Source organism: Homarus americanus, unplaced genomic scaffold (assembly GCF_018991925.1).
Source record: "Homarus americanus isolate GMGI-L3 unplaced genomic scaffold, GMGI_Hamer_2.0 scaffold57965, whole genome shotgun sequence".
Taxonomy (NCBI): Eukaryota; Metazoa; Arthropoda; class Malacostraca; order Decapoda; family Nephropidae; genus Homarus; species Homarus americanus.
Genome location: NW_024725031.1, coordinates 5,887,367 through 6,031,545, shown reverse-complemented (window position 1 = coordinate 6,031,545; position 144,179 = coordinate 5,887,367). Strand labels below are relative to the sequence as shown.

The 144,179-nt window shown below is 39.6% G+C and overlaps 1 protein-coding gene across 3 annotated transcripts; it reads left to right on the top strand.

Annotated features, from left to right (window-relative positions):
* The first annotated feature begins 49,622 nt into the window (after positions 1-49,622).
* On the top strand, positions 49,623-94,237 carry LOC121864677 (zwei Ig domain protein zig-8-like). Of its 3 annotated transcripts, none has more exons than XM_042363831.1 (7): positions 49,623-49,685; positions 52,996-53,918; positions 88,412-88,560; positions 91,459-91,669; positions 91,822-91,956; positions 92,699-92,884; positions 93,048-94,237. In XM_042363831.1, exons 2-7 carry the CDS (start codon positions 53,846-53,848, stop codon positions 93,314-93,316), a joined length of 1,023 nt encoding a protein of 340 aa, XP_042219765.1. In that variant the 5' UTR covers positions 49,623-49,685; positions 52,996-53,845; the 3' UTR covers positions 93,317-94,237. The 3 variants fall into 3 exon arrangements, with proteins under 3 accessions (XP_042219765.1, XP_042219763.1, XP_042219762.1); XM_042363829.1 differs by having other exon boundaries at positions 49,623-49,687; positions 52,921-53,918; XM_042363828.1 differs by lacking the exon at positions 49,623-49,685 and having other exon boundaries at positions 51,217-53,918.
* Positions 94,238-144,179: the final 49,942 nt, after the last annotated feature.

Genomic DNA, 144,179 nt, shown 5'->3' with positions numbered 1-144,179 from the left:
TCGCAGTAAATACATTTCCACATGACTCTACGTGTCCTAAATTCTTTTTCTCTTGATTACACGTGTCCAAACCTCCTCTTTCACCTGATTTCACCTCTCCTAATTTCTTTTCTCGTTTCATTTCACGATTCCTAAGATACTTTTGTTTTTATGTAAGAACGAAGTCATTTTTCTATTGATTTTACGATACTCGAAGATAACGGTTCCTACTTCTGCAGTTTTTGTCTTGCTGAAGTTAGTCTGTGATGATTTTACGTTTCTGAAATATAGAGCTTTCTTTCTGAGAGAGCGTAAAGTCTCACAGATGCACCAGGACCCGCACACAACATTTACCGGGGATAAAACAGTGACGGTGGAAACAAGATATATATATTTTTTCCCCTCGCGAACCAGCTGGTGTTCGCATGTGAAATTTGCATAATACGATGTTCCTCTAATGCTGTCCGGCCATATGTCACTCATCGTTGGTTTCCTCCCACATGTAATAACGCTGCAAGGTTTCGTGTCATATTCTGGGCATGGCGCATCAAGGGGGTTCCAGTAATATGGTTTGTTCTGGTTACGTATTGACGAGAGAGATGATCTTATGAAAAACATTGTGAGTATGTCTTTTTCTTATTTATATTCCAAATTAACTATTTTTACCCAATTTCAATATTTTTTTTTATTATTTATAAGACTTTGCTATTAGTTATCAATGATGTAGTTTGTTAGTTTGTTGTGGTAAGAAGTGGTCAAGAGATATGGCGGAATGTGTTTGTTAATTTTCACAGACAGTACACTTGCACTAAGCATTTTTACCTAATTTCATATTTTATTCTTTAGTACGACGTCGCTAAGGTGTTGCCACAAAATAGTTGTTGTGTTAACACATACAGATGTAATTTTTTTAAAAATCATCACAAGGATACGTCGTTGATCACTAACAGAGACATAAACGCATTCTTTCTCTGTACCATCTCTGTATTTTCATTTATTATGCATGACATTGTTTTGTGTTACAATAACTTTTGTTGATGTTGGTGACGCTATCAGTGAGGTTAAGTAAAATTATCATACAAATCATCACACGATTACTGTACTGTATATCATTAACGACTATCACAGACGAGTATAAGCTATGAATATTTACCCCACTTTAATAGATACATTTAAACGTGACATTGTTAGAGATTCCAGTAATGTATCTTGTTGTTGCAGTTCCTCGTTAACAAAAAGTACACCAAGTTTGAACTGTTTAGACTAAAAACTTTTACAGTTAATCAATTTTGCCCAAGTTCCAAGTCCCCCCATTTTTCTGTTTTCTTTGAGGGGTGGGGGAGGGGGGGGGTGGGTTAAAAATTGACAGGGGGTTCCCATATTACTTGTTAGTTGAGGATAAGCATTAACAGGAAAGATGAGTTACAAGAATACGGTAATTGTGGTTTAATGATACAGTTTTTCCTCCTAATACATATTCTATTTTAGTCATAACATTAGCAAGTTCGTCCAATAATTTCTGTTTTGCACCGACCCACATTAGCGAGGGTGTGAATTTCTTATATACATCATCGAAACTTCGAGTTGTTTGAAAGACTTGTTGGCAAAGTATATACTTTTGCCTGAGTTTCATACTCTATTTACGACATGACATTTGCAGAGGTTCCAATAATGTTGTTTTTGTTTTGGGCCGCATCAGCAGAGGAAGTGAAATTTTCGGGAAAAGGATTGAAAGTCGTTTAAGAAGACCCGCGGACACCAAAACTTATTTTTAACTTATTTTTCAACCCAGCTTAAAGGAGAAATTCTAATAATACATTTGGTTTAGTTATGCAACAGAAGGAGGAGTTAAAGATCTTATTAAAAACATTAAAATATATGGTATTCGTGGACTTACAAAAACGATATTTATCTAATTCCATAATGTTTTTACAGTCTGGCGTTATAAAAGGTTCCAATAATATTGCTTCTGTTGCGGTAGAGCATCAACAGAGGGCGTCGTAGCGCTTACATAAAACAACACAAGATAAGCGGTTGAGAGACTCATACAAACCTTTAATATTATCTAATTACATATATCTTTATGACCTAACATTTTAACGGAGGTTCAAATAATGTTGTTTTATATTTTGGTTATGTATCGTCAGAGGAAAAAAATATTAGAAACAAAAAGCGAAAAATACAAATTTCCAGAACGCTATAATCACATAAATTCCCACCTCCCCCACCAAAAAACAAACAAACATCAACTCAAAGACCCAACAACTCAGCTCCTATAAAAATCACAAATACAAAATGCACCATAAATTTCCCCAGATGTAGAGACACCAAGCAATTCTCAGACCGAGCTTGTTGAAACTGGAATATTATGCCACAGCGCTACCAGAGGAAGATGTTTGGCCACTCCCACTCTCCTAAAGCCAGCTACTGTTCTATCTCGACTAGGTGTTCATTGTATATTTATGTGTGTGTGTGTATGTGTGTGCGTGTGTATATGTGTGTGTGTGTGTTTGTGTGTGTGTGAGTGTGTTTGTGTGTGTGTGTGTGTGTGTGTGTGTGTGTGTGTGGCAGGTGTAATGGTCACCATGTTCGCCTCACAAGCGATCGGACCCGGGTTCGATCCCCGAGCAAGATGAAACTATGGGCAAGTTTCTTTACGCCATTTGCCTCTATCTACCCAGAAGCAATTGGGGACCTAGATGTTAGTCGATTTGCGGATCGTGTTCCGGAGTAATGGTTAGCCAGTGCAGTTGGCGAGTTGTCCGGTCTTCTCGGACTATTCCTTGACTCGGGGTCAGGTAACTCGTTAACTTAGGGTGTGGTTGTTGTGTTGGCGACAGTTTCTACACCTTAAACAAATTCGCGCCTAGGTGGCCCTTGGGCTGGTCATCCTCATTACACGAGGGGCAACCATTATTATGTTAAGTGTAAATACGATTTGTGGGAAAACATAAGTATAGATAATTACAGAAATATATAAAAACAATAGTTAGAGAAAGGAAAATGATACATACTCTGAGAGACTTCACATATTTCCCCCACCAACCAACCCGCCTCCTACACAACACTGCATATCTAATTCAAACTTATGTAGGCTATACGACTTAAGTTAAACAGGTGAGCATTGGCGAAGTTCCCTAAACAAGGTGGCATCTCAGACTAACCTGGACGAGGCCAAACTTCAAATTGGGATTAATTATCAACAAATCGAGGAAGGACGACCATGAATTTCCTAAACTCTACCCAAGTTTAGGGGAGAAATGGCCTATATATACCCTGTACTTATGTGTGCTTAGGAAAAATATGACTAAAAATTTACCTTAGAGTTTAATTCTTTAAGGGAAAAAGACGCTATATTTACTTTAATTTTGTAGGGTAAAAAACTCAAAGTTTACCTACAAACACGTAAACTTAGAGGAGAATACGCCTAATTTACCCTATAATCACTTAAATTTAGGGGAGAAACCACTCGAATTTACCCAACGATCATCTAAATCTAGGGGAGAAATTAACGAGGGTAAATTGTAAGGGGAAGCGTGACCTGAGCTGATGTAAGGGAGAGAGACTTAACTGGGGTGATGGAGAGATAAAAAGGGAGAGAAATAAAAGGGAGAATTAGAGGGAGATGGAGAGATAAAGAGAGAGTGAAATGAGGAGAAGAATTTGATGGAGAGAAAAAGAGGAGAGAAATAAGAGGGAAAATCAGAGGTAAATGGGGAAATAAAGACGGAGATAAATATGACATAATAATATGAAGAATGCTATATGAAAAGAGAGATAAAAGTAAGAAAGAAATAATAAGTGGGAGAATGAGATATATAAAAAACAGGGAGATAAATACAAGGGAGAATAAGAAGGAGAAAGAGATATAAACAAATGAAAACACAAGAGAAGAATGAGAGACAGAATGACGGGATAAAAGTTCAGGAGAGAGATGCATACAATGGTGAAATAAGAGTGAGAGAGACAGAGAATGGGAATAATAAGGAGATAAACTGTGAGATAGAGTTGATAGAAAGATGAAGAGATAATGAGAGAGAGAGAGAGAGAGAGACAGAGAGAGAGAGAGAGAGAGATATACAATGGGAGAATCACAGTAAAAGTGGGACTGGATAGGAAAGGAAGGATGAGGTGGAGGAGGAGAGTGATAACCAAGAAGGAAGAAAGAGAGGAGGAAGAAGACGCGACTAAATTGGATGGGACCTAAAAGATATTGTGGCTTAAGGAATGACGGCACCTGACAGTAACCTTCAAAAGTCTACGGTCATCATCCGCCATATTTCACTAACTCTCCCCCTAAACGAGGATATATCGACAAAACTGAAATTCTGTATTTCCTTTCGGCTATGTAAATCATGGGATGCATATGTATAGAAGAGGCTATACATATATGAATTCGTAACGGTATACATGTTTACACTGGGGGACATGAGTGAATACAATATAGGGGAAAGAGACGGAATATTTGGTTTATTTTCATGATTTATTATACACAGTAGATATCCGGGTAATGAAACAGATATCAGAGCTCACTCGAGTGCTTTAAAAGACTCAGGTTCGGGTCCTGTGTGTGAGGGATATGGTATAAGAGGAAGGGGAGGAAGAGTAGTCCAATGGGATGAGTAAAACAGCGTGTAAAGAAGATTAACTGTAGTGAAGGATTGATAAAGTGGATTTTTATATTCACTTATACATTATAGAAGATGTGTGTGTGTGTGTGTACTATAGAGGCGGTGAAGAGAGAAAGAAAGAGATTACAGAATGTATATATGCAGTATATAGAGAGGGGTATTTATCTTATGTGTGTATGTAAAATGTTAAGATTAGGTCATAAGATAAATAACATGCTGTGTTTAGAGAGAATACAGTGAGAGAGAGATAAAACTGTGAAAGGAAGATATATAGAGAAAGGGAAAACTCTCTGATAAGTAAAAACGTTAAACTCTGTATAGACTATAACACTAGAGGCAGGTGGTGATACTGCAGAGACCGAGAACAAAGAAGACTGAAGCTGTGGAAGGGAAGAAGATGGGAAGGGTGAGTAAGGAAAATAAATTCAAGAATAAAGATAATTTTGAATCTATTTTGCATATTTGTCAATAGAGTGAGGAGGTGATGGTAATGCAGAGAGGGGTAACAAAGAAGAATTAAGCCGTGGAAGGAAGGGAAATGGACAGGGGATAAGAAGGTTGTTGTCAGGAGGAGGTGTGAAGACCAAGTTGGGCCATAAGAGAGGGTGGAGAGTCAGGGGGGAGGAAGACCCGGAGTAGAGAGCATATATATATATAAAATATATATATATATATATATGTATATATATATATATATATATATATAAATAAATAAATATATATATATATATATATATATATATATATATATATATATATATATATATATATATATATATATATATATATATATATATATATATATATATATATATATACAAACTTCCTCTAACGATCTGCACCGAAAACCCGGTTAGGCACTGAACCGCCAATAACAGATGGAATAATGTATATAAACACAACGGTGAAAGAAATCTCGTCTTGTAGCAGGTGACAGTGAGACATGAACAGAGAAAGCCGGAGTCATCCCGCTCACGCATCGTAGAAAACAGTATAAGAGTCTACGGTGTTCTCCCACCACGTTTCACTACCACTGCCACAAAATCATCGACTATCTTGTTTTATTTTTGAAGTTTTACCGATCTTATGTGGAAACGATAATTATGTGAGGTGATAATTAGTTGTATTTCTAAAATTTATTATGATCTTTAAAACTTAAAGCGATCTTGAATTATAAGATATTTACAGTAAGTGAAGTGAAAAATCTTAATACTGATTCTATTATGAATATAAAGAATGTTGAGTGTCTTAGGGTGATATGTTATATTACCGCCATGATATTAAGCTGATATGATATTTAAGTGAAATAAAACATCAATTCTAATTATCATATTGGGTACTGTCATTGAGAACCTTTGAATATACCAGTGTATATATAGTAATACCTGATACAAAAAAACATACATGTATACAAAGCTGTTATGTATGAAAATGTTGATACGGAGTAATGGAATTTGTTTTGTAAGTTCACAGAAGAAAAAAACAAACAAACATTTGAATATGACGGTAAAAGGTTTTGTTACGTCTGGCAAAAAGATAAAAAAAAATCTTATTTGAAAATATATAATAAAGAGAAAAAAATGCAAATACATACAGTACCATGATGTACAGTATATATAAGAAGTTAATACTCACAATCTTACACACACACACACACACACACACACACACACACACACACACACACACATTGGCTGGTTGAAGACACACACACACACACACACACACACACACACACTATTAGTCTGGGAGTAACATTGGTGTTTGACTCTAAAACTGCAAACAATGACGATTTACACAAAATAAAAATCGAGGTTGTTTTAAACTTTCCATCCATTTTCTGATATTTTTCTGCTGTATTTACGTGTGTGTGTGTGGCCGTGTACGAACGCATGAGCGCTCTTATATTTTTGTTTTCTGGAAATTTATGTATGTGAATGTTTCTATTTATGTGCATATATTTACGTGTACTTATTTATGTGTGCGTGTGCTTGTGTTGTTGTTGGTGTGTGTGTGTGTGTGTGTGTGTGTGTGTGTGTGTGTGTGTGTGTGTGTTCAGTATATATATGACAGATCCATAAAAATAACAACTCAAAGATTAAGGAAGGAGATTCATTAGAGAGAGAGAGAGAGGAGAGAGAGAGAGAGAGAGAGAGAGAGAGAGAGAGAGAGAGAGAGAGAGAGGAGAGAGAGAGAGAGAAAGAGAGAGAGAGAGAGGAGAGAGAGAGAGAGAGAGAGAGAGAGAGATGAAATAGTCCTCAATCCATTCGAGTTGCCCAACAACAGCAATGTTCTAATTTTACCACGAATGCAATTTTCAAGTCTTTCTCTCTATTTCGTAGTTTTACTTAGAACTCACAATTTTGGCTAAAAATCATCAGAAATCCTCTCACGTTTCGCTTCTCCATCCTTTCTGGCCACACCGGCAAATCTCCATTTGATAAGACTAATCGAAGACATGAAGAGTCCACTTCATGAGGCGATATTATTAGATGAGCTGCCCACTCTGTATTATTATTATTATTATTATTATTATTATTATTATCATTATTATTATTATTATTATTATTATTATTATTATTATTATTATTATTATTATTATTATCTGTTGTTGTTGTTGTTATCATTATCATTACTTGCTGTTATCATTATTAACATTATCACTATTGCTTATGAAAGTAAGAGTAAAATTACATGATTCTAATTAATCAATGCCAACTGACAACAGAGGTAAGGGAACTTTTTCCATTCTTTCCATTTAACCTTTGCCGTGCAGCGGTGGGTGGGAGGTAGGGGGGATGAGTTGGGGGGGGGGGGCAAACAGACCCTCCCCGTAGGTTAACCAAGAATAAACAAGTGAAAATTTCCTGTGTCTTAGCCATTTTAATCACTCCTACTCATACCTGTTCTCGACATTATTACTAGATATATCCTTCAATACCTCAAGCCTGGTCTGAGATATGGCTCATTAACTAGACTCATGACCTATCCATCCAAACGCAATAACCGTCTATTTCATTACCTTTACCGTCACAATCCCGCAATAAACGACTTCTAAATTGACTATGCTGAATAACAATCATGAAAACGTGTGTGTTGAGTTACCAGTTTACACCAAGAGTGAGTAATGTTTTTCTGGCTTAAAGGAGAACACGAGGGAAGACTACAAGTTTACAAAACCAACTGCTGGCTAAGTTAGTTATAATTCTTGGCGTTACATATGAACCCTTCGTGTAATGAGGTGACGTCAGAAGGTAGTGTCTGTGACCCTGGTTATGGACGGGGAGGGGGAGGGTGAGGGGGAGGGGGTAGATAACTAAATGGGTTGCTCTCCTGAAGGTTTATAATAACAACAACAACAACAATAACAATAATAATAATAATAATAATAATAATAATAATAATAATAATAATAATAATAATAATAATAATAATAATAAAACAACAACAACAACAATAATAACAAAAACAATAACAATGATAAAAAGCCCACAGTATTATAAATGATTACTTGCCTACAGTAATATACATGTACGATATAATATTATACAGACACAGGAAACAAAGTGCCAACAGGCGGATTAACACAACCCACTCGCAGGAAACACTCAACCTATCAGCAAATTAGTTATCACTTATGAAGGGAATAATCCCTCACAGGATAATCCTTTCACTCAACACTATGATACGCTTACATGTCGCACGTCCCCTAAAACATCTAATTTAAACTGATAATAAGTAGCCTTTTACCCCATTAAAAAAACACTAATCGAGCGCTACGTGAATCGGAGGCTTTAAAAACAGTGCCATTATTTTTGTCAACAATTACTGTCAGTAATGGGCAATCCAACACAAAATAATTCTTAACAAGCGGCCATTAATCGCATCAATTAGAATCCAGTTCATTTGTTCGGAATAAGAGCTGAAAAAAATAAATGAATGTATTCGCTGGGTTCGATTTACAGCGCAATGAAAATCAAAATGATATAACACGGTTTATATATGCAAATTCGGCAATATAACTAAATTATATATTCAAATTCTATGCATATGGTAGATTAACTCTGTACTGTAGGAGCGATAATGGTAATTAATGCTTCAATTTTCAATGAAATATTATGGTAGGTCCGTGTGTGTGTGTTGGTCCTTTTCCACTCTTATAGTTGTATAAAATGTTATATAAATATATGAAACACACATATAATGGTCACACTACAGTATATAGACCCATTAAGCTTTAAAGCGCAATTGACGTGTCTGCCAAAGAGGAAGACTTGATCAGGTTCTAATTGCTATATTAGTTTATGGAAATTAGTTATAAATTATAGACGTCGTTCACTATAAAAATATATAACTATAAAAGGTAGGGTAATAATAGGTTAAGTTTAGTGTGTGTAGGTGAGAGAGAGAGAGAGAGAGAGAGAGAGAGAGAGAGAGAGAGAGAGAGAGAGAGAGAGAGAGAGAGAGAGAGAGAGAGAGAGAGAGATTCATTGGATATAAACAATAGAAATCAACTTCGTCAACACACCTGAAAGTAAATTGCGGCAGTACAAGATAAAAGTGAAAACGTTGTAAGGTGAATTAGCCAAGTTTGTTGGTATGCAGATAAGCTGGCGGCTTAAGTTAGGAGATACGATTATCTTAATGATATAACATGTCCCACGAGGTTGACGATATTAGGGTAATGAAGCTACTGCCTGGCTGAGAGAGAGAGAGAGAGAGAGAGAGAGAGAGAGAGAGAGAGAGAGGAGAGAGAGAGAGAGAGAGAGAGAGAGAGAGAGAGAGAGAGAGAGAGAGAGAGAGAGAGAGAGAGAGAGAGAGAGAGAGAGAGTCATGATATCCACGAATAAGGCCACAACTGTAGGCAACCAGCATCAGTGTCTGTTTTATAATGCAGTAAAAACTTTCAGCACAGCAACATTACCGTGACACGAACTTCCCTCAGCTAGGCTCTTGTGCTCACTAAAATTAACACACACGCTCATGTAGTCAACACACTTATCTCGGTACATAATCTAGCATCTAATTTAATTACTCTTTCCTCATTTTCAAAGTCAACTTATAGGGATTATGATTTTGAGTTTCACTTTAATTAAAACACTGAAAGGAAGAAGAAGAAGAAGAAGAAGAAGCAGAAGAAGCAGAAGAAGAAGAAGAAGAAGAAGAAGAAGAAGAAGAAAAAGAAGAAGAAGAATAACGAACGACAACTACAACAGAAATAACAATAACTAGAACAGCACCAATAACAACGACAATAACAACAAACAAATCAAATGCAACAATACAATGCAAATTCAACAACAATCAACATGTTATGCAATTTTGTTCACTCTACATAACAGTCCTGGAACAAACAACTCACATAATAAAACTCTGAAGCGTGATGATTATTATTACCCGGACAATGAAAAGTAATTAACTCTCGTATTCAAAAGGTGTTTAATAGTAACAATGAGGTGATTAAGAGGTAGAGGCCTGGCCCTTTTATTACTGTACAAACGTAACAATGATATAATAGGTATTCCATTGTTGCCTATTAGTATTATACGGAGGACACTCAATGCTCAATAAGTTGTCCCGATTATTGACATACGGGCCAGATAGTGTTAATTAGTTATTATTGTTCCCCATTACTGTTATACCGACAACACTCCTAATTGGTTACCTCTAATTTCCCATTTGTTGCTATACTGACCCTAAAGTTAATGGGTCATCCAGTGTTTCCCATTACCATTATATGTTAATAGTCTTTCTATCTTCCCCAGTATTCCTATACGGACCATTCAATCTAATAGACTCTATATTGTAATAATGTCTATATACACACTTTTTACAATAATTAATTTAAATAGTCTAAGGTTTGCTGCAGATTTTCTTTTACGCTTCATTACACTTTGCTAAGGTTTCTGAATATAGAATAAAAAAAATTTATGTTTATTGAGACACAGACAAACGGGTGTGTGTAACTGTGATTCTACTACTACTACAAATAATAATAATAATAATAATAATAATAATAATAATAATAATAATAATAATAATAATAATAATAATAATAATAATAATAATAATAATAATAATAATAATAATAATAATAATAATAATAATAATAATAATAATAATAATAATAATAATAATAATAATAATAATAATAATAATAATAATAATAATAAAAATAATGATAATAATAATAATAATAATAATAATAATAATAATAAAAATAATGATAATGATAATAATAATAATCCACTTAACATTAGTACACACACACACACACACTACATCCTTGACCACCGAAGGGTCAAGACGTACCTGGCGCTCCTCTCGGAGCAGCCAGGTCAACTGTTAAGTTGGCCCATACCAACTCCCTCCCCTGAACCCTCCTCCCCACCGGAATATCAACATGTTCTCGCCAGAAGTTACTATTTCATTTAGGAAAGGAATGAAACCAGTGTTAAATAGAGGTGAACGGTGGTGAACAGTGCTTAAGTCAGTGAGAACAACTCAACAGTAACAGTGGTACCCAAGTTGACCTTCACACAGTGAGGTCCCAGGTACCCAGTGATAACAGCCCGTGAGACCCAACAACCAGTGATGTGTTAATCCGTCTACAATAGGAAGGCCTGGAACCACACCTCACTCATATAACACCATCTGTGAGGGAATTACTACACCACGTGAGGCCCCTCATAACACCATATGTGAAGGAGTTACTACACCACGTGAGTTCCCCGCATAACACCATCTGTGAGGGAATTACTACACCACGTGAGCCCTCATAACACCATCTGTGAGGGAATTACTACACCACGGAGGCCCCTGCATAACACCATCTGTGAGGGAATTACTACACCACGTGAGGCCCCTGCATAACACTATCTGTGAGGGAATTACTACACCGTACGTGAGGCCCTCATAAACACCATCTCCAGAGGGAATTACTACACCACGTGAGGCCCCTGCATAACAATTCATCTGTAGGGAATTACTACACCACGTGAGGCCCCCTGCAGAGAACACCATCTCAGGGAATTACTACACTACGTGTTTGCTGTTCAACACCTACAATAATCTGTATGTTCACTGTATGTTCCTTTACCTTTCTCTAATGAAAGCTTTTGTTAAACCACCAATGTATGTAATAAGTCATTTATGTCCAATGTATATTTTCAGCCTTCGGGCTGCAGAACTTTTTCAATAAACCGTCAATTATTATTATTATTATTATTATTATTACACACACACACACACACACACACACACAACAAACTCAGTAACACGAGAGAACCTGTGAAATCAAAATCAATCCTGGGAACACACTTGATCAACTTAACATGTTTCCCTTCCCATCCCCAACAACAAAAGTATTTATTTTTGTTCATATATACATAAATAACTTAACTATCTACTGTGGATCAGAAAAAAAACATAAATAAAAAACCCGATTCTGCCAGTTGACTAGTCTTTGGTATGACGTTAGTTGCTGTAAATATGTTGCCGTGTGGACCATTACCCTCCTGTGTGTGATGACTGAGGATAACATTTGTCCTCAACATCCTGAACGATTTTTCTATATTAATGCGAATCTGGAATTGAATGTTGCCGATGCGTATGACAAGAGAGGCAGTGAATGTCCAACACGTATGGTTATAACTTGCTCTTCTGACACATGTTTATGCCCCTGCGCTCCGTTTTTTTTAATTATCTATTTTCTGCCTGATAGACTTTTAGTGGCAAATGCTTATATTCGAATACAGTTTATTATCATTTTTTTGTTCAATAGGCAATTTATCCGTAGAGAGATTCTGATAAATTTGATTATTGACTTGTGGCTCAGACAGTATCCACTCTTCAATAAAGATTGTTATTATATATATATATATATATATATATATATATATATATATATATATATATATATATATATATATATATATATATATATATATATATATATATATACTGGCTTATAAACCTTTCATTAAAATTGTCACGATCACCTCATAGTTTAAATTTATGTTCCAATGCAATATTCTTTTTTCAGTCATCAATTTACGAGTTAATAGTTTTTTATATACAGTATTTTGTCATCCACTTGCTAATCTGACAATAAACAGTATTGATGTTTCTATGTAGAATCATGAATAAGTTTCATCCTGTGTGTGTGTGTGTGTGTGTGTGTGTGTGTGTGTGTGTGTGTGTGTGTGTGTGTGTGTGTGTGTGTGTGTGTGTGTGTGTGAGTGTGTGTGTGTGTGTGTGTGTGTGTGTGTGTGTGTGTGTGTGTGTGTGTGTGTGTGTGCAGAAGATAAACTAAATATATAATGAAAATATAAATAATAAATCAAGAACTGATGTTTAAGAAACTACAAAAATGAGTAAATAAACGTAAGTAGAGAGAGAGAGAGAGAGAGAGAGAGAGAGAGAGAGAGAGAGAGAGAGAGAGAGAGAGAGAGAGAGAGAGAGAGAGAGAGAGAGAGAGAGAGAGAGAGAGAGAGAGAGAGGGATGACATCAGCAGCACAGAGTATTAATAAGAAACTATAACATAACACGTAAAAAAAGGTAAACACAACACAGAAAAGAGTGAGAAGACCAAAGAACAAAGAAACCATAAAAGGAAGATAATTGGGCAAAGGAAGGGAGTAGAGGAAGGGGAAGATACAGGCGAGTCACAGCATAGAGACAAAAAAAAAGAAAAAAAAAGATACATAAGAAATCACGAGATAAATAAATAACGAATATATATGTACGAAGACTTAAGAATAAGGGATAATAAACAAAGATAAATGAATAAACAGAGGAAGATGAAGTAAAAGGAGGATAAAAAGGGTGCGGAATAATGGAACAATAATTAAATGAAAGAGACACCATAAAAGAAAAGCATTAAAATGGAAAAATTAAACATAAGCAATTGTTTATAAGAAGAATTAAGAATAAAGAACAATAAACAAAGGAGAACGAGTAAAGAGAGGATGTAAAGGGAGTGATAACAGAGGCTGGGAATCACTAAAGTTCCACCATTTTCCACAACGTGTGAGGAAGTTCAGTGATCAGCCACGTCACTGAACAACCAAAACAAAACAAAGGACAGGTGAGAGAGACAACCTTCAGGTATTGTTGTGTAGCTTATGTGGTTAATGGTGTGGGTGGTGGTGGTGGTGGTGGTGCCATTAGCGATATTCAACCATAATCACCATAATCTATTTTTGCTTTCTTTCCCTTCCTCCTCCCCATCCCTTTTCTCCTTCTTTTCCTTCTTCTTTTTCATCTTCGTTTTCTTTCTCTTTGTTGCTAAAGCTAACCTTTATAAAATAGTTTTCTTTCAATTACTCTCTTTCCCTTCTCTTCTTCTTCCCATTCCTCCTCTTCCTCCTCCTGCTTCTCCTTCCCCATCGCCTCCTCGTCCTCTTCTTCTTCTTACACCTTTCCTTCTCCTCCTCCTCTAACATCTTCTTTTCTCCTCCTCGTCCTCCTCGCTCTCCAGTCGCTGAAGTTATATCGTGCAGGCTTGATTGTTAAAGGTGAGAGAATGTGAGTTGTGTTTACCTCTTTCTTCTTTCTTCTTCGTCTTCTTCTTCTTCTTCTTCTTCTTCTTCTTCTTCTTCTTCTTCTTCTTCTTCTTCTCTTTGTTCTGTTCCTTTGTCTTTCCTTTCGTGTTCTTTTCGCCTTTGTTCTTCTCCTGCCACTTCTTATTTCCTTTGCAATTATATCTTCTTTTTTCCTTCTACTAATTCCTATAGTTCCCAAAAGAGAGAGAGAGAGAGAGAGAGAGAGAGAGAGAGAGAGAGAGAGAGAGTTGTTGTTCATTTACAAATTCTCCATATTTTACCGCTCCTGTAATCTTTAACTCTTTTTCTATTCTATTTCACTCGCATTTACACCTATATCAACAAACACACAACATCTCTATTTATTTCCACCATCCATAAACATAGTATCCCATCACTACCATGTGTTGGGTCCCCATAACATGAAATTACATACTGTACTCCTTTTGCCTTTCCCAGGTCAATTTATCGCAGTTAGGGCTCAAACTATTTTATATACGTGTGGACAGAAGAAAATGGAGGCTCCCCCAACCCCTAAAACAGATGAACATTTGTTGTCAAAGGACCATAGGTAATATACTTCTCTCGTCCTTACTGGAGTCCTACAGGATATTGTTGTTTTTGTGTGGTCCTTTTGGTTCATGGGGGGAATGCCTTAAGTCCTTTACTGTCTGTCTATTTGTCTGTGTTTTTTCTGTGTTTGTGTCTCATTCTCTACCTGTTATTTTCTGTTTATCTGCATGTATGTCTTTCTAGATTTGTCTCTACTTGTCTATCTGTCTTTATAAATCTCTCTCTCTCTGTCCTGCTATCTATCTGTCCATCTCTCTTTATTCTAGATCTCTTTGTCGGTTTCTGTCTGTGTGTCGCTTTATCTGTCTTCCTCTCTGACTGTTTCTGCCTGGGTGTCTCTTTATATGTCTATCTTTCGGCCTGTTTGTCTCTTCCCCTATGTGGCTGAGGACAGGTTAACTCCATCTGGTGGGAGACATCGAATACTCTCTCTCTCTCTCTCTCTGATGTTGACGACAGTTAAACAAAACAAAGTTGTCATTTAGAGGAATATTTGCAGACAATAAGGATGATATTAAATTTTTGTCTTTGGTCAATGTTTCCCTTCCATAACCACACACAATAACCTTAATTGTAGTTCTGCCGTTAACTACACTAATTCCAGGTATGAGATATATTAGTAATTTTCTACAGGATACTGGTTAAAGTTTAGCCATTAGCCACACCATTTCCCTGAGCGATATTAATAATTATTTTCTAAATTTGGTTAAAGTCTATATATTAACCACACCCTTTCTATAAGTGATACTAATATTTTTTTTCAGGATTTGGTTAAAGTCTAATAATTAATTAACCACTCCAGAAACAAGGTTAATGCTTTTAAACGTGGATATTTAGTTAATCTCGATATACACCCGAGAGAATGTATATATTGTTATGTCAGGACTCAGAGATAAGTCGTCCAATTTAGAGCAATTCCGACGCGTGTGTTAAGGTAATTTATACTTATCACGTATAATGAAAGCTGATGAGAATCGTTAATGCTAAGTCACGTACGATTTTATGCGGAAATTACAGAGAAATTGTGAAAGAAGATGAAAAAGAAAATGAACAGACCTTAATAAATGAAGAAACTTATATTTGAGTATTATAAAGTGTCATATTATATCAGAAAACAAAATGCAATTGTACAAAAAAAATACACACATGATTTTTGGTACATGATTTAGACATTACAGAGGAAGAATAAAGTAATTTGCTCAGTCTTACGTGTTGGAGATGGTCTTACTCTCGGTCGATACAGCTGTTGGTTTACTCATTAAAAAATATCATCCTTTACCGCTGATCTGTCTTCTAACTGGCCAATAAGAGAGGAGGTAAGGGCAATATCCACTCCCGCTCCACCCGCCGTGTTTGTCTCCTATCACTTAATGGTTACACTATCAAAAGAGCCCCGGAATGAGACGATAATAGCCTTCTCCTCTCCTCCCTTAGTTACCCCATATCCCTTCACATTATATATTTATCCTATCTCTTGTTGGGAAGACTCATTTACTGAGAGTGGGTGGGTGACGGTCATATCACCCCTCCCCTTCCCTTAATTTCTTTCTCGTAATCTGTAATGGAGGTGCCACCTGAGAGGTTCTATTCCCTTTCCCCTTTCTATTAATTTTCCATTCCTATTCCTCAATGAAAAGACAATCTGATGGACCAGTAGGGTTAATAGAACGAATGTCTCTCGTTCTCTCTCCTATACTTAACTCTCCGGACATATCCTCTTAATGGTAGTACCCCCTCGTGGGAATAAGTTACCTGAGAGCCGTACATCCACTCTGCCCTTCCCTAGTTCCCCCCTACCGTGGCCCCTAGTGGGAAGACTCCATTTTAGGGGCTTTAGCGATCACCGTCCTACACGGGGAGAGGGACAAAGCGACTCGGTTATGGCTCAGGACCAGATAATAGACGAGTATCCCCTGGGAGCTTTGGGTCGGGTCAGGGGGAAGAGAATGTGTGTGTGTGGCAGCACGAGGGCCAAGGCTCTTAGGCTCACGCCATAAAAGACCGACGCTGCTGACAGAGAGCGAGAGAGCGTTTGTCTGTTTCAACTTTCATAAACCGGGATGTTTCAGCATGGGGGAGATCGTCAGGCGCTGTTAGTTAATCATCCTGGCGTTGTTGCTACGGTGAAAATCTTGTGCTGCTGCGATAGTGATGTTATCTATAATCTATTAAACAATGAAGAAGGAACTCGTCAACACTGAGTCAGGTAAAGCAAATTTACAGATAAATTCTGCAACGTTGGCAAATTATTGATCAGATCAGAGGAGAAATAACCTGAGTTTTTTACAGAAAAAACTGACGATTTTTTCTTTTTAGGATTGGCAAATTGTCAACCAAATTTGAAAAGATTTTGTCTGGATGTAAAAATGAGAATCAACATTTCTTCTGTCACATTCACAAATTGTCGACAAAATTGTAACGGACTCCATTTGGAAGTGACCATAAAGGAAAGACTGAACAGTCTCCATGGTATTAGAAAATTGCAAAAAGAAAATAGAGTGGAAACTGAAAGTGATCAGAAAAAGCACCAAGGATTTCTTTGCTTACAATCAGCACATTCTTAATAAGACCGGAGAGAAGACTGCTGGGAGGTTAAGAGAAAGAAGAAGACAATAGTGAACATTTTAATAATGGTACAGTTCTTATCTAACAAGATGAAACGTGGAGTTACCCCTTTCATCCCAAGTTAAAGAAAAAAGTAAAGAGAGGAATCCTTGTGGCTCTACACTCCTCCAGCAGGCAGCAGCAGTAGCAGCCCCGGGCGGCCACTACCTCTGTATGCATCTTGGGACTCAGTAGGAGTAATCAAGATTATCTCCCGCTTGGAAAACCAATAACAGAAGAAAACTATGCTAATGAACTGTGCCGGGTTGAAAGAAGCCATCAAGGCTAGAGGTCGTGGAGTGTTGCCAAGGAGGAAGGTGGTGGTGCAGGACAATGCTCCAGCCTACATGCAGATCAAGTTCCCAGAATTACAGCCACCTGATGTGGTTATGAAAACCCGTCTTATCTTCCTTGCTGACTAAAAGTCATTTATCTTTTTGTCTTGCCTTTTTTCTGATCTTCCACACGCAAGGAATTTACCATCTCTTCTACGTCTTCACACAAAGGTCAGGTTGCTGGAAATGAAACCTCGAGTAGTGGCTTTTCTTGTTCCACATTTCCTAATCTCTTGTCACCTCAGATCAGGTTGCTAGCACTTCAACACCCGCCAGAGGTTATAAAGATCTCATCTCATATCATTCTCTCCAGCCCACACACAGATCAAGTTACCGGAAATGCAGCTTCCAAAATGTGGTTAACTTGATGCTTCTCAGAACACACACACACACACACACACATTAGGGTGATGAGCTGCATATTCTGGATGTAGTTATGGAGATGCTTCTCAACCTCGTCAATTCAGACAGACACTATTATTAAGACAACATCCTCTAGACGTACAAATATGTTTCTCATCTTCCTTGTTCATTAAATGTTCACACTTACTTTTCTTCTTTACAATTGAGAACTGAGATGACGAAGACTTAGGGGATATCTGTTCCGCAGACGACTACCTTAAACTGATCCAGAGAAAGAATTTTACCAGCATAGAAGACCTGTGTTAGGTTAGGTTAAGGTGAGACCAAAAGGCATTAATCCTGAGTAGACCAATAAAGCATTAGTCTAACTAACCATCGTCTATGACTGACTGACTGACTGACTGACTGGATGAATATCTCGTTATGAAAAAGTACATTAAACTCCCCACCGGCTACTAAGTCCCGTATCTTTAAATAAATAAATGAGGTAAACTTGTTCCTCACTTAAGTTATGAACGTCCTTGCTGTTTACTTTCCGATTTTGTTATTGTTTACTTACTAGGTAGGAAAAGAAAGTTCTCAGGGGCTTAAATATATTACTCACTATAGCTAAAAATATCTGTAAATAAAAAAGATGAATGGGTGAAGAGTTTAAACTATAAAAAGATACTGATTTTCGGAGAGAGAGAGAGAGAGAGAGAGAGAGAGAGAGAGAGAGAGAGAGAGAGAGATGTGTAGAGGTAGCAGATGACAACGCCATCAGCGGTCGGTGTCAGGTTAAGATTAATGAACCAGGGAGAATGATCGTCTGTCGTCACGCTGGCCCTGTGGAAGGTGTAGGTAGGGTCTTGTCTGCTGTGTGTGGCTCTGCTTAGTGTTATCTGCTGTGTGTGGCCCTGTTGGGGGTGTTGTCTGGCCTGTGTGGCTCTCTTGGTGGTTTTGTCTGCTGTGTGTGGTTCTGTTGAGGTGCTGTGTGGTGTGCGTGGCTCTCTTGGGGTGGTGTGTGGTGTGTGTGGCTCTCCTGGGGTGTTGTCTGCCCTGTGTGGCTCTGCTTAGTGTTGTCTGCTGTGTGTGGCCCTATCCATCTATATATCTATCTGTCTGTATTTGTGTATCTGTATATTGTCTGTTTTTCTGAGTCTATTTTTATATATACTTCTGTTTGTCTGTCTGTCTGTATGTCGACCTGTCTGTGTCTATCTGTCTGTTTGTCTCTCTATATAAGTTTGTGTGTGTGTTTGTCTGTTTTTTCTGTATCTATATATATACCTGTTAATTAAGCTGTAACGAGATGGAAGCTTTCGTTCATATCATCCTCATCAACCTGTACCGTATATGTGTTGGTGATACAATATTTGCCCGGCTATAGTTTGGCGTATATGAAAGCATTCCACAAACGGGACATCATCAGAATGAAGATGTAAGAGTGTCATGAAAATGCTAATGCCAGAATAACTGTACAGATATTTCCATGATTACTCGGTGATTACAGGAAAATACCATGATTCTGTAATATCCACGTGACGAGGGAGAGAGAGAGAGAGAGAGAGAGAGAGAGAGAAGAATTTATGGTTAACTTACTATCCACGTGTATAAGACAATATGACATTGGCCTTAGAGTAAAATTCTTTCACCGATAATATTTTGAAATCTTTGTATTTGTATTTTATTTTGTATCTGAGCCCTTGTTAGTCTATACCTGTATCTCTACCATTGTGATTTACTTTCTGTACTTGTATCTGTAGCTGTACTTTTTTTCCCTGCATCTATACCGCTTTTCCCCTGTAACTGTACCGTAATTTCCATGTACCTGTACCTCTATCGTCGCACCTAATTACCTATGCCATTTTCACCTGCACCTGTACCGTTATTTCACTGTACCTCGAACTGTAATATTTTATCCCAAATTCGCTTGAAACAGGAAGTAAGAATACAGTTACAAAATCACGTAATGTGTTTGGGGAAATAAAAATACTAGAAATATTCCATAATCGGCTTACTGACTTTGTGTTATTTATTTATTTTTCTGACACAATAAAGCTTAAGGGAAGTGCGTCTGAGTGGCACTCTTGCTGAGGTGAGAGGTGCCAAATGCCAGGTAAAGTGGGGTGTGTTTTTTAAGGGAAGATTTGTGTGTGTGTGTGTGTGTGTGTGTGTGTGTGTGTGTGTGTGTGTTGTGTAACCATATACAAAATCAAAGAGACGAACATACAGTACACAAAGACAGAGAAAGAAAGAACCCCCCCACACACACAATAAAAAAAAATACACACATACACACACTCCCTCATGCACGCTTCAACCACGAAAAGAGAGAGAAAAAAAAACAACATAAATTGCTCAGCCGGGAACAATCCCTGGATGATAGATAGACCAATCTTCTCCTACACACAGGGTAACTTCCTCACTTCCCAGGTCACTTTGATACCAAGTTTTAAGACACGAGAGATTGCGTTTAATTAAGACTCCCCATCTGTCTCTCTCCGTTTTCTTTCAGGTTTATTTTTTTTAAGCCACATATTTTTGGTGTTGTGGGTTCATGTGTTTGTTGGTTATTGCAGTTGATGGTTGGAAGGAATATTGCACGGTTGAGAGGAGACTATGACGCGTGTAAAGTTTAATATACATGTATGTATGAGTGTACGTATGAGTGTATGTATATAACGTTGTCTGTTATTGCTGTGTACACGGGTACCTGTATTTTAACATTGTTGGCTCTTGTAATGAAACAAAAATTGTATATATATATATATATATATATATATATATATATATATATATATATATATATATATATATATATATATACTGTATATCATAAACTAAACCACACTAGTCGGGAATCGAACCCGAGACCTCTGGGTGTGAACAAGGATCACTACCACCGCGCCATAATGATAACAAAGGCAATCCTAGGCTTGTTTTATTTCACACAAAGCCTGTTCTGTTCATTCGTTATATTTTTAAGCAACGCGAACCTCCATCGGGTTCGACTCCCGACTAGTGAGGTGTTGTTTTTATATGGAAGTCCGCGTGCTATAAGGACTGATGAGATATATACTGTACAGTATGTAGCCTCGTGTTTCCTAGCTGGACTCGGTAAAATGCTACTAAGACCACATAGTTGGCACGGGCAATCCCCGATGGAGGTTCGCGTTGCTTAAAGAAAAAAGAAAGACGAATGAACAGGCTTTGTGTGAAATAAAACAAAGTCTAGGATTGCTTTTGTTGTCCTTGTGGCGCGGCGGTAGCGATCCCTGTTCACACGCAGACGTCTAGGGTTCGATTCCCGACTAGTGTGGTATTGTTTGGATATGGAAGTCCGCGTGCTATATGGACTGATTATATATATATATATATATATACATATATATATATATATATATATATATATATATATATATATATATATATATATATATATATATATATATATATATATATATATATATACAACAAAGATGACAACTGAATACAAGGTTCAGTGAACGGTGCTCAATATCCCCGACGGCTGAACCTCTAAATCAAAAACAGAGAACAGCAATAAACACACTCAAGGGAGAAGAGTGAAATATATGAAGGTACAGATGCCAGGAAAAACAAATCTTAGCGTTATGGTTTTCCATTTTTCTTTCGGCAAAATTGTAACATTGTCAACTAGAAACCACTGACGATCTTTGGGCAATATTTACAAAAAAAAAAAAAAATTCTTATTGTAATGAAATAAAACTGGATACTACTCCTTAATGACCAGCTATATTGTATAGTTTGATAAGAGATAATGGTAATTTAAAAAGATCAAATAAATACACCCACGAAATATTATGACATGTACACATTTTTTGCTCGGTAAGACCAGCGGGTTGACGTGTATGAGTAAAATACATATATATATATTTTTTTATAATTTCAAATACACGAGACTGAAAGTTGTGTCTGTACTGTGGATATCTTTTTACTTGTTTTACGAAGAAAAAACATTTGCTTTAAAAAATTGATTTATTTTATATTACTTAGCAATGTTTTCTTTGATATATAAGGAGTGGCAAAATTTTTTAGGGTTATATTACATTACATTTGGATAAGTTATGTCAGCAATCACTTTCGATTTTATTAAAAAAATATATTAAATAAAGTTAGGTTAATAGTTTATGTTATATCAGTTAAGGATGGAATTTATTAAGCTAAAATACTGAGTTAAGATGACTTATATCAGTAAAGACAATCAATATATTTATATAAAACTTTTACTGATGTATATTTTAATCTGTTCTACATAATACAGCCATAAATACAATATAATTTTAATATTTTCCCGAAATATAATTGAACATGAAATACAAGAAGAAATTTGCAAGTAATGTTGGTTCATAAAAGTATTCGAGTGGAGACATAACTGTTATTAGTTCACTTGTTTTAGTAACCATTAGTGTTATACAAACAAATGTGTAAAAAAAGAGGTGGCAGGTGTTCTACTGTGTTTACCTGTGAGTCACGACTTAACCAACTCTGAGAGGAAAATGTTGTCCCAAATCTGTATATGACACAGTTCCTCTGAAATCTCTCTCTCTCCTTATCTATCAAAATTTTTATTTGTCTACCTTGAACTGTGTGGGCGTAGCTTCAGCTGTGTGGGCATAGCTTCAGCTGTGTGGGCACGGCTTCAGACAGGCGTAGCTTCAAGTGCATGTATGTAGGCGTGTCAACACACTTAAGTTTAAGCGCTATTAAACACTCAAAGCAACACTACCCAGGAGGCTGCTGGACTTCAAAGCGAATTTATGAATACATGATCAAGGAAGATAATTTTTACTTTGCGCCTTTAATGCTGTGAGCAGGTGCTGCTGGGGCCGTCACTAGCGGAGCGGATATGTATTCACCTTCCCAATTTCTATTAATCAATTTTAAATCCAGTGTTGTTGTAAGAGAAAATAATACTAGTTTCGGCATTAGCCATTCATGCTTACAACAATAGACGTCACGATCTTGCAATTTTATGTTCATACTGTTGCAAATTATCGTTGTTAGTTAGTGAAAAGAAGATCTATATTTTTAATTCCAACTTCTAATTCCAGCAACACGTAAAGTTGGGATTATTTCTGCTTGCCGGAAATTACAACAAATCTCTGCAATAAATGTTGACTATTTTGCAATTAAATGGAGGAATTAATGATCGTATGATATTAATTTATATTGTATTTTAATCTTATATTTCTAATTCGTGGAGCAAATGATGTGAGAGATAATATTTTTTTGAGAATTTGCAACACACTTCTGCAATTTATATGGATCAACTTGCAATACAGTCATATAAAGTTAATGACGATAAGGTCGTTTTTTTCTTGTACGTTCTAGGGAAGAATTTTGTGAAGTTTATATTTCTAAAGGTTTACACCGACGTAAAGAGATGTGTGTGTGTGTGTGTGTGTGTGTGTGTGTGTGTGTGTGTGTGTGTGTGTGTGTGCGTGTAAGTGTGAGTGTGTGAGTTTACAACCAATCTTTATCTTAACCTAACCTAATCCCTCTGAGAGTCACCCTGGCAGGACGAACTGTACAAGATATCATAAATTACATTAAAAATCTTTCCTGGGGGAGGAGTTCTTTTCAGCCATCTGTCTTTGACATTATCAACACGTGCGACGCTCCCCCCTCTCCTTCCCTCCCTCCCTTTCTCCGCCCCTCCCTCCCGTCAGTACACGGGTTTGCAATCTCGGGTACTTTATATATATAAGAACATAAGAACATAAGAAAGTGGGATACTGCAGGAGGCCGACTGGCCCATGCAGGGCAGATCCCTTTCACACCCATCCCAGCACTTCCATGTGCCTATCCAACTTCGTCTTGAAGCTCCCTAGCGTCCCCGAGCCTACTATAGCACTCGGTAGCCTATTCCACATATCCACAACTCTATTACCAAACCAGTGCTTGCCTATATCCTTTCTGAATCGGAATTTATCTAATTTAAAGCCATTTGTTCTAGTTATTTCGTTATTGGACTTCAGAACATCTTCCATTTTACCTTGTTAATCACTTTACCCACTTGTACACCTCTATCATATCTCCCCTAACTCTACGCCTCTCTAATGAATGTAAGCCTAAGCTTTTCAGTCTTTCTTCATATGGAAGGTTTCTAATATTATGGATCATTTTTGTCATTCTTCTTTGTACTCTCTCCAAAGAATCTATGTCCATTCTATAATAAGGACACCAGAACTGAACCACATAATCCATGTGTGGCCTCACTAATGCTAGGTAAAGTTTCAAGATAACGTCAGCAGTTCTGTTACTCACAGACCTAGATATGAACCCAAGAATCCTGTTTGCCTTGTTGCGAACGCTAATACATTGTTTTCTAGGTTTCAAGTCGTTGCTAACAAATACACCTAGATCTTTTTCACAAACTGAGTTTTCTATTTCCGTGTTACCTAGTTTATACTTAACGTTTGTATTCGTCTTCCCTATCTGTAGTACCTTGCATTTATCAGTATTAAAATTCATTTGCCAGTTTACTGACCACTCATGTAAGGTATCTAGATCTCTTTGAAGGTGTTCAAAGTCACTGTCTGAATTTATCACTCTCCCCATTTTGGTATCATCTGCAAATTTACTAATCCTACTAGTTATGCCTAAATCAAGATCATTAATGAATATAACAAACAGCAGAGGGCCTAATACAGATCCCTGGGGAACTCCGCTTTTGACCGCACCCCAGTCTGACTTTAATCCATTTATGCAGACTCTTTGTTTCCTACCAGTTAACCATGACCTAATCCATTTTAATACTGATCCACCTATTCCATGTGCTTCTACCTTCCTTATCAATCTCTCATAGGGACTCTATCGAATGCTTTACTGAAATCTATAAATTATATCATATGACTTATCATTATCTACTTCGCATATACTTCTGAAAAGCTAAGCAAATTTGTGAGACAAGAACGTCCCTGGGTGAACCCGTGCTGAAAGAATGAATTAAGTTGAATGTTTCAAGGTGGCTTCTGATTTTTGTAGCAATAATTACTCTAGCAACTTGCCTATGATTGACGTGAGACTAATGGGACGGTAATTTGATGCTATTGATTTATCACCCTTTTTGAAAATCGGACTACATTTGCAAGTTTCAAGCTTCTGGCACTAGGCCGATTCTAATGACTTATTAAATAAAACTGCTAATGGATTACTCAATACTCTCTATTCTTTTATATATTCTAGCATATACCTCGTCTGGACCAGGCGATTTATGAGCTTCAGTTTGTTAATTACTTTAAGCACATATATTACTAGTATATTGATATTCATCAACATATTTTCTATACTGTCATATATATATATATATATATATATATATATATATATATATATATATATATATATATATATATATATATATATATATATATATATATATATATATATATTCAATATTAATAATACGGATTTTTTTTTTTTTGGTACGTTATCCGAAAAAAAAATTGCCAGCCAGGCCTGAGTACGAGAGGCAACTTTCTCTCTCGACCTCTCTCCATATTTAAACACCGGTTTTTGCATGAGTGTCTGACACACACACACACACACTTCATCCTTGACCACCGACGGGTCAAGACGGGTCAGACGCACCTGGCGCTGCTCAGCAGCAGCCACGTCAACTGTTATGTTGGCCCACACCAATTCCCTCCCCTGAACCCTCCTCCCCACCGGAAGTTACTATTTCATTTGGGAAAGGAATGGAACCAGCGTTGAATAGTGGTGAATAGTGCTTAAGTCAGTGAAAAACAACTTGGCAGGTGAGTCTGAGCCAAGCTAACTTTCACACAGTGAGGTACCAGGTACCCAGTGATAATTCCCCTGAGACTCCACGATAGAGAGGCCTGAGACCACACCTCACCCACTTGAGTGAGTGAATTCCTGTGACAACGGACCACGTGGTGTCCCCATTATGCACGACACCGCATAGTGAATGAGTTGCTACAGCATTATGTGAAGTTCCTCATAACACCTGCGAGGGAATTACTACACCACGTGATGTCCCTCATAACACCATCCGTGAGGGAATTACTACGCCATGTGATGCCCCTTATACACCATCTGTGAGGGAATTACTACACCACATCAGGCCCCTCATAACACCATCTGTGAGGGAATTACTACACCACATCAGGCCCCTCATAACACCATCTGTGAGGGAAGTACTACACCACATCAGGCCCCTCATACACCATCTGTGAGGGAACTACTACATCATCAGGCCCTTCGTAACACCATCTGTGAGGGAATTACTACACCAAGTCAAGCCCTTCACAACAACCACCTGTGAGGGAACTAGTACTCCACGCAATGCCCCTCATAACGCCATCCGTGAGGGAGTTACTACACCACGTGTCTGCTGTTCAACACCTTAGCTCACATGATCTACGTGTGTAAACATTAATCTGTATGTTCACTGTATGTTCCTTCACCTTTCTCTAATGAAGGCTTTTGTTAAACCACCAATGTATGTAATAAGTCATTTATGTCCAATGTATATTTTCAGCCTTCGGGCTGCAAACTTTTTCAATAAACCATTTATTATTATTATTATTATTATTATTATTATTATTATTATTATTATTATTATTATTATTATTATTATTATTATTATTATTATTATTATTATTACACACACACACACACACCTGGGCGAGGTAATAGACCAGACAGTGAAAACAGTGCAACAAGTGGGGACAGCAGTGAAGTGAGCCAACCACAGTCTAGGGAATCAGAATATCGTACCTTTAAATATAAAGATAAGAAAATGCTCACCCACCTCTACCCGACCCTCGTACACCCATACCTGTACACCCACACCTGTATACTCACACCTGTACACACATACCTGTACACTCTACCTGTAAACCCACACCTGTACACCCACACTTGTATACCAGCTTGAATACCACTAAAAAAAGACCTAAACCTATAGGTGTAACTCAGAGCAGCTAAAACTCTTCCTGAAATAATAAACCTCAATTTACTTAGATCAACTAAGATCCTTGGGACAAACTACTCTTATAAAACACTGTGTAAACAAAGGCAAACAAGGAACACACACACACACACCAATGCCTACATGTAACCTTACTCAATCACCTAAATAAAAACAAACATACAGACACGAACCTAAACTCCTAACCAACCACACCTACACAGAAACAGACGCGCCAGTACTACACCCACATGTTCCCAATTTTACCTCTTCCAATTCTGACCTCCCGCCTCCTCACACACACACACACTGTTATAAACTCTCTATCTCCCCTTGCACACTTTCTCTCCTTTCTACACACACTCGCATCCTTCTCCCCTCCTACACAGACAGACAGACAGACAGACAGACACACACACACACACACACACACACACACAGAAAAGTAACGAATTACATCTTTGCCAGCGAACAATCTTGTACAAATGATGCCTAAATTATGCTTAGAAGAGAGGTTGCATTATATCTTGGGAGGGGTGAGAGGGGTGAGGGTGATAGCAGGAAACAGTCCAGATGGCCTCACAGGATCTGAGCATTACCAGAGTGCAGGAAGGCGGCAAATGGCGTGAGATATATGTATGTATGTATGTATGTATGTATGTATGTATGTATGTATGTATGTATGTATGTATGTATGTATATATATATATGTATGTGTGTGTGCGAGCACGCGATGTTGAGGTAAGAGAGAGAGAGAGAGAGATAGAGAGGCAGGAGGATATCACAATCAACGGACTGTATCACCTAACCTGCCTATCGTCATTTGTTTTCCTACACATTAGTATGTACCTGAAACTCACATCTATGTTTCCTACTATGTTTTATGAGACTGTGGGAGTATAGGAAGAAAAACCTGATCCTTTAAATTCTCTATAAATAAGGAATAGCATCAACGGCACGGCCTCGGTAGGATCCAATCTCACATTCGTCTCCCCTAGACACTCTTAAGCCACTACACGCGGATGCTCGATCCTCCCTAATCGAGACTCTGTAAGAACCTACCATTTATTCCCTGGATTAGGTCTGTTTAACATCACCTGAGGAAGATTCAATAGCTTTTAAAAGATTTATAGTTCCTCTATCCTGCGAAAAACCTCCTTATTTACAGATTTACATAACATTCATCGTAACGAAAATAAAAAACCTCAACGATTTACAGTTCACTCTACTACGAAACCTGGTTTGATTTACGAAAGCATTTTTGTAAACAACTTAAAACAATTATGTATCCCTGTTCTTTGTAAACACGATATTATGAATCTTATTTCAATACTTACTGAACAAACGGTGGGGTGGCCGAGTGGCTACATCTCTCATCTCTCGCGTCCAGAGTACCCTCAGTCGACCCAGCTGTGGAAAGATACATGACTTTAGTTGTGAAAGTGAAGACTGTCGACAGGGTTACTGTACTGTAGGTCAGAGAAAAACCAGGGAAAATATATTCTAAAGGTCCAGGATAAGTTAAGGAATTTCGATTACAGTTAGGATTAAGTACCAGGGAAAAATTAAGGGAATATTTTAACCTGGAATCAGGGAAAATCCACAATTGAGAAGAAAAGCCAAGGAAAAAATCCTTGGCAAGGGGAAAATGGAAATTGAGTTTTATTAATGTGTTATTTAGAAAAAACTGACGAGAAGAATCAAAAATAAATTTAGTGATTCTGTGCTGAGTGAAGCATACACTCCACTCACAGGTATTGTACAAGGTAAGTTACTTGAGGTGGTTCACATACAGACACTGACAGTACAGTAGAGGCTGGGGGTCAGGAGGAGTAGAGGGTGGGGGTCAGGGGGAGTACTGGGTGGGGATCAGGGGGAGTAGAAAGTGGGGGTCAAGGGGAGTAGAGGGTGGGGGTCAGGGGGAGTAGAGGGTGGGGGTCAGGGGAAGTAGAGGGTGAGGGTCAGGGGGAGTAGAGGGTGAGGGTGTATCATCTTTACAGGTGTATTGTGACTGTTTAAAAAAATATTCAATAAATAGGTAAAAAGGACGGTACTAGGGAAATATTGGAGGCAGTAATATCTCTAATGTCCTCCGTTATTTAGTTAGGGAAAATTTAAGGTAATTCAGGGAAAAATCAGAGAATTTGAAGGAGTGACTGTGACAACCGTGAGACCAGCGTCAGCCATATTGCCTCCTCGTGACCAGAGCTTTAATATTCAGTGGCTGTTTCTGTACTGTCCCTAACAGGTGGTCAGGCCTGCTAGACCCACAATTACTTTCACAAAACACCAAATAATAATTTTCATATCCTATTTTTATAAACCTATATGATTGTTTATGTTATAGATAAATATATGTAAGCAGGAAATATTAAAATTCAACTCAATATCAGAGTCAAAGGAGAAAAGAAAATTTAATTCGTCCTTTGTATTAGGATCAATACCTAATGTGGTGTTGTCAATACGAATTTAAGGTATATAATTATATAATTGACAGATTAAGCTTCTAATCCTATCATTATGTTAAGTGTTACCTCGAACATATAATATTTGGGAAGGTTCGCATAAATTAATCATTTGACTACATTACCATCTGAAGCTTTACGAATTTTCCACAAGCACAAATATCCCTCAATTTTTGGAGCTTCGAAATACATCCAAACGTAAATCTTTACACAGAAGCAAATCTTCCTCGTTTCACCACCTGAATCTTCATCACAAACACTAATCCCCCTCATTTTCGGGACTTTAGAATACACACACACCTGAATCTTTATCACAGGCACTAATCTCCCTCATTTTTGGAGCTTGTGATGGTCGCTTACACTACCACGACCCACACCACCACCAATACAGCGTCTGGTGGGCTTTACATTATGCATGAACCATTTGCCTAATAGCGAGAGTGTAAGACCGTGAACAACCCCTCTCTGAAATTTCTTGCCAGAGGGATGCTTCTATTTCCTTGCCCCCTTTCTCAATCTACTTATCTCTCTTTCTTCCTATCTTTCACTTCCTCTCTTTCTTAAGTATCTCACACGCTCGCCAGAATATACTGTAATCGCAACATTTCTTTCTCTAACATTCCTTACCTCTCTCTTTCTCTCTCTCTAAGTATCTCACACGTTGGCTATAATATATCACATCTCTCCTTCTCTACCTTTCCTTGCCTGTCTCTCTCTCTCTACAAGTATCTCACACGGGCGTCAGCCGGGTACTGTAGAGCCGAGCCAACACCGAGTATTATAGTGAAGCTCAGAGGAATTACTTACAGGAGCTCAGGGAGAGTTATTGTACAAGCAAGCAAGGCAGGTCAGTGTGGGAGCAAGCAGGGAGAGAGTTAGTGAGGGAAAGTGAAAGGGAAAGTTATTTGGCACGCAAGTAAAGGGAGGGTAGTACAGTTCAAGAGAAAGTAGAGAGAGAGAGAGAGAGAGAGAGAGAGAGAGAGAGAGATATATATATTAGCAAATGAAAGTAAAAGGGAAAGTTACCTGGCACGTAACCAAGGCCAGTGTGGGAGCAAGTAGGGAAAATTAGCGTGGGGTAAAATCAGGTGAAAGTTAAAGCAGAAAAAGACAGGGAAAGTGTGATAGTCAGGGAATTGTATCGTGGGGAAGGCCAGAGAGTGAAAGTTATTTAGGAACAATACCGGGAAATTATAATAGCCACGGAAAGTTATTGTAGGAAGAGAAAAGGGAAATTATTAAAAACAAATGAAAAGGGGAGACAGACAGACAGACAGACAGACAGACAGACAGACAGACAGACAGACAGACAGATAGATAGATAGATAGATAGATAGATAGATAGATAGATAGATAGATAGATAGATAGATAGATAGATAGATAGATAGATAGATAGATAGATAGATAGATAGAGAGATAGATAGATAGAACACTGCTCTCCCTACTCAAACGACCTCGTTAATGTGAGTAATAACGCAGATAAAATTATGAAAAAATGCTAAATGAGGAAATACGCTCATGGAAACAATGCAAGAGAGAGAGAGAGAAGAAAAAATAAGAAAAGCAATATCTCGGTAATTTGAGAGAGAGAGAGAGAGAGAGAGAGAGAGAGAGAGAGATTACTTTGGGGACGGGGGAGAGCCAGAGAGATTAGGAGGAGTTGTATAAGTTGGATGAAATGTCAAGCGTATATAAGCTGCTGCTGGAAGGATGTTGACGTGGATTGGCAGAGTGATCGATAATAGCGTTACAAGCTTCCTAGGGAGTACCCAGACCTGGTGTGTGTGTGTGTGTGTGTGTGTGTGTGTGTGTGTGTGTGTGTGTGTGTGTGTGTGTGTGTGGACTAAATAAGACTGACGAATGGGTAGAAGCACTGGTTTACTTTCCCTCCCACACCCTCCCACACCCCCACACCTCCCACAGTGGCACCCTCACACCCTCCCACAGTGGCATCCTCACCTCCTCCCACAGTGGCACTCACACCCTTCCACAGTGGCACTTTCACACCCTCACACAGTGGCACCCTTCACCCTCCCACAGTGGCACTTTCACACCCCTCCCACAGCGGCATCCCTCCTCCCACAGTGGCACTTTCACACCCTCCCACAGTGGCACTTTCACACCCTCACACAGTGGCACCCCACACAGTGGCACCCTCACACCCTCCCACAGTGGCACTTTCACACCCTCCCACAGTGGCACCCTCACACCTCCACACCCTCCCCAGCGGCACCCCACACCCTCAAACAGTGGCACCCTCACACCTCAAACAGTGGCACCCCACACCCTCCCACAGCGGCACTTTCACACCATCACACCCCACAGTGGCACCCCACACCCCTCACCAGTGGCACCCACACCCTCACACCCCAGCGGCACCCCCACACCCCTCACACAGTGGCACCCTCACACAGCGGCACCCTCACACCCAAACAGTGGCACCCCATACTTTCCCACAGCGGCACCCCACCCCTCCCTCAGCACCACCTCCCCCAGCAGCACCCTCACACCCTCCCCCAGCGGCACCCCACACAGTGGCACCCTCACACCCTCCCCAGCGGCACCCTCACAACCCTCAAACAGTGGCACCCCACCCTCCCACAGCGGCACCCTCATACCCTCCTCAGCAGCACCCTCACACCCTCTCAGCAGCACCCTCACACAGCAGCACCCTCATACCCTCCCTCAGCAGCACCCCACACCCTCTCAGCAGCACCCCACACAGTGGCACCCTCACACCCTCCCCCAGCGGCACCCACACCCCTCACACAGTGGCACCCCCACACCCTCCCCCAGCGGCACCCCACACCCTCAAACAGTGGCACCCCAAACCCTCCCACAGCGCACCCCATACCCTCCCTCCAGCGGCACCCCACACCCTCTCACAGCGGCACCCTCACACAGTGGCACCCTCACACCCTCCACAGCGGCACCCCCACACCCTCTCACAGCGGCACCCTCACACAGTGGCACCCTCACACCCTCCCACAGCGGCACCCTCACACAGTGACACTTTCTCAGATACACAGACTATTCAACACACAGCTTTGTGCAAGAAATTATATTGTATAATATTTTTTACATGATTCCATCTCATACAAGCAAGAACGTAAAACATATTTGTCATTGTTTGTTTTTCTTTCAATAACCTGTAATTTCACCTGTAAAATTATAATATATTCTTTATATTACTCATATTATGGTCCATATTACTCCAAAAAATATTTATCTATTCACAACTGTGTTATAGTCATTGAATAACTTTCTTTGCTGTTCACCAATACTGAATTTTAATGCATTTTAATATCTTTCATTGAAATATGAGTATTTTTATATTTGTACTCATATAAAACCTATACTTTATAAACAACTTTCATATATCCGTAGGTCAGCATTGTTGGGTGTTATTGCATCTTATTATCTTCGTTTGTAAAATCTCTCTTGGCAGCATTATAGTTTATCTATTTAACATCAGATATACCCAAGACCAACCCTCAGTCATCATCCATTTTCTTTATACACTTATTTCTAAATTATCTTCTTCTTTTTCTTCTTGTTCTTCTTCTTTCTTCTGTTTTCTCCCTTCACCTTCCGTCTTTCTCCCACCTTTTTTCAAATTCCTTCTTCCTCCTTCCTCAGCCCACTTCCTCCTTCCGCCTTCTTCTCCCTTTATTCTTCCCTTCTCTCCATTCTTCTTCATCGTTTGTCTTCTTTTGCCTTCTTCCTTCTCTTTCCCCCTTTCCTTAATGTTCCTTGTTTCCTTTCTTTCCTTTTCCAGTCTCCACCTTCTTCTCTCTCCTTTCTTCTGCTCTCTTCCTTCTTCTGCTCTCTTCCTTCTTCTGTTCCCTTCCTTCTTTTATTATCTTCCTTCCTCTACTCTCTTCCTTCTACTCATCTCTTCCTTCTTCTCCTCTCGTCCTTCCTCCTTTCCTCCCTTTCTTCACACCATCACTATCACCTCTTCCTCCTCCTCCTCCTCCTCGACCTCTTTCTCCATCTCTACCTCGTCCTCCTCCTCTACCTCGTCCTCCTCCTCTACCTCGTCCTCCTCCTCTACCTCGTCCTCCTCCTCCTCCCTCCCTCCTCCTCCTCCTCCTCCCCTCCCTCCTCCTCCTCCTCCCTGTCGAGTCCTGAACCAAATATATTCCTCTCGTGCTGGGGGGAAGATAATGGTAAGCGTCTCTGAGCTCCTCTGATCCTCTGGCTGTCGCTCCTGTTATGCTGATCACGTATATCTTGGCCAACCCCGGGCCAAGGATGAGGCGGTAAAACACCCAAGGCCAAGGAGGAGGAGGACTACGGGCCGAGGAGAAGGCGGACTGCGGGTCAAGGAGGAAGAGGACTGCGGGCCAAGGAGGAAGAGGACTGCGGGCCAAGGAGGAAGAGGACTGTGGGCCAAGGAGGAGGAGGACTACGGACGGAGGAGGGGAGACTCTAGATCAAGGGGGAGGGATTACGGGCCAAGGAGGGGGGACCGCTGAACAAGAAAGAGGACCATGAAGCCAAGAAAGAGACAAAGAGGAAGGAGGCCGGTGAAAGGAAGAGACAAGGAGGAAGGAGGCCGGTGAAAGGAAGAGACAAGGAGGAAGGAGGCCGGTGAAAGGAAGAGACAAGGAGGAAGGAGGCCGGTGAAAGGAAGAGACAAGGAGGAAAGAGGCCGGGACAAGGAAGCACTAAGGAAAAAGGAAGCCAGGCCAAGGAAGCACAGAGGAGGCAGGATGTCGAGTGAAGGAAGCATTAGGGAGGAAGGAGGCCGGGCCATGGAAGCACCAAGGAAGAAAGAAGCCAGACCACGGAAGCACCGAGGAGGAAAGAGGGCGGGCCAAGGAAGAGCCAGGGAGGAAGGAGGCCGGGCCAAGGAAGACTCAAGTACCACACCTTGTCAATTTATAACACGATAATCGACTCAGTAAACTAAAATCTCTTGAGGTGATTTCCATGATGGGTCGATCACGGTAAGATATATAGGTGTAGCCTCGCTGAGCTCCGTGAAATTTTATCTTTATAATATAAGTGATGGGAGGCAATAGAGGAAAACGGGCTCTATTACCACCTGGGGGTCGGGCTCTATTACCTCCTGGGGGTCGGGCTCTATTATCACCTGGGGGTCGGGCTCTATTACCTCCTGGGGGTCGGACTCTATTACCTCCTGGGGATCGGCTCTATTGCCTCCTGGGGGTCGGGCTCTATTAGAGGGGAGTGGAAGTCGACTGCCTTCAACGAAAGAATCACGTTGTTAACTGGTGATTATTATTATTATTATTATTCTTACTACCACCACCACTAAGATGTACATGCCGTCACTAACACCACAACCACTCTTAATCAATAACCTGTATAACTTAGTGTCCAGGAGAGCCCAGAATGACCGGACAACTCGCCACCCGCATTGGCTAACCACATCCCCAGGGACAGTTACTATCAACAGACTCACATCTCTCGTCTCAAATTATTTTCTTGAATAAACAAAAGTAAACGGAGTCAATTAAAATGCTGACTTCTTTTTTACGCTCTCTGAAAACCAAACACGGGACAAGTGGTGTGTGAGGTGATAGTGGCACTCTACTGTATAACACAACACAACAATGTAAGCTGGTGTGAAGATGAGTACTTGTATATGTGTGTGTTTTTCTGAGTGAGTTCTTATTTGTTTTCCTGTGAGGACGTGGGTATATTTCATGGCTTTATGTATGCATTTCTCTGTATGTACTGTGTGTGTGTGTGTGTTTCTGAATAATACCCAGAAAACACACACACACACACACACACACACGCACACATACATATAAAATATATTCGAGAGGAGACTCAACAATATACCACAACTTTCCTTCACTTATACCTGCCGGCAGAAGAGACGGCCATCTATCGCTGTTCATCCATTAAAATTATTCTCACCAACGCCTCATCTAGAATTCCCCCCGTGTTGGCCCAGGCAGCCATGTAGGCAATACAAATGGCAAATGCCATTAAACCAACGTTGCACAAGCAACGCTGCAATTTGCATTAGGGCTGCTGACACAAACCTGGACCCCCACGTCGTGTTCGTGTGCATGGACAAGTACAGCTGCATGGACAGGTACAGCTGCATGGACAAGTACAGCTTCACGGACAAGTACAGCTGCACTGACAAGTACGGCTGCACGGACAATTACAGCTGCATGAACAAGTACAGCTGCTCGGACAAGTACAGCTTCACGGACAAGTACAGCTGCACGGACCACTGCCATGAAATGATTTACTTGGGTCGTCTGTGTTGGCGTCCACTGGTGGGTATTGAGCGGGAAGAACGTGTTGTACATTGACACCTGTTGACTCCCTTCCTTCGAATCTTGTTCTTCCCCTAATTTCTACCCTCTCCACTATTTTTACCTGTCGATCCCTTCCCTACCAAACCTTTTCTCTCACGGCCCTCACTTGCGTCACCCTCTCTCCCAGTCACCAATTTCTCCCTTCCTCCCAACCAGCCCAATCCACATCACACGCGCTCCCATCACCCCTTTTCCCTCCCCTTAACATCCCCCTTTTCTCTATCCTGAGGTGTCCGTCCCAGGTGACACTCTCAACAGGTTTCTATGCACCACATTTCCCCAGCCGGGCCTGATTCTGACACCTTTGTGGGGGAACTTCCCTACGTGATTTTCCGCTGATTTCCCCTTCCCCCCCAATAGTGTATACATACGTAACCTCGTGTCAAGACTCACCCTCACCCGCCTTAACACCGAGAATATATTATTGTTATTATTATTATCATTACAACTATTACAATTATCATCATTATTAATATTATCATCTTTGCCATCACAACTATTCATACTTATATTTTCAATCATCACTACACCTCTATACACTTCACTACACATCTATACACTTCACTACACCTCTATACACTTCACTACACCTCTATACACTTCACTACACCCTCTATACACTTCACTACACCTCTATACACTTCACTACACCCTTTATACACTTCACTACACCCTCTATATAACTACCAAACCTTCCTCATGCTATAGTACATCTCTCACTAATATTACAGTTACATATACACTTACTTATATATCGTAACAATAGATAGTAGTTATAATCTACCTGTCTGGGGGTTAAGGTAAGTCCTGTATGTATGAATGTATGTATGTATGTATGTATGTATGTACGTATGCGTCTTCCTGGTCTTCATCCCATTTTTATCTATGTATTTGTTTGGCTGTCTGTTTATCTCTTTTCTGTCTTATTCTATCCTTTCCGTTTGTTTCTCATTTTCTCGTTGTTGTTCGTGTTCTTCTTGTTGTACTTCTTCCTCCTTTTGTTGTTGTTTTTGTTAGTATTGTTTTTGTTGTTGTTTATCTTTTTTCTAAATTCTTGATGTTGTTTTTGTTGCTGTTGTTGTTGTTGTTGTTGACTGCCTACTCCTCCACCCCATCTCTCTACACCTCATTAGACAACCTCTATACACTTCACTACACATCTATACACTTCACTACACCTCTATACACTTCACTACACATCTATACACTTCACTACACCTCTATACACTTCACTACACCTCTATACACTTCACTACACCCTCTATACACTTCACTACACCTCTAAACACTTCACTACACCTCTATACACTTCACTACACCTCTATACACTTCATACACCTCTAAACACTTCACTACACCTCTATACACTTCACTACACCTCTATACACTTCACTACACCTCTATACACTTCACTACACCTCTATACACTTCACTACACCCTCTATACACTTCACTACACCCTCTATATAACTACTAAACCTTCCTCATGCTATAGTACATCTCTCACTAATATTACAGTTACATATACACTTACTTATATATCGTAACAATAGATAGTAGTTATAATCTACCTGTCTGGGGGTTAAGGTAAGTCCTGTATGTATGAATGTATGTATGTATGTATGTATGTATGTACGTATGCGTCTTCCTGGTCTTCATCCCATTTTTATCTATGTATTTGTTTGGCTGTCTGTTTATCTCTTTTCTGTCTTATTCTATCCTTTCCGTTTGTTTCTCATTTTCTCGTTGTTGTTCGTGTTCTTCTTGTTGTACTTCTTCCTCCTTTTGTTGTTGTTTTTGTTAGTATTGTTTTTGTTGTTGTTTTTGTTGTTGTTGTTGTTGTTGTTGTTGACTGCCTACTCCTCCACCCCATCTCTCTACACCTCATTAGACAAGAGGACGCCAATATCTCCTCACCTTTAAGATACACAGTAGCTATTGAGGCTATCTGCGTCATCGTCACCTCTCTCCCTCCCCACACACACACACACACACACACACACACACACACATACACACACACACACACACACACACACACAGCTCTGGCAGATGGTTTACTCAAATGGTATACAAAATGTTTCGGCACATTTTATCATTTGTTAGTTTGTTTGTCTATCTGTCTCTGAGTGTTTTAGTTTCAGTGATTTACTCTCTCTCTCTCTCTCTCTCTCTCTCTCTCTCTCTCTCTCTCTCTCTCTCTCTCTCTCTCTCTCTCTCTCCTTCTCTCTCTCTCTTCTCCTATCAAACTCCACCAATAATGTCTTCAAATGTCTCACAAAATTACTTCAATTGCCATCAATGTTCTCACTACTTTCCTCTCCTTAAACCTTTTACTATTACCTCTCTCTCTCTCTCTCTCTCTCTCGTTCTCTTCATCTTTCTCTTCTTGATGGAGATCCTTTATCGGGTCTTCACCACTAATGCTCGCAAATGGTTCACAAATGACTGAAAATCTAGTCACTTGTTAGCGAGGTTCATGTTCTTAAGCTTCCCATCTCTCTCTCTCTCTCTCTCTCTCTCTCTCTCTCTCTCTCTCTCTCTCTCTCTCTCTCTCTCTCTCTCTCTCTCTCTCTCTCTCTCTCTCTCTCTCTCGTTCTCTTCATCTTTCTCTTCTTTATGGAGATCCTTTATCTCTTCACCACTTTGCTCGCAAATGGTTCTAAATGACTGAAAATCTAGTCACTTGTTAGCGAGGTTCATGTTCTTAAGCCCCATCTCTCTCTCTCTCTCTCTGTATTCTTGCTTTTCTCTTTGTGTTTTCTTTTCTTGATATATTCTTCTATCTGTTTGTCTGTCTGTCTGTTTCGTTCATTCTTACTTTTCACTCTATTTTTGTGAAGACATCTTTCTTTCTTTCATTCTTTCTTTCTTTGACTCTCGTTTTCTTTCTCTCCCTCTTTTATTATTCCTATTTTCATCGTTTATCCTTCCTCTATTCCTCTCTTTCTGTATACTTTCTCTCTATCAATATATAATGCAATTTTCCTTATTTATCTCTATATATATACTTTCACTTTCTTTCTATGTCCTTCTCTCTACCAACCATCCTCCTCGTGGATCAAAGTTGTATGTGTAAAATAAACCGAATTACATTATGAGAAGAAATTAAAACCGCCATTATTGAGAGAGAGAGAGAGAGAGAGAGAGAGAGAGAGAGAGATCATTCAAAACAAACTTTGCAGTGTTCGCCGGGCACTAGACCACACTCGGGGGAAGATGATGTTCCACTACACAGCTCTCTCGTGTCTCTGCTATAAAGCTCTTTTGTCTGGAGTGACATAGCTCAAGTGAGGTTCAGCGGCTGTGTGTGTGTGTGTGTGTGTGTGTGTGTGTGTGTGTGTGTGTGTGTGTGTGGACATAATACCTGTCTTCGATTACATGGCCTTTAGCTGCCTCTTTCTCTCTTTTTCTCTTTATATCCTTCTCTCAATAGATTCTCTCTCTCTCACTTTTAATCTCTTTCTCCCTCATCATCTTCATATCTTCCCTCTCCTCCTCCCCCTACACATCTTCCTCATCAGATACTGTCACTTCTGATGTATCGATCTTGGCAACAGGAAATAACATGGGTAAAAATACGGTCTCATAACTATTGACAAGATGTATGTAAGAACTGGGGCAAGAGCATCCTGGCGAATGTGTGTGTCATTTGCTGGAAGTGTTATGTGTGTTAGCTCCAGCGAACGTATCCTCGTGAACGTGGGAGTCATTTGCTTGGGGTGTTATGTGTCTTAGCATCAGCGAACGTATCCTAGCTAACGTGGAAATCGTTTGCTGGGAGTGGTGTGTATGTTAGCGCAGGCGAAAGTATTCCAGCGAACGTGAGAACCATTTCCTGGAACTCTCAGGGATGTTAGTGTACAGCAAAAGTATCCTAGAGAACGTGAGAGTGAGTATGATTGGCACTCGTGATTCACAAATTTCCTGTCACGAATCTGGAACCTAATCAAAGTCAATCAACCTTAATCAAACATTTTCTTCCTCCGGTTAATAAAATCTACCCCTAACCTGACTTAACATATTACCACCTACCACTAACTTGACCTACCCTAGCTTAATGAAACCTAACACTACCAGAAGTAACTTATTCAAACCTTACTCAATCTAACCTAAATTAACTTAACCTAACATAAAGAAACCTATTCCTAACCTAAACTACCCACAACTCAACCAAGCTTAGCTAACCTAACCTGAGTAAACAAAATCAAACAAAAAAGAAACAGAGAAAAATGTTGCTGAAAAAAAGACACACACACACACACACACACACACACACACACACACACACACACACACACATACAGGACAAAAGTATACAGAGGGTTACATACACACTCATACAAAGGCATACACTAACACAGTTATCAGTACACCATTTTTTCCCAGACTCTGCATCAGTAGACGACAATGTTTCAGGGCCTAGTTAGACCCTGCCAAGTTGGTTGCATTATTCATCTGCTTCAGCCAAGACCTCCGTGTAGTTACTGACGAAGAAGAAGAAGAGAGAGAAGAGAATGAAGAGGAAAAAGTAGAAGAAGGAATAGGGGGAGGAGGAAGAGAAGGAGGTAGATCCCAAAAATGAAAATCACTTCTGGCAAAAAAGAAAAGAAAAAAGCCAATGGGAAGTATACAAACAATAATGTAGCTACTAATACTACTACTACTATGACTAATAATAATAAAATACATACTACTACACTACTACTATGACTAATAATAATAAAATACATACATACATACATACATACATACATTCATTCATACATACATACATACATACATACATACATACATACATACATAAACAATAATATCAACAAAGATGCAACAGTAAAAAAAGAAGGACAAAACTTAGTCAGATTTTTGTGTTAAGAATCTGTATATATTCAAGAGTTTGGAAAGATAAGTTTGAAGTTTGTATTCATAACTGTAGCAGCTTGTGGGGCGAGGAGGTAAGGCCCGCTAATAAGGCCTGATAAGGTGAGGGTAAGAGAGAGAGAGAGAGAGAGAGAGAGAGAGAGAGAGAGAGAGAGAGAGAGAGAGAGAGAGAGAGCAGAGACAAACTAACCGAAACTGAGTCATGTGTGTGTTTGTATCTGTAAATCAATTTGTCTCTCAACGCAAACACAAAAAAATATCTAACACAAAAAAAAAATACATATTGAAACTGATATGGACACCGGCATGAGATTTCATTTTCATTTATTTTTTTGGATTTTGTGATTAGATAAAAAGTGATATACAGAGGTATCTCACTTCCATAGATAACCCTTGTGTAGTTGTGTGTCAAGCAGCCCCGGTATTTATGTACCATTAGCCCGTCAATACATCCCAGGCATATGACATGTTGACGTTTTGAATATTATATGTGCGATAAATGACTGCATATATCTCTCGTTCAGGGTTTTTGAAATTTATTAAAAAACAAAACGAAAAAATATGAATAGTGAATGTGATATCTGCAGGATTATTTTGTTTTTGTTTATACATAAATGTATATTGTCCAGGCGCCTGGTATATAAATCAGTAACTAACCCTCATCTATATTGATAAGGAAAGAGGCCAAGTGTGTGTAAGTCTCTTTATTATTCCTTTCTATCTCAATGAAATGTGACCCAGATATCCTACTCGTGAATGTCATTTTCCGTACGGTCCAATTTTTTGCCGCTTTACCGATAAACCCCACCAGAGAACAAGAATATATGACTGTGTTCAACTACCTATTCCGATTTAGCCGTCGAAGAGAGATTTTTTTTTTCTTTTTTTTTTTATGAAGAGCTGGTGGAGTCTTCTTCATCGTGGGATCTCCGAGCAGCAGATATTTTGGCTTATTTTATAAGTATAATAATATTTCCTTGTTTTATGGTTGTTTTTCACGAGGAATTTTGGAGCGTTTGAAGATATTGGATACATTAGTTTACTTATTATTATTATTATTATTATTATTATTATTATTATTATTATTATTATTATTATTATTATTATTATTATTATTATTATCATTATTATTATTATTATTATTATTATTATTATTATTATTATTTAGTTATCATGACTATCAATATCATCATTATCATCGTCAAAACGTCAAAATTCTTAACACAAAAAACAATCATCATCTTTACATTTCTTTCACCAATTAAAAAGAGCCAAATATTATATCTCCTAAGCCAGCCAACTTATCCTTAAGAAACCCATACGATGATACGAGTACAATAAATCATATCTCCTTATCATTAACACCAAAACCACTCGGATAATTCATGAAGGACTGAAGACTTGGAAGAAATTTCCTCAGGATCCAAAATGAAATTCTCACCTGAGCTGTTGTCTCCTGTAACTTGCACTAATTACGTAACTTGTCAACAATACCTAGGTTCCTGCATTGAATAATTCGACTGTAATTTTCATTGATTACAGGTATGTGTCTAATTTTATTCATTTTGTGGTTATGTCTGATTCATTGGAATTGTCTGATTATACCTATTTGATATTAATGTAATTAGTATTTGTAACCGAGTCTGATGTTATTAGTGTCATATTCATATAATTAGACTTATAATGCTTATGCCGGACTCATTAACTTCATCGTAATCTAATTGGAAATGTTCAATTACTATTTATTGAGCCAGAAAATTGTCAAATGCAGATCATAAACCACCACAAAGACTTACACATGATGAGTCAATGTAAATTTGTATGATCGATTTTTGCTGTATAACACTGAAGTGAACTGAAGTAAACTGAACTGGAATGATATGAAATGAGTTGAACTGAGGTGAACTGAAGTGAAATGAACTCAAATGAATTGAATTGAACTTAAATTAACTTAAATGAAATGAACTGCACTGAAATTAAGTGAACTGAACTGAACTGGAGTGAACTGAACGTAAACGAACTGAATTGAAGTAAACTGAACTGAAGTGAGCTGAACTTAAATGAATTGAACTGAATTAAACTGGTAAATTGAACTGAACTAAACTCTACACTTGGTGAAGACTTTTCGAGAGTTACGAAGGACCTGTAAAAAGCACACATTTAGAATTCGATGTTGAAAAAATGTTGTTTGCATAAATTGGTTGCAAGTACACGACTCCATGCAAATGCAAATTGGAATACCACAACAACACACGCCAGTTACAGCACGACATTTGTATTACAGCAGAACCCAACTATTACAACAGAACGAGACAAAGAATGATAGTGAATGAAGGGTGTGTGTGTGTGTGTGTGTGTGTGTGTGTGTGTGTGTGTGTGTGTGTGTGTGTGCGTCAGTACGTTTGTTTACTCCTGATTCCAGCCACTCTGCGTAATAACTATGAAAAACTGTGATACAATTTATTTATGACTATATTTATTTCCCTTTTAAGTTCAAACTCCCTCTAAGTAATTACCCTGCCTGACGTTATATCGGTAGTGGAGAGTTTGGAGGTGGGAAGGAAAAGATGACAAAAATATGTGAGGAAAAAAAAAGAAAATAGGCGTTTTTGTGAATATCTTGGAAGCCACGTCATCAATCTTGGGGAGGAGGACGAGAGCTGGAGAGAGGCCAAGATAAACAAGAAATAGATTCAAAAGGATAAGAGGTGACATAATTGTCTCCCCAACACCTGTTTTAATTCAGGTGTGTTAAGTGTTGTTTGTTTTCTTCTAAACACATGTGATAACGGAGATATGTTTGGTGTTGTTAGTTTGCCCTTAAACATCATACACATACATACACACACAATTCGCGTCAGTGTCATAATGCTACTATAACCACCCATCAAGAGGCACTCAGGACATTGGCCCTCTCAGCTAGCTCTGATAATCACTATGTCTCAGCTACCAGTCTGGGAACAGAGCTGCTATACCATCCTCACCACCAACCATCTTAGAGCAGATCCCATCCACCTGCAGCTGTCCAACACCACTGCTGTATCAGGTCAACAAGACCAGCCACCCTTCTGTAGTTTTTGTAACAATGTATATTCACCTCATCTTTTTGTAATGAAAGCTTTTGTAATATGACTCACTCCCCAATGTCACCACCATACGAAATCTGAGTCGTCTCTTGTATATTTTGCTGTTATTTTATCTCAATAAACCATTAATTATTATTATTATTATTATTATTATTATTACATTCATTCAGTCTCACACAGTCCCATAACACATCACCGTACATCTTTATATGAGACCACACACACACACACACACACACACACACACACACACACACACACACACACACACACATCAACACACACACACCAGCAAACACACATCAACAGACATCAACAGACATACCAACAGACAGACACCAATAAATATACACCAACAGACACACCAACAGACAGACACCTACAGAGACACACCAACAGACACACAAACAGACATACACACCAACAGACAGACACGCATAACAGACACACAAACATACTAGACACAGCAGTTGCAAACGAACAGACACACCAACAGACAGACACCTACAGAGACACACCAACAGACACGCCATCAGACACACAAACAGACATACACACCAACAGACAGACACACCAACAGACACACCAACAGACAGACCCCTACAGAGACACACCAACAGACACACCATCAGACACACCAACAGACAGACACACCAACAGACACACAAACAGACAGACACACCAACAGACACACAAACGGGGCCATACCACCAACAGACACCACTGCATAACAGACACACACAAACGACGAACCACCAACAGACACGCAAACAGACACCACCAACAGACAGACACACCATGGGCTTCAACAGACAGAGCACCAAGCAGACACACAACAGACCCTTACACACCAACAGACTGGACGCACCAACAGACACACAAACAGACAGACACACCAACAGACACACAAACAGACAGACACACCAACAGACACACAAACAGACATACACCAACAGACAGACACACACCAACAGACACACAAACAGACATACACACCAACAGATGTACACACCAACAAGACGCAACGACACACACAAAACGAACAGACACACCCATGACACACAAACAGACATACACAACAGACAGACACACCAACAGACACACAAACGAACAGACACACACAACAGACACACCAGCAGGCGCACACACCAAAAGACAGACACACCAACAGACACAACAGACACACAAACAGACAGACACACCAACAGACAGACACACCATCAGACACACAAACAGACAGACACACCAACAGACACGCAAACAGACATACACACCAACAGACAGACACACCAACAGACACACCAACAGACATACACACCAACAGACAGACACACCAACAGACAGACACACAAACAGAGACAGCCACCCACAGCAGCGGTTCATAATTTTCACACATATTGTCCAGACCGTCAACAAAAGCCTGGTGCTCGCGGGGTGAATTTTACATCATTAATCATCTGCACGAGACCACGACTTGTGTGGGTAAATTTATGAAGAAAATAATTCCTATTATAAACCCTTTAAAAGCCTCTCTCTTCCTGGACACGACAGCTGGGGATATATTATGCCTGAGGTGATATAGTGTGTATACAGTATATCTGTCTGTATAGGGGGATTGAAGTATAAATATGTATATCTACAGTATATAAACACAGATATGCGTATATATTATGTATCAGGAACTAAATATATAAATATAGCTATATTTGGGAAAAATAAATAAACACATTATGTATACTGCACTTACCAAGAGTGTCATATATGAAACTATGAATAATATGGACTTTTATTTCTGTATATATTTTGACTACACATTACTGACACCCACACACAAAAATTAAATTTCACATCTCTCATAATACAAGAATTTATTGCTTAATATCACGCGACATCACGTTTTGTGCACTGAACTGTACAGTCGGCAGGATGTAAAACAGGAGAGAAAACTATAAGGGAGAGATGTGAATATACGCGAGGTACAAATTTTTGAATATATTTCTGCGGTGGAGTTATGAAGTGGGTGTTTAGGACAGCATAAAAGAGGGTGTGTGTGTGTATAGAGAGAGAGTCTGATGTATGCATACCAAAAGTTTGACAAAATTTTCAACTTTAAAATCTCTGACAAAAGCACACACACACACACACACACACACACACACACACACACACACACACACACACACACACACACACACACACACACATCGTATTTTTAACCACTTACAATTAACTCCACACACAATCTAATACACGACCCAACACTATACAGGATCCACGTGGTGTATATCCTGCAAGTCTTCTTTGTATACTCCGCCATGTGTCACAAGCATACACACACTATACCACGCCGGTGCTTAACGTCATATACTGTACACAATATACAACGGTGAGCACAAAGGTGTTATATATCTGTTCTGGGAATTTTCAGCATAAAGAGACGACAGTATTAAAGTGTGAGACTGTAAGTTTGAAGAATGTCTCTCTGTGTGTTAGTCTGTCTGTCTGTCTGTCTGTCTGTCTGTCTGTCTGTCTGTCTGTCTGTCTGTCTGTTTATCAATACTGACTCTTCCTGTTACCTGCTCTGTTTACATAGTACTTTGAAGGTAACTTTTAACCTTTAGAACCCTAGTAACGTGACGTACATAATCTTAATCAATATTACGTTTGCTAAATGGTTGCTTAAATGAAAATCAAACTCGGAAACAATAACAATAATACTCGGATGGGAAAAAAAATCATATACTATAACCTAGAATACACTAGTAATATAAAATTTGTTCATTGTTAATTTTTATCTCATGTGGTTGACGGGGAGGAGAGGAGAAAAGGGGAGCAGAAGGAGGGGGGGAGAAGAGAGGTAGGAGTAGAACAGGGAGAGGTGGAGGGAAGGAGAGGGAGGGGAGGTGAGAGGAGAGGAAAGATGAGTCGGAGAGGGAGAGGGAGGGGAAAGATGAGAGCGAGAGGGAGGGGGAAAGGTGAGAGGGAAAGGGAGGGAAAAAGATGAGTAAAAGAGGGAGAGGGAAGGGAAAAGAACAGGAAAGGGTAGGAGGAGAGGGAATAGAGGGGTGAGTAGGTGGGGGTAGAGGAGGAGGAAAGTGAGTCGGAGGAGGAGGAGGAGGGGAGTGGGGGGCAAGGAGGGGGGGGATTAACGCGCTACACACCATCAACAAACTATCCAGAGAGTGAAAACAGGCGAGTTTAGAACAATACCCGGAGTTAAAGTCACATCTGGTAGTGTAATACGACCCGGGAAAAAAACCCTAAAAATAAAAATAAATCGCTGAACGAATTACAGGACAGAATCTAATGTCAAGCTACAACACAGGAGTTTGTTGTGGGTGCTGTGTTCCTTTTTGGTCAGTGTTGTGTTCATTGTGTTCTTTTTGTTCAGTGCTGTGTTGTATTAAAGTCCTGCTGTGTTTTCTGTTCTTTTTGTTCAGTGATGTGTTCATTGTGTTCTTTTTGTTCAGTGTTGTGTTGTACTAGAGTTCTGCTGTGTTTTTTGTGTTGTATCAATGAGTTGCAGCGTTTTAGTTTCCAGTCTTCCTCTGTGTTCCAAGTTTTATCAATAAATCCCTGCACCTGTTTTTTTTGTTTTTTTATTTTATTTTTTTACTGGGATTATCTTTTAACTTTTATTTCAAGATCAAAATATATTTTCCTATAGTGAACGAAAAGAAAAAAAAAATAGGAGAGAGAGAGAGAGAGAGACCCACATCCAAAACAGTTACAACCTGCATAAGACTCTCGTAAAGCCTGAACAAAAAATCTTTATCTCGTTCAGGTTGAAAAAGACTCTTTCCCCTGAAGTAGACCCGGTACAGCCTGAAAAATGTTCCCTCTAGTGCAAGTTGGACACCATCCTCACACTACGCAAATACTCGTCCAGTCTAACACGTCTCCCTCTTGTACAAGTTGAACACTTCTCGTTATAACGGAAATTAACCTCTTACAACGTGAACTAGTCTACTACAACAGAAATTAACCTCTTACAACGTGAACTAGTCTACTACAACGGAAATTAACCTCTTACAACGTGAACTAGTCTACTAGAACGGAAATTAACCTCTTACAACGTGAACTAGTCTACTACAACGTAAACTAGTCTACTACAACGTGAACTAGTCTACTACAACGTAAACTAGTCTACTACAACGTAAACTAGTCTACTACAACGTAAACTAGTCTACTATAGCGTAAACTAGTCTACTACAACGTAAACTAGTCTAGTACAACGTAAACTAGTCTACTACAACGTAAACTAGTCTACTACAACGTAAACTAGTCTACTATAGCGTAAACTAGTCTACTACAACGTAAACTAGTCTACTATAGCGTAAACTAGTCTACTACAACGTAAACTAGTTTAGTACAACGTAAACTAATCTACTACAACGTAAACTAGTCTACTATAGCGTAAACTAGTCTTCTACAACGTAAACTAATCTACTGCAACGTAAAGTAAAGTTTCTTACAAAGTGAACTAGACTCGTACAAGGTAAACTATAGTCGACTCTAGCTGAACGTCGAGTCTCGTACAAGGGTGAACTGGAGTCTCTCGTTCAGGTTCAGAGAATGTTGGGTGTGTAGCGAGGCGAAGGAGCTAAATCAGCGTTATCTGCTCCCATGTTTACTCTGGCACGCGTCTTTCTCATTAATATTAAAATCTTGGAGACTTTTCCCCACTTTTCTCTGCCTGATAGTACCGTGTTGGCCTGCGGGAGTCTGGTAGGCCGGCCACACTACCCTGTATTATATCCCCTCGGTGTATGAGCGTGTGTATATTTATCTGTATGTGTATGTTTTATATATTTGTAAATAAACACACATAAATATTAATTATACCTTAGTATTCGGTTATAAATGAAAGAAAAAACACCCGGGATAGATAGATGATTGTGATAAACAGAGAGAAGTTGAGAAACAGAGAGATATATAGAGGAAGAGAAAGATATATAGAGAAGAGAGAAGGGAAGAGAAGGTTGAGATATACACAGACACTAATGGACATCAGTTAGAGCAGTTTAACACCGTTGTAGCCCTTACTAAGCTTCAGCGAACAGAATTGTACACAGATACAGACGCCAGAGGTACAAAAGTGAACAACGTTCCCCAGACGCTTTAGAAAACAACTGACATCTGCTTGAAGGTCACGCTAGGTGATGAAGGGTGGTAGGGGATGCCTCGGGATGCTAACTTTCATTTACTTAAGTATTTCATTAAATTACAGTGTGGATATTCGTGTTATTAATCCGATATAACTTATAATGAAATGGCAACGTTAACCAGTTATATATCAGTCGCATATATAACCCAAGATCAGATACCAAATGTAAAGTAACGAGGGAAGCTTAGCCGGAACTCAACAAGGTGACATTATTATTCACTGCGTTCCCTTCAGTGTCAGAAACAAACAAACAAACAAATAGATACAGTTACACGTCACAAAACAGGGAACATTGGTAAAACTAAGCCCAGACTCGGAAACAGATTTGCAATTTGGTAATACAACTGCGGCTTTAGTTAGGTCAATTTAGGTCATGACAAAGGGTGAGTTAGGTCAGACGTAAGTTAGGTTAGGTTATATTAGATTAGGTTAGATTAGGTTAGGTTAGGCTTAGGTTAGGTTTGGTTAAGTCCCTGCTTTTAGTTTCGGTTAAATGCGGCCCGTAGTTACGTTAAAAGAAGTGCAATAATTTACACACTAAATGTACATATTAAAGGGTACTGACAGACATTCATCCATCACCACCCATCATGCCAGTGTAACGAGTGAAAAGTGAGAGATGAGGAGGGAGGAAACAGAGGGAGGAGGCGGAGCTGTGGTGTTAGTGGGCGAGAGAGGGTGAGGGAGAGTTTGTGAGCGAGACCCCAGTTAGCTCACAGCCAGGCACTCGACTCAGTGTTCGCTGGGTGGTGTTCGGGGGAAGGCTGCGTTGTGTGTGTGTGTGTGTGTGTCGACTGCCACGGGCGTTCTCTCTCTTCTTCCCCTCCCTCCCTCATTTACTTCCTGCTGGTTTACGATGCGTTGTCCTTACTAACTAATACGACTGGTATATTCCCCCCATGATCTTAAGTATCATATAAGTTTATATTAAGTTTAAATAAGAAAACAACTTTGTCTTAATAAGTGATGATATCCATATTACTTACAGTTCCACTCTGGTACAAGCGGCATTACACAGTCTTATACTTCGGCGATTTGGGAAGAAATTTACTGAGGAATTAGTTCATGTATTGAGAATTAATGAGTGAGCGGTGTTTTGGTCAGACTGTTTATACGACTGAATCAATTCTCTGTGGATTCACCCTCACAATATTCTCTATAGTCGTTGTACCAGTAAGATCATACGCCTATGGTTGTGATTTTCTATTCCTATCTGATATAGACAGAGAGGATATGGCTTGGAAGTGTTGATATATGCGACTCTGTTATCTACAGTATAGGAGTAGGCCTATAAATTCTTATAAACAATATTATATAGTCTTATAATGTGATGATTTTATACTCACTTTACTTGATAGTATGAGTTTGTCCTTAACAGCAGTAATGCAACTATAACATTGATACTAAAACCTACAAGACTGACTCTATTCTTCATGGATAATAATATATCCCCATTAATTCCCTATAATTTTCACAAACGGAATATAGAAAGTCTTATTATTCAGTGATCGTGTAATCTCACTATACACAAAAATACGATCTGCCTAAACAATATAACGGAGATGTAACTGAGACGTTAATGCCAGTGTTTATACGGTTTATTTCTACGTGACTGGATACTCCCTGACGCCCCAATAGGTAATCCCTGTACAAGCAACATTTTACAGAAACATAATACAGTTCTATTACTCTCAATTTACACAAAATACACGAGTTTAAAATAAGCGGTGATAAAATCCATACTCTGTTCTCACCACCAATACGATTAAACTCTATGGATTCTCCCGTTAATCCGTTCAATAGGTAAAAAAAAAGAGTATCGGTATATAGGATTAAGATAAGGGTAGTTTATATTCTTAATCTACTCTGGAACGCAATTTTCAGCCAGGTATTGATGGTGTGGTGGGTGGAACTGAAGTGGGTGGTGGTCCAAATATTGGGTTTGTGTTGTATGTGGGTAGTGTGCACCTCTTTTATATGGATTTTGTTTTGATTATTCGTGGGTTTTATAGGTATTTATTAAAGGGAGCATCTGGGACTAGTTTTGTTTTTTTAGTATTTGAAGGATTAGAATTGTTCTTTGTGATTTTTTTAATGAACAAAGAGAATTTTGATTTTGAGAGACAATATCATTTTATGAAGGGAGGGAATTTGGTCAAAAAAGTAAAAAAAATATATGTAAGAGTAATATTTTTAATTAATAAGTGATATAATTAATACGAAGGAAATAATAATAATAATAATAATAATAATAATAATAATAATAATAATAATAATAATAATATTAATAATAATAATAATAATGTTTTCTTGATATAGGTTCAGCTTGGCAATATCATGGTGATTAATAACATAAAAATTTGTAATGATAAATGATGGTTTATGGTGCGACCTTGAATTAACGTAAGTGTACAATTCTATTTATATAAACAAACATAATATCTTACTCAAAAACACTGAATAATAAGCACAGATTATACAAGACGGAATTTAAGTAATGTATAATATAAACACTGAATCTAAAAAAGCATGAGTGTCTATAATCCATGTTATATGTATACGACTAGAGACTTTCATCAATAAAATAAAATAATTAAAATTAAATTACTGGGAAAAAACGAGTTTTGTTTAAAGGGCAATTATGTTACGGACAGTCAACGTAAGACACTGCCAGCGTCTATAATCCACATTAATTATACATAACAGACAATAACAGCTGATATAATCCACATCGATTACACCAGTTCATAATTAAGAGAACTATAATCGAATAAAAAATTATCACTAGACAAAAAATGAGAGACTGCTACTGGGATTAATACAGACGATACAGTTTATGTAATTAAATATTGTACCGGGATGATCAGTTCTGTTAAAAGAGGTTGACTATTTACAAAGACTCGGGTGAAAATAACTCTCGATAAACAGACAGTCAAACAAAGAAATAAGACTTAAAATAAGTGACTTAGAGAGAGAGAGAGAGAGAGAGAGAGAGAGAGAGAGAGAGAGAGTGCTAATCTTATAATGTATCACTGCGCTTTTACAACTGAGATTTTTTAAGCTCGTATTTTAAGTAGACACACACACACACACACACACACACACACACACACACACACACAAAGCTGCACAGACATACATAGACTTGTAAAAAAAAAAGATAATAATCATCCCCATTAATAATTCGATTTAAAACTCAACAGAATCAGATAGAAAAGAATAAATATAGAAAAAAATAGTTCAATGCGACAGAAAAACGAAAGACGAAAAGGATAGGACCAACAAAGGACATTCACCTGAGCGCATCTTGTTAATGAGAGTAAACCCATTTTTGTTTTAATTAGAAAGAAAATGAAAACGAAAGAATACCATGAAATAGATAATTGGTTACTACAAGTTAGATACCAAGTAAATTTAATATATTTGTCACAGAGTTTATATACCAGTTTTTCAATGATATGGGTTAAATTATGCAGGTAAAAGGTGAACCAGATTGTTGATAAATTCTTCGGGGGATAAAACTATGAGATAAGTGGACATTAATGAAATATACGCATGTAATAACATACGAGGGTATATTTAGTTATCACAGGTAGATATGGATGTAAGCTGTGAAAAATATTACATAATACCTCAGATTAAAAAGAATTATACATAAACGCTAATTAAACCAGCTATATGTCAACAAAGAGGCAGAGAAGACCAGCTAGCGTGAATAATATACTGTATATCACTTAGGATTTGTTGATCTCTTACCTTGGTTATATTTCGTCTAGTGCTGAATGCAGGGCGAGTTCAGTTCGATTACTATTCAGCGGTATTGAGTACAACTATTTACGAGTGCATGTATACAGGGAGAGTGAATATCTCTGAATATTATTGAGTACGGAGAGGGGATTGCCAGAGTGAATAGTAACGAAGGAGAGTCAATAATCCTCAAGTATTACTATGAGTTGGGGTAAGATTGCTAGAGTGAATATCCCTTAAGTATTAATCTTGAATAGCATCGAATGCAGGGAGGGGAATTGCCAGAGTGAATAGCCACGAGTGCACCTACACAGCCAGAGTGAATATCCCTCGTATATTCACAGCCATGGACGAGTAAAGGAGTAATGGCCCTTTAAGACTACACATACATCCCCGAGGACACAGGAGAGGATCAGTGCCATAAGACAAGTGCCATTAAAGACAACGACACTTAAGTACTGACTCAAGTGCCATTACGAGATAGAATAAAGAGCCATTATTAGAGAGTGCCAGCTAATACCAAGATGCCAATAAGGAGATAAATTGAATGGCACTAGCTACTGATTATTGGTCAAGCGCAACCAAGGGAGGACCATTAGACGAGTGCCATTAATGTGAACGTCGTTAAGGAAGGAGAACAGTAAGTGCCATTAATGAACACTACGAGCCATTAGTTATCAAGTGGAGGTTACAATGAGTCGAGAAAATCAATGCCATTATAATAAACAGTGAACACCATTAAAGACACAGTTGATTAAATGCAGAACCATTCAACAAGTGAAAAAAAAAACGCCATTGAATTGAGAAATATAAAAGGTGTAAAATATATTAAAAGGGTAACATTAAGATACAGCAAACTCCATTAAATCAAATACAACCAGGAAGGACCATTAGAAAACTGCCACTAAGGTAAAGAGACGACGCCATTAACTCAAAATATAAAGTCACTTGACAAATTAAATGTGCTCCATTAACTACCGCGAGCCAGTCAAATACAAAAGAGGAAAAACCATTAGAAAGAGCGTCATTATAGTGAAAAATTACAGAATCAACACCATTAACCATTGAGAAGAAACATGCATTAAAAAACAAGTTCCAGTATATATAGGAGGAACAAAAACAAATAAAGCTTCATTCAGGTCAACAGAACACATCTCTAAATGTAGCCAAGAGGCGCCATTACAGAAGACAGCCATGACCCCTACACTGTGTTGGCGTCAATATGGCTGCTTGTTCCTGTTACTGGCTCTCCATCAGCCATCACCAGGTACGTACGTCGACCTTCCTATTATCTCTCTCTTTTTCTTTCTTTCTTTTTTCTTTTTAAGTCTATCTTTTTTTCTCTAATGAGTTATTTTTCTTTATCAGTCGATTGTTTCTTTTTCCTCTCGTTTTTATTCTGTCTTTATCTGACTGACTGACTCTCTCTCTCTCTCTCTCTCTCTCTCTCTCTCTCTCTCTCTCCTTTCATCTCTATTTTTGTACACTATAGTCCTCTGTCTGTCTTACTATCTCTCTCTTCTCTCTCCATATATCTCAATGTCTGTCTGTTTTTGTGTACGTGTCACTTTCTCTTTGTTCTCCTTAACTTTCACCTTCTCTCTCTCTCTCTCGTTGTCTGTCCATCTTCATTTTTCTATCCATTTTCTCACTCTCTATCTTTTTATCTCACAATACAAAAAGGAATATTGAATTGTATTGTTTTTAGGCGGATATTGTCGATGGGTTTGAACAGGTGTAAAACATAATTGTGAGGGAAATTGTTTATTCAAGAAAGGAATGTCTTTGTTGAGAGCGGATGAGAATGAAAGATATTATTATTATTATTATTATTATTATTATTATTATTATTATTATTATTATTATTATTATTATTATTATTATTATTATTATTATTATTATTATTATTATTATTATTATTATATATTATTGTTGTCGTTGTTGTTGTTATTTTTGTTACAGTTGTTGCTGTAGTTGTTGTTGTTATTGTTTTTTGTACATAAGGCAAAACAATTCATTCTCTTATCTCTCTTTGTTCTCTCTATGAAAAAAACAAAATCCCTCACAACAAACGAATTCCTATGTTGTGTGCTTAAGGTTCTCGTCTCGCAAACATGTAGTCCCAGGTTCAGTTCCCAAGCAGGAAGAAACTGCGGGTAACTTACTTGAGCTACATGCCTCCATCTTCTCAGCAGTAATTGGGAACCTGGATGTAAACTGATTAGCGGATCGTGTTCCTGGATAATGGTTAGCTCGTGCAGTTTGTGAGTTCTCCGGTCTTCCTGGGCTCTCTCTTGACACTGAGTTAACACAGCAGCTGGCCTCGCTAACTCCGGGTGTAGTTGTTGTGTTGGTGGCAGTTTGATATTGAGTTACCGTACACAGATCACTAACTCAGGGTGTAGTTGTTTTTTGGTGGCAGCTCCTACACCTTAATACAGGGTCATGCACCTCCCTTGCTAACTAAGGGCAGCTCCTACACCCTAATACAGGGTCATGCATCTTCCCTTGCTAACTAAGGGCAGCCCCTTCACCTTAATACAGGGTCATGCACCTCCCTTCGCTAACAAAGGGCAGCCCCTTCACCTTAATACGGGGTCATGCACCTCCCTTCGCTAACAAAGGGCAGCCCCTTCACCTTAATACAGGGTCATGCATCTTCCCTTGCTAACTAAGGGCAGCCCCTTCACCTTAATACAGGGTCATGCACCTCCCTTCGCTAACAAAGGGCAGCCCCTTCACTTTAATACAGGGTCATGAACCTCCCTTCGCTAACAAAGGGCAGCCCCTTCACCTTAATACAGGGTCATGAACTTCCCTTCGCTAACAAAGGGAAGCCCCTTCACCTTAACACAGGATCATGCACCTCCCCTTCGCTAACTAACGACTTCTCTCTTAGCCAGGCTTACGGTCCATCGCCTGGCGGGGGGGGGGGTTGAGGCGAGCAGCAGACGAAAATAAAGACGAAATCCTATAGAGACGATTTGCATAGTTTTAAGTACAGGTGTGAAGTGAAAGTACACAGAAGAGATAATGGTTCCCTCACTATGAATTTAATCTAAATGATAATACGACTCACACTTTGATATTGAATGCTAAGCGTGTTTCACTAAGGGTCAGCAGAGATATGTAAATTTCACATGAGGATTATACTCAGCCTGTGTGGGAGTGCAGTGTGGGTGAATTAGTATTTAGTGAGTCATATATACAACATAAACACACACGAGTTTGTTATTAGGTGTTGATGAATGTATAATGATATAACATGAATGCACTTCAGTTTAAGTTTGTATTTGATAACACACTCTGGAGGTTTTATTCCCTATATACGTATCTATACAAATTACTTAAATTATCGTTTGTGTCAATGAGTAAAAGTCCTGTACCATGAAAACAAACGCCAGTGCAAGTAACCAACAGCGCCTGGCGTATCCCTCCACCATAAAACAATACACTTAACCACATTCATTTCCACACAAACGTTCACCAGCCTCCTGCCTACACTGACGACATTTTAATCCGACAGGAGTTAATTGTGGTGGACGTACACACAAAATGACCCACTCTGTATGATGGCCTACACACACACACGCACACACACACACACACACACACACACACACACACACACACACACACACACACACACACACACACACACACACACACAAATTTGGCCTCGGAACAGCACATCACACAAGATCAAAACGCATCACCACGCCGTTTCGGGAGTTATCCAAAAACCGATTTCCCAATTCGCTTACTCAATTACACAGCTCTATCGACAAAGCTTTATCCTTATAATAGGACCCAATTTCGTGGTGCTCTCGGTTAAAAAAAGGAAGTCTAAAATATGGAAGCCAATTTCACAGCTCTAATGGTTAAAGTAATTATGAACAAAATAGGGTCAATTTTCTTTAGATACTTCAGAGGTAAAACAAAAAAGAATGTATATTCCTTCATATTGTCTCAAACTTTTTTTGTTTTCTTCTTCATTATAAATTTTCTTCCTTCTTAGTACTAGAGAAGTAAAGGTAACTGATAGATAGATAGATAGATAGAAAGTTAGATAGATAGATAGATAGATAGATAGATAGATAGATTAATAGACAGATAGATAGATAGATAGATAGATAGATAGATAGATAGATAGATAGATAAAAGCCAATTACGTAGGTTTATTTACAAAACCCCCATTACGTCCCGACTTTGGCCTATAGCCTGTAATGAGAAATTTAGCCTGACCACAGTCTCTCTCTCTCTCTCTCTCTCTCTCTCTCTCTCTCTCCCTCTCTCTCTCTCTCTTCGGTCTGTCCATCTGTATTTCTCTATCTGTCTGCGCTGCTTCTCTCTCAATCTGTCTGTCTCTCTTTCCATCTGTCTCTCTCCCTCCTACACCCTCTGAGTACATGTCCCCCTGTCTCTCTGTCTATATATCTCCGTGTATATCTTTATATCTCTCTATCTTTCTCCAACGTTCCCTCTAAATCAATTTATTTTATCCATTTGTCTTTCTGACGTTCTCTTTCTCTGTTTCTCTTTCTTTATTTTTAAAAATTTTCTTTGTGTGTATCTCTCCCTTTCTCTAAAAAGGGAAATAACTTTTCTCTATATTCATTTATATGTCTGTCTGTCTGTCTGTCTGTCTGCCATACAAAAATTTAATTATGTTCCCTTTTCTACACACACACACACACACACACACACACACACACACACACACACACACACACACTGATAATCTCCATCGCGTCTCACCATCTTTTTTCGTTAAATGACAACTTTTTTCCCCGGACTCAGGATTTATGGCCGAACCCTGGCGCTATGTTACCGGGGCGCATGATGCAATATTCAGCACCAGTAATAGAGGTCATTACTCAAGGGTGTGGCACCGCTGGCCGCATCCACTAGACCTACGCACGTGTGAAAGGAAAAATTTGTTAGATAAAAGTATCACACACTATGCAAAGGTCGTATATCTAGACTATGCAAAAGGTCGTATTTCGCGTGATTCTGACTTTGATTTGTTTTGGTGAATTAAGACTAAGTTAAGTATGCGAATTAAGAGAGACTCGACTATGTAAGAATGTTGTCGTGTGAATTTGTGAATGAAAACAAGAAATTAGTAAATATGGTTCCTTGCGTGAGCTTTGCGAATTATTTATAACTATAGCGGAAGAAAATAGTACTAGAGTGAATTATGCGAATTGCAGAAACTATAGCGAACATAAGATAACATTGAACAAATTGGCAAAGTAAAAGAAAACTGAATAACTATGACATAAGTAAAGAATGTCACTGTCAGTTTTGAGATATTAAAAGTGACGTCCAATAATGAAGGGTTTAAAGACTCTGGTCATTGAAGCACCAAAAGAACAAATGACAACAACAACAATAATAATAATAATAACAACAACAACAGCAATAACAATAATAATAACAACAAAACCAACAACAACAACAACAACACCCTTTAATGGAAATGTTATTTTTTCAAACGTAAATATTTATGATGTTTACTGGGAGAGGCTGGAGGCCATTAAAAAAAGTAGTAGTAGTAGTGTCATTATATTTCTATTATCAGTACTATTATTATCACAACTATTATTTATATATTTTATATTATTACTACTACCATTATTACAGTCGAGTTTAGGTTTACGAGTGAGGATCAAAGTAGAAATTTATTCAAGACGGAATTCAACTGGAATGTAGTAATTGCATTTTAAATTGGAGTTTTGTGTGTGTGTGTGTGTGTGTGTGTGTGTGTGTGTGTGTGTGTGTGTGTGTGTGTGTGTGTGTGTGTGAGTCTACGTTTTTCTACATATATTCAAGTACACATCTCCTTGACTGTACTTATAACAACCATCCAATGACTCATCCTCTCTCTCAGCTCACTAATGACGTCAGAGAACAACACTGAGACTCTAACATAACAACAATCTCCTATCTGGTTCTGACTTAAGATACAAAAAAAAAAAAATAAACTAATTTACCACTCCTGAAGAAAGTGTCCTGTCACGTCCCCTTGATTCTCAGCCGCTGCTAAAAATAAGAAATATTAAGTGAATATATTTTTCTATCTTATTTTTTCTCCAGTGTTTTATATTTTATAGTGAAAAAGGGTGAGACATAAGTAAGTAATATGTGGGTACGGGTTTTATATTATCTCCTTTGCATATAAATATATCTTCTTTTTTGTATATATTTAGGCTAAAAATAGAGGAGCCTTCAGGAGCTGGTGTTGTTTTTTCTACGTGGAAATATTTATAGGAGTTTGAGCCTGGATGACAGAGAAGAGGAGAGTGATGATGATGGTGGTGATGGTGATAATTATGGTGGTGGTGATGGTGGTGATAATGATGATGGTGGTGGTGGTGGTGATGATGATGATGGTGTTGCTGGTGGTGGTGGAGGTTTTAACGATGATGGTGGTGATAATGATGATTATGATGGTGATAATGATGATGATGGTGATGATGGGTGTGATGATGATGATATGATGATGATGATGATAATAAAGGTTAAAAAAATAATAATAATGATGACGATAACGACGAAAATAATGACGATAATGATCAGAACAGCGATTATGATGAATGGTGTTAACGAAGATAATTACAAAAAATAATGATAACGACAATAATCATGATTATTAATGATAGTAATGACTTTAGGGTATAACGGCGCGGAAATTAGAGTAATGCGCTACCATTATTACCTTAGTGGGCGTCAGACGTAATTTCAACTTTGAATTGTTGATGAAATGAAGGTCCCAACGCCATCCCAACCTCGATTCAACATTAAAATACGCCCTGCTATGGGAAAAGAGGGAGAAGTGACGAGAATGTTTAAAATCCTCTCTTTTATATATATATATATATATATATATATATATATATATATATATATATATATATATATATATATATATATATATATATATATATATATATATATATATATATATATATATACAAGTAAATCACTGTAGTTGCGCGTGATCCAGGTATATGCTGATAACCACAAGGAAGGAAGAAAACACGAAGTTCCCAAGCGCTTTCGTGTAATTCACATCTTCGATGATTTTAAGGAAGGCATTTATGCTCATCTCAGTATAAGTATAAATATGAACCCCCCCCCCCCAACACACACTATAATCCACCTAGAATCAGCTTAAAACTTCACAGGTTGGACAAAAACTAACTATAATCATGTTATGGCTCATATAACATAATAACACCGGGAACACATAGTCAAGAATAAACATATTTTAGGGTAGAATTAATATATGTAAATTTATGTATACAGCTTTTGTATCACTCCTCTCTCTTGTAAAGGGTCGTTCATGTTATTACCGAAAAGGGCAAACAAAAATTAAGCATCTCGTAACATATGGAAATTTATCATCAATACATGTGTGTTTTTGTGTGTGTGTGTGTGTGTGTGTGTGTGTGTGTGTGTGTACGCAGGGTGGTGTAATGCGTTTAGTGTGGCAGCATTATGTTAGTGTTAAGGTGCAAGCACTGTTTTGTTTCCTCGTGGCGAACAGGGAAGCAACTTGCACAAGTCTTCCCCTGCCAGTAAAAATCCTCTTCAACACCAAGACTCCTGCTATGCCTCCTAGTGGCAACAAACGGTAAATGGGTGCCACGTGGGCCCAGGCTAGACCAGCAGGGGATCTCGGAGCAGTAGTGGGCCTCAGGGGTCGGCGCATTGGCCCACTAGCATGTGGACACATCTTGGCACCTACCAACCACTACCCCGCTGCCCTGCGGATTGACCATGGTAGGTATAAGGCTACGGGAGTAAACCCAGAACGAAAAATCTTCAGTGGAGCCCCGCATTAGGCAGACGCTTATAGAGTTCCAACAAGACGCCAATGGTGGTATAGGCGGAAGAGGTGACCACCATGGGACCCAATGACTACACTGGCAGACGAAGGCAATGCATGATGGATAGGCTACTAAGGCGAAACTCAACAAACTGGGCTATCGGCAGTCCATTGCATCTCTCCCTCTCCCTAGTTGTTGCAACACTTGCACCACTGGACCACTAGGCAGGAGCCTAGGCTTCTGTCTCATCACATAAATCAACTGACGCACAGCTCATCAGACCTCTCATCATCATCATCAAAAACCCTATACCCCCAAAAGTCCTATGGCGACGGACGAGTGGCGACGGGGACAGGCAGAGATGACTGCTAGGAGTCTCTAGTTACAACTCTGCACATGGGTGGTATAGATACGATGGTCGTTTATGTACTGGGAACTAGGCAGCAGTGCAATCCGGTCCTGTCTATGCAACTGAACAGCCCATTCGAGGAGCCACTCTGCTCACCCCACATGGTGAGGGGGCTAGAAAAGCTGCCCTAAGCATAACCTGCCTAAAGAACCAACCTGACTGGGTAACAGCACCCAGTAAGGTCATCCTTATGTGGTCGAAAACGCAATCATAATCACAGATCAAAGGAAAAACAAACAATGCAACTTCTTATGGTCACTGTATGTGAAATGTCAGGACTCTTCTGGATACTGGCACAAATGAGCGTCCTGAAAGAAGAACCGCCCATGAGGCAAAAGAGCTGGCTAGATATAACATCGACATAGCAGCCATAAGTGAGTCTCGGCTCCCAGACGAGGGTCAACTCACAGAACCTGAATCTGGTTATACCTTCTTCTGGAAGGGTAAGCCTGCCGTGGAGAGAAACCGCGAATATGGAGTTAGCTTTGCTATCCGCCAATGCATCCTACACAGGCTAACTGAAATGCCTGTTGGGATCAACGAGTGCCTCATGACGCTCCGAGTCCCATTGAATCACTCACTTCATGCCTTCTTCATCAGTGCATACGCCCCAACAGTGGATGCAGAGGATGACATCAAGGAGGCCTTTATCGCCGACTGTGATAGAGTGCTAACCTCTATCCCCAGAGAAAATAAGGTTGTGTTCCTTGGTGACTTTAATACCAGAGATGACAGAGATGCTGACAATTGGCAGGGAATCATAAAAAGAAATGGAATAGGCAAGTGTAATGCCAACGGCCTACTCCTCAGAAAGTGTGCTGAACACAACCTCATTATCACCAATACCTTGTTTAGGCAGGCCGACAAGTTCAAGGGTTCGTGGCAGTACCCACGATCCAAACACTGGCATCTCATTGACTACATCATTGTCAGAGAAAGAGACCGCCGAAATGTCCTCACCACCCGAGCCATGCATGGCTCAGACTCATGTGACACTGATCATTGGCTCGTCAGTGCCATGTTCTCACTTCACGTCGCCCCAAAATGGCGAAGACAACAAGCCTCCAAAAGAATTTTCAACACTAAAAGTCTGGAGGATCCAGCATTAGCACATGCTTTCAGAGAGCAGCTCGAACATTGGCTGATAAACAACCCGACAACAACAACCCAAATCCCAGTGCCGAATGGGGTACTCTCGACACTGTCATGACAAAAACCCGCAGAGAGACCTTCAATCAGATCGAAAGAATACACCAGGACTGGTTTGATGAAAATGACCCGGAAATCAATGTACTCGTCGATGATAAACGCCTTAACTGACTGGCAGAACAACCCTCAGTCTTGGACTAAAGCTGATACCTTCCCCAAGAAGAAAGCAGCGGCCTAGTGCGAGCTTTGCAATCTAAACAATGACTGGTTTAAAAATAAAGCATGTGAAACGCAAAACCTTGCAGATCAACACCAGATGTGCGAATTTTTCAATTCCACTAAAACTAAGAAGGCTATACCATTCGCTGCTCAACTCAAACACCGATGTGGATGTCCTGACAACCCAGCAGGTCCCTCAGCATCCAGAGCTGATCCACCTGGATAAGGTAGCTACTGCCATCAAACAGATGAAAAATAACAAAGCCTCAGGGCCTGATGGAATCCCAGACGAGGTGTATAAAACAGAACCTCTGCTTATCAGCCGTCTCCACTCTCTCCTGGAGAATATATGGGAAAAGGAGGAAATCCCCCAAGCTCTTAAAGACGTCTCCATTCTCAGTATTTATAAGAACAAGGGAGACTGGTCAGACTGTGGCAACTACCGCAGGATCTCGCTGCTGTCCGTAGTTGGCAAGATTATCGCCTGAGTCCTCCTAAAAACACTACATCCTAAGGCAGAAAAATTCCTCCAAGAATCTCAATGTGGCTTTAAACCATCACGTGGCACCACTGACATGATCTTTGCTGTCCGCCAGATACAGCGAACGTTCAGAGAACAGCGTCCTAACCTGTACATGGCTTTCATCGACCTAACCAAGGCCTTCGACTCGGTCAACAGGAAAGTCCACTGGCGGACCTTCAACCGTTTTGACTGTCCACCATAATTCATCGCAATTGTGAGGTAATTCCACAATGGAACCCAGTCTGACTTTTTCCCCCATCCAAACGGGGGTAAAAGCAACTCTCTTTTCCATTTTCTTGGCTGCCTTCCTTACTCGTGCCATTGCCAATTTAGCTGACGGGGTGGACATCCAGTACTGGATGAAGGGTCTTTTCAACACAAGACGACTCCAGGCAGTAACAAAGGAGTCGGCAGTTTCCATTACCGAACTTCAGGATGCAGACGACCTCACCCTTGTCGCTGACACTACACGTGACTTACAGGAGATCCTGAACACCTATGCAGATGTGTATGCACACATCGGCCTTGAGGTGAATGTCCGTAAGACTCAGATTCTCTCTCAGCCTGCCCCTGGTTCAGCTTAACGGTACTACTCTCTGTAATGTTACCCACTTTCGATATCTCGGCTCCCATCTGTCCATCACCGCGGACTTGGATGAAGAGATTCAACATCGGATCAGATGTGCATCTCAAGTTTTTGGCAGACACCGTATCCGTGTCTTTAGCTGTAGGGAGCTAAAATTATCTACACAGTTGCACGTATATCGAGCAGTGGTCCTCCTTACCCTGCTATATGGCAGCGAGACGAAGATCACATACAGGGGGCACCTCAAGGCACTTGAAAACTTTCACCATCGCACTCTACGTTCCATCCTCCGAGTTCGCTGGGAAGACGAGAGAACAAATACCAGTATTCTAGGTGACACCAAATGTAGGAGCATCGAGGCTACCATTATCCATGAACAACTACGTTGGACTGGCCATGTTACCAGCATGGACGACAGTAGACTGCCATAGCAGCTACTTTATAGTCACCTAACGAATAGTAAACATAACGCCGGCGGGCGACTGAAAGGTTATAAGGATAGTCTTAAGATAAATCTAAGAAAGTGCCAAATCGACCCCCTCACCTGGGAGACGATCACTCCACACCGTAACGCTTGAAGGATCACCACACGAGAATGTGTCTACACTTTCGAGTTAGTCCGAGTGCATACCGAGGCAGACAAGCTCCAACACCGGAAAGACGCTGCCGCCGTCCCTCCCGCACTAGACGTGGCCATCCACACGTGCAACATCTATGAACGACCTTGCCGATCCCGTTTCGATCTCTTTAGTCACCTCAGAACTCACCGACGAAGGTGACATCCTTAATAACTCATATCATTTCATGATAGCTGGATGATTGTCATATTCGATTCCGAGTGACAGCAAAGTAGTCGTAGAGTGTGAGTGTGAGTGTGTGTGTGTGTGTTAATTGCTATAAACAGCCATATCAAACACTTCAGATAATGACTAAAAAATAAAAATTCTTGTAGGTATTTACCGTAATGATTGGGTGAAGTCATGTCATACTCAGTTCACAATACTTTCAGTCATTAAGTGAAGCAATTCCAGGTAACACAGGTTAACAATAAGATTTTAACATAAACAACTCTCAATAATAATCATCCAAATCTTAACATTTCCTTCCTGATCATCAAAATAAGCACAAAGAATCCCACTATGTTCATGTATAATTCAGACATAATTCATAAGATATAATACGATAGTAAATTATATTAAAGCTCTGTCCTTTAGCCTTAATATAATTCAAAAACAAAATATACTTGGTGTGTAAACCTAGAAATGAAATTCAAATACATTTAATAGGTAGGAACATATCATTTACACCCATTAATGGTGCTCAGACTTCTTAAAAGGCGTCACCTACACACAGGACATAATGCATTTGAGGTAATATTCTAAAAAAATAAAAACTAATTTTTTCTCAGTGTGAGCAGTTGTTGAGTATTCTGACTAGTTGAGTTTTGTGTGTATGTGAACCAATTAAAAATATAATACTAATACTAATACTACTACTACTACTACTAATAATAATAAAAATAATAATAAATAAGAATTATAATAAGAACAACAACAAGACTTTACTAAATTACCCGACAGACACAATACAGATAACGTTAACCCACACGTGATCCCCTGAGCAGTCAAGGTCTTAGGAGGATTTTGAAGGGATTGGAACTTTGAGCTGTGCGAGTAATGATTAATATGACAGATAAAGTGCTTCATGTAACCTTTTTATATTAATTTTAGGAAGGGAGAAGCACGGAGAAGAGAGCCGCTGGATGGATGTCTCTCTTGCCAGCCAATGAGAACCGGGAATATCAATATTCTTTTCCAGCCAATGAGAAACCGCATATCAATGTTCTTTTTCAGCCAATGAGAACCCATATATAAACGTTTCTTTTCCGGCCAATGAGAATCCGTATATTAATGTTCCATTCCAGCCAATGAGAACCCGTATATTAACTTTTCTTTTCCAACCAATGAGAACCCGTATATTAATGTTCCTTTCCAGCCAATGAGAACCCATATATTAACGTTCTTTTTTAACCAACGAGAACCCGGATAATAATGATTCTTTCCAATCAGTGAGAACCAGAATATCAATGTTCTTTCCAGCCAATGAAAATCAATAGAATATATTTTTTCATGTCTTGTAGCTAATGTGCAATTTTCTACTTGATTGCTTTTGCCGTTGTAAGACAGATTTTTTTTCTCCAGAGAATGAATGTTCTTTTCCAGTCATTCAGAGTCTAAAAACTTTTCCAGTCAACGAATCAATCAACAGATCAAAGCTCCTTGTCAGACAAAACTGAAATATCTATGCGTCTTCTCAGCCAATAAGACAGTCGGGATTTCATGCCAATGAGAACCTGGACATCAGTGCGTCTCTCCGCATGCCAATTTAAATATGGACAACGGTGTGTCTCTCCAGCCAATAGAGAACCATGATATCAATGGTCCCCAATAACCAGTAAGAATCCAGTATCTATAATTCATTTCAGCAAATGAGAACCTGGTAAGAAACCGTTTCACATTTCAGCCACTTAAAGAACCCGGAGGACGACGTTTCACACTCGCCACTTTAAGAGGTTCTCAGAGATCAGTTTTCCTTTCCACTTACATATTGAACCCTGAGACTCACAGCGCTTCATGGAATTCCAGAGATATCCAGGAAATTAAAGTTCTTTACCGTCCTGGATATCATTTACTCTTGCTGTTGACTCCGTCTGCCTGGAAACAATCCTCTCTGCCGAGGTTGGGACTCAAGTATTCTTTGCAGGTCAAATGGAAAATTTGGAATCAATCTTCGGTGCCGATTTCTTGAAGAGATTGGAAATAGATGTGTTCCCTGACCTTTTATATAAAAAAATAAGTTTTCGGCGCCAAGCAGCCACCTACAGAAAATCTGGAATTAATTTAAGGTGACGATTTCTTGAAGAGAGTGTAAGCAAAATGTTTCCATTCTGAAAACAACCATCTCTTCCGATTATATAAAACTTGTAAGTTACCTGTAGAAACTGGAATCAACTTTCTCTTTTTAGATTATTCAGAGAACATGGAATATCACTTTTCCTTGCTGGCTCCAGGACACTATTGATGTAAACTTTCTTTTCTTTTTAATTGTAAAACTTCAAAATAAATTTTCCTTGCCAGTGTCCAACAGAATCTGAAATCAATTTACATCGCCGACTGCTTGAAGCGCCACGAAATCAAAGCTGCACTGTCGACTCCTTACAAAGGCCGGAAATCAATATTGCTTGCTGTTCACCTCGACAACCTGGACCTTAATTTACTGTTTAAAGAGACCCAAATTCAAGTCGTCGATAGAATCAATAATTAAGACATTTCTTTACCGATAACAAATGACAAATATGATTATTCCTTTTTCTATAATCTACCACACCTGACACTTAATATTCTTAGTTGTTCACCTGTAAAAACTGTAAATTAATCCTCTTTATGACTTCCTTAATGAGCCTGGCAGCCGTACCCTCACAAAAACCGGGTATCAAAGGCTCTTGACTGGGTCTTGACGTGTTAATGTGTATTCAAAGAGGGAAATAAGTGAGTGAGTCAAGTTTGAAGATCACCGTGAGTGGTTTTATTTTTTGTTATTTATTTAGTCTATAAGCTAATATCAACAGCTGGTCTCTTATTTAACAGCCAATATATTGTGTAAAGGAAATGGAAAAAAGTGAAATATCTCTCGCACAGGAAATGGAACGTTGTGAGTTGAATAAAGAATATACGACAGTTCATATTGGTGATTCTTTTATTCATCCAGTGACAGGAAAAGACAGACAGACAGACTTTCCCTTACTCCTGGATTAAAGACTTTCCCTCACTCCTGGATTAAAAACTTTCCTTCACTCCTGGATTAAAGACTTTCCTTCACTCATGGATTAAAGACCTTCCTTCACTCCTGGATTAAAGACTTTCCCTCACTCCTGGATTAAAGCCTTTCCTTCACTCCCGGATTAAAGACTTTCCTTCACTCCTGGATTAAAGACTTTCCTTCACTCCTGGATTAAAGACTTTCCCTCACTCCTGGATTAAAGACTTTCCTTCACTCCTGGATTAAAGACTTTCCTTCACTCCTGGATTAAAGACTTTCCTTCACTCCTGGATTAAAGACTTTCCTTCACTCCTGGATTAAAGACTTTCCCTCACTCCTGGATTAAAGACTTTCCTTCATTCATAGATTAAAGACTTTCCTTCAGTCCTGGATTAAAGACTTTCCCTCACTCCTGGATTAAAGACTTTCCTTCATTCATAGATTAAAGACTTTCCTTCACTCCTGGATTAAAAACTTTCCTTCAGTCCTGGATTAAAGACTTTCCCTCACTCCTGGATTAAAGACTTTCCTTCATTCATAGATTAAAGACTTTCATTCACTCCTGGATTAAAGACTTTCCTTCAGTCCTGGATTAAAGACTTTCCCTCACTCCTGGATTAAAGCCTTTCCTTCACTCCTGGATTAAAGACTTTCCTTCACTCATAGATTAAAGACTTTCCTTCACTCCTGGATTAAAGACTTTCCTTCACTCCTGGATTAAAGACTTTCCTTCACTCCTGGATTAAAGACTTTCCTTCACTCCTGGATTAAAGACTTTCCTTCACTCATGGATTTAAAAACCTTCACTCACATTAATTAAAAACCGTCATTCTCCTTAATTAAAGAGAGAGAGAGAGTCTAGTGACGTCAACAATTACCCGAAGGAGTTGTCATTTCGGATAACCCCATTGACTTGTCTCTCTCTCTCTCTCTCTCTCTCTCTCTCTCTCTCTCTCTCTCTCTCTATTACAAACACTATCTCCTTTACATCTTCTTTTCTTTTTCACCATTTTTTACTCTCTTCCCTCCACCCCCTCTCCCTCACTCTCTGACACTCTCATCCGCTATCTATCTGAGACTCGAACCACCATTATCAGTCACGTCAGCACACCTCCAGCAGAATCCTCCTTCTCTTAGCCTCTCCCTCTATAACAGACACACAGACAGACAGACAGACAGATAGACAGATAGACAGACAGACACCCCCCCACACACACACCCTCCTGGCTCAAACACACCTACCCTGCCTGGCTCACACATCCTCCTGGGTGATACTAACCCCCCTGCTGACACTGGCCCGGCAGCATCAGTCTGAGGGCTCACCACCACCACCAGTGTCGAGGCCTGTCAATACCACAAGAGCCTCGAAGGGGGAGAGATCAAAGGCCCTCCTGTTTAATGCTGTACAACACACTGCTGCTGCTGCTGCTCTTTACTGTTCACCACCGTGCTGTGATCGTGGCTGCCTAATGCTGCGTTACTACCATCAACTACCGCCCAGCACACCATGACCCACCTACCCCCTGGTTATATCTTACTTCTCATGCAATCAGTGGTCATGGTTATTGCTGTAAAACGTTCACACACACACACACACACACACACACACACACACACACACACACACACACACACACTAGATAAATAGATAAAACTATAAATTATTACGGGGACAGACAGATAACGATAATGTATTTCTAACGCCGAGCAGAGAGAGAGTACCAGGGTTCCCACACCATGACAGCTGGGAGTATGACACTAAGTGCTTTGTACCCTGGAAACTATCACCAGAGATCTGAGTATGGAGAGCTAGAGCCGTTATTTAACTATACAATGGCCTAGGGGAAGTATGGTGCTAGAGTGGGGGGTCAGGATCTATATTCTTTTTTACTTCCTTTGAAAAAAAAAGGAATTCTACAGTATATAAATTTTCTATTACATTTATAGAAAAAATATTAATTTTTTTATGCATCAATATTAATAGCTTATATTTAGAAGAGAGTTACTTTCAATCTTTTAAATTAAATCTATTTTCTAGACTGCTAAGTAACAGTGTTTTGGTCTGAGTCTTTGAGGGAGTTTCTCTGGGAAGTAAAACCCTTTAAGGCCCTGGAGTTAGTATGGGCCAGCCACTATAGATGCTGTCCCTATTTCATTTTTTTTACGTCAACAAAAACTCATCGCTGGAATCTATAGCATAAACTTATATCCCCTCAATATGGTCCTCATAATGTCGAGTTTTAAATTATTTGGTGGAGGAAAAATTATGATTTATTTTGTAGGGAAAAAACTAATTACGTTTTATTTTTATTTTTGCTAGTTTCCCAGACGCTTGCTGTTGTTGTTTTGCCTGATCTACTCATACAAAAAAGAGGACAAGAAAATCCTCTTTAAAAGCCATTGACGTCGAGGCTCCTGTTTTGTTTTATATATTTAGTGAATCAAGACCATTTTCTTTCTGGGGTTCGTGATGTAAAAACAATTTATAATTTCCATTTCCCTAAACCTAGGATACTGTTTTGACTAAGACTAAGTCAACCTAACTTAACTTAACTTAACTTAACTTAAACTTAATGGGAACCAAAGCAACACAGGCTATTTTTTTATAAACTAATCCTAATCTAACCAAACCTAAGCTAAGCTAACCTAACCTAACCTAACCTAACCTAACCTAACCTAACCTAACCTAACCTAACCTAACCTAGCCTAGCCTAGCCTAACCTAACCTAACATAACCTAACCTAACCTAATGAACTCTAGTGTTTTGTCAGAACACACGGCCGAGAGACAAACACACCTACTCACATCCCCATAAATAAATGAAGACTATTATCTCTTTGGAAAAATTCGCGAGATAAAAGACAGGCTATCAGGGCTTTAAACGAGCCAGCAAACTAATGACGGTAAAATTGTCTACAACTGTGTTTCCCGAGAGGCATATTGTTGGGTAAACCTTTAACTAAATGCAATAGTTAGAAGTCTATTGTTATTTATCGTTCAGAGAATAAAAGTCATAATGCTAGAATGACCCAATTGTTTTAATAAGTCTCTAAAGCCAAAACTATTTTTTCCGACTTAAGTTTTTTGTTTTCGAATTGAAGATAATTGCCTGGTAAGACTTTAATGCTTCAGGTGCTTTTTTTTCTGTCGATAAGTTAAAGAAAATTGTCTTTATTTTATCTTACAAAGTGAACGATGCTGAGAAAACACTTCCATGATCGCGCGCCCCTGACACAAAGACTATATTGTTCTGACCAAAGAAAAGCTGGATGTAATTTCTTTGTTTTTCTTGTTGTTTTGCCGGAATGATTTAAAAAATAAACCGATTTATTTTCCCCTTAAAGAGTTCATGAAGTAGGTAGATTGATTTATTATATTGTACAAATACTTCCCGAAATATAGGTAGCCTTACTGCTGTGTTTCGGGTGATATTTATTATCATATTGTCAAAACACCTTCGTTAAATAGAGACAAATATATTGATTTATTGTGTAAAGAATTGCTGAAATATAAACAATATATCCACAATATCACACAACTCTGGGATCCGGTGTCGTGTTGTAGAAATAATTCGAGCGACAAATTCATTTTTGTTTTCCCGAAGACCTCACAAAATCAGACAAATATCCGCAATACGATACTTTAGAACCCGAGTTTGTTAACTGGTCTAAAATACAAACAAAATGTGGAATAAATCTTTTGTTATTTTGTCTACAAAGTTTAGGAAATAAAAGCAAATATCCACTGAGAAGTAAACCCTTCCCGAGAACACTGGCTGAATCGGGTGCCAGAAATTATTCGGTATAGTGTTGGCTGAACTGGTCTCTCTCTTTCTCTCTCTCTCTCTCTCTCTCTCTGTCTGTCTCACACACACACACACACACTAACCCGGGGTCATGGCTAGTCTTCCTAATAGCACAAGTGACAGACTGCATAAGCCATTTCACCCCCGGATGGTTCGACCGGATAGAGACGCATCTGAAATGACCGACATGTCTGACAGTATAACAGTGTTTGGTAGTAGTTGAGGGGGGGGGGGAGGGAGGGGGGATTTACTTTACGGGTTTCAGTGGATTAACCCGAAACTTTGGGGGATTTTGTGTCTTCAACGTCTATTACAGCATTCAGTGGATTTATCTAATACTATTGAGTGGATTAACTTTGTATCACCAACGTCTACTGTATACATACACACACACACACACACACACACACACACACACACACACACACACACACACACAAGTTTGGGCAAGTCCAGTGTGCCGTTATTGAGGTGTTGGACGATTTGGGGAAAAGACGACTTCATTTAATTTACTGAGTTGGTTTTGTCATATATTGATTTACAAAGGGTTTTGACAGTACTTATTTACAGTTGTTTTAATGAGCTTATTTACAGTTGGGTTTTATTCAACTCATTTACAGATGGGTTTTATTTCTCTAATTTACAGATGGGTATTAGTTCGTGGTCATTTACAGTAAAACATTAACTCCAAATACCGTTCTACTACAGAGCCAATTCTTCATACTGGATAAAAAAATATTAATAAAAGAGCTCTTGAAATATTACAATTTTACTTAATTAGTTTATGTTTAAAAAAAGAACAAGCATTTTATAGGTTAATATATATTTAAAATGAGTAAAAAATATTGGTAAAACCTCTCTCTCTCTCTCTCTCTCTCTCTCTCTCTCTCTCTCTCTCTCTCTCTCTCTCTCTCTCTCTCTCTCTCGCTCTCATTATCTCTCTATATATCTAAAGAACAGACACCTTTATAGACCTTTATAAATATAGAACCGAACAGACATAGTAATTAGAGATAATCAAATCGTATAGTATGTTTCTATTTTATAATGAGTTCAGAGCCCCTTTAAAAATACACTCATAGTTATGGTGAATTGGATCTTTATGGCAGGTAATATGGTTAAAAGGTTTGCCTCACCCCAGTGACTTCCTGTGTAAGACTTGTTATGTTTATGGTCGAGGGTAAAGGTTCGGCGATTTGCATATAGTAAGTCCGTAGTTAAGGTGATTGTAGTGATGTTAGGAATGGTACCGAGTCGTTATTTTATTATTATTATTATTATTATTATTATTATTATTATTATTATTATTAGTAGTAGTAGTAGTAGTAGTAGTAGTAGTAGTAGTAATTTTTATATCATCACTTGCGGCCGTAGAGGCGGACTGTTATGATCTGTTACATAAGAATCAATGACGAGAGTTTATTGGCTAAATTTACGGGACGTCATCTTCCTTATCTCCAGCCACCAGTCTCAAAAAATCCAAATTTCCAGCAGTACCCATTTTTTCTGTTTATTTTTCCCACTTTACAAAAAAAACACCATATACACACCAACGAGGCGCACTGCGACAGTCACTTCCTCCTCCCTTCGTACGTGACGTCACATTCCGTACCTGTAAGTTTCAGTTTTATAGATCCGGTTTCCGTACTCGTACACACGGTCGTATAATACCGAGTTTTTAGGTGGGATCCATTTTTTGGTGTGTGTGTGTGCGTGATAACAATACGTAGCCATGAGCACTGCGGGGGACGGGCGCGTTCCCTCGTTACATAAGTCGACTGTGTTGTCTTCCTGCAACAAGAACGCACTGAGCATGGATCAATATTGCATCAAACATGCATTAAACATTGATTAATAACACATCATGCGTGAATCAAATACGAATCAATAACACATTAGTAACATAGCAAGCAAGAATCACGAAACCGTCATGCAATAATCACGTATCGATCATGAGCCAAGTCCGCACCAATGACGAATCAACCCCTTAGACAACAACGCATAAACAAAGCACCATCAACGCACAAACTCCACCCCAACGACACACCATGAGTGCACTAACTCCACGCTAAAAAGCGCATCAACCAAGCGCCACCAAGCAGCCTTCTTCCTTCTCTTCCATGCTTTTAGGTCTTGTCATGAAAATGTTGTTTATTTACATCCGTGACGTCATAGCCAGCTGTGCGTTAGGCAAGTCCATTCTTGTGGCTCCTTACAGACACCCACCTACCTCAGCCTGTATCAAGCTGGGTTCTCTACATCTCTCTCTCATCCACTACAATTCCCAGCCACATATTATCCTCCCATACAGACGCTCTCTCTCTCGTCTCCATTAGTCGTCTTTTACTGGACCATATTCAGAGGTTTTACAGAATTATCAAGCGTGTTTGATGCTGCGGCTGTTATGAAACAAATAAAAACTGTGGCTGTGTATATAAAAAACACACAGATTGGTGAAAAATATGAACATTATGGAGAAAAAATTCTTTGATTGTGGAAATACCAATTTAAAAACTGAGTGAAGTGGGGATTTAAAAAAAAAAAACGAAATAAAAAAACGAAAAAAATGTAGACACAAAAGATGTTTTTAATTATTTTACCCATAACTAGTTAGAGCTCGATATTTCTTTATTTTAAATTTAGATTAACAATTTATTGAAATACAAAACTTATCTATGTAGGATACGTAGAGGTTTTAGGCGAAATGTACAGGTAATGTGAAGGTGAGGCCCCCATGTCTGGAGGAGAGTGGATGTAGCACACTGTACACTAAGCCATTTTATGATAAACAAGGAAGAACCGCTGCCACCACACCCGATCACCTTCACTTTCCCATTCACTGTTGGGGGAAGAATTGGTGCCCTGGGAGCGAATTTGCAACGCTTTGCACAGGAGACGCCGCACTTCTTGACAGGTACGTTGCAGTGTAGCTATAATATATCTCCACGAATTAGCCGGGGAGTGAGGAATAACATATACGCCGACATGTTCACGGGTCTACCCCTCGTGTGGTTGCTGTAACTCATGAAAGCAGGGCCGGATATTATTGAAACTTGGCAAGGAAACTGGTCTTCCTTAATTCTCGAGCGAGTTGTATAAGCATGACCCAATTACTCAAGCGAGGGGATTGAGGCCGCTCGGGGATATCTCGCGTGTTCAACTTTAGGGGAACACTTCCTCGCTTAGTGTAGCTTCCATGTGGCTACAGCGTCATGTATGTTTTGCCTCAACGAGAATTCTAATACAAAATGTATCTAAAATTTGTCGACTTTTTTTTTTTTCGAAGTAAAAATTGCTGTTCTTGTCCAGGATATTAAGTGCCCCACAACACACCAAGGAACTCTTACTGAGTGATGTGGTGAGAGAGAGAGAGAGAGAGAGAGAGAGAGAGAGAGAGAGATATTGAGAGAGAGAGATATTGAGAGAGAGAGAGAGAGGATATAAATCTTATGTCCCCACACATCATTTTTGTATACTTTCGTAATATAATCTTGTAATGGAGGCGACAAAAATACCAACTGTACTTTTCACATCTTTTATAAAATAAGATTTCTCAAGTCTCCGGGAACTTCCTTATCAAATTATACAATTAAGTTACACTTCAGATTAGGTTAGGTTCTTAATTGAGTTTCTCCTATCAAGTGTTGGAGAGAAAACGGAGGCTCTTTTTAGTCCTGGCGTGAAACTCTTCAACAAAAAGAGTTTTACTTAGACTTTTTATGTGGTTTTAAACAGGTTATGTAATCTTTCTTGAATAATTTCTACGCCTGAATAATGTTATATTTTTTTTCAATATTTGTTAAACCTCCATATATAACACACACACACACACACACACACACACACACACACACACACAGCTAGAAACATTGACTTGCGAGGCGAAAACACAGAGGACATCCTCCCGGTAACATGGCTCAGTAATACAGTGTCCTCCCGTTAACATGGCCCAGTAACACAGTGTCCTCCCGTTAACATGGCCCAGTAACACAGTGTCCTTCCGTTAACATGGCTCAGTACACAGTGTCCTCCCGGTAACATGGCCCAGTAACACAGTGTCCTTCCGTTAACATGGCTCAAACATGGCTCAGTGTCCTCCCATGGCTCAGTAACACTGTCCTCCGTTAACATGGCTCAGTAACACAGTGTCCTCCTGTTACCATGACCCAGTAACACAGTGTCCTCCCGCTAACATGGCTCAGTAACACAGTGTCCTCCCGTTAACATGGCTCAGTACTGTCCAACATGGCTCAGTAACAAAGTGTCCTCCGTTAACATGACCCAGTAACACAGTGTCCTCCCGTTAACATGACCCAGTAACACAGTGTCCTCCGCTAACATGGCTCAGTAACAGTGTCCTCCCGTGGCTCAGTAACACTGTCCTCCCGGTAACATGTCCTCCGTTAACATGGCTCAGTAACAAAGTGTCCTCCCGTTAACATGACCCATGTGTCCTCCCGTTAACATGGCTCAGTAACACAGTGTCCTCCCGGTAACACACACGGGTCCTCTCACTTGTCTTATTGCAAGGCAACAGAAAGTTAGGCTGAGGTAAACTATGGTCAATATACTGATACTCTCTCTCTCCATATAACCGAGAAATTAATTTAATCTTCGAAATATAAAAAAAAGATAAAAGTCTGAAGTCTATGTCAACATCGGCATGGAAACTCACACAAATTTAAGACAAACAAACGCGACTTAGAACCGGTCATGTAGCTGCGTTGAGTTGGGGGGTTAGAACGGCAGGCAGCGCGTATAAAGAGAGCCAATAAAAGAATCGCTCGTGTGGAAGAACATTTTTACCAATCAGTAAGTCGGTCAGAAGATACAGACATTGAGCTGACTACCGCGTTCAGAAATGGCGTAATAGTGAGTAGGTCGAGGTGCGTAATATTAAGTAAAAATGTTGTGTAAAAAGTGCATTACAATGCCCATGTCTGTGTGTCAAAAAGTACGTAGGTTGATGTACGTAAAAGTGCGTAATTGTGTATTATGTGCGTAAAAATGCGTAAAGTTAAAGGGAAATAATTGTGCACACTAACCTCTGGAAATTTACCTACTTGTGCTTGTACCTGTACCTGTACATATACCTGTATTTGTATCAGTGAATATACTAGTACTAGTATTTGTGTCTGTACTTGTATGTATACCTAGACTTGTATCTGTAACAATACCTGTAATGGAATTCATAGCCTTATTTGCATCAGTAACTGTACTTGCATCCATACCTAATACCTATACGTGTTCTCTCACCTGTTCCGGTACCTGTACTTACACAACATCTGTACCTGTAACTCCTCATGCACTAATATTACAACCACAGAAATTCGAGTAAAATAGAAAGATGACATGGAATGAAATTATAACTTTATCTCCCTTGTAATTAAACTTATTTTGAGTGTTTTCGGTAATGTCTTTCACGTTTAATGGACTTTGTATAAAAGTTACTCGACCAGCAAATGGAGTTATATGAACCCACTTGTGCAATAATCCTTTCCTAACTTATCTATGCAAAGGAGAAATTTACATATATTGCCTCAAAGATGATAATTGTATTCAGAAAGTTTTCGCCACTGTGAAGACGAAGAAGATGAACCTGAGTGTAAGCAAGTGACCTGGCAATTTGATGACATAAATGTGACCTTTGACCTCTTTTTTCCCTCATAAAAAACAGACAAACAAACAAACAAACAAACATGAATATATCTGCCAAGTATAAACAATTCAGTTCATTCTATTCTCAAGTTATACATAATTATTAATACAGATGGCCCTCACCGCTCACCTTAAAGAACGTTTGGACGTTTTGACAATATTCTACGAAAACACGAGACCTGGCAACTCAATACTGGAGATGCCGATTCCAACAAGTATATTTTACGATCAAATAATGACGAATAGAATATTTAGTTGACCAAAGAAATTGATTAATTACTTAAACAAGATATATTATAATCACTTTCAGATATAGTTTGCCAGTGGAGTAGTTGTGATAATGTAGAAAGAGAGAGAGAGAGAGAGAGAGAGAGAGAGAGAGAGAGAGAGAGAGAGAGAGAGAGAGAGAGAGAGAGAGAGAAAGAGAGGTGAGGATTCGCTGTAGAGTGAAATGAAAAAAAAAAGTATATCAGGACAGTAACACTCTGGCTTCCCCCTGTACCACCTCTCTCTCTCTCCCTATGTCTCTACTATCTCACGTCAGCACACATCCTAACTCAATACACACACACACACACACACACACATTCTTTCTCTCTATCTCTGTTTATTGTCTGTCTGTCTCTCTCTGCAACCAAACATACAAATTCACTTTAACATACATCTCTCTCTCTCTCTCTCTCTCTCTCTCTCTCTTCTTACTACATCATCAAAGCCTTTATTCTATTTATCTGTCTATCTATCTATCTATCTATCTATGTTTTCCTTACTTCTACGCCCCCATCATCATCATCATCATCATCTTTCCTCTCCCCTTCATCATTTTCACCACCTCCTTTATCCACCGTTTCCCTCACCCTTCTTCTTCCTCATCTTCTTTCAGTATTATTTACCATTTTCCCCCAAGAAATATATATTCTTCATCCTCTTACCCTAACCTTTATCCACCTTTCTCTTCTCCTTCCTCTTTGTCCTTCCTTTTTTTGCCTTCTGTTATGTTGGATACACAGAGAGAGAGAGAGAGAGAGAGAGAGAGAGAGAGAGAGAGAGAGAGAGAGAGATGAACTCTACCTATATTAGAAAGAGGAATTAGGAGAAAATGAATAAAACGCAGAAGAAGAGAAGAAGAAGAAGAAAAAGAAGAAGACGAAAAAGAAGAAGAAGAAGAAGAAGAAGAAGAAGAAGAAGAAGAAGAAGAAGAAGAAGAAGAAGAAGAAGAAGAAGAAGAAGAAGAAGAAGAAGAAGAAGAAGAAGAAGAAGAAGAAGAAGAAGAAGGAGAAGCAATAAAATAGGAAACAAAGCAGGCGATAAATAGATATAAGATATTGGTGAAATAAAAGAATAGAAACACCGTGATAAGTGAAAAGACAAATGGGAAGGGGAGAGATAGGAAGCAATAATGACGGTAAGAAATGTTTAGAGATAATTGGGTAAAGAGAAGAGGACTGGAATGTTCTAGAAGGATAGGTTTATGTTTTCTTGTGTAGTGACGATATATACACAAGGCGACTATCACTACAACTATCACTGTTATTATTACTACTATTACTATTACTATAAGTACGACTATTACTATTAATACAACTATTACTATTACTACAACTATTACCGTTACTATTACTACAACTATTACTACAACTATTACCGTTACTACAACTATTACCGTTACTACAACTATTACCGTTACTACAACTATTACCGTTACTACAACTATTACCGTTACTACAACTATTACCGTTACTACAACCATTACCGTTACTATTACTACAACTATTACCGTTACTACAACTATTACCGTTACTACAACTATTACCGTTACTATTACTACAACTATTACCGTTACTACAACTATTACCGTTACTACAACTATTACCGTTACTACAACTATTACCGTTACTATTACTACAACTATTACCGTTACTACAACCATTACCGTTACTATTACTACAACTATTACCGTTACTACAACTATTACCGTTACTACAACCATTACCGTTACTATTACTACAACTATTACCGTTACTACAACTATTACCGTTACTACAACTATTACCGTTACTATTACTACAACGCACTCATTTCCTTTCTGTTTCTCTCCATCTACATGTCATTTATTCCTTTGTTTCCTCTTCCACCCTAACTCTCTTTTTCCTTTACTTCTATAATTTTCCCCGTCTCTCCGTCTCCCTCTATCTCATTCCTTCTCTTTCTCTATCGCCCTGAAATAAAAGTCATATGATCAACAAAAAACCTAACCTAACGTAACCTAACCTAACCTAACCTAACCTCAGACAATGACCAGTTAAAATGGAGGGTATTGGAGACTTCCTTGAGAATTCGTCTGAATGTCTACTGATTCGACCATTATCCGAGTTACTGACCCAAGAAATGCATTCATCCGAAGGTCATTTTTCAGACAATGATCAGACGACACCAGATTTGAGATTGAACTTGTAGGTGTCACCACATGAATATTACTGTATCTCTAGCTGTACTTTTATGATACAGTCACCACATGAGAGTTACTGTAATTAAGAGTAAAAATAATACTAATACTCAAATGTTTTTCTGTTTTTATCAACAATTTGTTTTGTGAGAAGAAATTTTTTTTCTATATACACTACTATTAGTTCACAAGTCACACACACACACACACACACACACACACACACACACACACACACACACGTCAACGACCCAGATATAAAAAGCTCACATTGCCGTTTAGTCTCAAATTGAATAATGTTTTTCCCTTTGATCCCCGACTCATACAACTTTTTCTGCTCTAATTCATTAATTATAAACTTTAGCGGAATAAAAAAAGAACTCACACACACACACACACGCACACACAATTAGCGGTATTTCCAGCCGTGCGTTAAACAGTTGACGATCCATTAGTCTCTAAACAAGTAGTATGAAATAATACACCAATAACACAACAATAATACAACAATAATACAACAATAATACACCAATAATACACCAATAATACAACAATAACACAACAATAATACAACAATAATACACCAATAATACACCAATAATACAACAATAACACAACAATAGCACAACAATAATACACCAATAATACACCAATAATACAACAATAACACAACAATAATACAACAATAATACACCAATAACACAACAATAATACAACAATAACACAACAATAATACAACAATAATACACCAATAATACAACAATAACACAACAATAATACAACAATAATACACCAATAATACAACAATAACACAACAATAATACACCAATAATACACCAATAACACAACAATAACACAACAATAACACAACAATAACTCCAATAGTAGACCAATTTCCCCAGCCTCGTATTAAAATGACACTCATCAACAAAACCTTTAACAATTAATACGCAATAATACACCAACAATGACCATGAAAATCTTGAAAGGTTTAATTGACTGTGATGTGTATATGTTTTTCCCTTTAATGATACATATACGTGTACAATACAGGTTACTGGGGATCTTGGTAACTAGACAACTCACGTAAACCCTAAAATAAAATTGTCTATTGGATTAACTTAACCATTAACCATGTTAGATTAGGTTAAGTTAGGTTAGGTTAGGTTAGGTTAAGTTATATGACGGTCGTAACGATTACAAGATAATCCTTAAAATTTTAGGAAAGATTATGCAATTCTTGAATATTTTAAGGTTTAACTGAATCACTGAATCATTGAATCACCAATAATGTTTAGGTGATTCTCTTCCACAGCCAGACACGAAGTTATTCATCGTTATTACATCTCTTCCCAAACAGTACTCGGTTCTATGGTATCCAGTCATGAACGCACACCTCAGTTTCCCGGTCGTCAGTCAAGCTTCCCGACCTTTCCTTGTATCCTACCCCCCGCCTCTCTCTCTTTTTCTATCACTCTTTCTTGTCACTCTTACCTTCTCTTTCTCTTTCCATTTTCAACCCATTCTTCCAATCCCCTTTTTTCTCTGTCTCTGTGTATCTCTCTTTGTCTCTGTCTCTCTCTCCGTGTGTCTTTGTCTCTCTTCTCTTATCGATTTAATTCCATTGTCTCCATATGTCTCTACCACTTTACTAAGTCTCATCCTCTCTCCGACACTCTTTTCACACCCCACAATTTCTTCAGATAATTTTGTTTTCTATTCCTCACATTGCATTCACCTCACATGGCTCTCTCAAACACACCATTTCTAAAAGCTTGTATTTCCGGGTTTGAGATTCAGACAAAAGGAAAATGTCGCTGGGCTATTCGTCGTTTCTAAGTTGCTTCCACTTCCACTTCTTTGTGAATTACCTCGTGTCTCTTACTTCAAAACCGTGCAATATTGTCAGCTCGAGTATTCCTATCTGCGTCCTCTGTCTTGCTTCGTTTCACCCAGTTCTCTCTCTCTCTCTCTCTCTCTCTCTCTCTCTCTCTCTCTCTCTCTCTCTCTCTCCTGCACACACACACACACTCCTAAGTCCCATCAGGTGGAGTTGAAGTGGTATCAGATATAAGAGAACACACACACACACACACACACACACACACTTCTCTCTCTCTCTCTCTCTCTCTCTCTCTCTCTCTCTCTCTCTCTCTCTCTCTCTCTCTCTCTCTCTCAGGCTTGACATATGACAGATCCAATAAAGGATTTTCTACCGCCATGTCCCTCACCTTCATTCACTCCCTTTGCTAGTTTTTGAAGCGACCACAACACCCTGGAAACATCTCCCTCTCTCTCTCACTCTCTCTATCTCTCTCTCATTCTCAGATAAATTGTGTCCCGAGTGTCATATGCTCTTGCCCTGGATTTATACTCATACACAGATAACGGTTAGCAAGAGAGAGAGAGAGAGAGAGAGAGAGAGAGAGTGATGTGCGAATCGAGCATGATTGAGAAATACAAATAGAGAAAGAAGCGTGAAAAGCTAAAAGGGAGGGAAATAGAAGCAAGATAAGGGGGCATAAGAGAGAGAGAGAGAGAGAGAAATAAACAAGGAGACAGAGAGAACGTTAAAGCAGGGAAAGGAAATACGAGAAACTGGAGAAAGAGAGAGAGAATTAAATACGAGACTGAGATGGAGAGAGAGAGTATGGAAGGAGGTGGGGGAAGTGAAAAGAGAGCTAAGATAGAAGATAGAAGTATCAGTCTCTCTCTCTCTCTCTCTCTCTCTCTCTCTCTAATTTATTTTCTTATCTCTCATTTCATTTAACAATATTTCCTCTGTGTCTCTCTTTCTATCTCCCATCCTTCATCAACCTTCTCTCTCACTCTCTCTTTCTACTCCTCTCTCTCTCTACTTTTATTTATCTTTCTCTCTCTCTCTCTCCCTCTTTTTTTACATTTTCTCCTTTCTCCCTTTAACAACATCCGCTCTCTTTATTTTCTTTATCTCCTTATTTTTTCTCTACCTTTCTCTCTCATTATCCTCAACTTCTTCCATCTCCCCTTCCTCCCTCTTCTTCTCTCCCCACACTTTCTCCACCATTCTCACACTCTCCCTCTCCTCTTCTCTCCTCACACCTTCTCCCTCATTCTCACTCTTCTCTTCACCCTCCACCCACACCTTCTCCATTCTCACCCTCTCCCTCCCTTTAACAATATTTCTCACTCTTTCTCTCTATCTCTCTAACGTTGCTGGTAATTGTTCTCCACCGCTTGTTTCATCTCCCCACCAACATTCTCTCTTTCATTTGTTTCTTTCTCTCGTTATTCTCTCGTTTTATCATCGTCTATTCTTTACTCTCCATCGTAGTCAAATTCATCGTTTGTTTACTGACTGACTGACTATCTCTCTGACGGTGATGTGAGAATGTCTCTTAACTAGCTAACAAATGAGAAAAAAATGGATTCTCATATATGCTTAAGTTAAAGTCGTCTCCTTAATTGGTAATGTGTGGCTGCATATAACTGACATCTTACGCTTAGATAAAATAATGGATTCTCAAAGGTTCATCTGTTTGTTTTTTTTCCTTAACTGTGAAAAATGTCTCTATACTAACATAATTAATCTTAGGCCAAAAAATGGATTATCATAAATTATCGTAAATTTTTTTGCTTTCTTTCAGCTAATGATGTAAGAACGCATTTAATTGGTTCACTTATAAAGTATTCTCATTGGTTCGTATGTGAAATCTTTACAACCCTAACTAGAGATGTAAGAACGCCTCTCATTGGCTCATTTAATCTGAGACATCAGATTCTCATTGGTTAGTAAGTTTATTTTCACTCCCAAAGTGGTGTTGTGAAAACGCCCCTAATTGGCTCATTTAAGCTAAAACAAAACATTAAATTCTCATTGGGCCGCAAGTTATTTTTCTCCCTAACTGGTGATGGGAAACTGTATTTAATTCCTCCTTAAACTAATCCAAAGATAGATTCTCAATAGATCAAAGGCTAAAATTTCCTTCTAATGATAATGTGTGAACGTATTAAACTGGTTTATTTCTAAGCTGCTAACATACGGAGTTAAATGGCGGGGAAAATGTACTGAGACTATGCTCTAATTGAATCCGAAGTCTCATCCCCGTTTAATTGGGAAATAAATGTACCCTGATCAGGAGAGAGAGAGAGAGAGAGAGAGAGAGAGAGAGAGAGAGAGAGCCTCCTTACAGTGCCCAATCATAATGTCTTCTTCTCTCTCTCTCTCTCTTTCTCACCCTGTCATCATCTTAACACATTTTATAGCACCTTCATGACCCGTAGGACAATTAGCCCACACTCATCTCCGCCTCAGTGTTGATGGCCAAACTTTAACAAACTAAACTACGTTTTTCGTGAGGCCAGGAAGAGTGACATGTGTTTCCACCGCTTTTCCATTAAATAGGAAATGATATAAGGAAGTTTTTTTTTCCACATAGGACAAGAGCTGTATCGGGAGGTTGAATGTTTTTGTGATGTAAATATTAAATGAGACTACGCGAATATAGAAAATTAAACCGACACACACACACACACACACACACACACACACACACACACACACGCACTTACACAATTGATATACGATATGTATAGTTACATACTGTACATAAAAACTCTATAAATCATCATACTATTGCAACTAAAATAAATACGTTTTACAATGAAGTTTTCTGAAAATCTCATACAAATTCACTCACCAATTACCATGACTATGAATGAAAATTGTAAAGCTGTTTAATCAGTGATGTAGGTAATTCATTTTTAAATTAATTACAAATTTTTAATTCACGTTCAATGAAAAATGCAAACTGTTGCCATTTTGGAACGAAAGGATCATGAATTATGCCATTTGGTAAAACTGATTTTTTTATTGTATATTGACTTGTTAATTAACCTATTTACCTATGCCTTCATTTATATAAATATATTTTTATATATCATTCCCTAATTATATTCCTATATTTTTCTTTCAGTGTCTGCCTGTCTGTCTATCTGTCTGTCTGTCTGTTTGTCTCTTCTGTATGTATACAGTATATGTTACACTAAATAGGAATAATTGCCAATAACTTCTATATATTTATCGCCTTATGAAACTTTTGACTGGTCATAAACGACCAAGTAGATAAAAAAATAAATAAATGAAGAGTTTCACACAAAACCAAACCTCATCAAATCTGCTTTAAGCTGACATAACCTAATATTACCTTATCTAATTCACTTTAAGTATAATTTCGGTTTTTTATAATAGTAAATGAAGCCTTAAATAAAACATTAACGTTTACCACGTACGAATTAATTTCCATTGTGTTATAGCAATAAAAAATATACAAATTATCCGTGTGTGTGTGCGTGTGTGTGTGTGTGTGTGTGTGTGTATGTGTGTGTGTGTGTATTTATCGACTACTACACACCATTATCACAATTTCTCACATCAACCATCGATAACCGCCAAGGAACATTAAACGACTCAGAATATTCGTATAACGACTAAATTACGAGAAACTGCGAAAACAAAACTAAACAGAAAGGAATATATCATGAGTGACAATTTTTTTATGATGGTTATAAATTAGCAAACATTAGTAACATTACGATCATGACGTCCCTAAATCTGCACAATACAAATAAACAACACAATAACTAGCACAAAAACTTGCAACGTTTCCATCTCATTAAATGTGTGTAGTGTGCAGTGTTGCAAATCTGGTCTATGTGACGATGTAAGTTTTTTTGACACATTACCTATGATTACACTTTGATTACACACACACACACACACACACACACACACACACACACACACACACACACACACTCCACGTGATGCCCCTCATAACGCCAAACTTTCGGTTGGCGGATTATCAGGGGTTAAGAAGGTACCTAGGTGAGGTCACCTGGGAACAGTCACGTCAGTTCCCAGTAGGAAGGGGTGAGGTCATAGATGACACAACAATTGATCATGACTATAATATATTCACTCATATACTACATAAAGCACAAGAACAAAATATACCACACAGAAAAATTAGGTCAAATAAGAATGAGCCAAGGTGGATGACCAGAAAACTTAAACATGACATAGGAATAAAGAAAGGAATATATAAGAAATTAAAGGGAGGGGAGGAGCAGTTCAGAAACAGGTATAATGAACTATCTAGGAATGTTAAGAAAAATGTAAGGAAAGCAAAGAGAGACTATGAAATCAAAATAGCAAGAGAATCCAAGGCGAATCCCAAGGAATTTTTCCAGGTATATAGGACAAAGGTCAAGGACAAAGTTGGGCCTTTAAAGTCAGGGAGGGGAGAATTGATAAATGGCAGTGAAGAAATAAGCAAAGCATTGAACAGCTACTTCTTATCAGTTTTCACAGAAGAAATTTGCGATGAAATTCCGGAGGTGGAACTGATATTTAAGGGAAAGGAAGAAGAGAAATTAAAGAATATCACTATCAGAAAAGAGGATGTTCTTAAGAAGATAAATAAACTAAAGAACACAAAATCCCCAGGGCCGGATGAAATTTTTCCTCGAGTCTTAAAAGAGTGTAGGGAACAGATTAGCGGACCCCTTGTAAACTTATTTACAAAATCATTAGACACTGGAGTTGTGCCAGAGTTGTGGAAACAGGCGAATGTAGTACCCATATTCAAAAAGGGAGACAGAGCATCAGCGTCAAATTACCGGCCGATCAGTTTGACGTCAGTAGTGGGGAAATTTCTTGAATCAATTATAGCAGATAGCATCCGATCGCATCTAGAGAAAAGCAAATTAATCTACGACTCTCAACATGGGTTTACAAAGGGAAAATCTTGTCTAACAAATCTGCTACGTTTTTTAGGAAAGTCTTCGAGGTAGTAGATAATGACGAAAATTACGATGTTATTTACTTAGACTTTAGCAAAGCATTTGACAGAGTACCGCATCAGAGGCTTCTGAGAAAAATTAAGGCTCATGGTATCGAGGGGAAAGTTTTAAATTGGATAAAATCATGGCTCACCGATAGAACGCAGAGGGTCAGCGTAGATGGTGTTAAATCTGAGTGGGGCCATGTAACCAGTGGGGTTCCCCAGGGGTCAGTACTAGGCCCACTCTTGTTCATAATCTACATAAACGATCTAGATACTGGGATCAGCAGTGACATAAGCAAGTTTGCGGATGACACCAAAATAGGGCGGCAAATTAATTCAGGGCAGGATGCAAATGCATTACAGGAGGATCTAAATAAACTGCAGGGGTGGTCTGAAAAATGGCAAATGAAATTCAACACCAGCAAGTGCAGCGTACTTAATATTGGAAGAACAAATACTTATAATGTATACAGCCTTAACAACATCAACCTAGAGAAGTCGACTTGTGAAAGAGACCTAGGGGTACTTGTAAGCCCGGACCTACGGCCTAGAAAACAGTGCGTTAATGTTCGAAATAAGGCAAACAGAGTATTGGGTTTTATATCTAGAAGTGTAAGTAACAAGAGTGCAGAGGTCTTATTGCAACTATATCTTGCGCTAGTCAGGCCGCACCTCGATTATGCGGTTCAGTTCTGGTGCCCCTATTATAGAATGGATATAAATTCACTAGAGTCGGTGCAGCGAAGAATGACAAAAATGATTCCGGGACTTAGAAACCTTCCATATCAGGATAGGTTAAAGAAACTTAACTTGCATTCCCTAGAAAGACGAAGAGTGCGGGGAGATATGATAGAAGTATTTAAGTGGGTGAAAGGAATCAATAAAGGGGATGTGGATAAAGTTCTTATAATATCCGAGCAGGATAGGACTCGGAGCAACGGATTCAAGTTGGATAAGTTTAGGTTTAGGAGGGAGATAGGAAGAAACTGGTTCACAAATAGGGTGGTGGACGAGTGGAACAAGCTTAGCAACTTTGTAGTAAGTGCGGGAACTCTGGAAATTTTCAAAAGGAGGCTAGATAGATTCATGGATAATAGAGAGTGGTAGTAACTCTCGACAGGAGCTGCCATGCACAGGCCAACCGGCCTATTGCAGACGCCTTATTTTCTTATGTTCTTATGTGTCTGCTGTTCACACACAAGTTCTCGCCAGAAGTTACTATTTCATTTAAGAATGGAATGGAATCAGTGTTGAATAGTGGTGAACAGTGCTTAAGTCAGTGAAAAACAACTCAACAGTAACAGCTGAGTCATACCCAAGCTAGCCTTCACACAGTGAGGTCCCAGGTACCCAATGATAACTGCCCCTGAGACTCAACAACACCAGCTATGTGTTAATCGGTCCACGATAGGGAGGCCTGGGACCACACCTCACTCACTTGAGAGAGTGAGGTCCTGTGACACCAGACCACGTGGTGTTCCATGATGCTACGACACCACGTAGTGAATGAGTTGCTACAGCATCATGTGAGGTTCCTCATAACACCATCTGTGAGGGAATTACTACACCACGTCAAGCCCCTCATAACACCATCTGTGAGGGAATTACTACAGCACGTGATGCCCCTCATAACATCACCTGTGAGGGAATTACTACACCACGTCAAGCCCCTCATAACACCATCTGTGAGGGAATTACTACACCACGTGATGCCCCTCATAACACCATCTGTGAAGGAATTACTACACCACGTCAGGTCCCTCATAGCACCATCTGTGAGGGAGTTACTACAGTACGTGTTTGCTGTTCAACACCTCAGCGCACAAGATCTACTTGCCCTTCACTGTATGTTCCTTTACCTTTCTCTAATGAAAGCTTTTGTTAACCACCAATGTATGTAATAACCCATTTATGTCCAATGTATATTTTCAGCCTTCGGGCTGCCGAACTTTTTCAATAAACCGTTATTATTATTATTATTATTATTATTATTATTATTATTATTATTACACACACACACACACACACACACACACACACACACACAGTCTATCTTAAATTAAATAATATTCTCTATTAGTGACGATGACATTATATTTCTGCTATTCAACAACAGTGAGAATAGTTAAAAATAAGAACAAACTGAGGCAAGAATTTAAGAGGTGAAACTTTCCGTCAGTAAAAATGGTGTTTAGTGTTTTTCCCTTTAGAAGAAATCCCTCGACTTTTTCACGATTTTTTTGTAAATTACTGTGAACAAGCTCTTGGCATACACACACTCACACAGGCTAACACGCACTCATGCACACATACATATACAATACGTGCTTGAGTATAAATTCATTTAAATTCATATATTCATTTCGCTCTAATGCACTTCTAAAAAATACATAAAGACACCGATATGTAGTTACCGGAACGTAGAAAATACACACACACACACACTCAAACTGTCCACTAATTAATGAATCTTCCACCCCACAGGTGTAGCCCATCCACCGCCCACACCCTCTCCGGGGCCCGCCCACTGCCGAGGCTGCCCATACTTCCTGCCCACAGCCACAGAGGTCACTACAGCCGTGGGCGCCGCCGCTAACCTCACCTGTGGCGTCAGAATGCTCGGTGACAGACAGGTAAAATAATTGTTCTTTTTTTTTTAATAATCTTTTCAAAGTATGAATTTATCCCAGCTATTGTAACAACCATTTACATTAAACCTTCACTCCTGTTTGATTAATGTACCTGAGTTTCAATAGGACTAGTGAAGTATACTCTCAATTTGTCAATAGACCTAGTAATTTAAGCTAATGAGGTTTCATTTATAAATTACCCTCTAATCAGCCGTTGATAATTGCACCTCTAAATATTTTCTGTGGTTCAACAGTTTTAAGTACCGTACTTTTGTGGGAGTCATGAACGATAATCTATAATTAATCTCTATAACATAATTTATTCTATAATATACCAAGTACCGGGCGATTATAAAGAATCAATCTGATTTTAAATATTCACTATGAAAAAAAAAATCCTCTCTGGTTCTGTGGGAAATGGAGTTTTTATTCCACCAATGTCAGCAACTTTGGGAAATTTGAAGAAAAGGAAGAATACGTGAGACTGTTAGAAAATATAGAAGGGTCACAATATAGCGCTTTGATGTTTACTGAACTGCAAAAGGAATTTATATTGAACTTGTATAGATAGAAAATAAAACCTTTTGAGCTTCATAACGCATCTAGCTTTTCACTGTAGCTTTTTTTTTTTACAATAAAGTTTAACATCGGGAAGAGCAATGGTAATCACCCGGTAAACAATCTCATATATATTTCTAATGGTGTAATACAATGTAGAATACAATCTGATTTGCATACTGGAATTCAAATTCAACAACACATCGCCCACGTTGCCATCACACCATCACCCACGTTACCAATACATCACCACCCACGTTTCCAATACATCATCACCCACGTTACCAACACACCACCACCCACGTTACCAACACACCACCACCCGCGTTACCATCACACGACCACCCACGTTACCAACACACCATAACCCACGTTACCATCACACGACCACCCATTTTACCAACACATCATCCACGTTACCAACATACCACCCATGTTACCAATACAGTATCCACGTTACCACACACCATCCACGTTATCAACACACCACCACCCACGTTACCAACACACACCCACGTTACCAACACACCACTCACGTTATCAACACACCAATCACGTTACCAACACACCACTCACGTTACCAGCACACCACTCACGTTACCAACACACCACTCACCTTACCAGCATACATCCACGTTACAACATACCACCAACGTTGCCAACAAGACAATGAAAAACACAAGAAAAAATTCTATTGGTTACTCTGTTTTCCCTTCTGTTAAAACTTTTGTGACGCCCTGTACAGAGAGGCTCAAAGGTTCGCATATTGTATATTTCTCATAACTAGAGAAAAAAAGAATACACCTAACTGGCTGACTCAAGGTACACAACAACAAAAACAAATTCCAAACACCACCTTAACTCTCTCTCTTTATAATTATTAGCACCAGTTAGGGCGGCATAGCATTCAAAATGGCAATAAAATTTGACAAGAGACTTTACCTTAACAAGACACGTTTACATACTGATACCACTGAGACTCTACACTGTAACGTTCACTATGACAGGAAAGTTACACTGAGATTCTACACTGTAACGTTCATTATGACAGCAAAGTTACACTGAGTCTCTACACTGTAACGTTCACTATGATAGGAAAGTTACACTGGGACTTTACACTGTAACGTTCACGATGACAGGAAAGTTACACTGAGACTCTACACTGTAACGTTCACTATGGCAGCAAAGTTACACTAAGACGCTACACTGTAACGTTCACTATGACAGGAAAGTTACACTGAGATTCTACTTTAAATAGAGACGTTCACTTACCACCAGTTTGAGAACATGATAACTTTTAACATACCAGTAATGTAGTCCATGTTTACCTGTCAAATTAAAGGTTCTCCAGGTAGTGTAATTTACTTTACTCAAGCCTCCTTTACTTTAAGAATTTGTTATAAATAAGATAATTCTAAAATCTCTACTATACAATATTATATCAGGGAACGAAATTGAGCAAATATATATCATTTTAACCTAAGCTAACCTAACTTAATCTATCCTAAACTAAACTAACTTAACAAAACAAAACCTAACCTAAACTAACCTTACTCAAATTATGCTAACCTAATCTGATCTAACCTAACCTAACTAAACCTAACCTAACCTAACCAAACTTAACCCAAAACTAACCAAACCTAACATAACCTAGCGTGATTCACAAAGATATCTTAAGTATATTTAAGTATATTTAAGTGAGACTTTTAACAGAATTTTCTCTTTTCCACTTACGAGAAAAATACATCGAACGAACCTTTGAAAATCTGGGCCCTGGAATGTGTGTATTTTACTCTGCTATCGGTGAACAATTTTGCTTGCTGGTAATTGTGCTTGTAGACTGTGTGTTTTGAGGTGGGTCTTACTATTGTTATTGCTTGCGAGGGATTTTATTTCGTTGTTGTAATGTTTTTGAGTGTTTTAGCTTGTTATTTTTTCACTGTATTTCGACATGTTTGTGATTTTTGTTTTAGAGTTAAAGTTTTTAGTTGTGTTTGTGCTTGCTTGCTTGCTATGGTGAACGAGTCTTTTTTATGTTGATTTTGCGTTTTGCTTGTGAGTGAATCATATCAATACATGTAGAATTTGGTCTCTAAATCTATCTTTTGCACTATGGTTTAATGTTTTGCTGACTAGGAACTGCCTTATCATGACAATCTACTTTACCTGCGAGTGTTTGCATTTACGATAAATATTCCCTGAAGTATATCCTATCGTTGTTTAGGTGTTCAACTCTGTCCTTATAACCTATTGAAAGATGTCCTTATTTACGTTCAAAAGAAACACGTACATACTTTCAGTCATCACTCAGGAACTAACACAATGCTTTCGTTTATCGTCTAGGTGTCGTGGATTCGTCGTCAGGACCTCCACGTCTTGACAACAGATTCGTTCACCTACACGACAGACTCTCGCTTCCGTGCCATCCATGTCAAGACGTCGCCGTACTGGGTGTTGAGTATAAGAGATCCCTCCGTCAGTGACTCCGGCGTGTACGAGTGTCAGGTGTCCGCCCAACCTAAGATCTTCAAGAGGTTTAACTTGGAAGTTGTGGGTGAGTAGTACTATCTATCTATCTATCTATCTATCTCATCATCTTTCGCTTGTTAGGTCTCGATCTTACCCCAAGATATCTAAGAGAGAGACAGACAGACAGACAGACAGACAGACAGAACATCTAACCATATCTCCCCTCCTCCTTTACAGTACCACAGGCGACCATCATAGGGGCCAGCGCGATGTACATGAAGGCTGGCAGTAACCTGAACATCACCTGTGTTATTAAAGGAGCCGCCGCCCAAGCTGCTCCCGTCACCTGGTTTCACTTCAACCCTACCTCACGTGAGTCTCCGCCAAATAGATAGATAGATAGATAGATAGATAGATAGATAGATAGATAAATAGATAGATAGATAGACGTAGACGGGTGGATTGATGGGGAGAGAGAGAGATTATAATCCTATTGTTACTGACGTTACTTCATACAAGTGTCAGGGAAAGGATAGGGAGGGAGGGAAGGCAACGGAGAAAATAAAAGAAAGGGATAGAGATGTAGACAGGGAAGGAAGGAGGGAAGGAGACAGAGAATTGAAGGAGAGAGAGAGAGAGAGAGAGAGAGAGAGAGAGAAGGAGAGCAGAGTAAGATAAGGAGGGAGAGCGGAGTAAGATAAGGAGGGAGAGAGGAGGGAGATATGAAGAGAGAGGACAAGTACAGACAATCAACCTATATTAACCTTTGACCTTCATGCCTCGGGTAATATTAATAACGTGTTGGAGGATCAATCTAGTCGGTGACTTTTGTACCCCTAAAAAGTCTAAGTACACTGGATAAGGTCAACTCAGCTGGAAATCATTAACCATCTTCCCACAAGTATGAGGAGCACTGACGGCTTTGACCTTTACTTTCCAGACAGTGGCAGTAACGTTGACCTTTGGCTTTTCATCCTCCAGTTAAAACAGCAACAGAATTGGTAGTGGCAGCAGGTTATTTGAGGTCAATATAGGTGTTGACATATTGACCTTACTCGCTCATCGTGTTGGAGGAGGTCAGTATAAATGATGACCTCTGACCTTCCTCCCACAGGTAGTAGCAGCAGCGTGTTGGAGGAGCTCAACTCAGGTGGTCGCGGGGGGATTCAGCTGGTGACAGACCGTCGGGCGGGCACCAGCTGGCTCCTGGTCACCAACGCCACTTGGAGGGACGCTGGCAACTACACATGCGCCCCTGAGCATGCCATCCCTGACTCTGTGTCCGTACACGTGGTGGACGGTAAGTGTGTGTGTGTGTGTGTGTGTGTGTGTGTGTGTGTGTGTGTGTGTGTGAATAATCCTTTTCACTGGAGTAAATTACCATTAATGTAAACAAGAATAATCGCATTTTTTCTTATCGAAATATTTGAGGTATAACTAAGCATTTTCTTCTTATTTTACAGAAGAATCTCCTGCGGCAATGCAGCCACACCTACAAGCCAGCACCGCCCTTCCACCATCTTCTGCGTCCTCCTCCTCTTCCTCCTCATCATCTTCGTCTTCCTCTGCGTCCTTTTCCTCTTTCATCAAGCCTCCTTTGAGTCTTTTGTGCTCTACGCAGACGCTCTCCCTCATTCTTGTCTTTCTAATGAGATTATTCTTCAAAATTATAGACTTCCCGAGAGGCTTTGAGTTCTCCCGTCAGCGTGAATCAGTGGCCGCGGCGCTCTGAGTCTAAGTTGAGTTCGGAGCGTTTTTCACTGCATTATCTTGGCTTTTCAGTGAGTTCCTCTTGAGTCAGTGGGTTCTTTTGCGTTTACAGTGATAACTTTCTGGATACAATGAGTTTTTGGTAATAGTCATTTTTCATGCGATTACAGGTATGTTCCTTGCGTTTACAGTGAGTTCTTTGCGTTCAGAGTGAGTTCAGTGAGTTTACAACGAGTTCCTTGCGTTTACAGTGATTTTGTATTTTTTTTTTGCACTTGTGGTGATTTTCTCACGCTAAAAGTGATCTTTCTGTGTCCAAAACGATTGTAGTTGCGTTTGTAACGAGTTCTTACATATAAAGTAAGTTCTTTGCCTTTATACAGTATTTCGTTCTGGGCGTTTACCTATAAGTTCTTTTCATTTTTGGAGCATTTTCTTATCTGAAAAAACTCCTATCGGTTTTCAATGCGTTTCTAATTATCCTCACACTTTCTCTAATAATTTCAACACTTACTTAAAAATATCTTTATTTCTATTTACTCCGATTTTATTCCTCTTAAGCACTGGATTAAACACTAAGACCACAGTTGTTTACATAATTCGGAGGCGGGGGATAAATATTGTGACTCATCCCTAGACAGAGAGAGAAATACGAGAGGAATGATTGTGGTGGACTCTGTATAAAAAGTTGTATATTTGAAAACTTTATAAAATTAATTCTCAATAAATGTTCGGCGTTAAAATCTTTCACTTCTTTCTACGTATTTTTATGGTACCAGCAGCTATATACTTTTTTTCTTCTGCCTCTTATCTTTTTAATTCCAGGAAACCTTATCTTGCTCCCAGCGAAGAAAATTTTTATCAGAGTTTTGTACTTGATGGGCTAATACGCTTACAAAATATGAATTATGCACAAATTTATATATCATTTTTATTTTGTATTGCAGAATATATATATATATATATATATATATATATATATATATATATATATATATATATATATATATATATATATATATATATATATATATATATATATATATATATATATATATATATATATATATATATATATATATATATATATATATATATAATATATACTATATATATATATATATATATATAGTTATATATATATATATATATTATTATATATATATATATTTATATATATATATATATATATATATATATATATATATATATATATAGTTATATATTATATTATCAACAAAATTTGCTCACCTAACCGGTTTGTAATACATAAATGATTATATAAATATATGGAAAAATAAATGTACAATGTTGTTTTACTTTGGGTTTCATTTTCCAAAGCATAGATGGAGGGTGTGATGGATGATGGAAGAGCATGATAACAATTATAAAGGATGATGGGAGAGACAAAAGATGATGGGAGAGAAGAAAGGTATTGAAAAATGGAATGGATGAAAATGACCTGATGATGGAATAGAAGACTTAACATTAGATGGAACAGCTAAAACACACAAAATGGGAAATAAAATAATACCCATATATGGAACAGGTGTAAAAGACAGAAGTAAGAGACATGGAAAGATGAAAAACAAGAAGAATAAGACATAGATAAGCTACAACAAGACACACACGGAACAAACGAAAAACAAATAAAAGTACTGAAAAAAGGCATAAAAGGTCGAAACAGAAGAGCAAATGAGTGAGAGGAAACAATAGCTTTAATAACAACGCATGACATATGAAGGAACAAAGAAGAAGAAATAAAGGTCATTGAAGGGTGGAAAATATAATTGAATTACACACAAGAGACAAAACAAAAGGAGAAATAGATGTAGTCTGTGAAAAGAAAGGAAGGAAGAGACGAATTACAGAACACAGGGAGAGAAAATGGTGCAATATTCATCTCCACACTTCACGAGTTCAAGGTGTTTAGGTACATTAGGACAGGTAAAATGATTTCTATAGGGTAATACTGAAGTAATATTGTGGTCTAAGGTGTGATAAAGGCTATTTAGTATTGTCTTATTGATTAAATCATGAATGAACCTTAACCAAAACATTCGAAAAAAAATATTAATTAATTCAGGTGTACAAGGACAGGTGATATTATTTCTACAAAGGAGCAGTGAAAAGTAATATGGTGTTCCAAGTTGAGAGATATTCTTTGTTATTTCTTATTTACCTTTACACACAAAGGCAAATCTTCACCTAGAATCGTAAATATTCGGAAAATAAAATAACTCATTTATTCAGAAAAATCAGCACAGGTAAGATGATTTATACTAGGATGCAATAGTATAATATGCCATCTAATCTGACATAATGTTTTGTTCTAATGAATTATATAAGTCAACGAAGACGAATTCTTAAGCCAAAAATTTAAAAAACTCACATCACTCACAAATTAGATTATTCAGTACAGGTAAATTAGTCGATACAAGGAAACTAAGTCATTTTCAGGTACCTCGGAGCACGGTACGACAGTGTGGTATTGGTTCACTCATCTACGAACAGAGAGGCAGGTCTTAATTTACGTGTGAATATAAACTAATCTAAAAGAGAATAAATTTAATCAGCTGCTCCCAGAAATGCAATCAGCCACATTCATAATCAAATCGCATCCTTGATAGCTTACACATTGAAAGATTAATTAGTATCATCAAAACCAGATGAGAGAGAAAGAGAGAAATGGAAACGTATTTTTTTTACCCAAAGAATGATCAACGATGCGAGAAAAGGAGGAAATAAAGATGAAAATAAAAATTGAGATAGAAATACGCTAAACTATCTGAAGACAGAAAAATGGAAAGAAGCGTTCTTCTCATCTAGAATGCAAACTGAGTTAGTGGAGGAGAGAAGACCAGACGGAGGTGGAAATATCCTTAATTGACACAACACACAGCAAGTGAAAACACGATTCTTCACAAGACACCTACGAGGTCGAGGTTATAATATGGGAGACCACCAAGACGGCAACAGCTCGAATGTAAACAAAAGAGAGGTCTCTTAACAGACATGAGACACGGTAGAGATGTAACTAAGGAAGCAAAAGTTAGTGGAAGAATAAAGCATGTCTCTTTCACACCATTGAGAGGTTTAATATTTATCACCAACATTTACACCATCACCATCATAACCATGACCACTACCATCACTTTCATCACAAATACCACCACCTGCACCACCGCCACCACCACACTCAACACCTGCACCACCGCCACCACCACACTCACCACCTGCACCACAGCCACCACCACCACCACCACACTCACCACCTCACCCACCACCTGCACCACCGCCACCACTCACCACCTGCACCACCGCCATCACCACCACCTGCTACCGCCACCACACATAACACCTGCACCACCGCACCACCACACTCACCACCTACCCACAGCCACCACCACCACCACCACCACACTCACCCTCACCCACCACCACCGCCACCACCACCTCTACACTGCACCACCATCACCACACTCACCACCTGCCTGCTCCACCACACCCCTACCCACCTGCTACCGCCACCACCACATAACACCTGCACCACCGCCATCACCACACTCCTACCTGCACCACAGCCACCACCACCACCACCACCTCACCACCTCTACCTGCACCACCATACCACACTCTACCTGCACCATACCTACCACTCACCACCTGCACCACCGCCATCACCACACTCACCACCACCACAGCCACCACCCACCACACTCACCACCTGCACCACAACCACTCACCATCTGCAACACCTGCCACCACCACCTGCACCACCGCCACCACCCACACTCACCACCTGCACCACAACCACTCCACCGCCTGCACCTGCACCACCACCACCTGCACCACCGCCACCACCACACACCACCACCTGCACCACAACCACACTCACCTGCACCACCGCCACCACCACACTCCACCACCTGCACCCCAGCCACACTCACCACCTGCACCACCTGCGCCACACACACTCACCACCTGCACCACAGATACACTCACCACCTGCACCACCAGCCACACTCCACCACCTACACAACCACACACTCACCACCTGCACCATCACCCACACACTCACCACCTGCACCACCACCACACTCTGCCTGCTACAACCACTCCTGCCTGCACCATCACCACACTCACTACCTGCACCACCACCACACTCACCACCTACTGTAGACCACTACTATCTTCACCACCAACGACTTGTTGCACAGGGTGAATGAGGCATAAAATATTTACGGGTTGTATAGGGGACATAAATCCTTGTCATCAGTGTTATACTCCAGCTGAGTTACAACATCTGGTCACCACTATCATCACCACTATTACAACTACTACTTCTATCATCACTATTATCACCACTACTATCATCACTATTATAACTACTACCATCATCACTTTTATCATTTTCAGCATTATTAACACCACGACCATCATCACAATCACCAAATAATCACCACATCTGTCATTACAACCATCACTATTACCACCACCACCATCACTATCACCACCATAACCACTACCACCACCACCTATCTACCATAACCACCACCACCACCACCACCACCACCACCACCACCACCACCACCACCACTATCAACACCATAACCACTACCACCACACCACCACTATCAACACCATAACCACTACCACTACCACCACTATCACCACCACTACCACGACCACCACTATCACCACTACTATCACCACTACAACCAACATCTCCTCACCACATCATCCCTACTACAGTTTTTAACTCGTAACTAAGAGATAAGAGAACGTGTCAAGATTAGATTTCTCAGTGTAATTTTGATGTTTCCAATTCGTCTCCAGTCTTCGTGTTGTAACAAAAGATCTTAGACTGTGGGATGAGTAGAGACAGACAGACAGACAGACAGACAGACAGATAGACAGACAGACAGAATCGAGATAACCCCTTTCATTAATATTTGACTTTGTTCTTCATTCAAGAAAAAAAGGAAAAAAGAAAGAAAATATAAAGAATTAAGTGGAAAATGCTCCATAAAAATTATGACCTCTTGTTACACCCGAAAATGGGCCGTAAACGACTTGGTGGGTAGTTTACAGGTCGTAAATTCTGGCGAAAAAATCACCCACACACACACCCACGAATTCAACATTCCTAAAAAGTCAGTCAAGAATGATGTTGGTTCACAAGGGTTCACAGACAGACACAGGGTTCACAATGGTTCGCAAACAGATACAGGGGTTCACAATGGTTCGCAGGCAGATACAGGGGTTCACAATGGTTCGCAGACAGATACAGGGGTTCACAATGGTTCGCAGACAGACACAGGGGTTCACAATGGTTCACAGACAGATACAGGGGTTCACAATGGTTCGCAAACAGACACAGGGGTTCATCTTGGGGTTCAAAGACTGTCAAAGGGGTTCGGAAGGTTCATAGACAAACATACAGGTTCATCCGGTGGTTCATAAACGGGGAATAGGAGTTCAATATTATGTAAACAGACTGAGGGGTTCATTTGGAGGTTCACAATAGTTCTTCAGTATGGAAATATAAGTGGAAAGAACATAATATTTTTCATAAAATAATTGGATTTAAAGTAATTTATTCTATCGCATTACAAAAGGGGAATTAGATTTAAAGGGATCTATTGCGATTTTAGGCAAGGCAATTATATTTCAAAGGAAGGCATTGTGTTTTAAGTAAAGACTATTGGTTTAAGCCTGAAGGGATAGACATGTGAGTTTTAAGTAAGAGGTGCAAATTTAAGGGAAATTATTTTGGCTTTAGAATCTATGTTTATGCGAAAATTTTAGGATTTTACTTAAGGTGAGGTAAATTTTAGGGAAACAAAAAGTTTAGGACAAACAAATTCAATAAAAGACTGTGATTTTACGGTAAGGAGACAACACAAAACGAAATGAGAAGACGAAAGACAATAAAAAAGAATAAAGGGGAAAGATAATGACGAAAAGGGAGAGGGAGAAAGAGAGAAAATAGAGAGACAATGAAGAGACCAGAAATAGAGAACAGGATGTGAGGGATACTCGTGAAGGTAATGATGCAGAAAATAGAATCATGGACAAGTCTGGGTTTTGAGGTCTGAATTGAGAGAGACAAATTGGACGCGGCTACTCTGAATTTTTTAATTATTTGTAGTAGTAACATTATTATTATTATTATTATTATTATTATTATTATTATTATTATTATTATTATTATTATTAGTGGGTTAGTGAAATCCAAGCTCTGTCTGAGATTGTTAACACAGAGCTACATGCCGCTTTTGCTGCATTCACCCATGGAGTCAAGCATCGTTGGAACTACCTGATGCGTACTATCCCTGATATCGGACCCCTACTCCACCCTCTGGAAGAAGCTATCAGTGTCAATTTCATTCCCAAATTAGTGAAACACCCTCACTTAACCCCAGCAGAAAGAGCACTTCTTGCACTTCCATCAAGACTGGGAGGGATGGGACTAATCAATCCAGAGGAGATTGCAGCCACCGAACATCAAAATTCACTTAAGCTCACAGCAGTCCTCACGGACCACATAATAGCCCAGAATGCAACAGGGGAGGTGGATACCAGTGAAGTAAACAAGATTCGTAGATCCATTACGACAGAACGACAGCTCTATCAAAATGATAAGCTGCAGCAACTGTTGCTGCAGGTACCAGAAAATTTGAAAAAAAAGTAGCTATAGCGCAGGCGGTGGGCGCCTCGAACTGGTTAACTACGTTACCGATAAGGGCAAATGGTTTCAGTCTCAATAAACAAGAATTTACAAATGCCATTGCTCTAAGGTACGGTCGGCCAGTAGAAGGTTTGCCCTCCCAATGCGTGTGTGGCTCTTCCTATGACGTCGATCACGCCATGGTGTGCAAGAAAGGGGGCTTCATATGCATGACGAAGTAAGGGACCTCACAGCAAATATGTTGAAGGAAATCTGCCGGGATGTCATGGTAGAACCGACCCTCCTTCAATTGGATGGTGAGATCTTCCAACATAGGACTTCAAACACATCTAACGAAGCCCGTGTTGACGTCAGTGCTCGAGGATTCTGGACGCGGGGACAGCGAGCTTTCTTCTACATAAGGATTTTTGATCCCATGGCCGCATGTCACCGTAACCTAGCTCTCGATGCTGCACACAGGTGGAACGAGAACGGCAAGATAAGGGCATATGGGGAGAGAATTCAAAACGTTGATCAAGGCAGCTTCACTCCTCTAGTGTTCACAACCTCTGGTGGGATGGGATAAAGTGCAAGATGTTTCTACGCCAGACACGCGGAAGTGATCTCTGAACAGAAGCAGCAGCCCAGAACTTATGTTACAGCCTGGAAGAGATGTCGACTGTCTTTCTCTCTCTTTCGGTCGGCTTTGCTCTGCCTCAGGGCCCACTGGATAGATCTGCAGCTCAACTAATTCAACACAGATAGGATAGCTACTTATGTATTAGGATATTTAATATTAAGGTAATAAAATGGAGGCGAAGGTGTGACTATTGGGGGAGGCTGGAGGCCACGTATAAAGAAAAAAGAAAAAAAAGGAAAGTAGTAGTAGTAAAAGTAGTAGTAGTAATAGTAGTAGTAAAAGGATTATTATTATTGTTGTTGTTATTGTTGTCATTATTAGCATTATTATTATCACAGAAAAACAAGGTAAAAAACAATGTAAATAAAAACAAAACAAAAAACACAAGGAAAATATTACAGTCAAATTAGACCCTTTCATCAATATTACAATCTACCAATAAGAAAAGTCCCCCCCAAAATGGCCTTTCTCCTTTTTTTTTCAAGAATATTAACTTTGTTTTAGTTGAGAAGTTTCAATGCAATCGGTTCGGTCTTAAAGGAGAGTTATTCATGGGCGGAGGAACAAAGGAACGGCAGAGCGGAACAGAAAGATGAGGGAACGGAAATGAGTATCAGTGTGAGTGTATCTGTCTGTCTGTCTGCCTGTTTGTCTGCCTGTTTGTCTGTTTGTCTGTCTGTCTGTCTGTCTATATGTCTGGGTGTTCATAATATTCCTAAATTCTCCCCAAAACTCTCTCTCTCTCTCTCTTTCCCTCCCTCCCTTCCTCCTTCCCTCCCACCCTTCCTCCCTTTCGCAGCATCCATCCCCCTTCCCTCTCGTCCTTCTCTCTTGCAGCCTCCCTCTTTCCACCCTTTCCTCCTTCCTTCTCTTCTTCACTCTCTCCTTCTCTCCTTACTTCCCTCCCTCCACAATCTCTCAAAAGGATTAGGAAATATACGAGTATATCTAAAATTCCCCAACACCTTCGAAAATTTTATCCCTAAAATCCCCCAAAATCCCGAAATGCTAAATAAATACCGAAATTATTAGAAAAAAGTATTTAAAATATATCCCCAAATTCCCCAAATAAAATACTTAAAATAATCTCTAAAATCCTCCCCTTAGAAAAATTAAGTTATCCCTAAACCCCTAAAGAAACATACACACAAACCAATACTTAAATAGAAAAAAATAAAAAATAAATCGGCAATAAACCTTAAAAATCGTCCCTTAAAATAGAGTTGAGATCATCTGTGGAAATTTTTCAATATTTGACTCACTCTGCCAGGGAAGAATTGGCGTCTGTACAGTTCAGAATCTTTACAACTTTCTTATTTCCTCTACAAACTGGACCTCTGGATTTTCGGAGACTTGTGTTCTATATATATATATATATATATATATATATATATATATATATATATATATATATATATATATATATATATATATATATATATATATATATATATATATATATATACAGTATATATATATATATATATATATTTTTTTTTTTCTTCTATTTTTTGTATTCATTAACTATGGTACAGGGAAGTTAGTTTAAGTTAGGTCAGGTTAGGCTAGGTTAGATGAAGTTACTTGAGGTTAAATACCTTTGCTTACGTATCCTAACATTCCGTAATCTGAATTTCTATGACTGGATAATTAAAATCATCAAATCCTACCAAATTTTGTTAATGGTCGACAGGTCCAGTGCTAACGACCCTTAACATCAATAACCCTTCTACAAGTGCCTCATTAAAGTGTCTCTATCACGTGTTATTATCTCTCTCTTTCCACCTCCCTGTCCTGAGTGCTCCAGTTAGTGTCAACATGAGAAGTAATATTCGCAAGTGTTATCATTTTTGTCTCAGTACATGTCAACAGGGGAAGAAATTTGAGCCAATTTTGTAATCTTCATTTTCTTGGTAATTATATATATATATATACGAGCTCGTGTTTCTTCTGCTGGTCTCTCTCTCTCTCTCTCTCTCTCTCTCTCTCTCTCTCTCTCTCTCTCTCTCTTTGGATTTAAAGTTCTTATTTATCCATTATTTCCCCCTGTTTGTTCACTGTTTCCTACACGTTTTATATTAATTAAAATTTACAGGGAGTCCTAAAAACGTTTTATAATAGAAAGGGAGAAAGGTACACACACACGCACACACACACACGCACAAACGATATCACGGAAGCCTTTGATGGACGATGTTGTAAATAAGTCAATCCCAACATTGTATGAGCGTGCCCATGTGTGTGTGTGTGTGTGTGTGTGTGTGTGTGTGTGTGTGTGTGTGTGTGTGTGTGAGGATTGTAATGGATCTTTGCTCTTAAGTTATCGTCTTGTCTTCATTATGGGACATAAACAGAACATGAAGGTATGAGAGAGAGAGAGAGAGAGAGAGAGAGAGAGAGAGAGAGAGAGAGAGAGAGAGAGAGAGAGAGAGAGAGAGAGAGAGAGAGAGAGAGCAGGGGTGGTGTTACTGTAACTCTATCGAAGTTAAATGAGAAAAAATTAGGCTTACAACACGAGTCAACGAAACTCTAGCTAGACGCGAAGCTCTTAACTGTGTGAGTCAACGAGCAACAACAAGCAACAGTAAGCATCAAGAAGCAACAGTAAGCATCAACAAGCAACAGTAAGCATCAACAAGCAACAGTAAGCATCAACAAGCAACAGTAAGAATCAACAAGCAACAGTAAGCAGCAACAAGCAACAGTAAGCATCAACAAGCAACAGTAAGCAGCAACAAGCAACAGTAAGCATCAAGAAGCAACAGTAAGCAGCAACAAGCAACAGTAAGCATCAACAAGCAACAGTAAGCATCAACAAGCAACAGTAAGCATCAACAAGCAACAGTAAGCATCAACAAGCAACAGTAAGCATCAACAAGCAACAGTAAGCATCAACAAGCAACAGTAAGCAGCAACAAGCAACAGTAAGCATCAACAAGCAACAGTAATCATCAAGAAGCAACAGTAAGTAATAACAAACAACAATAAGTAACAGTAAGCATCAACAAGCAACAACAAGCAACAGTAAGCAACAGTGAAAAATAGCAAACAACAACAAACACGAAAAAGCTTAAGAAAGGAACAGTAAATAACAGGAAGCAACAACAAGCAACAGTAAGCATCAACAAATAACTACAAGTAAAAGTAAGCATCAACAAGCAACAGTAAGCATCAGCCAGGAACAGTAAGTAACATCAAGCAACAACAAATCTACAGGAAGCAACAGATATGGATTCATATATTCGCTTCTAATGTAAATGATTGAATGTTTTAACATGTACTGTGAGTGTGTATACATATAAGAGTATGTATATGTGGATAAGTGTTTTTTTCAGAGCTTAAAAATACATAAATAATATTATATATACACAAAAAAGTCACTAACCTTCGGAATTTTCTAAGAGAGAATTCAACTCCATTTACAGCCAGAAAAAATTTATGATTCTCTCTCATCAGAATTCACTCGACGTCAACTTGCAGACAACAAAAAATCACCATCGCAAACTTTGTCCCAGACGGCGGGAGAGATGAGGGAGGTTGTGGTAGAGAGGGAGAGAAGGAGGGAGAGGGGCTGTGATGGAGAGGGAGAGAGGCTGATAAGGGATGGGAGGGAGGGAGGGAGGAAGGGTGGGAGGCTGCAGAGGGGAGTAAGGGAATGAGGGAGGGAGGGAGGTTACGGAGGAGAAGCTACTGTAGGGAGGGAGGAAGGGAGGGAGGGAGAGATTTTACAAGGGAGAGGGAGAAAGGTTGCAGCGGGGAGGGAGAGAAAACGGGAGGCTGTGATGAGGTGGCAGGGATGGAGGTTACGGAAGGGAGGCTACAGTAGCGAGGAAGGAAGGAAGAAGGGGAGAGAGAGAGAGGAAGGAAGGAAGGAAGGAAGGGAGGGAGGAAGGGAGGGAGGGAGGATGAAGGAGGGAATGAGTGAGGCTCTTGTATTTTTTTGCCCCGGAAGGCGGTCTATTGTGTAACACGGTCGATGTGACGTCTCTGTGGTAGAGGCTTTTCTCTGGTTACTTCTCGCCAGACGATAAGAGCAGCCGAGGCGAGAAGTTTCGTATGACACCAGGCGAAGAGTTGACCCTATATGATACCAGGCGGAGAGCTGACACTGTATGACACCAGGCGAAGAGTTGACCCTATATTACACCAGGCGGAGAGCTGATACTATATGACACTAGGCGGAGAGTTGACACTATATGATATCAGGCGGAGAGCTGACACTACATGACACCAGGCGGAGAGCTGACACTACATGACACCAGGCGGAGAGCTGACACTACATGACACCGACTCAGTTGACTGTGTTAGGTTTGTGTTGGTATATTTGTTAAGTTGTTGGTCCATCACACACGGTCGTGTTTACCTCAAGTTGGTGCTGTAAACTTTGTTCACTGTGAGACCCATAATGGCTGCTTCACTCCCTCTTGTCTTATCCAGTTCCTCCGCCAGCGTTCAAGTCCCCAGCGTTCACTATTGTGCATGTCCCCAGCATTCACGTCCCCAGCGTTCACGTCCCCAGCGTTCACGTCCCCAGCGTTCACGTCCCCAGCGTTCACGTCCCCAGCGTTCACGTTCCAAGCGTTCATGTCCCGCATTCACGTCCCTATTGTTCTGGTCACCAGCGTTCACGTCCCTATTGTGCATGTCCCCAGCATTCACGTCCCCCAGCGTTCGTCCCCAGCGTTCACGTCCCAAGCGTTCGTGTCCCAAGCATTCACGTCCCCAGCATTCATGTCCCCATTGTTCTGGTCCCTAGCGTTCACGTCCCCCAGCGTTCACGTCCCTGTTGTGCATGTCCCCAGCATTCACGTCCCCAGCGTTCACGTCCCCAGCGTTCACGTCCCAGCGTTCATATCCCAAGCATTCACGTCCCCAACATTCATGTCCCCATTGTTCTGGTCTCTAGCGTTCACGTCCCCAGCATTCACGTCCCTATTGTGCATGTCCCCAGCATTCACGTCCCCAGCGTTCACGTCCCCAGCGTTCGTCCCACGTTCATGTCCCAAGCATTCACGTCCCCAACATTCATGTCCCCATTGTTCGGTCCCTGGCGTTCGTCCCCAGCGTTCATCCCTCTTGTGCATGTCCCCAGCATTCACGTCCCCAGCGTTCACGTCCCCAGCGTTCACGTCCCAAGCGTTCATGTCCCCAGCATTCACGTCCCCGGCATTCACGTCCCCAGCGTTCACGTCCCCATCGTTCACGTCCCAAGCGTTCATGTCCCGAGCATTCACGTCCCTAGCATTCACGTCCCTATTGTTCTGGTCCCTAGCGTTCACGTCCCCAGCGTTCATGTCTTCAACACTTGCCACTCCAGCGTTTACGCCTCTGAGCTTTTAGCTACACGTGTCAGGACTGTAAATTGTTAATCAAGGTGCACCGATCAAGTGCAGTGTTCTATTAGGTTAGAAAGTATAGCGTACACTGTGTATCAACTTTTATTTTCTCCGATATTTCTATCATAAAATCTTTCTCGAGTAAAACAACAGACACACACAAAAAAAACAAAAAAAGAGACCAGAATGAGTTATCAGAAAACTCTGGTTGTGTATTCCCAAATTATACCAACTTTTGTCACCTCCCAACTCTGAATTTGGGGACGATAAGTTGCTGAGAATTTTCGGGTTTCTTCACGACAGAATGGTGTTATAATCTCCTTGTGGACTGATGTCGTTCCATTACTGTAATTGTCAGTAGAGAGTTTTCTGAAGACTTAACTTTGATGAGATAATTTTCCACGTCCCAATTGTTTGGTGTTGTGGCCTCTGTTGTTTACTGCTTACTGTGTATTGTTAACTGTGTTGCTTACTGTGTTGTTTACTGTTTACCGTGTATTGTTTATTGTGTGTTATTTACTGTGTTGCTTACTGTGTGTTGTATCGGTTGACGTAGAACTTGTTGTTTCCATCTTGGACACACACACACACACACACACACACACACACACACACACACACACACACGCTATTATGAATAAGTTGTAGAAAAAAAAATGAATTGAACAAAGAACTAATTAATCAGATATTTAGAACTGGCTACAGGTTCATCACAAATACGACTAAATCAAATAATAAAATACTGCATAACAAAATCAAATGAACATCTTAATTTACTCCACTATTTTTCTATGAATTACATGAAATAATTTATCATGAAACAGAAAAATTAAATCAAGGTTTAAATTTTCTCTACAATTCTCCATAACTTGAATGGTATAATTCCTCACTAATCACAAAATCAAATCAACCTTTCTCGCTCTTCTGTTTACCATAAGATGAATTGAATACCATTATAGAGATCAGGAAGTCGGATTATGATTACATGATTGCATTAGTGAATAAATCTTTGCCATATCCAGCAAACAGAGAGAGAGAGAGAGAGAGAGAGAGAGAGAGAGAGAGAGAGAGAGCATTCTACATCTCAGAAAACACACAGTTCCATAGTAATCTTCAAGTGTCACTCAAACGCACAAACAAACAAATCAAATGAGAACCTAAAAATGAAATAAGATCTTCCCCCTTTCCGAATCTATTCCCAATCCATCATTAAATAATTCCAGTAACAGATCAGTAAATGAATCTCTTCCCATGTTACGTCTCTCCTTTTCCCTCAGTCAATTAAGATGGTCAATGCTAAATTACTTCTAGTCTTCAGGTAAGTTAATTAGAGGGTTAATTAAGTACGTGGATGTTTCCTGCCCTCATTAGTGGCTGATCAGGACCTCCGCTCATTACCTCCCAGAAAAACAATTCCCTTTACAGAGTCTCGTTAATTCTTAGTGGACCAGTTCTTTTATAGGGCGCGGTATTTACTGGTGATTTTGGGGAAGAAGAGAGAGAGAGAGAGAGAGAGAGAGAGAGAGAGAGAGAGAGAGAGAGAGAGAGAGAGAGAGAGTACTCAAACACCTAACAGAAATATAATACAAATCACAGCAAAAACTTCCAAGAATTGACACAGATAAACTGGCAGACAGATACACAGATAGACAGTCGGGGGCACAGGCAGACACAGACACACGGAAGCTTTACTTGGAGAGTCTTAAAATGTTTGTTTATCAACGGAAACTTTAGATCTAAAATAATTTTGCAAATGGGTGAAAGTAACACCATCTGTGGAAAAGTTTTTGGCCATTTGTACTTCCTAAACTTTGACAGGAAGCATGTGCTTATATTTTCCTAGACACGATAAGGTAAGAACCAGAGAGAGAGAGAGAGAGAGAGAAACACCTAACATACGGTTGTGGTCCCGGGAGGCTGATCGGGCCATTGGCTGGTGCCGGTAATAACCAGATTATGATAATGAAAGTATTTCTCTCTGCCTGGGCTCGTTTTTGTGTTATAGGAGGTAGAATGTGATGATGTGTTAAGTGTGCTCTCTCTCTCTCTCTCGCTCTATCTAGGCGCTGGCAGGATGCATATGACTCTCTCTCTCTCTCTCTAGGAGCTGGGGGGGGGGGTGCATATGACTCTCTTTCTCACACACCTTAAATTTTCTAATTTCTTTTAATTTCAATTAAAACCAGGAAGAACTTAAATTAATTCATACGTAATCCAGCCCAGTAAGACTCACACGGAAATAGTCCAATTTGCCTCAACCTCTGTTTCTTCAAGCATTTATAAAACTTTAAGGAATTAGCTTTCTTGTTTTTTCCCCACGAATAAGAAATATTTTTACACCTCCTCTAAGTGAAGCTCCGGTGTCTGTGTGTGTGTCTGTGTGTATCTTAAGGCTTTCTTAAAGTAGTGCGTCATTTTAAGCGAGAGGTTAAGCCGGGTGAAGATGTTTGTGTCTTGATTACTCGACGTAAGCGCCCCACAAGAGGCGTCCCCTCTCTCATGGATACAGATATTTCTGAGATGGATAGTCATAGTGCATCCCACACCCTGTAAGAGTCAGACCTCAGTGACAGTAACAGTAATGTTTCTATGGGAAACACTTGCTGGAGTGGCAACGCCAATGCCAAGGGCAGCAAGCTTCCCCTCGCCACCCGCCCCTCTGCCAACCAACCAAGTAAATTGCATCTGCACTTCCCCAAGGACTCATTGAAAACCGCCGAGGAACAGTTTAATTGGACAACAAAGTATTGGAGACAACACGGTCTGACCATTCAATTCCGAAAAGGTAAGAACCGTAACTTTATCAAGTGTCAGACACCCGAGGTCTATGAAACTCTCAGTACTGTTGGATTTGACGGGGTTGTCCTCGTGCCTCCACCTGCTGATGCAGCGGAATGTTGCCACATCCTAGTTAAACAGTTCCCCCTATACGCTGAAATCGAAGATGCTCGTAACTTTAATCCACGTATACTCAATATACGTTGACACTACCGAGGGAAGACCCCACAAGCAGCTGTCATAGTTAAATGGAAGGAGAGGGAGTGCCCAACCACTGTTGATGCCTACCCAATCCTCCCGCCACTGTCTGCAGAAATCTATCACCCCGGGCCTGCTTTTTATGTCATCTGCTCCCATTGGGGTTCACACCTTCACCGACTGCTGCCGACGTGATCGTCCCAGGTGTCGCTTCTGTTCACGTAACCATCACTCCTCCGTCTGTGCCCAAAAAATCAAAGACCACCTCAATAGGGGTGGTGTGGGCTGTGTTGTTGACCCAGGTGTTGTAATTGTGGTGGCTGGCACAATGCTGACTCACGACAATGCCCCAAACGTCTGTCTGTCTCAGGAGAAAAGCCTCCCCGAAGGCTGCATCAACCTCAACCTCTCCCCCAGCCTACCGAGCCACATCCCTCTGCGTCCCCTCTGTCTCCAGCAACGCCTTCTTCAACAACACCCGCCCCTGCCTGGCCTCACCTGGCTGCAACACAGCAGTCCCGGCCGTCTCCTAACTCAACTATTACTGGGCCTCCTCTCCGTCTCTACTCTGACGCTGTCAGGCCTTGTGCTCCCATATTGAAAGACTCTTTGATACACTCTGTACCGCCATCTCCAACCTACACAGACTACTCCTGCCTCCAGCTGCTACCCAGTCACCCCCCTCTTCTGGTTTGACACAACCTGGTAGCCCCCCTGTGTGCCCCTCATGCTCACGGCCTACTCCACCGCCGCCTGGCACCACTGCTGGCGTCCACACCGAGCCTGCCCCCGGTGCCCCGTGCCCGGCTGCCCCCGTCCACCCACCGCGCGCTCGTGGACTCGAGGACACCACCCCCGGCTCCCCGTCCCCCACCGGCATGCCAGCACCTGGGGCCCATCCACTCCAGTTCTCCACATCAATTGACCACCATGCGGACATGCTAGTGGACTACGTATCTACGCCAAGAAGGACGTCCCTTACCAACCTCTCGACGTCCCCCTTGAAGCCGACACTACCGACGTACACGCCATCACACTCACACTAAAAGGTATGTCCCTCAATACTGCCAATGCCTATGTGCCTCCCTCCACCCCTACTGTACCTGTCCCACCACACCATATCACCTCCACCCCCACTGTACTTCGCCACGCCTAGTACATTGGCAACCCTGAGCCTGGCCGCACTGTTTTAAACTTTGCGGTCAACCGACTCTCACACCCTCTCTCACTACATCCTCACTTGCCCTATGACCTCCTCCTACAGGTCCCCAGCCGTTACCAACACCTCTAACCTCCCTGACCAGATATCCCTCCTCCTAGTGACAGTCCTGGCACTTGACATTATTAGGGACCTGCCACACTTTGCCATAAACAGATAAATTGTACCGAGAATTTTCCCCCCCCACACACTCATCATTCTGTCACTTTATGTAACTTGCTGACAAAACCCATGACCCTTCAGGCTTTTACGCCCTTAATGTATGAGTCATAAAGGCAAGCATGAACTCTACATGCTTCCCAGATGGGCGCTGTAAACGCTTCTGTGCTTCACCTTGCACAGGATGTAAGAGGGTGCCCATTAAACTAGCCCCCTTGTGGGCAATCTAAAAAAACAAAAAATCTCGTGGTAAAAGTGATTGTTTGTTCGGCCACGTTACTTATCTTAATTATTTTTTATTAAGTGAGTGAGTGAGTGAGTGAGTGAGGCGACTAAGGGAGTGTGTGAGTGACTGGATTACTGACTGACTGAGCGATTAACAACCTGACTGACTGACTAACCCATTGAGATCATTATTTTCCACCCATAGGCCACGCCCACCTCACATCATTAGCTCACTACACCTTCATGGGCCACACCAGCCAGGCACTCGGCAGTAACTCTAACTCTCTCTTGGCCATTCTTAGTTCGGACGATTATTGTTATCGCCCATGCCAGTGTTGCTATGGTTTCTAGACGAGGTCAAGGGTCAAGGTCATTTTACTATAGATGAATTGGCTAGTTTTGGTGGTCAACTTACTTGATGTTTTGTGTCCAGGTAGTCAACCTACTTTCTGTCTGTTTGTCTGTCTGTCTGTATCTCTTTCTCTCTCTCTATCAATACCACCGTCTTCTTTCTCTCCGTTCCATATTTCTCTATCTGTCTGTCTATCTGTCTGTCTGTTTCTGTCTGTCTGTCCTCCACCACCAGAGTTCAACACATAAACTCCCTGCCAGAAGCTCAGCGCAATAAACGATGAAAGTACAACCGTAATGTATATTCTGTATACCCACAATACTCGGTTACCACAGCTAGCGGGAAGCAACTGGGAGACACACGGCCCGGTACAGCTGTTAATGTGGATACTGGGCGAAGGGAAATGGATGCCTCCTGTACAGCTGTTGATGTGAGTACTGGGAACTGGGACATAGGCAAACAAAGAGAGAAATGGGAAGGGATAGTAAAGGAATGGGGTCGACAAACTGAGGCAAACAGAGGAAGATAAAGAGTGGAGAGGAGTAGACAATGGAAAATAAGGAGGTGAAGGGAAGTAGACAATGGAAGGGAAGGAGGTGAAGGGAAGTAGACAAAGGAAGGTAAGGAGGTGAAGGGAAGTAGACTAAGGAAGGGTAGGAGGCGAAGGGAAGTAGACAAAGGAAGGTAAGGAGGTGAAGGGAAGTAGACATTGGAAGGGAAGGGGGTGAAGGGAAGTAGACAGTGGAAGGGAAGGGGGTGAAGGGAAGTAGACAATGGAAGGGAAGGGGGTGAAGAGAAGTCGACAATGGAAGGTAAGGAGGTGGTAAAAGGAATGGAACGAGATGAAGGAAGGTAAGGAAATAAAGGGAAGTAGACAAAGGAGAGGTAATGATATAAAGGGAAGTAGACAAAGGAAGGGACAGACCAGGGAAGGGAAACTACGGAGGTGAAGGGAACACAGTCTCTTTATGTCTCTTTTTATTGCCACAGGAAGGGATTCTCGCAGCCTCTGAGACAAGACTTCCCTTTTAACTCTCAATATTTTTTAGGGGTCGCTTTCCTCAGCTCCTTGGGTCTTTAAGGGTCATCTTAGCTTGGCGAGGGAGGGAGAACCTTTCTTTTTTGAGCAGCCCGAAGAGAGAGAGATAATGAGATAAAGAGAGATAGAGATAATGAGATAGATAAAGAGAGATAAAGAGTAAAGAGAGAGCGAGAGAGAGATATAATGAGATATAGATAATGAGAGCGAGAGAGAGATAAAGAGTGAATGAAAGAGAGATATAATGAGATAGAGATAAATAAAGAGAGAAAGAGAGAGATAAAGTGAATGAATGAAAGACAGAGAGATAAAGAGTAATGGATAAAAGAGAGAAATAGAGAATAAATGCGATAAAGAGAGAGAGATGGAGATAATAAGACAGTGAGAGATAAAGAATAAATGATAGAAATAAGGAATGAATCAGAGATAAAGAAAGAGGGAGATAATAAGACAGTGAGAGATAAAGAGAGAAAGAGGGAGATAATAAGACAGTGAGAGATAAAGAGGTAATGATATATAAGGAGAGAGAGAGACAGACAGATAAACAGACAGACAGGGGCAGAGTTTTGTCCTGGTCAAACACTAGTCAGCCAAGTTAGTTTCGAAACTTCTCTCTCTCTCTCTCTCTCTCTCTCTCTCTCTCTCTCTCTCTCTCTCTCTCTCTCTCTCTCTCTCTCTCTCTCTCTCTCTCTGAATTGCTCGCTATGAAAAAATTACCCCTTCTTTTCTATTTTTTCTCACCTAACCTTTCTTTCTCGCCGCCTGAAAACTCTTTATTTTTCTCCCACACTTAAATGACCCGTGTCTCTCTCTCTCTCTCTCTCTCTCTCTCTCTCTCTCTCTCTCTCTCTCTCTCTCTCTCTGTTGCCAAGGATTTATAGAGCTTCAGGTTTACTACGGCGGATTAATCAGGTGTTGGGTGGTAAAAATTTAGCCCTTGAGAGAGAGAGAGAGATTGTGTTATGGCTATCAGCCAACATAAGTTAGTGTTTTTGTTGTGACAGGGGTGTGGTTCAAACATGTTGCTCTGACTGATGAATGGGGCATGTGTGTGTGTGTGTGTGTGTGTGTGTGTGTGTGTGTGTGTGTGTGTGTGTGTGTGTGTGTGTGTGTGTGTGTGTGTGTGTGTGTGTGTGTGTGTGTGAGTGGTATTAACACTCCACAACCTATGAGACCAAAACACTCTACATTGAGACATAAACACTTTAAAATATGTAAGACAAAAAACTCGCCAATATCCGAGATACAGAAGATAAAACAAATGCCTACCATCTGTATGTAGATTCTTGTGAACAACTTTGTATGTTATGTTCACACTTTTATCTATTTATTTATCTCTCTATTTTGCGTTTCTTATTTATTTTCTCCTTTTTCTATTCTTTGGTTGGTTGTGGTGTGTGTGTGTGTGTGTGTGTGTGTTTACAATACAGACACAAAATCAAAATAATTGCTTAACTCTTAAAACGATGTAAATTTTTACTCCTCCACTCAGGTACACAAACAATGAAATAAAATAATCAATAAAATATAAGAAAGGAGAGAATTTAAAATAGGGAATAAAAGAGACAAAGAATATATTACACATAGAACTCTTACGAATAATATTAAAATAAGGCACGTAACATAATTCAGGAAGTAGAGACGTAAATATTATCATTTGACATAAACAAAATTAAACACATAAAATAATAAATATTTCACCAAGACCTTCAGGACATGATGACACAAATATTCGAGTTAATTTCGTATAAACTTATTAAAACTGTTTAGTGTATGAAGTAGTGTCCAGCGCCGGGAATTTATTACGTAGCGCATATTAATAATGATCAGTTTGCATGTTAGTTAACTAGACTATAAAGAACTATTGAAAAAAATAATTAATTAATGTTATACCCATATTAGCAACCGTGTGGATATGCTTTATTTTTAATTTTTGGGTTTAACTAATTAAAAATAATTAAAATTATCTACAGACTTGTGTGAAAAAGACATATTTTCAGTTCTAACATAGTAAACGAAACAAACTTCAACTATTTTTCAAAATGATTTACTCTACGGTGAATTAATTATGTTTCATTAATCATATCAAAAAACAATAAAACGAAGCTTTTTATAATCTTGAAACAATCTAAAATGAAATTACAAATAATATTTTTTACGCTCTGTAAGTATGAGGACATATGTAAGTCAATAGTATAAATAATTACTCAAATACACATACAAGTTACTTAAATTGGGTTTCATCAGATAGTATAAGTAAATGCTACAACACTTACGTAATTTAGGTTTAATCATAAAATGTAAGGAAATACTATAATAATTTATTAATCTAAGCTTCATAACATAATATAAGTAAACACTACAGCTATTCACTAAAATAATTAAAATACCATCACACGTATTGGGAAAGAGAATGTTTACACTCGGCTCACCATCAGCTGGCTGGTTTAATGGCCCGGTTTCCCTTGTGTCTCATGTTTCCCTCGTCGAGCTACCCAGAGTTAGAAAATCAAGCCTTTAGTCTTTTATTTCTCCTCCCCTCCTCCCATGTCAATTCAAATACTTTTCATGAGAATTTTTTAATATGAATGCTAAATGTGGGAGCAAGGAATGGTAAATATGAGATCTCTATTAAGGGTTTTTCGAGGATTTTCTTTGTTGACAGAATATTCTTTTTTAATTATACAGCGTTTATAAAGTCCATGTGCAGTTTAAAATTATAATTACTTTTATTTGCACGTATGAGAAAATCACTCCGTAAATTTAATGGCATATAGAGGGTAAATTTATTCAAGTTTTAGCATTTATTACTGTTTACATTCTTAGCTTACAAAATAAACCAACATCTCACGTGATACACATTCATACAGGTTATGGGACCAGTGTGTTGAATTTGTATATCATATTAATTTAAAGATTATTTCCATCATATGTGGTTACAGAGTTATTAGAGTTTAAAAGTGCATTCTGACTTTATAAACATTATCCTTTGTGTGACGTTGTAATACACACGAAGGAAGGAATTCTCTCTCTCTCTCTCTCTCTCTCTCTCTCTCTCTCTCTCTCTCTCTCTCTCTTAAGCTTAAACACTCTAGTGACTTAGTTTTCGAGTTTAAGGATCTTGGTTGTTGAGATACAGAACGCTATAACAACAACAACATATGCACGCTGTCACTCAAAACCACGTCTCATATTGGTGCATTTTTTTCATTAATTTCATGCAAAACCGTAATTTTTGCATTTAGTTCACAATAGGAAAAAGAGACAGACATAATAGACAGACAGACAGATGGAGACAGGGAAGAGACATAGACACACAGGTAGACATACTGATACACAGATACAGACAAACAGAAGGACTTACACACATAGACCCTCATACTGACACACATCTACATAGGTACACAGACAGACAGACAGACAGACAGACAGACACATCAGAAAACAGAGACAGACAGAGAGACACAAAGCAGTACAAGAAGACGACAAAAGACAGAGCAAGATCCAGCAGTAAAAGAAGACGACAAAACACGAGCAAGATCCACAATAAGACTTAACGTAAGAAAACTCCTGCCAAGAAGTTGAAGATTTGTGACAACTACCATGTAAACAAACTGCTCCAGCTGGCCTCACCAAGTCACCGTAACTCTCACTGAATCACGGGAATAAAGTGACACGTGAATCACAGTGAATCACGGGAACAAAATGACTCGTGAGCCACGGTGAATCAAGGAGATAAATTGACTTGTAATTCACACTGAATCACGGGAATAAAGTGACTCGTGAATCATAGAGAATCAGGGAAATATATTGACTCGGGAATCGCGATGAATCACGGAAATAAAATGACTTGTCACTCAGTGAATCAGAGAAATAAAATGACTCGTGAACCACAGAAACAAATGACTCGTAACTCACAGTGAATCAGAGAAATAATAAGATTTTAAATATATCGATATTTTACTCATGAATGAGATACGCGAGAGGGAAAAACGAATCACTAACATAACATAATATCGGACATGTAAATTTCTCATCGACATGACACGTACATTTTACATACAGAACAACTTAAACTATACATTATACACAAGGAAGATATGACGAATTTAATGCAGAAAATTACTTGAAACATTTCACGTATCTTCTATCAAGGAGGAGACAAATAAAAGTTAAATGAATCGCTCAGATAAAACGATACCCAGCTGTCAACTCACCAGGGATAAAGAAGAACGGAATTGAAAATGAGTTTGAGTTCCCAGGATAAAACACCAGCAGTTATATCAATCGTAGAACCGCGGGGAAGAGACAAGAGTGATGAGTTGTTCTGACAGGTAAAAATCACTTCATCTAGTTATACCAGTTCTTTTGCCTTTTGACATGATACATATGAAAAAGAAATGAATTACATAGATGTAACAACTTCCAATTATCTGACTACTGACATGATATATCTATTTGAAATGACTTACAGGGATAACATGACATGAGAATACAAGTTACCTAACCACACAGAATAAATGACCTCAAGTCTACGAATTTTTCTAACCATTTGACATGAACAAATATAAGAAAGACATGAACTCCGTAAATAAAATGCCTCCAAATATATCATTTCTCTGACATGACACAGGAAAATGGACAAATAAATCACTGGGATAAATTGACCTCAATATATCACTTCTATGACCATTGAAGTGATATAAAAAGGAAGACATGAATTTCACAGATTGAGTCACTTCACATGTATCACTCCTCTTCCTGAATGAACGAGGGAGAGGATAGAAAATGCAGGAAAAATATAAAATAGCTAAAAATGTATCAGTTACTCGGCCGCGTGACAAGGTTTCAGGGACACAGGAATTTCACCGATGAAACGACACATAATGCTAGCGTGTCCGTGAGGAGTGAGGATACATATATTAATGTGTGTTATTCGGTGGAGAGAGAGAGAGAGAGAGAGAGAGAGAGACTACCTGCACAATGGAATGTTTACTCAACTTGATCAATCATTTACGACAACTCTAGGTACAGGTAGGGGCAGGTAGATGATATAGACAAGAGTGGTTGGTGAATTAATTTACTCCTTCATGCATGTACTAAAGGGGAATATGATTAATTGGGAGTGGCAGGTGAACCCTATACCTGGAGGATGGCTGGGGGAGGGGGAGGTAGGGGGAGGGGGATGTTGGATGTACTTTTTGCCTAGGAAATGTATCTATATCATAACATTTGGTCAGTGAGAGAGACATTTCCTGCATGTCTTACACGGGAAATGTCTCGTGTATGAATTCAGAGATATTTCCTTCATAAAACACTTTAAATATATTCTTAATGTTACTTCAGACATTCTTAGTTTTATATAAATAGCCCAGAAATGATAATGTCTTTGTTATTCGTATTTCTAGAAGTATTTAATTGTCGAGTAGGAAGCGAACATGTTTTTCGTTCCTAAAATGCAACACCAGAGCATCCAGACGAAAAAAATCTCTCATTCATTTACTTTTCATCTCCCTCAGGGTGGCGTTGGACTTTTATCCTGAGTAAAAGAGCGAGGGCAGCTTCTTTCCTGTGTGTGTGTGTGTGTGTGTGTGTGTGTGTGTGTGTGTGTGTGTGTGTGTGTGTGTGTGTGTGTGTGTGTGTGTGTGTGTGTGTGTGTGTGCAAGTATTTATCTCTCTCTCTCTCTCTCTCTCTCTCTCTCTCTCTCTCGCTCTTTCTCTCTCTCTCTCTCTCTTTCCCTATCTCTCACTATATTTCCCCTCCCCCACCTCTCTCTCCCACCACATACAGATCAGGGGCCACATGACACTACGAGGTCATTAAGACACAGTTTACAACAACAAAAAAAGAAACTTCCTCTCTCAAGACGTGGCGGAAATTTGTAGTGAGGGAGCAACACTCTGCAACAGTTCCTGCAACACTCTCGGCAACAATTCCTGCTGCCTTAAGTGTCTCTCTATCTACGAGTTAACTTTGTTGTTCTCACGTGGGATGGGTGATAGGGACTGGGGGATCGTCTTACTAGTGTTAAATAATTGGGACTGAATGGGACGACATCTGAACGGTATATCTGTTTTAACCTATTCCTCCTTCTCTTCTGCATCTATATTACCTTATTATCATCTTCTCTCTCTCTTCTTAATCTCCTCTTTCTACCTTTCTCCTTCCTGTTTCTTTCTCTCTTGCAATGCTTCGCTTCCCTTCTTCCTTCTCCTCATCATCCTCCCTTCTTTATTCTCCTCTTCGTCTTCCTCCTCTTCTTAAGTACGTTTCTCATTACAACCCTCTGACACCTCTAACACACTCATTTACCACCCCTTACACTTTCTTACACCTAGACTACACCCTAATACACTTTACACCCTACTGCACCCGCCTAATTCTCCGCAACAGCCCCTTACATTCTCCTATTCCCCCTATACCCCCAACATCGTCTACACTCCCCGCTACACCCACTTACACCCCAGTTACATCCATTTACACCCCATTACACCATCTCATGCCCCTCAACCCACCCTTATGCCCTCTTACACCACTTTACACCCTTCTAGACCTTCTTACACCCTCCTACACCACCCAACACCCTCTTACACCTTTTTACATCCTCCTCCACCACCCTACACCCGTTTAAATCCCCCTACACCGTCCAGCACTCCCCCTACACCCTCCAGCTCTCCTCCTATACTCCTCCAATATCCACTTACACCATCACTCCCAAATTACACCCACTTACACCTCCAATTACACCTACTTCCCCGCCCACCCAGCCTAAAGTGTTGTTACCAAATATCAACAGGACTTGCAACATTGTAAGAGATAAAGGTAACACAGGGTGAGTGTAACTTACCGGTGTGTGTGTGAGAGGCCATCGAAGGGAAACACTCAGGCAGTATCCGACCTTACGACCAGCGGCAATTCGGTCCGGCAGCAGGAAACTATGGGAGGAAAACAAGGCTATACTTAGTTTACCTGGTATTTTTATTGTGTGTTTTTATTCCCCCCTCTTTAAATATCCTCTCTGTTTTCTTTTAACTGTTTCATTTGTTATTATTTTTGTCTGTTTGTCTGTCTGTCTCTGTTTTTCGCTATCATTTTTGTTTTCTCTTCTACTTTATCTTCTTCCCCCATCTGTGTCTACCCCCCCCTTTTATTTTTTAGCCAATTGTTACTCTACCTGTAGCTTCCTTACTTTCCACTTTCCCCTCTTTCTGTTGCCCTCCCTCTTCTCTTTCTTTCCCTTCTTCCCCTTCCCTTCTTTATTTCCCCTCTTTCTCTTCCCCTTCTTCCTCTACCCTCTCTTAATTTTCTTGCGTTTTTTTCTCCTTCTTCTTCTTCATTGGCATCAACCTCTTCTTTTCTTCATTTCTCCCCTTTTCTTTTCTCTTTCTTCCTCTTCCCCCTCTCCTCAATCTCCCTCCTCCTCTTGTCCTTCCTCTCCCTTCCCCACCTGACTGCCAATTCCTTCCCTATCACGTCTCTCCTTTTCCTACCCCCTTCTATCTCCCTTCCTTACCCTTACTGACCTCTCCCTTCTCTACCCATCCTCACCCTCCCATACCCTTTCTATCATCTCCTTGTCCTTCTCAGCATCCCCTTCTCTTCCCTCAGTATCTCTTTCAACATCTCCCTGTCCTCCCTCAACATCTCCTTCTCCTCCCTCAACATCTCCCTGTCCTCCCTCAGTATCTCCCTCTCTCCCTCTCGTCTACCCAGGATCAGAGGCCAATAACATGCAGATGAGGCGTCTTGGAGATGCCCACCTTTACCTTAAGATAAACTGCCTCTGCCACATTGTACATAATATAGCGTGTGTATGGCTGACCTAGTTTGGCAACCTCTACTGAATATATCACACCTACTGTAGATTATATGGTTTAGAGCGTCCCTTACTAGGCTTATGATGCATCTTATATGGTTTGTATGGAAGACCCTACTGGATATATTACATCTATTATAACAAAGTGTGTTCCAAGACCCCCAACCTGGAATATACTATACCTTATATAGCAATTATACCCAGCTCGTTTGGGTTATATTACAACTAATATAGCAAGGGTATTGGAAGACCTTCACTCTAATATGTGATATGGCAAGTAAATTGGACATATTCTGCTGGATACACTCACTGGAATATACCTCATCTATTATAACAACTATATTGGACATAGACAAAATATAATATACCACACCTAAAACAGCTGATATGTCATAAACACTATAATATGTCACTACAAATAATATGACTATAGAAAGTTCAATATATAACTTATGTAAAAAATAAACATAAGTAGAATATAGTACAACATATAATAAGGTAAGTTTGATATAAAGAATAATTCAAGTTTAATATACTCCATTACAGCAAGACATATAATTACTCTGACATATGAAATAACTGATACATAAAACATACAAAAATAACCAATAAGACACAATAACAAAATAAAATAAATCAAATCAAATCATCAGAATGGGTACAAACATTGCCCGTGAACTGTTACCATGGCCGGGTAACTACTGTATATCGAACTAATGACGCTGTTAGAGTGAAATAATATAGTAACCATTGGTGACTGCATCATACCATAGCTTTCTTCAACGCGTCAAGGTCATGAAGCAACACGAGTCACAACAAGGTTTAGGATTCAGGTTTCTGGTCGATATATGTCTTGTGGGCCGGTACAGTAAGAGAGAGAGAGAGAGAGAGAGAGAGAGAGAGAACAGACTCTAATACCTTTTCCTAGCAATAACCCGAAAACGAAGAGAGGATAAAAGGAACTTGGACGAAATACTCTTAAAGAAACATTAAAGAACGGAAGAACAATTAAGGAAATGAAAAGAAAGAAGACCGGATAGTGATTTTTTTTTTTTTTTTAGAATGTCTTGGTTTTAAAAGAACATTAACCATTTAATAAAGGAAAGGAAAGAAACGTGTACGGTGAAAGTTTTTGAAAAGTTTCGGTCTTACGGGAACATTACCGAAGGGAGGAATGATTTAAGATATGGAAAGACAAGAAGAAAGTGGAGGGTGAAAGTTTTTGAAAGAATCTCTCTCTCTCTCTCTCTCTCTCTCTCTCTCTCTCTCTCTCTCTTAATCCCTCTGTCTGTCTCTCCTTCCTCCTTTCTCTCTCTTTCTCAATCCTTCCCTCCTTCTTTCTGTCTCTCTATCCTGCTCTTTATTTTCTTCTCCCTATCTTTTCCCGTCTTCTCTCCCTTCTTTTTTGTATTTCTCTCTCTGCTTCTTTATCTTCCTCCATCTGTCTGTCTGTCTCTCTGTCTCCTGCACTCACGCCTCCCTCACACAATCAGCTTTCGCATTTAAGTTTAACCACCAACACACGAACACCCAGAACATGTCCTCTTTTCTCTCTTCTCTTCTTCTCACTCCACTTTCTCCTCTCTTCCTTCATCTACTCCCTATTTCCCTCTCTTTATCTCTTCTCTTCCACACTCAACAATCATGTAAACACATTCATCTCTCTCTCTCTCTCTCTCTCTCTCTCTCTCACACACACCCCACCTTACCAGCTAAACACACTACTTACTTACCTAACTTCCCAAACTCGCCAAGACGTCCATTTCCGCCCAGCTTTCAACGCCAATTTCTCAGATCTCTAACTTTCCGTCTTCTACAGGAATTTGCCCCAAACTTTCACGAAATTCCCCTAAACTCCCAGGTATTTAACTAAAGGGGTTGAGGAGGTAGAGGAAAGGAGGAGACGGACAACTTTGATCAGGTACATGTAATCTAACCTACTTGTGAGGGGTGGTGCAGAAATTGTCTGTCTCTCTGTCTGTCTTCTTTGTCTGTCTATATATGATTCTGTTTTCTATCTGTGTATATTTTTTTCATTGTGTGTGTGTGTCTCTCTCTCTTTTTTGTCCTTTTCTCTCTATGTCTGACTTTCTCTATATCTACGTATTTTTTTTCTCTCTCTCTCTCTCTCTCTCAAAATTTTTGTCGTGTTCCTAGCTAAATCATACGTAGAATTCAGTTTACCACAGCCTTTAGCATCGGCACATGAGAGAGAGAGAGAGAGAGAGAGAAGTAATGAGGGGCCATATTCATACTGAGTATCTCCACAAACTGGCCCATAACACCGGAGCTCACCAGAAAGTTATGTACATATGTATATACAAGTATACTGAAACACATATACACATACACACATGCATACATATCATACATATATACATTATTCATACTCACTACTATTATATAGTCATACATATACGTGTTCAATTATATTTTAGCTCCTAAGATCATTGTAAAATTTTCATCAAAGGGCTTAAAAAATAATGGTGGTTTTCTTTTGCCATGGAAATTTGGGCATATTACTCAGGTTCCCAAAGATGAATTTTTAACCCCGATTCCTTCAAAGCATCTTCGTCTATCACCCACAATCCTTCTCATAGTCTTTGAGGGAGATCATGCATGAGGACTACGTAGGCATACAGAGAAATGTGATGTATATTCCCGTAAAATCATTGTGCATAGGTGAAAGTCCTAGATTTTTGTGGTCAAATTTTGGGCTTTAGTTATAAGACTGAATGTGTGTTTGACAGAGGTTTTGAGTTGTTTTATTGAGGCTGAATTCGGTGTATTTTCTGGTAGAGTTAAACACGTAGCTTTCACTTATAAGGTAAGGTGTTTGAACAATGGGGGTTATTATTGTCTATTGTAACAGGTATTTAGTAGAGGTGCATTATTTATTGTCTCGGGTGTTCCACAGGTGTTCGACAAGTTAGTGTTTTGAGGATTCGTGATTATTTATTGTTGTTATACGTGGAACACACAAAACACACACACACACACACACACACACACACACACACACACACACACACACACACACACACACACACACACACACACACACACACACACACACACACACACACACACACACACACACACACACACACACACACGGGAAGACCTCATATGTGTCACCAGTGCCCAAATCAACCAGCCCACAATCCTAAATGAACCACGACCCATTGCAATCACCCCAATACCCAGCTTAATCTGTGAAAGTTTCGGGTTTGACTGGGCTTATGCTGATATTACAGGCGCCAGAGATCCTCAGCAGTTTGGCAATATGAAAACTTCCTCCACCACTTACTGTCTTGTCAGCTTTCTCGACTACATATACCGCCATTTGGAAAAACGAAGCATTTGACCTAGTCGACCACAATTTAGTCATCAACAAAGCTATCGACTTCGGGATTCGAAGAAGTCTTATACCATGGTTTACAGACTTCCTCAGTAACCGACGGCAAGCCGTACGCTTCCGAGGGGCTGTCTCCGCTTTTCAGTCATTCACCTGTGGTGTCCCAAGGCACCAAGATGGGAACGCTCTGCTTCCTTATGCTTACCAATGATGCCCTAAGAGAAACCTCTGCTCGCTGGAAATATGTCGACGACTCCACCATTGGGATCAGTGTCAACAACTCGGCTCCTGACTATACCGCCCTCCAGGATTTATTGAACAGTCTCCAAAATTTGGCCACCAACAACCACGTCACCATCACCCATACCAAGACCATGGTTATGCACATCAACCTCTCCTCCGACGTTGTCCCAGCCCCTTCCATTACTCTTGGCCCCAACACACTTCAGGTTGTAGAATCCACTAAGCTTCTCGGCGTCACTATAGATAACAAACTAAATTGGAAAACACACGTCAGTGAAGTTGTCAAATCCTCCAGTTTCTGTCTCCACCTCCTCCGCCGACTCAAGTCCCTCGGAGTTCCTGCGCCCGAGCTCCTCAGTGTTTACTCAACTTTCATACTTCCCAAGCTCACCTATGCTTCCCCTGCCTGATCTTCCTCCCTAAATGCCACACAACATAAACTCCTATAAAATGTGCAAAAGAGGGCATGTAAGATTATTCTCTCCCCTTCCTACTCCACATATCAGGAAGCGCTCAACACACTGACCCTCTCGGCTCTCTCTGACCATCACCACGACCTCATCTGCAAATTTGGTGAGAAGCTTCTGCACCATCCTCGACACCGGCTCCTACTACCACCCGAGATCCCTCGTTCGCGAATTGCTGTTCGACACCATAACCGCATCCAGCCCATACGAGCACGTACTGATCGCTATAAGAACAGCCCAGTCCCAACCATTGTAAAAATTATCAATAACTCGTAATCAACCAATTTATTCACACCCAGTCAATATTACCTTTTTGCACTGTCACTATGTTGAAATGCCATGTAGTATAACCTTCTCCCCACAAATTTATTATATATCATATTTGTATCACATATGTTACTTGTATATTATTTATCAATCAGGAGACCCATTCCCCAAGTATGCAACTGTATATTTTCAGCCTTCCGGCTGCCATGCTTTTTCAATAAACCGTTAATTATTATTATTATTATTATTATTATTATTATTATTATTATTATTATTATTATTATTATTATTATTATTATTATTATTATTATTATTATTATTATTACACACTATTCAACTCACCAACACAACTCTGCTAAAGAAAACTTCCTGTAAAAAAGTATTAAAGTTATGTTAAGCCGTCGAGCCATAAATAGTTATAGAAGCTGTCAGTATATATTACAACGTATATATATATTTTTACATATTGGAGAGGAAATATTTGCAAGAGGCTGCCAGATGTACGGTTGTATTGTGGACCTGTGTGTTGTATTGTGGACCTGTGTGTTGTATTGTGGACCTGTGTGTTGTATTGTGGATCTGTGTGTTGTATTGTGGACCTGTGTATTGTATTGTGGACCTGTGTGTTGTATTGTGGATCTGTGTGTTGTATTGTGGACCTGTGTGTTGTATTGTGGACCTGTGTGTTGTATTGTGGACCTGTGTGTTGTGTGTGGATCTGTGTGTTGTGTGACCTGTGTGTTGTATTGTGGACCTGTGTGTTTGTGTTGTGGACCTGTGTGTTGTGTGTGGACCTGTGTGTACCCTGTGTGTTGTGTGGACCTGTGTGTTGTATTGTGGACCTGTGTGTTGTAACCTGTGTGTTATTGTGGACCTGTGTTGTGACCTATGTGTTGTATTGTGGACCTGTGTGTTGTATTGTGGACCTGTGTGTTGTATTGTGGACCTGTGTGTTGTATTGCGGACCTGTGTGTTGTATTGTGGACCCGGGTGTTGTATTGTGGACCTATGTGTTGTGTGTGGACCTGTGTGCTGTACTGTGGACCTGTGTGTTGTGTGTGGACCTGTGTATTGTATTGTGGACCTATGTGTTGTGTGGACCTGTGTGTTGTATTGTGGACCTGTGTGTTGTATTGTGGACCTGTGTGTTGTGTGGACCTGTGTGTTGTGTTGTGGACCTGTGTGTGTGTACTGTGGACCTGTGTGTTGTATTATGGACCTGTGTGTTGTGTGTGGACCTATGTGTTGTATTGTGGACCTGTGTGTTGTATTGTGGACCTGTGTGTGTTGTTGTGGACCTGTGTGTTGTGTGTGGACCTGTGTGTTGTGTTGTGCCCTGTGTGTGACCTGTGTGTTGTGTTGACCTGTGTGTTGTATTGTGGACCCCTATGTGTTGTATTGTGGACCTGTGTGTTGTGTGGACCTGTGTGTTGTGTTGTGGATCTGTGTGTTGTATTATGGACCTGTGTGTGCTGTATTGTGGACCTGTGTGTTGCATTGTGGACCTGTGTGTTGCATTGTGGACCTGTGTGTTGTATTGTGGACCTGTGTGTTGTATTGTGGACCTGTGTGTTGTATTATGGACCTGTGTGTGCTGTACTGTGGACCTGTGTGTTGTATTATGGACCTGTGTGTTGTTTGTGTGTTGTATTGTGGACCTGTGTGTTGTGTTGTGGATCTGTGTGTTGTGTGGACCTGTGTGTTGTGTGTTGTGACCTGTGTGTTGTACCTATGTGTACCTGTGTGTTGTATTGTGGACCTGTGTGTGTGTGTGTGTGGACCTGTGTGTTGTGTGGACCTGTGTGTTGTGTGTGGACCTGTGTGTTGTGTGGACCTGTGTGTTGTGTTGTGGACCTGTGTGTTGTGTGTGGACCTGTGTGTTGTGTGGACCTGTGTGTTGTTATGTGTTGTATTGTGGACCTGTGTGTTGTATTGTGGACCTGTGTGTTGTGTTGTGGATCTGTGTGTTGTGTGTGTGGACCTGTGTGTGCTGTATTGTGGACCTGTGTGTTGCATTGTGGACCTGTGTGTTGCATTGTGGACCTGTGTGTTGTACCTGTGTGTTGTACCTGTGTGTTGTTGTGTGGACCTGTGTGTGTACTGTGGACCTGTGTGTTGTGTTATGGACCTGTGTGTTGTGTGTGGACCTGTGTTGTGTTGTGTGTGTGTTGTGTGTGGATCTGTGTGTTGTATTGTGGACCTGTGTGTTGTGTTGTGGACCTGTGTGTTGTGTGTGGACCTGTGTGTTGTATTGTGGACCTATGTGTGTGTGTGGACCTGTGTGTTGTACCTGTGTGTTGTATTGTGGACCTGTGTGTTGTACCTGTGTGTATTGTGGACCTGTGTGTTGTGTGTGGACCTGTGTGTTGTATTGTGGACCTGTGTGTTGTGTTGTGGACCTGTGTGTTGTATTGTGGACCTGTGTGTTGTGTGTGGACCTGTGTGTTGTATTGTGGACCTGTGTGTTGTGTTGTGGACCTGTGTGTTGTGTTGTGGACCTGTGTGTGTGTACTGTGGACCTGTGTGTTGTGTGTGGACCTGTGTGTTGTATTGTGGACCTGTGTGTTGTGTGTGGACCTATGTGTTGTGTGGGACCTGTGTGTTGTATTGTGGATCTGTGTGTTGCATTGTGGACCTGTGTGTTGTATTATGGACCTGTGTGTTGTATTGTGGACCTATGTGTTGTATTGTGGACCTGTGTGTTGTATTGTGGATCTGTGTGTTGTATTGTGGACCTGTGTGTTGTATTGTGGACCTGTGATACAGTTTTCTACAACACTCATGTGATATCTATCTATCTATCCAAAGCGCATGTTGTACTTTTCTCTCTCTCTCTCTCTCTCTCTCTCTCTCTCTCTCTCTCTCTCTCTCTCTCTCTCTCTCTCTCTCTCTCTCTCTCTCTCTGCCTGCCTGCCTGTCTTGTCTGTCTGTCTGTCTGTCCTTCCGTCCGTCTGTCTATCACTATAACTAGAATAATTGAAGAAAAAACTTCTCTGGTACATTTGGCCACGATTAATATAAACACACATACAGAAGACATAAATAAGACCTAGTAAGTGTAATAAAGTATAACTAGTGAGGGAGCCGAGTGACCTAACTCCTGTGTCGTGGCGCAACTTGGAGACATAAGGGCGGAAACCAATTAAGAGAATTAAGATAAACGGCCTTCATATAATACCCAGTTTGTTGGCTTTGTTTAGGGGCAAGTTGCTGCTATGTTTGTGTTGTTATATAAGGAGGGTGAAGGCTTGTGTGTGTGTGTGTGTGTGTGTGTGTGAAGAGAGAAAGTAGGAGAGAGAGAGAGAGAGAGAGAGAGAGAGAGAGAGAGAGAGAGAGAGAGAGAGTAAACAGAAGCTATACACAGACCATGTGGGAGGTTCCCTACACACATATTGTCAATATTGACGCACATCACTACCAGAGCCTGGCCAGTGCCGACCCTCCCTCCGTCCCACACAAGACCAGCATATACCACGCTTCTTGCTTCACTTCCAGGAACCTAGGACCACATTGTGCACATCTCTCACATCTCTAACTCAACTTGCTTCCTTCCTCTCCCGCAGTCATGCAAGATTTTCTCCCTTCTTTTTTTTTTTTTTTTTTACGGGGATTAGCCCACTCGAGCACAGGTCATCGACCCACAACGGGGCTAGGGGGCGAAAAATAAGAGTAAAAAGAAATTAAAAATAGAAAAGAAAAAGATTATGTTAATCTACGCCACGAAGATGCTGGAAAAACAGCTTTTTGAAGTGAGACAGATTGTATGAGTATGGAAACAGAAGAAGGCAGAGCATTCCACAGTTTGGTTGTGTGAGGAAAGAAGGATGTACTATAACGGGTTATTCTAGTGTGACCGACAGCCACGGAGAGACAGTGGGCACCGCGGGCAAGACGTGTGTTACGAGCCCACGGCCTTGCCGGCGGTACACAGGATGCCAAATTCCCCGAACATTACCCGTTAAAGTACCTGTAAAAGAGAGAGTGAAGCAACGTTGCGGCGAAGAGAAAGAGAAGAGAGATTATCAACTAAAGGAGGAGAGTTAATAAGACGAAATGCCTTTGATTCCACCCTATCTACCAGTTGAACAGAAGAAGAGTCACCCCAGATATGAGAGCAGTACTCCAAGTTAGGACGAATGAATCTGCTCCCCAGTCCTATTTTCCTCGTTTCCTCTCCCCGGTTAAGGGAGATTCACCCCAAGTTGCTTCTAAGTTAATGAAACGAAATGGACTAAAACATTTTACACGTATCTAATTCCTTTAAGTGTGAGATAAAGTTAATGAGTATTTCATGGTTAAAAATGGATATGACCTTAGGAGTAGAGTACACATAATTGTCTGTATGTATGTATGTATGTATGTATGTATGTATGTATGTATATACGTGGAAACAATTAGGGGAAATTAAAGAAAAATTAGTAATGAAATACTATTATAAAAAAGAGGAAATGCAAAAGAATAGAGAAAAACATATGGTACACGAACAGAGATGTTGGGGTTTCCATGGCAACAATTGACGCCATTCTGATGAACACTGTGACGTCACCGGTGTCAACAAAGGCTTGGGTGGATGAGATATTAGCTAACTTTCATAAAAGTACAGTACTTATGTGTACATTGTGTTAGTACAGTACTATCGTGTGTATTATAGCAGTAGTACAGTAATATTCTGTGCATTGTGGTATAGTATAGTACTGTTGTGTATTGAAGTAGTACAGTATTATTGTGCTGTGTGTGTTGTGTTATGCCAGTACTAAGGTGTGTGTTGTGTTGTGTCGGTTGTACTGTGTGTTGTGTTACGCCATTATTAGGGTGTGTTGTGTTGTGTCGGTTGTACTGTGTGTTGTGTTACGCCATTATTAGGGTGTGTTGTGTCATGTCAGTACTAGGGTGTGCGTTATGTTAGTACAATACTCATGTTTTGTGGTAATATGATACTATTTTGCTTACCGTACGAACCTTTAGAATGTCAGTTTAAATGTATCACACAACATTTTTTGGTAAACTCCGTCCCTCCAGACCAGAAAACCCCTCGAGACAAGGAGCAAATTGTACCTATTTATCAGACATTACTGGAACTGGGGGAACATTTCTCAGCACTGAGGAACTAGGAAAGTTAATGGAGTTAGGAGGAGGAATATTTCTCGGTGCTGAGGAACTAGGAAAGTTACTGGAGTTAGGAGGAGGAATATTTCTCAGCACTGAGGTACAAGGAAAGTTACTGGAGTTAGGAGGAGGAATATTTCTCAGCACTGAGGTACTAAGAAAGTTACTGGAGCTAGGACGAGGAATATTTCTCAGTGCTCTGTTTCATGAAAAGCTATTGGAGTTACCCCTCTCTCTCTCTCTCTCTCTCTCTCTCTCTCTCTCTCTCTCTCTCTCTCTCTCTCCAAGTAACCGTATCGTCTCCTGGCTTTAAAGTATCCCTAAGCCTCTATAGTCTATAATATCCATGTGGATTTTATTTTCATATTCGGTAAACTAAAGGATTTGTGAACCTCTGTCCCTCACCTTCTCCTGACCCCCTCTTACTTCTACCCCCCTCCTCCTCTCTTCCTCCTCTCCGGCAATTTTTTTCTTTTCCCCGTTTTGTATTTTGAGCCGGTTATTCAATTTATTTTTATTTATTTACATCGTTTATTCACCGTGTGTATGATTTATGTATAGTTTATACCAGTCTTTCGATTTTCTTTTGGGATGCAGTTTTATAAACGGATTCCCCCTCCTTATTCTTTTAACAGATGTGCATAAGTAAAAAATAAAATAAAAACTATTTATACCTTTTCTATCCCTATTGTTAAGGTTTTATTAACTGACAGAGTTGATACAATAAACATATTTTACTCTTAACTAAATGTGAAAATAAATATATATAAAATACCCTTAAAATATCAACACATGAACGAAACTTTCACAGACTTAAATCAATCCATGGAATAAAAAAACAGAGCAAATATATTTTATACCCTATTTTTCTCCAGTCAGAATTGGTACATGTATAGAGCCACTAACAACATCGACCGGTAACATGGCTCTAAAGGTGTCCTGTGGCTCTAGCTATACTTAACCATCAGGCTCTGTAACTATCGCCTCATATCTGTGGTGTTGGTGCTGGTGGTGGTTGTGGGCAGTGGTGGTTGAAGGTGGTTGTTGGAAGGGGTGGTTGGTGGACGTGGATGTGGTGATTGTTGGTGATGGTGGTTGTAGTGGTGTTGGTTATGGTTGTGGTATTTTTTGTTGTTGGGGTAGTTGTGGTTGGTGTTGGTAGTGGTCGATAATGGTGTTAGTGGTGGTTATTGGTAGTGATGATGGTGGTGGTTGTTGGTATTGTGGTTATTGTTATTGACACGGATTAATCTCTCTCTCTCTCTCTCTCTCTCTCATGATTTGCTCTCGGCCTCTATTCACCCAGTCTATCTGGCTGTCCCTCTCTCTTTCTTTGTCACACACACACACTCTGTCTCTCTCTCTAACTTAACTTTCTCAGATGATAAAAAGGAAAGGTAAAAAAGAAAGTGACACACTCTGATGACGGCTGTTGGTGTGAGAGTGACACTTTCCTGATGAGAAAACTTGTAATGAGTGTTACTTCACCTGATCCTACGGCTGAGATATTTACCTAACTATACCTATAAGAGAGAGAGAGAGAGAGAGAGAGAGAGAGAGAGAGAGAGAGAGAGAGAGAGAGAGAGAGAGAGAGAGAGAGAGAGACTTTTTTCAATTTCCCAGGAGGTGATATTGTTAAGGTAACAAGGAGGGACTGGCTCACGGGCCTCCTTCACTCTCTACCTCACGACCAGGTTATTTCAGGTCACTATCCTCAAGTGTTAAGACAGGTGATGGAGGAGACCCGCAGTGACCTGAATCTTCAGGTTCACCTGCTTTGGCCTGGTGTACTGACCTGCTTTGACCTAGCGACAAGTCAGTACTAATTATAAGAGAAGAACAATACCAGTGTCAATTAATTATATATAACAAAATATAAACCTAACTTAACCTAACCTAACCTTGTCATAACTCCCTCAGCAGGTGAGAGTTTAGCCTTGCCTCATTACGGCCATAAATCTATTAAACAAGTGAGGGAAATGTTGAGGATATTTCTTCTATATCCCGAGAAGGTTTGGCAGGATAGTCTGGCGGTGGTCGTAAAGTAGTGGATTATGTGACCTACTGGCAACAGGAGCGGTGTTGAGGAGTCATATGCCATACGTTTGTTCTTTTTTTTACGGGAATTAGCTAACCGGGCACAGGTCGAACGACCCACAATGGGAACTGGGGGGCGAAAAAAATAAGAACAGATCAAGAATGAGTAAGGTTATATTTGTTGTGTTGTCAATAGTAAGAGAGATAATTGAGACCCTGCAATTGTGTGTAAATGAGGCAGAAAGACAGATCAGCAACCTGGGACTAGGTCACAATTTTCGTGATGCCATATGGCAGCAGGGTCTACCATTAGACAATACATTATGCTTCCAATATCTTCCCAGGCGGTAGTAGCTCCCTGTTTTGTAACTGCCTACTACCTACTATGCTGTTGTTATTGTGTGTGTGTGTGTGTGCGCGCGCGCGCAAGTCCATCCATCTTACGCCTTTACCCTCCTCAGCTCAGACAGGAACAAGAGGTAAACGCCATACACGAGAGAGGGTGAGCGAGATGAGAGGTGATGCTGGCAACACTATGATACACTTAATAGAGACACGACTAGATGGGTGAGAGGAGGGGACAGAAGGAGGCGTAGAGAGGGAGGGGAGAGGAGAAAAGGAGGCGTAGGGAAAGAGAAGGAGAGATAGAGACACCCTAATAGAGAGACACGGCTTTGATGGATGAGGGGGAGGGGGTATAGGAGATGGATGAGAGAAGAGTGAGGTGAGAAGGGGGAGAGGAAGAGAGACATCTTGATAGAGAGGCGTGCTTTTGATGGATGAGGAGAGGGCGGAGGGAGGGAAGGAGGCATAGGAGAGGGAGGAGAGAAGAGTGAGGAGTAGGAGAGGATGAAAACGTGAGAGGAGACACTGAGAGAGAGAGAGAGAGAGAGAGAACGAGGTATAAAAGAGAAAGAGATAGATTAACAAGTAGATAAAAAGACAGAGACAGAAATAGAGAAAATATAAAGAAACATAGACAAATAAAAAGAAAGAAAGAAATAGAACAGACAAGTAGCCAAACATACAGGTATACAGACAGACAGACAGAGGCATCCAGCACTAATTGCGAGGTTATCGTAAAGCAAGCGTATGTTTTTACTGTTTGTGTCATCATCCTTATCCGAGTTTAATATACAGAGGAAGTCATTACTCTCAGGTTTATTGGACCTGGTTCTTCCTCTCTTTATTTCATTTTAGCTCTCTCTATCTCTCTCTCTCTCACTTTTCTCTATATGTCTATCTTTCTTTATCTCTCTCCCTTCTTTATTCTATTCTCTATTATTCTATTTTCTTTGTTTTCTTTATTGTCTTTCTCTTGGAACCTTTACTCTATTTTCTCTCTTCTTTATTCTGTTCTCTACTTCTCTCTCTGTTTCTCCCTACTCTACCTGTTATTAATGTCTCTCTCTCTCTCTCTCTTTCTCTCTCTCTTGTCTGTTTGTCTGTATATCTCTTGCTCTCTTTCTGTACGTCTGTTTGTCTGCCAGGCTGTCTAATTTTTCATATATTTATATATTATTATACCTTGCTACTAACGTAAACTACTCTATAACTACGAACATAAACTGCTTCTATAACTAACATAAACTGCCTCTATTACTACTAACATAAACTGCCCCTATAACTACTAACATAAACTGCCTCTATTACTACTAACATAAACTGCCCCTATAACTACTAACAAAAACTGCTTCTATATCTAACATAAACTGCCTCTATTACTACTAACATAAACTGCCTCTATAACTACTAACATTAACTGCCTCTATAACTACTAACAAATTGCCTCTATAACTACTAACATAAACGGCCTCTATAAATACTAACACAAACTGCCTTTATAACTAATAACATAAACTGCCTCTATAACTACTCTTATAAACTGCCTCTATAACTACTAACATAAACTGCCTCTATAACTACTAACATAAACTGCCTCTGTAACTACTAACATAAACTGCCTCTATAACTACTAACATAAACTGCCTCTATAACTACTAACATAAACTGCCTCTATAACTAACAACATAAACTGCCTCTATAACTACTAACATAAACTCCCTCTACAACTACTAACATAAACTCCCTCTATAACTACTAACATAAACTGCCTCTATAAATACTAACATCAACTACTTCTCTAACTAACCTGAATTACCTTTATAACTAACCCAAATTGCCTCTATAACTCCTCTAAACTGCCTCTATAATGTAATTATTGTTTATCAGACCATAGCTTACAGCCCAGAGAAGAACAGCACATAGTAGTGACCAGAAGCGCAGGTGTGTACACCCTCGTAAATTGACCCATCCTTCGTAATTAAAGTGAGATTAAGATCTGAGCCAGCAGAGGTCATGGTCACAAAGGGAACCAGAATTCTCACCGCCACGCGATCATGGCCGTGTTAACTCAAGAAACTACCCCCCAGCCCGCACATGTTCAAATACAGCTGTCTCGACACACCCAGACTAGTGTTAATTAAGAGAGGTCATCTGCCGGCCCGTGTCCTCCAATATAAGGGGCCGACAGCTCCTTCCACGAGGCCTTATTATTATAACAGGGAAGGGGCCGATAGCTCCTCCCCAGAGGTCAGACAGAAACAGGCAGGGAGAGTCAGAACACGGAGGAAGGCGGAGTCACGCTCGTCACTAGTCGAGGTCGGGAGGGAGACTTCCCTTCGCAGCACAGATTCCCCAGCAAGCAGAGTCTCCCACTGGTGACAGAGTCCAGCAACCGCTGGGACCTCTTTCTTCAGCAGCACCTGCAGACATTCCCCAGCCTCTGGGCCTCCCTCAGGTCACACGTGAGTCATTGTCAGAGCGATCAATAGGATGAGTTACTTATGGTGGGAAAGGTATCCATTTCATATTTTTGTCTGAGAGTCATTGTCTAGTAACGTCAATATATATGATCTAATAATGTGTCCTTACCATTGAGTTAACTAATAGAAAGCTGTACTTAGAATTGGTGTTTAGAAGTTTTCCCCTACGAATATTACACCAAGTTAAATAAATAACCGGCCACGCTACCAAACTTCCCTCACTTTACAATCCTATTACTAAATAATTCTTACTTTACCTTCCTACACTGAGTTACCCTCATTACAATAACTACTCTAAACTGCCTTTTTAACTCACATAAACTGCCTCTATAACTAACCAAACTGCCTCGATATCTACTCTAAACGGCCTCCATAACTACTCTAAGCTGCCTCTATAACTACTCTAAGCTGCCTCTATAACTATTAACATAAACTGCCTCTATAACTAACCAAACTGCCTCGATATCTACTCTAAACGGCCTCTATAACTACTCTAAGCTGCCTCTATAACTACTAACATAAACTGCCTCTATAACTACCCTAAGCTGCCTCTATAACTACTCTAAGCTGCCTCTATAACTACCCTAAGCTGCCTCTATAACTACTAACATAAACTGCCTCTATAACTACTCTAAACTGCCTCTATAACTAACATAAACTGCCTCTATAACTAGCATAAACTGCCTTGATATCTACTCTAAACGGCCTCTATAACTACTCTAAGCTGCCTCTATAACTACTAACATAAACTGCCTCTATAACTACTCTAAACTGCTTCTATAACTAACCTAAACTGCCGCCATAATTATTGTATCAACCTGCCAGACACACAGCCTCCAGTGAACCATCATAACTGGGTTAAGGCATCACTGCTACCAGGAGATAATCTGTTTACCTTAGCGCCAGGTGAGTGAAGCACCTCATTATTACACACCTCCCTCCTCCCCACCATCTTCCTTGACATATGGGTCACAGTAAGTGGCACTATCTATCTATCTATCTATTTATCTATCTATCTATCTATCTATTAATTTCTTTCACGACAAAATTTTCCATATTCTTTTTATTTATTTGAATCTATTGGCTAGCAAAAGTGAAAATAAAAGTATTTCTCCTTAACTGTATATATAAAAGTATTTCTCTTACTTTCTGTCAACACGAAGAAAGTGTTTAAGGTACAACAGGTCTTGTTTACACCTGTCCGGAAGCATACAAAGTCATCTTTCATCACTAACTATTCCGAATTCTCATTAAGTTTCAGAAAAAAAATCCTGTTAAGTTTAAGAAAAAAAAATCTAGACACACGAGGCAGCTTTATTAACGTGCGTAAGAAAAAAATTATTTTCTCATAATTAACTTGATAATTACACATTCTAATTCCCAGAAGAAATAAAAGTAGTTGATTACTTTGTAATTAAAAGGAGGCTAATTAGGCAGTAAATATTATTAAGCCGTTACTATATGACAAATTGTAATGTATTGAAAATTAAATAAAATTAAACCAAGTTTTGTTCTCATAATGAAAAAGTTATGTTGATTATTGGAAGCGAATATAATTTGTTCCAGACTTTAGGGTCCTGCCATGGCGGCCGGAGCAAAGAGAGCCGATTATTTCTTTCTTTTACAGGTATGACTTTGCCCCATAAGCCAGTAGAGGCTGTGCTATCCACTCATTCACGCATAACTGAATAACTTAACTTATGCACGAGATGTCATGCACGAGAATCAGAAAATGTAATGAAACATTTTGAAAAACATGATGTATGTGTGCGTGTGTGTGTGTGTGGGTGTGTGTGTGTGTGCGTGTGTGGGTGTGTGTGTGTAACCAACCATTGAACGTTCCAGAGTTGCGTCAAGCTCTGTTTCATTTCGTTCCGGCTACGTAAATGGAAATGCTATTGAATTCGTCGACATTACTCTGTAGTGAAGCATTAAGTTCAATTGTATCTCCTAATTGCAAATCAACGTTGACATATCTCACTTTAAATCAAATGAACGTTTATTTAACGGATTATTCCGTTCTACTGTGATGACGATTTGGTTATAAATTCTTGTTGAATTCTAAAAAAAAAAAAGTTTCACAATATACCAGTACCTCCACACAGCACTAACTTATAACTAAACAAGCTCTCTGATAACTTATGTGAAAAGCTTAATAGAGATAAATAATCCTCTCTATATCTCACGTGAAGTACTTATATAAATAATATAAAGTAATAAAATCGATTGATTCAGATTTTAAATTTTTTGGAAATATTTATATTTTTGTAATTCACCTCCAAATAACGATGTTCCTCGCGACATAAAAATATTAAGTTTCCTTTGTACAGTCATAACAGTTTTATAAAGAAAAACATCTAACAGAATAAACAAACGACCATTAACCCAGAATATATTTCACGTAGCGACTATTGCGTCCAGTGTCACATTCAAAGACCCAAAGCAAACACACATGTGATCCAAAATAGCATAAGGTGTCCCAGAAAAAAATATGCACACTATCTTGCCAGTTTTCGTGAAGATCGCGTGAAGGCTTGTATTTCAAAAGCAAAATTGTCCCCATTCGTGGGAGACTTTAGACATCAACAAGTGAAGACAATGTTGATGGTATAATATAAACATTCACGCGATCTCCACGACAATATATAAGATGCCGTGTACACATTTTTGTTTAGATACATGTGGCCTTGCTACAACAGGTACCCGTAACCTTAATAGAATAAGTGTTAGTGAACAGCTGAGCGTGTCCTACTCTACACTTAACTCACACAACACACATACACTTTGCATCAAAAACTAAAACCTTAAATATGCAGAAACAAAAGACCCACCTCCCTATAGACTACTAAATAGCGTTGTTTTCTCTTTTGTTTTAATGTTACATTTACTTTTAGAAACTGTGACTCTGGGGTAATTTTCAGTCAGTTTGCGTTGTCAGTGTTCATTAAGACCTCGTCCTTCTCAACTGTGAGTTATGAACCAAAACCTTTCAAGGATTTACTCTCATATTTACTCAACTGAATATCATTTTACATATATCTATCTCTCTGTGTTTCATAATATAACGTCATCTGCTTCAATAGTTATAATTTATTTACATAAATATACATCAGTAGAATTTAGATAGTATTATTTTTTATATTTATTTTTCACAAAAATTATATTGCTAATGTAGCTTGTTCAATTATAAGTTATGAATATGAATCAACATTCCGTGATATTTACAGAATGATGATGATGATGATGATGATGATGATGGATGATACTTTCCTGAGCGTTGATAAATGAGAGGTATTAATTTATGTATTTATCCTGTTGCCTCAGTTCTTCCTCTTCGTTATATAAACGTTATATACAGATAGATATGTGTGTGTGTGTGTGTGTGTATGTGTTTAAATATATATATATATATATATATATATATATATATATATATATATATATATATATATATATATATATATATATATATATATATATATATATATATGTGTGTGTGTGCGCGTGTGTGTGTGTCTCTCTCTCTAACATAAACACAAACACATATAAATGGATAAGGCAAACACATAGACAAAAACACTATTAATAAACAAATCAAGAGAAAACTGAATAGAAAAATAGAAAAATCAATAGAAAAGAAATAGTGAGACAGACAAACGGACGCAAAACGTAAACAAGAAAAAAAATCCCAACTTTCTGAATATAACACCCAACCAATATCATAATTCTTCACTCTCAGGATCTATTTCACCCCCAAAACATTCACCGCCCAATGTTTATTTCCCCATCTTATTTCCTTTATAATATCAGTCTCACTTTAGGTAGACATTTTTCATTATCATCTCTTTCTCTCTCTCTATATATATACAGTATATATATATATATATACTTCATTTTAAGTCCATATAACACGCGGACTTTGAACATATAATCAACGACCTCACCAGCCAGGAATCGAACCCTCGACCTACTGGGTGGGACTAGGGAACACTACCGACCAACCCACAAGGACTTGTGGGTTGGTCGGTAGTGTTCCCTAGTCCCATATATTCGATATATATATATATATATATATATATATATATATATATATATATATTCTCTCGCATCTCTTATTATTCTATCTCTCATCTCCACTCATTCTATCTCTCTCATTATTTTCATCTCATCTCATTCTATCTCTTTAAATTATCTTGCATCTCTTATCGTTCTATCTCTCACCTCCTCCCATTCTATCTCTCTCATATCTTTACATTCAATTCAGTTCTCTCTATGAGTGATTTAATTATCCGGTTGAGAGACATTAGCTCGTTACCAAATGAGATCAACCTCGTGCAGGGAGATGTAATATGGTGAAGCCTTAGACCTGATCTTCAGGGCTGGGCTGATGATGGATCTGTCTGTCTGTCTCTCTCTCTCTCGCCTTTTACACACCGTCAAAGAGAGTTATATACCGCAGGTCTACACGTGGTGGTAAAGAAGTGCTTTTATCAGTAGTCATCCCCTGCCACGGGATTAAAAAAAAAAGAGCATGGGATGGTTGCAATCCTACGTAGTCGTTCGTTTGACATGGGAATGAACAGAACATTGAGTGATATTTACGATACTATAGTCTAAATATAGACATGGGAAATTGACTTATTCTTAACACTGTTCAACCTAACATAAATATGAACATATATATATATATATATATATATATATATATATATATATATATATATATATATATATATATATATATATATATATATATATATATATATATATATATATATATATATATTTGTGTGTGTGTGTATGACTGACTTATACTCCATCAATTCGTCCCTTAATTCTCATCCTCTCTCTACCAATTAATCAGTTAAAATAGTTCGGGAATGGACATGGTAGTATACAGGATATGGTAGTATACAGGACATGGTAGTATACAGGATATGGTAGTATACAGGATATGGTAGTATACAGGACATGGTAGTATACAGGATATGGTAGTATACAGGATATGGTAGTATACAGGATATGGTAATATACAGGATATGGTAGTATACAGGACATGGTAGTATACAGGACATGGTAGTATACAGGATATGGTAGTATACAGGATATGGTAGTATACAGGACATGGTAGTATACAGGATATGGTAGTATACAGGACATGGTAGTATACAGGATATGGCAGAATACAGGACATGGTAGTATACAGGACATGGTAGTATACAGGACACGGCAGTATACAGGATATGGCAGTATACAGGACATGGTAGTATACAGGACATGGTAGTATACAGGACATGGTAGTGTACAGTACATGGTAGTATACAGGATATGGCAGTATACAGGACATGGTAGTATACAGTACATGGTAGTATACAGTACATGGTAGTATACAGGACATGGTAGTATACAGTACATGGTAGTATACAGTACATGGTAGTATACAGGACATGGTAGTATACAGGACATGGTAGTATACAGTACATGGTAGTATACAGTACATCGTAGTATACAGGACATGGTAGTATACAGGATATGGTAGTATACAGGATATGGTAGTATACAGGACATGGTAGTATACAGAACATGGTAGTATACAGTACATGGTAGTATACAGTACATCGTAGTATACAGGATATGGTAGTATACAGGATATGGTAGTATACAGGACATGGTAGTATACAGAACATGGTAGTATACAGAACATGGTAGTATACAGGACATGGTAGTATACAGAACATGGTAGTATACAGGATATGGCAGTATACAGGACATGGTAGTATACAGAACATGGTAGTATACAGAACATGGTAGTATACAGGACATGGTAGTATACAGGATATGGCAGTATACAGGACATGGTAGTATACAGGACATGGTAGTATACAGGACATGGTAGTATACAGGATATGGCAGTATACAGGACATGGTAGTATACAGGACATGGTAGTATACAGGACATGGTAGTATACAGGATATGTATCAGGATATGATATACAGGACATGTTGTATACAGGACATGGTAGTATACAGAACATGGTGATATACAGAATCTGTTGATATACAGGACATGGTATTATGGAACATGGTATACAGGATATGGCGGTATACAGGACATGGTAGTATACAGGACATGGTAGTATACAGGACATGGTAGTATACAGGATATGGCAGTATACAGGACATGGTAGTATACAGGACATGGTAGTATACAGGACACGGTAGTATACAGGATATGGTAGTATACAGGATATGGTAGTATACAGGACATGGTAGTATACAGGATATGGCAGTATACAGGATATGGTAGTATACAGGACATGGTAGTATACAGGACATGGTAGTATACAGGATATGGCAGTATACAGGATATGGTAGTATACAGGACATGGTAGTATACAGGATATGGCAGTATACAGGATATGGTAGTATACAGGACATGGTAGTATACAGGACATGGTAGTATATAGGATATGGCAGTATACAGGACATGGTAGTATACAGGACATGGTAGTATACAGGACACGGTAGTATACAGGACATGGTAGTATACAGGATATGGTAGTATACAGGATATGGTAGTATACAGGACATGGTAGTATACAGTACATGGTAGTATACAGTACATGGTAGTATACAGGACATGGTAGTATACAGGACACGGTAGTATACAGTACATGGGATCATCTGGTTACTCATGATCTGTCAAGGAGGGTTACCAGTCAATGACGATCAGAGAGAGAGAGAGAGGCACAATGTGGACCTTCTATATAATCTTATGAAAGAGATGATCCTCGCTCCCTGAGATAACAGTATGTTGCAGATGTTCTCTCTTAATGATGCTGCTTTTACTGCCGCTACTGTTGCTTTATTGCCGCTAGTGCCGCTGTTACTACGGCTACTATTGCTTTTATTGCCGCTAGTGCCGCTGTTACTGCCGCTACTATTGCTTTTATTGCCGCTAGTGCCGCTGTTACTGCCGCTACTATTGCTTTTATTGCCGCTAGTGCCGCTGTTACTGCCGCTACTATTGCTTTTATTGCCGCTAGTGCCACTGTTACTGCCGCTTCAACTACTGTTCCCGCAGCTAATCCGTTGCTATTGTCGTTACTTCAACTGTTACTACCGCTGCTGCTCCTGTTGATGCAGATGATGATGTTTCTACTGTTCGCATCTTTGTTGCTTTCGCTGCTCTTGCTGTTCCGTGATGCTCTCTCTCTCTCTCTCTCTCTCTCTCTCTCTCTCTCTCTCTCTCTCTCTCTCTCTCTCTTTGTAGAGAGAGAGACCTACCTGCCTCAATGTTTATTATTTCAGGTATATCGTCAACTTGTGTTCCACGCAATTTTTTCTTCTAATTTTTTTCTTTATTTCAACCACTTCATTACCTTTTTAATTATTTTTTCTCATTCACCATTTTCCTTCTTCCACCCCCGTCATATGGTCTTCCTCCTACCCCTCCCTCGCCTCCTCACCTCCTTCTCTTCCTGACCTCCGTCTCTTCCTCACCTCCCTCTCCTCTTCACCTCCCTCTCTTCCTCTTCCGTCTCCGCCTAACCTCCCTCTCCTCGTCATCCGCTCATCATCTGTCTCTCCCCCGTTTCCTCTCCACATCTTTATCAGTCCTTTTTATCCACACTTCCATCTCCTATTTCTTAGTATTTCTTCTTCCCTCCACAACCTTTTCCTTCTCGGTAATTGTTTAATTTTACTTTCTCTCGCATAGTTTGTCACTTCTTAGCGTCTGTGTATGTATCTAACTGTCTTTATGTCTCTATTTGTCTGACTGTTTGTCCGACTATCTCTATGTCTGTCGGTCTGTCCCCTATCTTTCTTATAATATATATATATATATATATATATATATATATATATATATATATATATATATATATATAGAGAGAGAGAGAGAGAGAGAGAGGAAAAAATGGCAAAAAATGTTTGTTGGTTCAAAAAACGTGTATTTTTGTTGTTGTTCAATTGTCTTCTGTATTTGATAACTTTCGACTTTTCACTCAATTTTTGTTTCCAACTTTTCAATATTTCGTCAGAGTTTGATGTTACGTTCATTAAATACTGGAGTGCAGCTGAGTGACCGTCTCTCGCTCTGCTAGTTGCTGCGAATAACTTGAACAATGTATACAAATGTTAATCGATAAAAAAGACAAATTATATAATAATATCCTGAGATAAAATGGTAACACACACACACACACACACACACACATGAATGAAAAATATGAAAGAAAAAACGAAAAAGATATAAGTAGATAATGAATAACAACAACTTCAATTATAACCACAACCACCACCACTACCACTACCAACCACCACCACCACCACCACCGCCACCACCGCCACCACCACCGCCACCACCACCAACCACCACAGGAAAGGCTGGTGTTAGAGACGCCTCATAGATTCGGTTCCTCAGATGTGTTAAGGTGAGAGACCTGTTCCCCGCCTCTCTCTCTCTCTCTCTCTCTCTCTCTCTCTCTCTCTCTCTCTCTCTCTCTCTCTCTCTCTCTCTCACTACATACGGGTTATTGGTGTTTCGGGTACAGTTTTGCCCGGTCCATCTATTAAGTCCTATCCCCCCCTCACCCACACTGAACCCACCAGCCGAGTATTGGTCTGTTGCAACGTAGGTTTAACTTTACTCTTCTTTAGTCACTCCCCACAACCACTGCCTACAACCACAATCCCTGCCTACAACCACAATCCCTACCTACAACCACCATTATTATCTACAACCATCACCGTTACTTCCCTACAACCACCATTATATTCTACAAACATCACCATTACTTCCCTGCAACCACAATCCCTACCTACAACCATCATTATTCTCCACAACCACCATTACTCTCCTGCAACTACGATTATTTTCCACTATCATGCTAATGCTTATTTACCACAAGCACACAACCACTTTACATAATCACAATCAAGCTCCACAACCACTCCTCCACAACAACAACCACTCCCCATAACAACAACCACTCCCCACAAAAACAGCCACTCCCCCACAACACTCATTCCCCTACAACAACCACTCCCCTTCAACAACAACAACTCCCTCACAACAACAACAACTCCCTCACAACAACAACCACTCCCCCAACAACAACCACTTACAGAAGCAACCACCCCCCTCCAGCAAACCACCTCTCCCACAACAACACCCACTCCCCACAACAACAATCACTTCCCCACAACAACAACCACTCCCCCCATAACAACAACCACTCTTCCTTAACAACAACCAATCCCCCACAAACAACCACTCCCCCACAACAATCACTTCCCCACAACAACAACCACTCCCCCCATAACAACAACCAATCCCCCCACAACAACAACCACTCCCCCATAACAACAACCACTCCCCCATAACAACAACCATTCCTCCATAACAACAATCAATCCCCCACAACAATAACTAACCTTTCTCAACAACCACTCCCCCACAACAACAACCAACACCCACAACAACAACCACTCTCAGTATTCATCTACTTAAAAATCTGTTTATGCTGGCCTTTCCTTTGCCAGGTGCTCACAGGTGGCTGACTAATTAATAAAGGTGTTCCTCGCCCCCAGGTGTTTCTTCTATTGATGTATACACGCTTAGTTTACCTGGGCGTGTTATCAAGGTGAATTAACATTCTCATAAATGCCTCTTTCCTGTAAAATACGAGTAAAATTTTGATAGTGCAAAAATGTTCACAGAGCAAATTGGCTTTTGATGTATTAGGACGCAATGGTCTGCTCTGAGGGTTGGCGACCACATCTTTCCACCCACACACACACACACACACACACACACACACACAGAAAATCAGTCCTGGAGAACAGATTGCATCAGTGTTCAACATGAAGGGTTCACTAACCTAGAATGAACTCTTTATTGAACTCTCACTCGTGTTGGATGGAGAGGGAGAAAAAAAAGACGCAATAATATTTTTCGGTTTCGTTGAGCGCGAGGCACACCGGAAAAAAAAATTGATGGAAATTCATTTCACATCTATGGAAGTGAGTTTATTTTTTTCTGTTATGTGTGGTATTGGCTGCTTGCTGTAATACTGTTTTGTACGGATTTTCCTGTCAACAATTTGGAAAAGCTTAAAAAAGAGAGGAAAAAATATATAC

Coding starts and splice junctions, on each gene's coding strand:
- LOC121864677 (XM_042363831.1), top strand. CDS start 53,846: ATGACCCCTACACTGTGTTGGCGTCAATATGGCTGCTTGTTCCTGTTA. Junction 53,919..88,411: donor TCTCCATCAGCCATCACCAG/GTACGTACGTCG, acceptor TCCACCCCACAG/GTGTAGCCCATCCACCGCCC. Junction 88,561..91,458: donor GAATGCTCGGTGACAGACAG/GTAAAATAATTG, acceptor TTTATCGTCTAG/GTGTCGTGGATTCGTCGTCA.